This window comes from Gorilla gorilla, chromosome 11, assembly GCF_029281585.2.
Source record: "Gorilla gorilla gorilla isolate KB3781 chromosome 11, NHGRI_mGorGor1-v2.1_pri, whole genome shotgun sequence".
Taxonomy (NCBI): domain Eukaryota; kingdom Metazoa; phylum Chordata; class Mammalia; order Primates; family Hominidae; genus Gorilla; species Gorilla gorilla.
Window position 1 is genome coordinate 85,176,596 of NC_073235.2, and position 111,597 is coordinate 85,288,192.

Genomic DNA, 111,597 nt, shown 5'->3' on the forward strand with positions numbered 1-111,597 from the left:
AACATCACTACAGATTCCCCAGATGCTAAAAGATAATAAAGGAACTGTGAGAACAATTTTATAGTAATAAATACAACAACTTAGATGAAATAGACAAATTTCTTAAAAGACACAAATTACTAACACTGACTCAAAAAGAAATAAAAATCTGAATGGTCCTATATCTAGCAAAGAAATTACATACATAATTTTTAAGTCATATAAAAACCTTCCCAGGAAGAAAACTCCAGGTGGATTCACCACGGATTCTATCAAATACTTAAGGGAAAAATAAAATAAATCTCTCTCTGCAAGTACAGGAGAAGAGTACACTTCCTGACTCATTTTATGAGTCCAGCATTACCCCCATATCAAAAGTAGTCTAGGTAGAAGTCGCAATTAAATTGTGGTTAGTAGAGGCTGGAAAGGGTAGCAGGGAGGAGAGAATAAGGAGAGGCTGGGTAAGAGATGCAAAGTTACAGCTAGGTAGGATGACTAACTTCTAATGTTCTATGGCACTGTAGAGTGACTATAGTTAGCAATAATTTATTGCATATTTTAAAATAACTGGAAGAGAAGATTTTGAATGTTCCCAGCACAAAGAAATAATAAATGTTTAAGGTGATGGATATGCTATTTACCCTGATTTGATCATTACATATTATATATATGTACCAAAATATCACTCTGTACCCCATAAATATGTACAATTATTACATGTTAATTAAAAATACACAGTTTAGGACTAGGCTTCCCAGATTCAAATTCCAGTTCTGCCCCTACTAGCTTTGCAACCTGCCCCCATGATTCAATTATCTCCCACCGGGTCCCTCCCACAACACGTGGGAATTTTGGGAGCTACGATTCAAGATGAGATTTGGGTAGGGACACAGCCAAACCATAACAATAAGTTATTATGTTATTATGAAAAAATTATATGAAAATAATGCCTCTGCTAACTTAAGTAAGTGCTGTCACAAATATTTCAGTTAACTAATTTTGGTATTCTTTGTGGGCTCCAGATCTACACTGCCTGTATTAGTTTTCGCACTGCTCTAAAGAACTTCCCTGAGACGGGGTAATTTATAAAGGAAGGTTTAATTGACTCACAGTTCTGCATGGCTGGAATGTGAAGGAGAAGCAAGCACCTTCTTCAGAAGCCCATCAGATCTCTGAGAACTCACTATCACAGAACAGCATGGGGGAAACCACCCCCATGATTCAATCACCCCCTATCAGGTCCCTCCCTCAACACATGGGGATTACAGTTCGAGATGAGATTTGAGTAGGGACACAGAGCCAAACCATATTACTACCTATGTTGGAATCCAAATTCTACCGCTTACTAACAGTGCGACATTGGCAAGTGGCTAAACCTCTCTTTGTGTCAGCTTCTTCATCAGTAAAATTGACTTAATAACAGCATTTACCTCATAGGGCTGTTGTGACAATTAAATGTATTACTATAACTAAAGTGCTTAAAATAGTATCTGAGAATTATAAAGCAGATGTAAGTTTTGGTTATTTTGACGATCATTATTTCATACTGGTCAAAAAAAAAACAGGAACCACAGGTTATGTTCCTATGTCATCTATTTACATTTGAGTATCTTTAGGCAAGTCACTCATCAGTCTTCCTGAGCCTCAGTTTCCTCCTCTATGAATTGAAGGAATAGACTTCATGATCTCAAAGATTGTACCTGGTTCTAAAATTCCAAATCTTTTGAGGAATTCTTTTTCTTAAAAAAAAAAAAATTTAGAAACACCCATACTTTCCTTTAATTCTCCTCTAAGCACTTCAGCCCCAAATTAAGTCTTTTGGGACCATATTGTTCATATAACTCATTTGACAAATATTTTTACATATCAATTGTTTGTTCTTCACCTACTCCCACCGGGCCAGACATAATCACTTTAGGAACAAAGGTCCACTCTTACTTCTTTGTACATAATAAACATTTATTCTTCATTTCATCCTAATGCATGTATTGAATACATGCCAAGCACTGTTCTAGCTAGGCATTGAAGGAAAGATAACCAGATTCCTGATCTCAACGAATTCAGTATAGTAGACCAACCAATGAAACGTAATTATAATATATTGTGATAAATGCAATAGTAAAGGATGGAGTGATCAAATATGCTTAGCTGGAGCTTAAAAAATGATTTTCAGAAGAAGCATGAACTAGATCTTGAAAGATGAGTAGCATTTCTCCAAATGAAACTGAAAAAATGAAATGAAATGCTTTCTTTGTAATAACATATCTCATACATATATCATGATGCTGTTGTATTGAGTTTTGATTTATTACACTGAGACTGGCAAGGCCTTGGTTTCCCAAGCAAGTGGACATCCTTGATGTCAATTATCTGAAGTAAAGATGTGTCTTCAAACATCTTTCTCTTCCCCATCATGACCAATTTATCACCAAATCGTACCTACTGCCTTCTCTTTTGTTTGTTTGTTTGTTTTTGTTTTTGAGACAGAGTCTTGCTCTGTTGCCAGGCTGGAGTGCAGTGGCGTGATCTTGGCTCACCACAACCTCCGACTCCCTGGTTCAAGCGATTCTCCTGCCTCAGACTCCCGAGTAGCTGGGATTACAGGCACACGCCACCATGCCCAGTTAAGTTTTGTATTTTTAGTAGAGATACGGTTTCACCATGTTGGCCAGGATGGTCTCGATCTCCTGACCTTATGATCCGCCCACCTTTGCCTCCCAAAGTGCTGGGATTAAAGGCGTGAGCCACTGTGCCTGGCCCATACTACCTTCTACATTTTTTTAATTTTAAAATATTTAATTGACAAATAAAAACTGTGTATATTCAACATATACAACATGATTGGATATATATTCTATACTGATTACCACAGTTGAATGAATTAACACATCTATCACCACTCAGTTATGTGTGTGTACATGTGTGCATGGTGAGGACACTTAAAATCTGCTCTCTTACCAAATTATAGGAGACAATATATTATTAACTATAGTCACTAGGCTGTATATTAGATCTCCAGAACATATTCATCTTACAACTTAAAGTTTGTTCTTTTTGACTACCATCTCTCCTTTTCCCCTCCACCACATCCCCTGGCAAGCACTGTTCTCCTCTCTGCTTCTGTGAGTTTTACTCTTTAGATTCTACAGATAAGTAAGATTATACAATGTTTGCCTTTCTGTATTTGGATTATTTCACTTAGTGTATGCAATGTCTTCCACATTTATCTATGTTGTCACAAATGGCAGGGTTTCCTTCTTTTTTATGGCTGAATAATATTCCATGGTATATACACCACATTTTCTTTATCTATTCATCTGTCAATGGATACTTAAGTTGTCTTCATACCTTGGCTCTTGTGAATATTGCTGCAATGAACATGAGTTCCACATTTTTCTCGAATCTGTTTATTTCTCCACATCTATGCTAACTCTACCCTAGTGCAAGCCATTGTCATCTCTCACCTGGGCTATTTCAGTAGTATCCTAGCCAGTTTTCCTCTATCTTTTGTTGCTCTCCTCCAACGCATTCTTCAAACTTTAGCTAAAACAATTATTACAAAATAATCATGCCCTTCCCCATCTTGAATAATTAAGACCAAAGCCATGAGAAGAGAGGCTGAGCAGTGTCAGAACCCAACCAGTGTGAGGAGAGTGCTCATATAAGGCAGTGAGGGTGAGTTACTGTGTATTGGAACCCTTTGAGAATGAGATGTGTGTCCCTGCCAGAGAACAGCCTGGAACAGGTCGGAACCTGAGTGGAGTAAACAGAGCATCTGCTCAGGTGAGCAATCCAGTATAAGGTAGCGGGGCAATCACACAGGAGATGATGGGGAGCATCAGCAATAGAAGATTGGTTATGTATACATACTCATTCAGTGATAATGAGAACCAGTTTTCTTATTGTCAGACAGAAGAGCTACATTTATGGAAAGGAAAAACTAAAATAAATCTGACACCTGTGATATTACATTGCAATTGGAAATATTGGTGTAAACTCACAGTTTTATACATATGTAAATGTGGAGGTGTATATGTGTGAGTATGTGTGTATATGTATATACATATACATATATTCTCTACCTTTGTCCACCGAGAAGACCTGGAAGCAACAGCAGCCCCAGATTATGATGCATGCCTACGACCTAGATCTTGCCATGTAAATACCATTCTTCCAAAGAACCAAGGCTTCTTAGAGAAATGGCTAGTATAATGGCTGAGCCAGGAAAAGTCCTGGATGAGCCTCAAACATCTTATTTTGCACTAAAATAAGCATACCCAAAGAATGATGGGATTGTCAAAACAACACATAAGCCAGCTTGAAAGAATTCCCACTGGTCCAATCTGGAACTACTTAAACATCTAAATAAATGGTAATAATGGATTTTAACCCATTGAATAAAAAAATCCATGAATCCATAATAATATAAATCAATGAATAAATTGGAAGTTTGATGAGGAATAGAATATGTTCATAGAGTCTCAAAGCACCTCCAATAAAGGACTTACTACAAAAGGAGAAATGTAACATTGCCATAGAAAAGCCTCTCAGACATCTCTATAATGAAGCCATCTAAGTTAAAACTACCAACGAGACGAATCAAAATTTGCAGCCTACAATGGATAGAACATAGGGTCAGTTCTGTTAGATTCTTCCCAAATACATAACCTAAATCTAATCGTGAGGAAACATCAGACAAACTGACACAGAAAGACATCTACAAAATAATTGGCCTATATTCTTCACAAGTGTCAAAGTCTTAAAAGTCAAGGAAAAACTGAAGAACTGTTTCCAACTGAGGGAGCCTGAAATATCAGGACACTAAATTGAAACAAGTAGTTGCCAGGTAGATCTTTGTACCGCGAAGATGTTATTGGGACAATTGGCAAGACCTAAATGGGGTCTGAGGATTAGATGGTAATAAGACATTAATGTTAATTTCTGGATTTTGATGATTGTGTTTTGGTTATGAAGGAGAATGTCCTTGTTTGTTAAAAAATATAAACCAGTTTTGGGAGACAATGGGACAAGAAGTTAACAACTTACTCACAAATGGTTGAGGAAACAAAATTACTTGTTCTATACATTTAACATTCTTGTAACTTTGAAATTCTTTTCCATTTTTTTCTTTTTTTTTGAGACGGAGTCTTGCTCTGTTGCCTAAGCTGGAGTGCAGTGGCCTGATCTCTGCTCACTTCAAGCTCCGCCTCTCAGGTTCATGCCATTCTCCTGTCTCAGCTTCCTGAGTAACTGAGACTACAGGAGCCCACCACCATGCCTGGCTAATTTTTTGTATTTTTTGTAGAGATGGGGTTTCACTGTGTTAGCCAGGATGGTCTCAATCTCCTGACCTCGTGATCCGCCCGCCTCGGCCTCCCAAAGTGCTGGGATTACAGGTATGAGCCACCGCGCCTGGCTCAGTTTTTTTAAATTAAATAATTCAATACTGTAATGACATTCCGTTGTTTAGACACTTCTGTGGCTTCCCATTGCTCATAGGAAAAGGCCCAAATTCCTTAAAATAAACTACATCTTGTCCCTGTCTACTTCTACATTCCCATTTTGTTGACTTTCTCCTTTTGGCTTGCTACATTCTGGTGATCTTCTTGTTCCTTTAACACCCATGCTCTTTTGAAGTACAAGAACTATGCCCTTGCTGTTCAATCTGACTATAATATTGCCTAATTTTTTGCCCATATATGTTAAATTTCTTCCTTTTTATTTTTATTTTTGGTAAAACCTTTGGCAAATCTTTGCCCCTAGAGTAGCTCACAACATCACAACACTATGTATTCTTCCTTCATAATTACAGATTTGTTTGAATAATTGATGTGTCCTCTATTATCCTACTTAGTGAGGGCAGAGCTATGTCCTTGCTCACCACAGTAACCCTAATGACCTAGCCCAGAGAACAGTAGACTATTTTAATTAATAAATTAAATGTGCACTTTGGGAGGCTGAGGTGGGCAGATCACCTGAGGTCAGGAGTTCGAGACCAGCCTGACCAATATGATGAAACCTCGTCTCTACTAAAAATACAAAAATTATTTAAGCGTGGTGGCATGTGCCTGTAATCCCCACTACTCAGGAGGCTGAGACAGGAGAATTGCTTGAACCTGGGAAGCAGAGGTTGCAGTGAGCCAAGATCGCACCATTGCACTCCAGCATGGACAATAAGAGCAAAACTCCATCTCAAAAAATAATACTAAATAAATAAATAAATGAACTGTGTAAGATTAATCAATCCATGTGTGCTCTTGACTCCATCCCTCTCATATCTGTGGCCTCTTTCTTTTTTGGCTTCTACTCAGCTTATGAACTTGCTCAAGCCTTTCCAAGCCTAAAGCATTTCCTCTTTGGAATCCACATCCTCTTCTAGCTACATGAGTTTCCTTCCTCTTTTCACCCAAACTCTGAACAGAGTATATGTACTTGCTATTTCCATTTCCTCAGCTCCTAGCCAATCTTTAGTCTACTACAATCTAACTTCCAGCCTTACCATCCACCAAAATTGTGCTTACTAAGGTCCCTATAACCTCCTAATTGCCAGACCTAATTAACAAGTTGCAGTCAGTATCTTATCTGACTCACTCTAACTTCCTTGATGTTTAGTTCCTTTTGCCCATCTCTGATCATCTCTTTTTTACATCCTGTATGGGTTCTTCTTCTTCAGCCTATTTCTCAAATTAATGTTTATTCATTCAAAAAATATTTATGTAGTACCTACCATATAGTAACAACAGCTGGAGCCATAACAGTAAATAAAATGAACAAAAATCCACCTTCATGAAGCTTAGATTCTTTTTCCGTGTGTGCTTTCATTCTTGATGTTAGAATTCCCCAAGGTTTTAATCCTCGGCCCACAACTTTACTTATTCTGCACACTTTCTTTGGGTGATCTGATGATTTTTCTCCTATTTTTTCTCCAATCTAGACATTACCCATGAGTTTTATGCAGGGTATATTCACTAAGATATGATCTAGGAACCTTGAACTAGATATGTCCAAGTCAGAACCCTTTATCTTTTCCCTAAACAGATCTTCATTCAGTGGGTAGTATTCAGCCATATGAAGTCAGAAGTTAAACTTAAATCTTTCCTTTATCTCCCATATCCAACCAATCACCATCTCTTACTTTTTTTTTTTTCCCCAAGACAGAGTCTTGCTCTGTCACCCAGGCTGGTGTGCAGTGGTGTGATCTTGGCTCACTGCAACCTCTGTCTCCCGGGTTCAAGCGATTCTCTTGACTCCCGAGTAGCTGGGATTATAGGGGTGCGCCACCATGCCCGGCTTATTTTTGTATTTTTAGTAGAGATGGGATTCCACCATGTTGGCCAGGCTGGTCTCGACCTCTTGACCTCAAGTGATCCACCCGCCTCAGCCCCCCAAAGTTCTGCGATTACAAGCGTGAGCCACCACACCCGGCCCACCACCTCTTAAAGGATTTACCCTATTTGTCTAACATTCTCCTGTTCTTTCTCCAGTTTTGTATGCTTTGCATCCTGTCTCCAATAGCTGCCAGGATGATCTAAAATACAATCTCAGTCTCTTTTTTAAAAGCTTCCTCATCACACAAGAGATAGAAATCTACGTCTTCATCTTGGTATAAAAACCTGTCTGTGATCTGGTCCCTGCTTCATCTTCCAGTTTTGTTTTTCAATTTACTTTAAGATTTTGTTACAGTGTGTAACAAAATGGTTACACACTGTGTCATAATGCTTAACATCATAGTCTCTGAAGCCAGGTTGCTTAGATGTGAATCCTAGCTCTCAAATATTTGCCTCAGTTTCCTCAAATGGGAAATAGATATAGTAGCCACTATCTTGTAAGATTATTTGGAGGACTAAATGAGTTACTACATGTGTGCTTAGACCAGTTCCTGAGACATATTAACTACTATTACATCAGGCTGCTTCTAATGTTTGCCTTTGTTCATTCTACTTCCTCTTCTTTCCTACCAAGTATTAGCTTAGCCATAGATCCTGTGTAGTCTTCCAAGTTTTTAGAAGCTGACACTTGATTTACTCCCCGAAACTGTTACCAATCACAACTTATTTCATGTTAGGGTTGATGTTATAAGCAGGTATCCTCTAGGCTCGGTTTTCTCTTTTAAATATAGAAAATGTAGTAAATATAACCACTTCAATTGTTACATTGCTGTGGGACAAAATGCAGTTCCTGTACCATAGCAGTAGGAGATCAAGGTAAGAGAGAACAACGATAACTCCCCAGTTTCTAGCTTGTATGACTCAGAATCCAGAAAATATTGTAGAAGTCTCAAGTGCTTGTTGATACACACGCTTACACAAAATTGTAAATGTTTTAATTTCCTTCAAGTTTCCTACTGCCTCTTCAGTCCGCTAGCCTGATACTGCAATCAGTGTCGCTTCAGGCAAGTTCTCCTTTCTCCGCCAAATTTCGCCTTTCGGTCTCACCCACCCATCACCCAGACAAATCCTCCAAAGCTCCGTCTTCCCTTTAAAAGACTCTCAGGGAACTCAACCCCAAAACCCACCCTCTGGGTTTCCCCGTCACCCTGGCAACGGAAGCAGGAAGAGGCGGGCTTCACCATCCACCCTCCCCGCCCGCGGCAGGCGCCGGCCGCATTGGTGAGGGGGCGCGGGCTGCTTGGCCAGGGCAGTTCCCTCAGCTCCGGGTTGGAGCCGGAGCCGGATCCCGCGCACACCGCCACGTCAACCTAAACCTACACCGCCCTCTCCACCCCACCGCCGCGGCGCCCGCTGGGCCCGCAGCGGGTCTCCCAAGCAGCGTCCTCCACGCCTTTCCCACAATGCTCCGCGCCAGGCCCCGCCCCGGCTCGCCGTGGAGACCGGCGCGTGAGGAGCCTGCCGGTGCCGGCCGCGCGCTGGTAGTCGCCGGTGTGGCTGGACCTCACCAATCCCGTGCGCCGCGGCTGGGCCGTCGGAGAGTGCGTGTGCTTCTCTCCTGCACGCGGTGCTTGGGCTCGGCCAGGCGGGGTCCGCCGCCAGGGTTTAAGGATGGGGGAGTAGCTACAGGAAGCGACCCCGCGATGGCAAGGTGGGCATGGGCCCGGGGCTAGGGCTTTGCTGGAGCCGGTGGTGGCCTGGGCCCTCCGGTCAGGGAGGGACGGAATGGCTGAGCGCCTGAGCCTCCCTTCCTGTGCGCTCTTAAGACCTGGATATTGTGTTCTCGCTCCCCACCTTCCTCCTCCCTGTTATCCACACCACCCTTCCTCTGCCCAGCGATTCCCTCTCAGTTACTTACACTTTCTCCCTAAGTCCGACCTGAGACTTCAGACACCAGCAACACTTGACAGCCCTGTTCCCCCGTGTCTTCATCTTTACCCCTCTCCCCTGTCCCACTCTGCAGTGATGGCAACGCGAAAGCTTGCGCCTTGCATTTCCCTGGCGCTTCCACCTGCCCGGTAGCTCGGGCCACGGGCAGTTCGGCCACACCCACGCTGAGAACAACCCCTGGGCGAGAAACATCTTATCCCAAAGTGTTGATTGAGACTATGCCGTCTCTTTTTCTGATGGTTGTTTTCTTGTTTGGATACTTGTTAATCTCTACATCATTATATTTTTCAAAGGTATATTTTTGTGGAATGAAAAGGAAGTATTAGAAATGAGCTGAAGACCATTCACAGGTAAAGAGAAAAATTTTTGAATATACATTTAGGATTAAATGAAAAACAAATGAGGTGCGAGGAGCGTTAGATTTTTCAAAGCATTACGATATCTTTGGAACTAAAATATAGTGGTTGAAATGTGATATGATGAAGTAATGATTGTTTTTGCCCTGCAGAGAGTATGTCTAAATAACCGATTCCCTTCTCTTTTTGTGTTTTGTTTCTACTTACACCAAACATGAACTTTGCAATAAAATTACACTGGTAACTTACAATTATTTTTCTACTATTTTTAAAAAATGGCCTCTACTTAAATTCAGTATAAGCATCTTCTGAGAAAACTCCGGGAAGAAGATCGACTGCTGTGTAGATTGTCTATTATAACAGTATATTTCACTGTCATTTCTGGTAGGGTTATATGAGAAGTAAAAAACCCTATGTTTCCTTCTAGTCCCTCCCAAGGACATTTCCTACAAGTGAATTCTGCTGAAAATGAAAATTAGACAGCTTTAGGAGGTAAAGAAGTAGCTAAAAGGAAGAGGTATTACAGGCAACGCTATAACTGGGTAGAAAGAGGAAGCACCTGTAGCTCATTGCCACCTTTGTGTTCTGATGCTCGTCAGAGGTCTTTTCTCTGTATAAATTGCTGAGGGTGTGTGTGCGAGCTACTTACTACCACTCATGACCTTTTTTCTGCTATCTTCAGTGATTTCACAAATCTAGCTACATGGATGTAGAAAGAGTGAAAAATAGAACCTGGGGCATTCACACTGATTTGCCATTTAATGGAGATTGTATTGCTGACCATGTTCTGTGATAAATAAATTGTGCTATTATTGTTTAGTTCAAAATGTATTTTAACTGCCTGCTTTTCTTTCTTAGATTAATATTTTTGGGGACAGATTTGTGATGCTTGATTCACCCTTGAAGTAATGTAGACAGAAGTTCTCAAATTTGCATATTACATCAACTGGAACCAGCAGTGAATCTTAATGTTCACTTAAATCAGAACTTGCGTAAGAAAGAGAATGGGAGTCTGGTTAAATAAAGATGACTATATCAGAGACTTGAAAAGGATCATTCTCTGTTTTCTGATAGTGTATATGGCCATTTTAGTGGGCACAGATCAGGATTTTTACAGTTTACTTGGAGTATCCAAAACTGCAAGCAGTAGAGAAATAAGACAAGCTTTCAAGAAATTGGCATTGAAGTTACATCCTGATAAAAACCCGGTAGGTAAACGTTTGTTTTTAAAAATGTTTGATTATATTTTTGGTACATTTTGATATTTATTTAAATTGCTTTAAATGATCAAATGCTTAAGAATAATCATATGTCAAAATTATAATTCAACTTGTATGCTAGAAACAAAAGCACCAAAATGTTCTGGATTATTTAGGATCCCGTGAAGGAATGTCAGTACCAAAAATTCAGTTCCCTCTTAATTTGTAGACGATTTTCCAACAATTCTATTAAAGACATTAACCCCAAAACAAACGATAATATCCATGAAGTAGTTGAAGTAGTTTTCTTATTAAAGTAGGTTAAGATCAAGTGTTTTAGAACAGGAACAAAAATATTTTTTTAAAACTCAGAGGGTATGACTTGCTAAAAATAGAAGTAATAGCTAATAATAGCATGTTTTAACTTTGACTATTTTCTTCTGTGTGTGCACAAGTCCACAAACCAGAGTTAGAAAGTTTTATAAATTAATACTTGACAGCAGCTGAATATAATGCCAGTCATAAATATTTATGTACCCATTAACGTAAATCTTTCAAAACTAAACTCATTTTAATTTTTATGGTGTTTTTGTAATTTATTTGATTATTTCTTAGTGAGATTTAGCGTTCATCATTAACAAGAAGACATAATTTTCTCTTTTCTAGGTAGAAGTTTTAAAATAGGATTATTTTCATTGCATAAAGCTGAGCAAGAGAAACAATATTTCTTTAAATATTGTTTAGTTGATTATCTTTTCCTAAGATCCACATTCTATTTAAGGTTTTTATTTTTTTAAATTTTTCTTTAAAATTTCAAATAATGATTTTTAAGTTTCCATATAAAAGACAGTAGACCTTCTACCATCCAAGTATTATTTAAATGAAAGCATCCTTCAGAAACAAATTTTATGAAGCACAGTAACAAGGAAGAAACATTTCTGATCCAATTTTGGATTGTTTTCTTTTTTTTTTTTTTTTGAGATAGGGTCTCACTCTCTTGCCCAGACTGGAGTGCAGTGACACCATCTCGGCTTCCTGCAACTTCTGCATCACAGGCTTAAGCAATTCCCCTGCCTCACCCTCCTGAGTAGCTGGGATTACAGGCGTGCGTCACTACTGCCCAGCTAGTTTTTGTGTTTTTAGTAGAAACGGGGCTTCCCCATGTTGGCCAGGCTGGTCTCGATCTCCTGACCTCAAATGATCCACCCTCCTCAGTCTCCCAAAGTACTGGGATCGATTTTGGGGTGTTTTCTGATACTGGCTTTTATGTAATTATCTGATAGATTGGGGCACATCCTTTTTTAATTAAGTTGATTTTACCTCAAATAGAAAAATAACCTAAAAATGTATTGATTTATAATTGTTATAGGAGTAAAAAATATTTATGAAATTAAGAGTTTCAACAGGCTTATTATTTTCAGCTGCATTTTTTAGGAAGAATAACTCATGGTCTGATAACGTCTGTCAACCTTTTGAAGAGTCAATTATTTCATTACTTTTCTTACTCTTTTTTTTTTTTTTGAAGGTTATAGTTTCTTAAAAAATACTTCATTTCAACCCATGGTAACTCATGTCATGTTGTATTACCCCTCCTTATGTTGGTATGTGGTCTCCCAGAAGTTACTAGATTAATTAAACCTACATATATGTTTTGAAGAAACTTGGATTGTATATCTGAAATAATTGTATTATATCTAATCTTTTTTAACAGAATAACCCAAATGCACATGGCGATTTTTTAAAAATAAATAGAGCATATGAAGTACTCAAAGATGAAGATCTACGGAAAAAGTATGACAAATATGGAGAAAAGGGACTTGAGGATAATCAAGGTGGCCAGTATGAAAGCTGGAACTATTATCGTTATGATTTTGGTAAGGTGATACGATATTACTTATGAAATGTGTTTTATCTGACTAAAAGAAATGTGAATTCTGTTTCACCACTTAGCTTATATATTTAAGATGCGTCACTTTGATTAGCTCCTTTTAATTTGCTGTGTGAGTGAAATTTAAAAGGAATGTCAGTTGGTATACAGAGATGATCTGTACAGATATGAAGTTGTATTGGTTAAATCTTGTTAAATACTTTTAAAATAAGGATTGCTATTTAATAAAAAATATGCATTCATGGACTGCATAATGACATTTCACTTAACAATGGATTGTATGTAGGACATTGGTCCCATGAAATTATAATACCATATTTTTACTGTACCTTTTCTATGTTTAAATACAAAGATACTTAGCATTGTGTTACAGTTGCCTATGGTATTCAGCAGTAACATGCTGTACAGATTTGTAGACTAGGTGTGTAGTAAGCTATACTATCTAGGTTTGTGTAAGTACACTCTGTGATGTTTTTGCAACAACAAAATTCCCTAACAACACATTTCTCAGAATGTGTCCCATTAGTAAGTGATGTATGACTATATGTTTGCATTAGCGGTAGCTAAATATTTCTTTCAGTATTTTTTAGTGTTGAATAATATTAATTTCTTTCAATATATTTTAGAGCATCATATTGTCCAAGAAAGGCTAAATTTCAAGTTTAGTAATGATCTCTTCAGTAGAAATGCCATCCTTCTCATATGGAACCCTTATTGATGTTTTAAGGTGTTTTGGCCTTCGGTTGACATTAAGGTTAATGCCTTGAAACATTATCAATAAAGGTTCCATATGAGAAGGACGAAAGGTGTTTTTTTTCTTAAACATGAAGGAAAAAATAAGGTGGAAGGAGGAAACAAAGTAAAGGAACCAAGGAAGAGAGATTGTAAACACACAGGTATCAGGGCAGGAAGGTGTGTTCAGAGACCCAGTGTTTCTCCTAGTCATTAATTAACCTCAAGTGCAGGCTAAGAACTGAATATGCTTCTGTATTAGACTAAATAAAGTATTTTAAATTTATATCTGGAGGATTTGCTTTTAGTAAATATTTTTTTTTTCAAAATAGTATTTTCAAGTATATTCTCTACACCTTGATAGTCTATATCAAGAGTTAGCAGACTGCATTTCATAGGCCAAATCTGGCTTGCCGTTTGCTTTTATAAATAAGTTTTATTGGAATGGAATTACTTTAATTTGTTTACATAATATATGTGACTTCTTTCACACTTCAAGAGCAGAGTTGAGAAGTTGTGATAGAAGCCATACATCCCACAAAGCCTAAAAAATTTATATTTACTAAATATTTGTGTCTGCCTCTGTAAATACTCTAAGCTTTTTAGCAGAAGATATTCTAACATGATACCATGTGTTAAAAACCATATAATCTGAAAATCGAATGAGGTCTGTAGTCTAGTTAACAGTGTACCACTCTCAATTTCCTGGTTTTCGATATTGTGCTATATAGCTACATAACATGTCACCATTAGAGGAAGGTGAGTAAAAAGTATACAGGAGTCTATATTTTTGCACCTTCCTGAATCTGTAATTATTTTTAAAACCATAATATAAATTTTATATGGAGGTAAAATTATGTGAATATTAGGAACTACCACATACACATCTATGAGAGTCCTTATCAGAATTCTGGTATCTTTAGATCACCCTAAATGTACTGATAGTATTATTTACTTTTTTTTCACTTAGGTTGTTGCATATTCTCTTAAGTTTGAGATTTAATATAGTAGTTTGATTTTTTTGATGATTAAAACGAGTAATCTATTTTTATGTGGCAATTTATATGGTGAAGTTTTGATTTTATAATTTTTATATACTTTTAAAATTAGGTATTTATGATGATGATCCTGAAATCATAACATTGGAAAGAAGAGAATTTGGTAAGTTTGTGGGCTTAAGGTTTTATAAAACTAATACAAGTTCGATCTCATCTAAAACTCTTGGGGATATATATGTTTGAAATTTAGAAATCTTTTGGAGTTTCGAACAGTAATAATGTAATATACTGTATCTTAAATATTTCTAGCAGAATGTGGGGAAGTGTACCATAATAAAAACATTAATATTTCTGTAGCAAAATGTGTGAGTATATATACTAAATAAAAGAAATTTAAAAATCAGTTCAGATCAGGTTTGGATGCCAAGTGAGCTTGCTGCAAACTTACAGCAAAACTTCTCAGAGCTTTTTGATTTTAGAGTTTTGGATAAAGATATAGTTATTTTGGAAGTAGATTTAATTTGATTGGCAACTTTGTGTGAAAATGGCCATAAAAATACAGTTCTGCATTTTCCATTGCATTTTAGAAAATTGTATACCAGAATAGATTCTTATACTTTCATCCTTTGTACAGTAATAATAGGTTTATTTTTTCTATTTCAGAGCAATAAATTAAACTTCAAATCAAATTTCAATTTTATATTGCTCTATCACAATTGTATTTAATTTAGAAAACTAAAATACAGCCAGGTGCGGTGGCTCACACCTGTATAATCCCAGCACTTTGGGAGGCCAAGGCAGGCAGATCGCTTGAGATCAGGAGTTAGAAACCAGCCTGGCCAACATGGGGAAAACCCGTCTCTACTAAAAATACAAAAATTAGCTGGGCCTGGTGGCACGCACCTGTAATCCCAGCTACTTGGGAGGCTGACGCACAAGAATCGCATGAATCTAGGAGGCTGATATTGCAGTGAGCCATGATGGCACCACAAAAACAAAGAAAACTAAAATAGCGTATCAGTCGCAAAAAATACATATAAATCTATATGTTTTTCATATATTATCGTTAAAAATTTATTACAGCTACTTGATTTTATACAGTTTGTTCCTTCTAAGCAAGGGTGGCTTTTTTTTTTTTTTTTTTTTTTTGAGACAGAGTCTTGCTTTGTCACCCAGACCAGCGTGCAGTGGCACGATCTTGGCTCACTGCAACCTCTGCCCCCTGGGTTCAAGCGATTCTCCTGCCTCAGCCTTCTGAATAGCTGGGATTACAGGTGCCCGCTACCACACCCAGTTAATTTTTGTATTTGTATTTTTAGTAGAGACAGGATTTCACCATGTTGGCCAGGCTGATCTCGAACTCCTGACCTCAGGCGATCCACCCACGTTGGCCTCCCAAAGTGCCAGGATTATAGGCATGAGCCACCACATCTGGCCAAGGGTGGCATTTTAATCTTATTTTCTACATCATGCTGGTGAGCTTCACATACAAAATAGCTGTTCAATGTGTTACTTTGTTAAAAGCCTTCTAGGTGAACACTTGAACATGTTCTAAGTGAATAGAAAATATATCTTCCCTATATTCTGCAAATAAAATAAGACAATTTGATTCATTTGGATTGTTAATAGAATTAATGCTCATGTCACAAGCTGGTAGAATCATAACTCTCTTGTGTGAGTTATATAAACTTATAGCTGTTCCTGTGTGGTTTTTATTGTCTCTCATCTCCTAATATATCAGTAAGTGTTTCGTGTACCAATGGTTCAGAAAACATAGGAATTACAGATAGAGGAACTGAACAAAACTTGCAAGCTTACTAATCCATGAGTCTACCTAGAATGAGACTTCACTGATAGTTATATTGTATATGGGTTCACACTTTTTCAGATGTGTCACTATGCAGAAAAGCTTAAGAACTGTTAATAGTTCATATAGAACCCCAAATGGTAGTTCAAGATAAATTGCAGCCACAAAACTTCAGAGGTAATTCATAAATAATTAACCTTGCTTGATGAGAGGAATGAGCAGGAGCATTGTTGTGATAGAGAAGGACCCTCTAGTGAAGCTTTCCCAGGCATTTTTCTGCTAAGCAGATGTTATCATTTCTGGCTCTCTAGAAAGTCAACAAGCAAATGCCTTCTAAGCTCTTCTATTATGTGCAGCATAGGTTAAGTAGGTTTAGTCAATTCTGACAGCTACTGTAAACTCTGAAAGAATAAAATAAGAGACCTACATAATATAGTAAGGATTGTGGGAATTAAATTTAATATAAGCCCTAAATAAGACATTACCTTGGAAAATCACTTTATTTGAAAAGATTGAGTTTTTTTTAACAATTCAAAATATTAATACATACTTGTTAAAATTATAGATTTGAACAACATGTGATATCTAGCCAATAGTACATTTTATATTTTATCTGTAAAATGACCTGATGCAAATTACAAATTTTACTCACTTAAAAAATTTAACATTGTAAAAATGTGCTTTCACATTCAAGATAAAAAGGGGAGGGTAATCTGCTTTTGGTTAAAGGATTTCCATATGATTCCATGTTAAAATTAGTTAATATTTTAAAATAAAAATTTCAGAAATTACAGTAAGACATTAAAACATACATGGTATTCTAAATACGTGCAACTAATTCAGGCTAATTAGAAACAGGTACAGGACTCTGTTCACCTACATTTCAAGTATAAGATAGACCTGTGGGAAAAAAGTTAATCTGTACATTACAGGCAAAGTAATTACATTTTACTTTGCTAACAGAAGCTGTTAACTGGAGTTGTATGTATATTAACAGACAGTAGCTGTAGTTATATAGTTTAGAAGTGGAAAGTTGCATTTTGAAATGTAATAATTCTATTCTGGGTCACTGTTAGGCACAACATCCCATTGGGCTGTGATGATACAGTATTAAAAATATTTTAACTTTATTCTTATTACTCAGCAATCAGTCGGAACTTGGCAAATATGAGAAGTGCTCTATGAAGATAAAGTACAGGTGTACCTCATTTTATTACACTTTGCTTTATTGCACTTCATAGATAATGCACTTTTTTTCCTTAACAAATTGAAGGTTTTTAGCAACCCTACATCAAGCGAGTCTATCAGCTGAACGTGTTTCCAATAGCATGTGCTCATTTCATGTCTCTTTGTCACATTTTGGTATCCAAACTTTTTCATTATTATTCTGTCTGTTACGGTGATCTACAGTCAGTGATCTTTGATGTTACTATTGTAATCGTTTTGGAGTGTGCCCATAGGATGGCATACTTAATTTTTGTGTCTATTCTGACTGCTCTCTCTTCCTTCTCCCTTTTCTCTCCCACTTCTTGGGCCTCCCTACTCTCTGAGATACAACATTACTGAAATTAAGCCAATTAATAACTACAGTGACCTCTAAATGTTGAAGTGGAAGAGATGCACATCTCTCATTTTAAATCAGAAGCTAGAAATGATTAAGCTTAGTGAGGGAGGCATATCAAAACCCAAGACAGGCTAAAAGGTAGGCCTCTTTTGCTAGTTAAATTATAAATGCAAAGGAAAAGTTCTTCATGGAAAGTAAACGTGCTACTCCAGTGAACACACTAATGATAACACAAAACAGCCATACTGCTAACATAGAGAATGTCTTAGTGGTCTGGGTAGATCAAATTATCCACAACATCCCCTTAGCGAAAGCCTAACCAGAGAAAGACCCTAATTCTTTTCAATTTTATGGAGGCTTAGAGAGATGAAGAAGCTGCAGAAAAAAGTTTGAAGCTAGAAAAGGTTGGTTCATGAGGTTTAAAGAAAACAACCATCTCCATAACATCAAAATACAAGATGAAGCAGCAAGTCCCGACATAGAAGCTGCAGCAAGTTTTCCAGAAGATCTGGCTAAGATCATTGATGAAGGTGGCTATACTAAACAACAAATTCTCAATGTTAATGAGACAGCCTTCCATTGGAAGAAGATGCTATCTGGGACTCTTTTTTCATGCCTGCTAACACCATATCCATTCTGCAGCCCATAAATCAAGGAGTAATTTCAACTTCAAGTCATATTATCTAAGAAATACATTTCATAAGGCTCTACCTGTCATAGGTAGTGATTCCTCTGATGGATCCAGGCAAAGTAAATTGGAAACCTTCTGGAAAGGAGTCACCATTCTAGTGTCATTAAGAACATCTGTGATTCATGGAAGGAGGTCAAAATATCAGTGTTAACAGGAGTTGGGAAGAAGTTCATTCCAACCTTCATGGATGACTTTGAGGTGTTCAAGGCTTCAGTGGAGGATGTAACTGTAGATGTGATAGAAATAGCAAGAGAACTGGAATTAGAAGTGGAGCCTGATTATGTGACTGAATTGCTGCAATCTCATTATAATGATCTCATTATAATATAATTATCTCATTATAATAATCTCACCATGGGGCGGTGAGGAGTTGTTCCTTATGGATGAGCAGAGAAAGTGATTTCCTGAGATGGAACCTACTCCTGGTGAAGATCCTGTAAACAATGTTGATATGACAACAAAGGATTTAGAATATTACATAAACTTGGTTGATAAAACAGCAGCAGGGTTTGAGGCCAGTTTTGACTCCAATTTTGAAAGAAGTTCTACTGTGGGTCAGATGCCATCAAACAGCATTTCATGCTTCAGAGAAAATCCTTCAGGAAAGGAGACATCAATCAGTGTGGCAAACTTCATTGTCATCTCATTTTAAGAAATTGCCACAGCCACCCCAACCTTACACAACCACCACCGTGATCAGTCAGCACCCATCAACATCACGACATGCATGACTTGCTGAAAGGCTGAAATGACTGTTAGTGTTAGCATTTTTTACCAATAAAGTTATTTTTTGTTCCTTGGTTGGTTTGTCACCCCAGCTGGAGAGTGCAGCAGCAGGATCATAGCTCATCACAGCCTTGAACTCCTGTGCTCAAGCGATCCTGCTACCTCAGTCTCCCGACTAGCTGAGACTGCGGGCGTGTGCCACCATGTCCAGCTATTTTTATAGAGACAGGGTCTTGCTGTGTTGCCCAGGCTGGTCTCAAACTCCTGGGCTCAAGTGATCCTCCTGCCTCAGCCTTCCAAAAGGCTAGATGACAAGCATGAGCCACTGTGCCCAGCCTGTTTTCTAATTAAGGTATGTACATTGTTTTGTTTGGTTTTTTTTTAGACATGATGCTATTACATAATACACTATAGTATAGTGTAAATATAACTTTTATATGCACTGGAAAACCAGAAAATTTGTGTGACTCCTTTATAGTGATACTTGCTATGTTGTGATTTGGAAACAAACCCGCAATATCTGAGGTATGCCTGTTACCAGGATAGGAGACATTTTTACTACAAGAAAGGTTTTGTGTCAAATACCATTCAAATTTGTTTTACAGCATATTTTTATTTAAGACTTATGAACAGTAATACCTTGTGTAATTATTGCTTTCTATTTTTATATAAAAATAACTACCTCATTACTTGTTTATAGCTGATAAGATAATCCCTTCTTTCATTAAAGTTTGCATTAATTCTGTTAATATTTTTACCTAAATTTGTACTAGTTTGTGGTCTAAACCAATATGGCAATTTTTTCGACCACCTGTATAGAATGGTCATTTGCCAGACTTTGAAAACATTGCCAAAGAACAGCCCATAGTCCTGAATTACACACTTTGCCTGTAATGTATAGATTAACTGTTTTCCCACAGGTCTGTCTTATACTTGAAATGTAGGTGAACACTGAGTCCTGCACCTGTTTCTAATTAGCCTGAATTAGTTGCACGTATTTAGAATACCATGTGTGGTTTAATGTCTTACTGTAATTTCTGAAATTTTTATTTTAAAATAACAAATTTTAACATGGAATTATATGGAAATCCTTTAACCAAAAGCAGATTACCCTCGCCTTTTTGTCTTGAATGTGAAAGCACATTTTTACAATGTTAAATTTTTTAAGTGAGTAAAATTTGTAATTTGCATCAGGTCATTTTACAGATAAAATATAAAATGTACTATTGGCTAGATATTATTATATGTTGTTCAAATCTGTAATTTTAGCAAATATGTATTAATGTTTTGAATTGTTAAAAACCTCAACCTTTTCAAACAAAATGATTTTCCAAGGTAATGTCTTATTTAGGGCTTAGATTAAATTTAATCCCCACAATCCTTACTGTATTATGTAGGTCTCTTATTTTATTCTTTCAGAGTTTAAAGTAGCTGTCAGAATTGACTAAACCTACTTAATCTATGCTGCATATAATAGAAGAGCTTAAATCTCAGTCACTCTTACTATTTGTCTTCTTTATTTCTCTCATGCACACAAACTCTTACGTGAGGTTTGGCTGCTATTTCTTGTGCCGTCACTTTTTACAACTTTATGGCCATATTTATCTTGCAGTTTGAGGCTGCTGCTTTTTCAAGTATGGGCGTAGGAGAGTTTTTTTAAAAAGCTATTGTTGGTTTGACATTTGAAATGTTTCTTGTGGAAAAAAATTTTTAATTTTTTAAGAATGTCGTTTATGTAGAAGATATAGAAAAAAATCGCACAGAAAATGAGAAAGACAATATGAAAATTGCATGACTTTAAAATTCTGATCTCCACAAAAAGTTTTTAACTAAAATATGCATGAACCTTTAGTAAATAATTCTAAGTTGTTTGCATTTTATGTATTTTTAGATGCTGCTGTTAATTCTGGAGAACTGTGGTTTGTAAATTTTTACTCCCCAGGCTGTTCACACTGCCATGATTTAGCTCCCACAGTATGTATTTTTCACATCCTCATTACTAGTTTTATTTCTAATTGATCTGCAATTTATATGTTAGAATTTTTTTTCTATGAATAGTAATCAAAAATAATTATCAAATACTTTAAATGTCTGGTTTAAAAATGTATAGCTTGGAGTGTGTTCAAGGGAAGAAAAGTGGTCTTATCAGAGAAATATGTTTTCTTTTTCTGTCATAGTGGAGAGACTTTGCTAAAGAAGTAGATGGGTTACTTCGAATTGGAGCTGTTAACTGTGGTGATGATAGAATGCTTTGCCGAATGAAAGGAGTCAACAGCTATCCCAGTCTCTTCATTTTTCGGTCTGGAATGGTAAGGGATAAAGTTAGCATTTTTTAAATTTGTGAAACATTATGACAAGTTAGATAGTAGAGAAAATAACAGTATGTGGAATTTGCAGAACATTTTAAGTCTTGTTTTACAAGATGCCATCTCACTAGTCTTCTGTAATAATAAACATTTTGGATTATGAATTTTTTTTTTTTTTGAGACGGAGTCTCACTCTGTTGCCCAGGCTGGAGTGCAAGGGCGCGGTCTCGGCTCACTGCAACCTCTGCCTCCTGGGTTCAAGCAGTTCTCCTGCCTCAGCCTCCCGAGTAGCTGGGACTACAGGCACCCGCTCCCATGCCTGGCTAATTTTTGTATTTTTAGTAGAGACGGGGTTTCGCTATGTTGGCCAGGCTGGTCTTGAACTCCTGACCTCAGGTGATCTGCCCACCTCAGCCTCCCACAGTGCTGGGATTACAGGTGTGAGCCATGGTGCCTGGCAAAACACCATTGACTTTGCTATATTTTAAAATTAAATGTTTGCCAATTTCAGTTTCTGTCTTAAGGAACAGAATTTATGCAATATGTATATTGTATTTGGTAGTTTACAAAGTATTTTACAAGTGTTGTCTCATTGAATGTAAAGCTCTGATATCTTTTTTCTAGTTTCCAGTGATGAACCTGAAACGATTATAAATGGTATTATTAAAATGTGTTCCATAGAATCTGTACTGTCAAGATTATCAGGATATCATTTGGAAATACATTCTGCTATTGAGAAATAGAGCTTTGCTGCATTATTCAAGATAATGTAAAAATCAAACTCTTTGGTATTATTTTTATTGAGTTTTAAAAAGAAAAAGTAAAAGATGTTTCTCTTCTTACAAAAACCAATAGGCCCCAGTGAAATATCATGGAGACAGATCAAAGGAGAGTTTAGTGAGTTTTGCAATGCAGCATGTTAGAAGTACAGTGACAGAACTTTGGACAGGTAATTTTATTTTCTTAATTTGCTTGATTTTCAGGGTATTTTGAAATCAGTATTTTGTTTTTAATGGCAATATTAACATTTTGGTCATGGTATTGAAATTTTAAAGTGTCTTTTCCATGTTTCTTAGAAGGGAATTGTGTCATTTATTCTGAACTCTGCTGAATTTAACAAACTAGTTAAATTTTTACAGAAACTTGAACTATCGAGATATGGGAAATGTATATGAGATAGGGCTAGGGTAAAAAAGGCATCTCTCAAAGTGCAAAAAATGTTTTGTAATACAAGTGTTTTATTGCTTTTTTCAATATGCTTATCAATCAGTAAATTCAAACCTATTCTGTTTAATTTTAAAGTTTAAAAATGCTTCTAATCTTAGGCTTTTAACTCATTAACTGCCTTTAGGCAGATTAAGCTAATAATAGTATTTGTGGCTCAAGATGTTCATTTTATTCATTGAGTAAAGTTACGTGTCAGAAACTATTAAATAGTGGGGCTGCAGTAATAAAATATATAATCCCTGCCATCAGTGACTTCATTAGTGAGGAAAACATTAGTAAGCAATTAAAATGCAATATAGGTACTATTATTATAGAGCTTAAGGAAGCATAAGATATGTAAAACAACCCAGTTGGGGAAAAGAGAAAGAGTTAGAAAATACTTTTTGAAAGAAGTCATATCCAATCTGTCATGAAAATGAATAGGAAGCCTTAGGAGATCACTGTGTATTTGGGGAACTGGCAATACTTCATGAATCTGACAAAAAGATCAATAATTGGGTCAGGTGGTGTGGGGAAATATAATATAGCTGGCTAAATAGGTAGACAAAGCTCAAGTCACAGGGGCCTAACTTGCCAATTTGAGTTTTTTTCTTAATGAAATAATGAATTTAGGTTTTATATGATGAAAAAATTGGAGAGCCATTGAAGGAATTTGTCATACTCAAGAGTATCTTTGGAAAGATAACTGGTAAAACTCAGAGTGGATTAGAAGAGGGTGAGATTAGAAAGGAAAAATTACTTAGAAGACTGTTTCCATTAGTAAAGGAGTAATAGGTGATCAGAATTTGCTTTTCTTCTTTTTTTAAGGAAATTTTGTCAACTCCATACAAACTGCTTTTGCTGCTGGTATTGGCTGGCTGATCACTTTTTGTTCAAAAGGAGGAGGTAATACTATTTTTTAATTTTGTTCGAATGAGAACATGACATTTAAATTTTTGGTGACAGTTTTAAGTATGCTACTGTAATTGATTATTAAGTACTAGAAACTACAATTTATGCCCAAGATTACAATTTTTTTACTTAATGAATATTTGCCTTTTTCATTATTTTACACATGAGGTTATTATTCATTTTTTGATGTATCCTTTATGTTTTTATGTTCAGTGGACCAGTTTTTCAGCTTAGACTCATGATAAATTGTACCTTCAGATAGCCACAGATGTTATTTGACAATTTGCAAAAATAACTAGTTGTTTACAGCTCTAACCCCTCCCAAAATAATAATTTTTTGAAAATATGGACTTTGCTTCATGCTTATATATATCTCTCAAACATACATAGATTTGCCTCATACAATTATATATTTGAAGATGACAGCTTCTTCTAGGAACCTTTCCTTGAATAAATTAAGTTGAAAATTCAGTACTCTGCGTAGCAAGCCATAAACTGTAAACTGTGTTCAAGCAATGTGGTTGGTTAAAAATTGGTCTAAGACAACAAAATATTATAACTCAATGTATTTGCATGTATTTAATCCCAACATGAGTCTTCTCCCCACATTTCATCTCTCAGCCTTCATGCTGCTATATTGAAAAGGTACTGCCTTGTAACTAAAATCAACCCATTACCCCATCCTGTAAGGCCTATGCTAGGAAGACACTGCCTTCAGCAAAACGTCAGCCTTAAACTTAACTAATCACCAAGGGATTTTGTCTCATTTTGGCCTATTGCCCAAATTTCTGTTCATCCACACATGAACAAAAGTTCTTACATTCTCTGAGATTCTTTTACTTCTCGCCTCAGGTAAATTGCTTCTCCCTGTCTTTGTAGGCTCTGTGATGCTATAGCTCTCTTTCTTCTAAATCTTCTCTCATTGTATTCTAGTGTTCATATTTGCAGAACTTTCATAAAAATAGTGAAGGCACTATTTAAAGATTTTATTGTATTTTGAGGATCCTTTATATACTTTTATCAAATATCTATTACATTTTATTTCCCCTCAATTTTGAGATCTCTTGGATAAAATGGATTGTTGATAGGAGGAGAGATTGAGAATATTAACCTGAAGAGAGAAAATTACTTTTTCTCTGTAGCTAGACATCGTAGAAATTAAAGGGAGAGAATGAAAGAAAGAGAGAGGGAGCGAGGGAGTGTGTGTGTGTGTGTGTGTGTGTGTGTGTGTGTGTGTGTGTGTGTAGAAGGATTTCCGTATCTATCAATGGAGTCCAGCTCAATTAATTGCCTTCGAATGAACATGGTAATTTGGGGGAAAGGCAAATGCAAGTATTTTCATTAGGCTTAATAAAGGTAAAACTGCCTCATAAGGTTTTTTTGTCCCCAGATTGTTTGACTTCACAGACACGACTCAGGCTTAGTGGCATGTTGGTAAGCATCAATCATTTTGTAAAACTATATCACCATGTAAAGAAACATGTTTAGAAATTGATTTGAAACATTTTCTTCCCTTATTTCTTGAACATTTAACTCACCTATTTGTAATCTTATTTTCTGATGACTGTATTCATAGCTATGTGTTTTTTCCTGAATAATTAGTTACGTTCAATAAATTTTAACGTGGTATCAGTTCTAGGTGTCATTTACTTTTTAAGTATTCTGTAATTTATAAGTTCCTCTTCAACTGAAGTTACATGTTAGTGTTTTTGTCATTTCCCAACTTTATCTTTTGTTGTTTTCTTTTTTAGTCATTTTTAAATGTATATAGCTCTCATGTTATGGCTGGGAAGTAGCCTGAGTGATGTTGATTTTTTAACACCATTGAAATACCCTTTGTGGCTTTGTGGCTTTGTGGCTTGACAAAGCCACACAAATTGTCAGTTTTGAAAATTTTGGAAATTCTTTGTGAGCTTGAATATAATAATGTTATGTTAGGTGTAATATATGTTAGGTGTAATATTACATTTATTAGATCAGATTTATTAATCATGTTATTTGTTTTTGGACTACATGATCTATAATTTCTAAGAGGGATGTATTAAAATCTCTACCATCCATCATTGATTTATCTATTTCTTATATTTCTGTCAGTTCTTCCTTTACATATTTTGACATTATATTGTTGGCAGCAGTATGATCATTATATCCTTTGGCGGCTATTTATTTCTCTTTGTGCATTATGGATTTGTTTACACAAAATCTGTTTTATTTGATATTAAAATCACTAACTTAGTATGCTTTTGTTTCATTCCCTTTCCTTATTTCACCCTATGCCTAGGCCTTTAGTTTTTCAGCACTACACATTAGAATCACCTGAGGAGCTTTTAAAAATAATAAAAAAAAAAAAACCATGTCCCCCAGATCAATTAAATCAAAATATTTGAGGGTAAGGACTGAGCATTAGTATCTTTATTTTTTTTTTAATATTTGGTGATCAGAGTGATTGGCCTATATTTTTCCTTTCCAGTAAAGTCTGTGCACTTTTAGCATCAAAGTTAGGCTGGCCTTTAAATGTGTTGGAAAGTATTCTCTCTTTTTCTCTTCTTTGGAAACAGTTTCTGTACAACTGGTGTTATTTCTTTCTCAATTTTTTTTTTTTTTCGTAGAATTTATCAGAAAACCATCTGTGCCTGAAGTTGTCTTTGAATCCATATTTATAGACTTTTCTCCAATCTCTCTCAGATAGATAGATAGATAGATTAGATAGATAGATAGATAGATAGATTGATTGATTGATTTTCTACTTCCTCTATTTGGTAAATTCTGTTTTTCTAAGACTTCGTTCTTTGAAGCAAATGTGTATGTATTGCTATAAAATTGTACATAATATCCTATTTTTTTATATCTGTAGTATCTATAGTGATGTTCTTTCTTACTTTCTGATCATATTTTGTGTGTGTGTCTCATCTCTGTTTTTATTCTTATTCTGTCCAAGGAGAGGTTTTTTAAGCTTTATAAGTCTTTTCAAAGTCTCAAGTTTTAGCTTTATTGATTTTTTTTTTTACTGCCAGTTTCTTGATTTCATTGACTTAAGTACTGTATTTCCTTCCCTCTACTTTTTTATGATTTAATTTGCTGTTCTTGAATGATTAGTTCATTGATCTTAGGCTTTCCTTTCTAATATATGAATTTAGATTATAAATTAGTGACTACAGCTTTAGGTACATCTTCTATTTTGATATATATATATAGTATTTTAATTATCAGTTCAAAATATTTTTTAATCTTCCATTTTTATTTCTCTTTGAATCACAGATTCTATATTTTTTGTTCCTAATCATAAAGGGTATTTTTAAAAGTAATTTTGTTATTTTTGGCTAGCTTGATTCTACTGTGGATAATGAACATGGAATCAGTTTTTTTAAGTTGTTAAGCCTTGTTTCATGGCCCAACATATGGTAAATTTTTATAAATGTTTCATATGCATTTGAAAATGAATCCTGTAATTCACAGGTACACATTTCTATAAAATCAGTTGGGTCCAATTTGTTAGCTATGTTAATCAGATCCTCTAGATCTTAATAATTTTATTGCCTGCCTATTCTATCAATAACTGAGAGAGTGTCTTAATATCCTCCACTACTTTGTGGATATTTCTATTTCCTTTGTTTCTGTCAATTTTTATTATCTATTTTGATGCTTTGTTATTAGATGGATATTAATTTAGAATTGTATGTTTTCTTGGTGATTTGAATCTCTAACCTGATGAAATAACCCTCTTTATCTCCTTTCGTGCCTTTTGCCTCCAAGTCTACCTTGACTGATACTAATATAGCTACACCAGCTTTCTTTTGTTTAATGTTGGCATTTTTCCATTTTTTACTGTCACCCTTACTGTATCCTTATATTTATTGCCTGCAATCAGCATGTAATTAGGTTTTGTATTTATCTAGTTGCTATTTTTTATCTTAGTCCATTTACATTTAATGTTATTCTTGATATATTTGGCCCTATGCTTACCATCTTGTTAGTTTTATATTTGTCCTACCTGTTTTATAGTCCTTTTTTCTTTCCTTTTTGCTTCTTTTGGATTAAGCAAGTGATTTTTAAAATTTCATTTCCCATCTCTACTAGCTCTTTGGTTACCCATCCTTTTATTGTTCATTTAATGGGTACCCTAGAAATTTTGTACATGTATCCTGACTTACTCATTTGCTACCTAACGCAAGAGTACTAAACAGAAATTATTTTACTACCTCTGAAACTTTGCTGTTATATATTTTAATCAAATATGTTTTTTTCTAAGTTCTGTCTTAAATGCAGTAAAGTGAATACATCTTAAGTGTACAACTTAATTTTTACATATATATGCTCCCATGTAACACCACCTAGATCAAGATCTATTCTTTCTTAGCTTTTAATTGTTTGTAATTTTCTGAAGTTTCATTATGATATACATAGGTCTTGAGTTTCTTATTTATTCTGATTGAGATTAACTGGACTTCTTGATCACTGTAGGTTAATATCTTTCATCAGTTGTGGAAACCTGTCAGCTGGTATTTCACTTTTTGTTTCTGTCTCATTCTCCCTTATCTTTCCGAGATCCCAGTTGAATGTATGTTAGAACTCTATTTGTTTACTAACTTGCCCAGTGCAGAAATTTTTTTCAGTAACTTAAGATTATGAGAAATGTACTTTTCGTACAGGATTTTTGGAACCCACTAAAGGATTAGCTTAGCCACTGTAGATGAAAACTGGGAAGATACTAATTTAAATGCACATTGTAGACACATACAGAGAATGTCTCATAAACTGTATAATTACTAAAAGGATAGCCACAATGACAAATCTTAAACAGTAGTTTGGTTTATTTTCTTTAACCTGAAAGACTATTGGACAGCTCACTTTCTATAAAAATTGTAAATGTCGTTTTTTGTGGATTCGTAGAAAGAATTATAAAAAGTAGATTTCTACTATTAGGGAAAAACCATTTCTCAAGTTACTAAGTACAATTTTTTGCACTTAATATTTCTAAATTTATTAAGTAATTTATAATATTAGAAATCTACATTTTAACTTTGCTGTAGAACTAAGGCATGAAGTTTTAATTTTATGGTAGAAAAATTGTGTTTTTAGCTAAGTAAAGCTCTAAATCCCTTTAACTTTTTGCCTCCCATTTACAACATGGTTTGTTTTTTGTTTCTTTCCATTTTAGGATGGTCTTGTTAATGTAGGATGGATGGACTGTGCCACCCAGGATAACCTTTGTAAAAGCTTAGATATTACAACAAGTACTACTGCTTATTTTCCTCCTGGAGCCACTTTAAATAACAAAGAGAAAAACAGTATTTTGGTATGAATCACTTTAAACTAATTTCTTTACATATAATGTGCAAACACCCTCAAAAATAATACATTATTTTTGTAAGCAGTGAGCAAAGAAATGAACAATTTATATTGTCTGATTGTGGAACCCTTATTTAGAACACATACTTAATTTCTGAGATTCTTTTTAATACATGCTTCAAATTATAAAATTTAAGGATTATTTTTAAACTGACGATTACATTTCATTTAAAGTCATTACATCTTTACATTTAAAATTACCTTACATTTAAAACCATTATATTTTTAAACCCCAAAAGTATGGAGTACATTCCTAGGTTATACGAAAGAGCATTTATACCATGAGTTTTCATTGTTTTCTATTTAATTGTTTATTTTGTTTTTTTTGAGATGGAATCTCACTCTTGTCGCCCAGGCTGTAGTGCAGTGGCGCAATCTTGGCTCGGTGCAACCTCTGCCTCCTGGGTTCAAGTGATTCTTCTGCCTCAGCCTCCTGAGTACCTGGGATTACAGGCGCCTGCCATCATGCCTGGCTAATTTTTGTACTTTTAGTAGAGACGGGGTTTCGCCATGTTGGCCAGGCTGGTCTTGAACTCCTGACCTCAGATGATCCGCCCACCTCAGCCTCCCAGAGAGCTGGGATTACAGGCGTGAGTCACCGCACCCAACCTAATTGTTTATTTTCTAATGTTAAAAATATAGATCAGTGGTAGTTTTGGCTGGGGCCTAAGTATTTTTCTAAAGCACCCCGTGGGATTCTGGTGTAAACTCAGTTTTGACATCTTGTAATGTGGTATACCTCCTTAAGTTTGAGTGAGGAAACTGAAGCTCAATCTAGTTGTCAAGGAGCTAAGATAAATAGTGGGATATTGGATGGGTCACTGCGGAATCCCAAAAGAAAGTAAGGACTCTGATAAGACAAATCTCCCTTAGTTTTCCCTCTGTACTTTAATTCTGCTTTTTTAGATGTTGATAAAGATAACATATACTCATTTCAGAAATTCATATATGGCACAGAGCTATAAAAGAAGATGCAAAATTCCCTAAAACCAAATCACTAATAGACAGCCATCATCAAATCTTGGTAAATACCCATCCAGATCTCTACTGAAATATATATGCAATTACGACTTTGTGCCAGCAATTCTCTAGTTTATACCTGTGACTCACACCTCTGTTCTCCACTCCAGATGTATTATACACATGCACCTATACATATATGTGTGGATGTGTGTGTGTGCTTGTGTATGTATATGTGTGTGTGTACATACATACATATCACTGCTCATTCAATATCTTCCCTAGGATATTAGTCAGTGTCTCAAAGTTAAATGCCTATAACCATATTCCCAATATCCCTCCATAAATCTGCTTCATCCAGTTTTTTCCCATATTATTTGATGAAAACTCTGTCCTTTATTATTCAAGCCAAATGCCCTGGAGTTATTCTTGATTTCTCTTTTTCTCATACCTTATAACCAATTCATCAAGAAAATCTATGGCTTTATCTTTAAAATGTGTTTATACACATCAAATGGATGGATGGATACAGATACGTAATTTTTCATAAATGGGATTATATAGTAGATTCTATTTTGTAATCTAGTTTTTTCACTCTGTATCAGGAATATGCTTTATTTAAAAAATGTACATTTTATATGCATACTTTATCATTTTATAAATGAATATGTATACATTATCCTTGAAGTAATTAATGATCCCTGGATGGTAAGTCACTGACTAGATGTGACATACTTAGTTTAATCAGTTCTTTCTTGGTGTGTGTTTCTACTTTCTCAAGATGATAAGCAATGTTGTAATGAGCAATCTTGTATCTTTATCCTTGTGCATTTTTTCAGTTATCTGTTTAGAATGGGAGCACTGTGGCCATTTTAAACTCAATTGGTATTGCCAGATTGCCCTCCGGAAAAGTTGTACTAGCTTATTCTGTGCCATCAGTCAACAAGGATTGCCTACACCCTGTCCAACAATAGAGCCTCTTGCCTTGAGTATTATAATCTCTGGGCTTCATGATAGAAAATTACAAGGTCAAAGGCTGTCTGAGACAGGAAACAGAAATGAGTGACTCTGGAAATGTAATAACAGGGAGTGGTGAATTAAACACTACTTGTCCCTCCCCAGAAGCAGTCAGGTTTTTTTTTTTTGAAACAGAGTCTTGTTCTGTTGCCCAGGCTGGAGTGCAGTGGTGCGGTCTCCACTCACTGCAAGCTCCACCTCCCGGGTTCACACCATTCTCCTGCCTCAGCCTCCCGAGTAGCTGGGACTACAGGCGCACGCCACCACGCCCAGCTAATTTTTTGTATTTTTAGTAGAGACGGGGTTTCACCGTGTTAGCTGGGATGGTCTCGATCTCCTGACCTTGTGATCTGCCGGCCTTGGCCTCCCAAAGTGCTGGGATTACAGGTGTGAGCCACCGCACCCGGCCGCATTCAGGTTTTAAAAAATAGAAAACAGTATGCCAGCTAAATATATCTGGTAGGTGGAATTCAGAGGCTAGATAAGACAGCAGTCCTTTATAGGTGTAACTAACAAATTCTCCTCTAACAGAAACAGGTTTATAATGAGATTCTAGTAGATTAAGCACTGCAAGTTTATATAGGCTGTGTAATAGGCATTTTAGTAAAAGTCTTCATAGTGAATAGGACTAAAGTGAATAAGATGTAGAACTGAGGCGTGAAAGATTTGTTATGGCATTTTAAGCTCTTTGATAGCAGGAACTATTTCATATAGACCTCTAAGAATGTTTATGATATATATATATATCGTATATATCTGATATATATTTATATATATATTTATATATATAATATCTCATATATTTATATATGAGATATATACGATATATATCTCATATATATGTATATACATATATATCTCATATATGTATATACATATGTATCTCTATATATGTATATACATATGTATCTCATATATATATATACACATATATATTCAGTTTTAAGAAAAGAATCTTAGGAAAAAAACCTGAATTTTTATTCTTATGTTGTACCTATTATTTTTAGCCATATGTTTGTTCTCATGTCTAGCATGATTAAGCTGTGGATTCCATGATTGTTCGTACAAGTTTTTAGTGAATTTTAGATCTTTCAAGTAATACTTAAACTGTTAAACATAGATGGTTCATAATTAAAGACATATCTTAAACTCTGTTTTGTCAACTTTCATATACATTTTCTTGATGTAACCATTGCTGCATTCTTTATAATAACAGCTGCTTCATTGAGAGAATCAGACCAGCAGAGAGAGAGAGTTATAATGACAAAATATGCTGAGGATAAAATATTGACAAATAAAGAAGATTTGTTAGAAGGGCCTTTTATACTCATTTGTGTTTTAAATAAGAGACTTGGGCCGAAAACAAGTTTAAGATAAGATCTGTATCATTGTATTTTACTCTAAAAACTCCTAAGTGGTTTGGTTTTTAGATGAAAACCTCTATAATGAGCAAAAGTCCATTCCAATTTTCCACTTCTAAGTTCCTCTTAATTAATCTTAATTATTGGTTGGGGAATGAAGTGTCTTTGATAGTCTGTTATTCTTCCTTCTAGTGTTATAAAAATTCTTAAGTGAATGTGTAAAACATTGGCATTCTGTAAAACATGGTTAGCATTAAAATTAAGCTAAAGATAATGTGGTTTTTCTTGATGATTGGGAGGTCACTCAGGATTATTCTGAGCATTTTTATAGAATACACATCATAGTTAATTGAAAATTCCAGTTAATGCAACATCTTATAATGGAATTTATTGTATATCACTATTTAAGAAACAGCTTAGTTATATAATATTTTTGATAATTGCCAAAATACACTTTTTTTGAAAAAAGACATTTGGAATTGTTTGAAAAACTATTTACCTTCTATAATCATTTTCCTAAAAGTACTACATTGGAAATTGAAAAAACAAAAGATATCAAATATAATGAATATTTATTCAAAAAGATTACAATGTGATTTTCTTTTTCTAGTTTCTCAACTCATTGGATGCTAAAGAAATATATTTGGAAGTAATACATAATCTTCCAGATTTTGAACTACTTTCGGCAAACACGCTAGAGGTAATGTTTTTATTAATAATGATAAGTAGCAATGAATGTTCGTAACATTTCAAGTCTTAACATTTTAAAATTAGCATTTGTTTTATTCATCTCTAGAGAGAATTGAAAGTAGCAGTTTCAAAGGATTATATATTAGTCAATTGTAGGTTAAATTCTAATTGGAGATCTGGTGTTGCCAATTCAGGATGGATCTGTAGTTCTGGAAAACCTACTCAGTCCTGAAGGTGGGCTTCAAAAGGAACATCAGAAAAGGCAGAATTTTAATCAGAGCAACTTTGGATCTGATTCATAACTTTTTGTTCTTGCTTACAGAACGGATTATATTGATTACTAAGAAGAAGTATTCAGTTTATGGATAGAATGCTGAGAAATATTGCTTGTGGTAGAATCAGTTTTTTTTCCTGTTAGGTTGGTGCAAAAGTAATTGCAGTTTTTGCCATTTGAAAGTAGTGGCAAAAACCACAGTTACTTTTGCACAAAACGAAATACTTCCTAACCACAGATCTTTTGAAGTCTGTATCACTACCAGATCTTATGTGCTAAGCCTGAAAAAGCTGACAACTTTGCCACCCAACTTTTTAGCTATATGCTGTTAAAATCATGTATTTGTTTTTGGCAGTCATCTACTTTAAGATTTTATAATTTAGTGACTAACCCTCCTGTAATATTTCTTTATTTTACATAGCATTATTCTAAGTAAACTACAAAATAAGAGAATGAGTGGGTCCGAATTTTAGACAGTATTTTGAAATAATGGGTAGGGGAGCTAAAACTAACTTCAAGTCGTAGAAATGAAGATTAGAACCCTTAGAATTTCCCATCTCTGACATTTTGTTTTCTTTATCACTTTTAAGGATCGTTTGGCTCATCATCGGTGGCTGTTATTTTTTCATTTTGGAAAAAATGAAAATTCAAATGATCCTGAGCTGAAAAAACTAAAAACTCTACTTAAAAATGATCATATTCAAGTAAGAAAAATGTATTCTGCCTAGCCTTCTGCTGGTGTACTTTGTTGTTAATTTAATACATATAATTAAATTTTAAATAACATAAAAACTCTTATTTGAAATTATAAGAAGCCTGTAAGTGCTTTTAGTCTTGGTTTGTGCTTTCTTTTCCTCTTTTTTATTAAAAGTTTATATGTAATCTGAAAGTGGTTAATTTTCACTTATTTTGGCATTTGATAAACCTGTATCATACAATTTTTCTGGAATGCATACTGTAGGAGGTTATCTTTCCATTTTTTAAATTCTTATTTCTTTATATAAGTAATGCTTGGTCATTGTTTAAAAATCAGGACAATAAATAAGTACAAAAATAAAGCAATTATCTAAAAAAATCACCCATACTCTTAACATTGTCCATAACCCTGGTATGTATTTACTCTATATAACCATTTAAACATTTTGTGAGTGCCCATATGCATATGTAGGCATATGTATATGTGTGCACATGCATACATACTGTAATGGCCATTGTAATATACACGTGTAAATTTATATGTCTGTGTTTTAATCAAAATGGATTCACTATATGCTTTTTTTTTAACTTCTGTCATACAACAATATCATAAACTTTTTCACAGACCTGTAAAAATGCATATATATTTATATGGATATAAAATCTCTATATCCATGTACACATGTATATCCTCCTTATTCCCTAAAGGCTACATAGCGGCTTACTATATGGTTATGCCATAATTGTTTAGGAAATCCTCTCTTACTGATTTTATGTTGTTTCCTTTATTTTTTATATCAAACGATGCAGAACTTGTCTTTAATATGGGAAATTTTCTTCTCTTTTCTTTTGAGACAGAGTCATTCTGTCACCCAGGCTGGAGTGCAGTGGCGTGCTCTTGACTCACTGCAACCTCAGCCTCATGGGTTCAAGTGATTCTGGGTTCCAGTGATTCCCTCCAGAGTAGCTGGGACTACAGGCACATGCCACCAAGTCCGGCTAATTTTTGTACTTTTAACAGAGACTGGATTTCTCCATGTTGGCCAAGCTGGCCTCGGACTCCTGACCTCAGGTGATCCACCCACCTCAGCCTCCCAAAGTGCTGGGATTACAGGCGTGAGCCACCACACCTGGCCACATGGGAAATTTTCAACTCAAGGTTATGTTTTCTTAAATGGTTTTTATTCTCATTACTAGAGTCCTCCAGAAAGTTTTATCAGTTTATAATCTCACTGACAGCACGTGAGTGGCGATTTCTCCACGCTGTGCCCACCGTGGTACTATCATTCTTTATAATCTTCACAATTCCGATAGGCCACAAGTGATATGTTAACAATATTCACTTTAATTTAATTGCTTTCAACTGGTTGGGGAAAAAATACTTTGTCATGATTATTAACAAATCATAATTGTTCTCTAGTTAATTTTCTCTTTATATCTGTGGCCCATTTTCTTTTTTCTGATGGGATGTTTGTCCAGCTTTTTGGTTTTTTTTTCTTTTTTTTTAATGCAATGTAGTGTCACTCTGTCAGCCAGGCTGGAGTGCAGTGGTGCAATCTCGGCTCCCTGCAACCTCCGCCTCCCGGATTCAAGCAGTTCTGCTGCCTCAACCTCCCAAGTAGCTGGGACTACAGGTGCAAGCCACCACGCCTGGCTAATTTTTGTATTTTTAGTAGAGACGTGGTTTCACCCTATTGGTCAGGCTGATCTCAAACTCCTGACCTCAGGCGATTCAGCTACCTCAGCCTCCCCAAGTGCTGGGATTATAGGCATGAGCCAATGCGCCTGGCCCTTCTTGTTTCTTAATGGATCTTCTGTCCTAAATGCCACAAATTTGTTCCCGGTTTAGATTTGGCTGTTGTGCTTACGCTCTTCTTTTTCACACTCTTTGAAAACATCACTTTTTTCTTCATTATTTCTGCTTCTGAAAGTGATCTCTCCTCTGTCTCAAGATTATATAAACATTCTCTACATCTTCAAAAAGTAGGTTTCTGGAATAACTTCATATTTTCTTGAGAATTCCTCAGGTTTTTTTTAACTCTCTAGGAAACATTTTTTAACTAAATTGAGTCTTAGTATTAAATGTAAATGAATTATTTCTGTCTCTTATTTTCATAGCCTGTTAGCTTCTGTTTAAAAACTGTGTCATTAGGGCAATGCCATTTTTGGATTATCATGAATATTTACAAATCAAATGGGTAAGACAGTGTTTTTATCAAATTTGACCTTTTTCTCCTTTAGGTTGGCAGGTTTGACTGTTCCTCTGCACCAGACATCTGTAGTAATCTGTATGTTTTTCAGCCGTCTCTAGCAGTATTTAAAGGACAAGGAACCAAAGAATATGAAATTCATCATGGTAAGAATGGAAAAAAGGATAAAAAAAACTTAGCTTCATTTTCAAATAGAAGTTTTCTAATTGTGCTTTTTAAACTTATTTTGTACGGACATGCTTACTGTAAATAACTTTTCTCAGTAAATATGAGGACAGATATTTTGAATTATATGTAGTCACTTTATTCTCTTTACCCTTCTTTTTAACATAAATGCCTTTTCTCTATTCAGTATTTTGATCAGGATTTCTGGTGATAAGTCAAGCTAGTGAGAAATTTAAGTCCTGCTTGTTTGCAAAAGTAAGCAACACCTGCAGTTTATATTCCAGCTTGCCATGTGTATCATCTCAGCCATTATAGGCAATTTCCAAACATTCTTTTGGATTTTTCTCCCACTAGACTTCCAGACTTCTCCATTAACTGCCTTGTTATCTTTCTTGCATTTATAATTTTATTTCAGCTTATTTGGGACTTTAGCTCTGCATTCATGTGAGTGCAGTCTCAATTCCAAGAGTTTGGACTACAGCAGAGTCCTTGTCCTGAAAGAGGTCAAATACAGCAAAAGAAACACACAGACTACCAACTACCATGCAGTTAAGTGAACAACAGATACCGATGAAATGCCCATTAGCACCTAGCACTGCTTTCAATGTTGAGGATATAAATTTGTAAGACATGAACTCCTTCAAGAAGTTTAAAATAGTGTAGCAGGGAACGGAGGAGGGAGATCCATAAGAAAACATAAAAAATACTTTATTAATGGGCCGGGCGCGGTGGCTCACGCCTGTAATCCCAGCACTTTGGGAGGCCGAGGCGGGCGGATCACGAGGTCAGGAGATCGAGACCATCCTGGCTAACACAGTGAAACCCCGTCTCTACTAAAAAATACAAAAAATTAGCCGGGCGTGGTGGCGGGCGCCTGTAGTCCCAGCTACGCGGGAGGCTGAGGCAGGAGAATGGCGTGAACCCGGGAGGCGGAGCTTGCAGTGAGCCGAGATCGCGCCACTGCACTCCAGCCTGGGTGACAGAGTGAGACTCCGTCTCAAAAAAAAAAAAAAAAAAAAAAAATACTTTAATGGTCATTGTATATTAACGACAACAAGATCAAATAGACTTCTGCATAGTAAAGGTCAAGAAGTGGTATTTGAATTGAGCATAAAGTGCTCAATTTCCCCAAGCAACTATAGGGGAAAAGAAGTGAGACCTCTAGGCTGGAGGAACTTTGGGGTAAGATAACCCTCACAGTAACTACTGTTTATTCACTGCTGTCTACAAGTCAGACATTCTGCCAGAAGCCTTGCATACGTGATTCATTTTTATCTTTACAACAGCCCAGTGAAGGAGAAAATGGAGACTCAGAAAGGTTAAGTAACTTGCCCAATGACAGACAACTAGAAACTAGCCATGGTAGATTTTGAATCCAAATTTGTCTGACTCCAAAACCTAGGCTTATAGCCGTTAAACTATACCATGCACTAAAAGTGCTAGAAATGACTAAGTTTTAATAATGGAATAATACTCTTTTTTATCTCTGAAATAGTTCTCAGACCCCCCCTCTTCTCTTCTCTGTGCTTACTGCTTTGTTTCAGGCCCATCATCTCCTTCATCTATGATAGTATTATCCTCTGGGAGGATTGCTTATCTCCTAGCCTTTCTTCCTTAAAATCAATTCCTTGTTTTGTTTGCAGTTATTACCCATTCTTGTGTCACTTTTCTGCCTTGACTTTCCTTATTTCTTATAGCATAAGCTTCAGATTCCTTAGCATAGAAGCAGTAATCTCATCTGTTTTGCTCACTGCTCTATCTCCAGCACCTAGAATGGTGTCTGGCACATAATAAGAACCCAGGAAATGTTTGTTAAGTGGATAGGGTATGTTCACAGTCTGGCTCTGCCAGTTTTCCAGTCTTAATTGCCACTGCTGCCCCTCCAGATAGTCTTAGCTCCAGCTACCTTTGGATGTTTGTGAATGCCATGTTCTTTCACTCCTTTGTGCCTTCACACGATTTTTCCTCCTGCATTGTAATCACTCCTTCCTGTTCCACAGAATATTTAGCAAACTCCAAATTGCCTTTCAAAACTTAAAGCAGCTTCTTCCCTGGGAAATATATTATGAATCTCCAAGCACTTCCTTTTATGTGCTCTTACTAACTTTGTAATAGAACTTACATTGTTTCTTTGGATTAAAATAGTTATTGAGCATCTGCATGTACCAGGTACAGTACTGAGGAATAGGAAAAAATGTGAACTATACTTAGTAATCTCTAATACAAAGAGCATTGTGGACTATTAGGGAAAACAGACAAGTAAATGAACACATTTTTATTTTTTTTTTATGGACAAGTTTTTTTAATTTGAATTTTTTTTTAATTTATTATTATACTTTAAGTTTTAGGGTACATGTGCACAATGTGCAGGTTAATTACATATGTATACATGTGCCATGCTGGTGCGCTGCACCCACTAACTCGTCATCTAGCATTAGGTATATCTCCCCATGCTATGTCTCCCCACTCCCCCCACCCCACAACAGTACCCAGAGTGTGATGTTCCCTTCCTGTGTCCATGTGTTCTCATTGTTCAGTTCCCACCTATGAGTGAGAACATGCGGTGTTTGGTTTTTTGTCCTTGCGATAGTTTACTGAGAATGATGATTTCCAATTTCATCCATGTCCCTACAAAGGACATGAACTCATCATTTTTTATGGCTGCATAGTATTCCATGGTGTATATGTGCCACATTTTCTTAATCCAGTCTATCATTGTTGGACATTTGGGTTGGTTCCAAGTCTTTGCTATTGTGAATAATGCCGCAATAAACATACGCGTGCATATGTCTTTGTAGCAGCATGATTTATAGTCCTTTGGGTATATACCCAGTAATGGGATGGCTGGGTCAAATGGTATTTCTAGTTCTAGATCCCTGAGGAATCGCCACACTGACTTCCACAATGGTTGAACTAGTTTACAGTCCCACCAACAGTGTAAAAGTGTTCCTATTTCTCCACATCCTCTCCAGCACCTGTTGTTTCCTGACTTTTTAATGATTGCCATTCTAACTGGTGTAAGATGGTATCTCATTGTGGTTTTGATTTGCATTTCTCTGATGGCCAGTGATGATGAGCATTTTTTCATGTGTTTTTTGGCTGCATAAATGTCTTCTTTTGAGAAGTGTCTGTTCGTGTCCTTCGCCCACTTTTTGATGGGGTTGTTTGTTTTTTTCTTGTAAATTTGTGTGAGTTCATTGTAGATTCTGGATATTAGCCCTTTCTCAGATGAGTGGGTTGCGAAAATTTTCTCCCATTCTTTAGGTTGCCTGTTCACTCTGATGGTAGTTTCTTTTGCTGTGCAGAAGCTCTTTAGTTTAATTAGATCCCATTTGTCAATTTTGGCTTTTGTTGCTATTGCTTTTGGTGTTTTAGACATGAAGTCCTTGCCCAAGCCTATGTCCTGAATGGTAATGTCTAGGTTTTCTTCTAGGGTTTTTATGGTTTTAGGTCTAATGTTTAAGTCTTTAATCCATCTTGAATTAATTTTTGTATAAGGTGTAAGGAAGGGATCCAGTTTCAGCTTTCTACATATGGCTAGCCAGTTTTTCCAGCACCATTTATTAAATAGGGAATCCTTTCCCCATTGCTTGTTTTTCTCAGGTTTGTCAAAGATCAGATAGTTGTACATATGTGGTTTTATTTCTGAGGGCTGTGTTCTGTTCCATTGATCTATATCTCTGTTTTGGTACCAGTACCATGCTGTTTTGGTTATTGTAGCCTTGTAGTATAGTTTGAAGTCAGGTAGTGTGATGCCTCCAGCTTTGTTCTTTTGGCTTAGGATTGACTTGGCAATGCGGGCTCTTTTTTGGTTCCATATGAACTTTAAAGTAGTTTTTTCCAATTCTGTGAAAAAAGTCCTTGGTAGCTTGATGGGGATGGCATTGAATCCGTAAATTACCTTGGGCTGTATGGCCATTGTCACAATATTGATTCTTCCTACCCATGAGCGTGGAATGTTCTTCCATTTGTTTGTATCCTCTTTTATTTCCTTGAGCAGTGGTTTGTAGTTCTCCTTGAAGAGGTCCCTCACATCCCTTGTAAGTTGGAATCCTAGGTATTTTATTCTCTGAAGCAATTGTGAATGGGAGTTCACTCATGATTTGGCTCTGTTTGTCTGTTGGTGTATAAGAATGCTTGTGATTTTTGTACATTGATTTTGTATCTGAGACTTTGCTGAAGTTGCTTATCAGCTTAAGGAGATTTTGGGCTGAGACAGTGTGGTTTTCTAGATATACAATCATGTCGTCTGCAAACAGGGACAATTTGACTTCCTCTTTTCCTAATTGAATACCCTTTATTTCCTTCTCCTGCCTAATTTCCCTGGCCAGAACTTCCAACACTATGTTGAATAGGAGTGGTGAGAGAGGGCATCCCTGTCTTGTGCCAGTTTTCAAAGGGAATGCTTCCAGTTTTTGCCCATTCAGTATGATATTGGCTGTGGGTTTGTCATGAATAGCTCTTATTATTTTGAGATACGTCCCATCAATACCTAATTTATTGAGAGTTTTTAGCATGAAGGGTTGTTGAATTTTGTCAAAGGCCTTTTCTGCATCTATTGAGATAATCATGTGGTTTTTGTCTTTGGTTCTGTTTATATGCTGGATTACATTTATTGATTTGCATATATTGAACCAGCCTTGCATCCCAGGGACGAAGCCCACTTGATCATGGTGGATAAGCTTTTTGATGTGCTGCTGGATTCAGTTTGCCAGTATTTTATTGAGGATTTTTGCATCAATGTTCATCAAGGATATTGGTCTAAAATTCTCTTTTGGTTGTGTCTCTGCCCGGCTTTGGTATCAGGATGATGCTGGCCTCATAAAATGAGTTAGGGAGGATTCCCTCTTTTTCTATTGATTGGAATAGTTTCAGAAGGAATGGTACCACTTCCTCCTTGTACCTCTGGTAGAATTCGGCTGTGAATCCATCTGGTCCTGGACTCTTTTTGTTTGGTAAGCTATTGATTATTGCCACAATTTCAGCTCCTGTTATTGGTCTATTCAGAGATTCAACTTCTTCCTGGTTTAGTCTTGGGATAGTGTATGTGTCAAGGAATTTATCCATTTCTTCTAGATTTTCTAGTTTATTTGCGTAGAGGTGTTTGTAGTATTCTCTGATGGCAGTTTGTATTTCTGTGGGATCGGTGGTGATATCCCCTTTATCATTTTTTATTGCATCTATTTGATTCTTCTCTCTTTTTTTCCTTATTAGTCTTGCTAGCGGTCTATCAATTTTGTTGATCCTTTCAAAAAACCAGCTCCTCTTTCTGCTAGCTTTTGAATGTGTTTGCTCTTGCTTTTCTAGTTCTTTTAATTGTGATGTTAGGGTGTCAGTTTTGGATCTTCCCTGCTTTCTCTTGTGGGCATTTAGCGCTATAAATTTCCCTGTACACACTGCTTTGAATGCATCCCAGAGATTGTGGTATGTTGTGTCTTTGTTCTCGTTGGTTTCAAAGAACATCTTTATTTCTGCCTTCATTTCGTTATGTACCCAGTAGTCATTCAGGAGCAGGTTGTTCAGTTTCCATGTAGTTGAGCGGTTTTGAGTGAGATTCTTAATCCTGAGTTCTAGTTTGATTGCACTGTGGTCTGAGAGATAGTTTGTTATCATTTCTGTTCTTTTACATTTGCTGAGGAGAGCTTTACTTCCAAGGGTGTGGTCAATTTTGGAATAGGTGTGGTGTGGTGCTGAAAAAAGTGTATATTCTGTTGATTTTGGGTGGAGAGTTCTGTAGATGTCTATTAGGTCTGCTTAGTGCAGAGCTGAGTTCAATTCCTGGGTATCCTTGTTGACTTTCTGTCTCGTTGATCTGTCTAATGTTGACAGTGGGGTGTTAAAGTCTCCCATTATTAATGTGTGGGAGTCTCAGTCTCTTTGTAGTCACTCAGGACTTGCTTTATGAATCTGGGTGCTCCTGTATTGGGTGCATATATATTTAGGATAGTTAGCTCTTCTTGTTGAATTGATCCCTTTACCATTATGTAATGGCCTTCTTTGTCTCTTTTGATCTTTGTTGGTTTAAAGTCTGTTTTATGAGAGACTAGGATTGCAACCCCTGCCTTTTTTTGTTTTCCATTTGCTTGGTAGATCTTCCTCCATCCTTTTATTTTGAGCCTGTGTGTGTCTCTGCATGTGAGATGGGTTTCCTGAATACAGCACACTGATGGGTCTTGACTCTTTATCCAATTTGCCAGTCTGTGTCTTTTAATTGGAGCATTTAGTCCATTTACATTTAAAGTTAATATTGTTATGTGTGAATTTGATTTTATGGACAAGTTTTTAAAAGTGTTTGCAGTGGAGAGTATTTATTGTTTATTGCTTAGTAGTAAATTACCCCAAAACTCAGTGGTTTAAAACAAACATGTATTAATTCACAGTTTTTGGTGGTCAGGAATCTGAGAAAAGTTTAGCTGGGTAGTTCCAGACACGGATTTTCTCATGAGGTTGCATTCAAAATATGCAAGGGCTATGGTCATCTGAAGGCTAGACTGGCTACAGGGTCTGGTTCCAAGCTTACTTTTGTGATTGTCAGGAGGCCTCATATGTCAGGAGGCCTAAGTTCCTCACTGGCTGTTGGCAGAGGCCTCAGTTCCTCATCATGTGGGCCTTTGTAGGGCTGCTCTCAATATGGTAGCTAGCTTCTCTGATAGTAACAGAGATGAAGAGAAGTAGATTTGTAAAAGACCAAGAATGCAAAGTCAGTATTACTTGGTGACTGATGAGATGTGTGGGAGGTCAAGAGAGAGAGAGTCAAAAATAATACCTGTGTTTCTGACTTGACGAAATTGCAGTTGAGTGATCGTACCGTTCAATGTAAGTGGACTGTGGTAGCAATGTAGAAAATGGATTAGTTAAGGAAGACTGGGTGAAGAAACACTGGCTAGGTTATTGCAGAAGGCCAGACTGAGTTCAGGCAGTAGCAATGGGTTGGAAATGGTAAGAGATGGAATGGATAGAATTATTATGATACAGGGCAGAGAAAGAAGTCAAGGCTCACTCTGGGGAATTATATTTAGGCACCTAGTGGATAATTATGTTATTGCCAAGATAAGGATGGTGAGAAAAGGAGCAGGTTTGGAGGAAAATAACACAGCCTCAATTTGAATATATTGCCATGTGTCAACGACAGAGACGTCTTCTGAGAAATGTGTCATTAGGTGATTTCATCCTTGTACAAACATCAGAGAGTGTACTTAAAAAAAACTAGATGGTATAGTCCACTACACATCTACGCTATACAGTATAGCCTATTGCTCCTAGGCTACATCTGTATGTGTTACAATGTACTGAATACCATAAGCAACTGTAACACAGCGGTAAGAGTTTGTGTATCTAAATGTATCTAAACATAGAAAAGGGGTAATGTGTTGCACTACAGAGTTACAACAGCCACACCATCACTGAGCCATAGGAATGTTTCAGCTCCATTATAATCTTATGGGACCCCATCATATATGTGGTCCACCATTGCCTGAAATGTCATTATGCAGGACTGTATTGTGTTTGACATGTTTACGTGATATCCAAGTACAGTTTTTCACTGGGCAGTTGGTAATATGGGTTTTGAATTCATAAGAGAAGTCTAGGTTGTAGAAAACGATTTAGGAGTTAGGCCATAGTAATCACTGAAGTAAGCATAAATATTTTAAAGAACCCTATAAAAAAAGTCATTATTCTACCTCTGAAGATGAGGGAACATTTCAAAGAGATTTTGACTTTTTTTTTTTTTTTTGAAATGGAGTCTCACTGTCACCAGGCTGGAGTGCAGTGGCGAGATCACTGCTCACTGCAACCTCCACCTCCCAGGTTCAAGCAGTTCTCCTGCCTCAGCCTCCTGAGTAGCTGGGACTACAGGCGTGTGCCACCATGCCCAGCTAATTTTTTGTATTTTTAGTAGAGACGGGGGTTTCACCATGTTGGCCAGGATGGTCTGGATCTCTTGACCTCGTGATCCACCCACCTCGGCCTCCCAAAGTGCTAGGATTACAGGCGTGAGCCACCGCACCTGGCCAATTTTGACATTTTTAACTAGTCCAGGAAACAGAGGAGTGTGCAAGAAAAGGGTGCTCCTATCAGAGCTAAGCCCTGTATAGTATACAGAACACTGGAACCTCACCAAAATCAGTTTGTTCATAATTTATCTTCTTTAGTATTCTGAGTATTAAAACTTTGAAATGTCTCTGTGCATACAAAAAGCAGAATTTGGATTTTAATTTCTCTCATTCACTTTGAAAGGAAAGAAGATTCTATATGATATACTTGCCTTTGCCAAAGAAAGTGTGAATTCTCATGTTACCACGCTTGGACCTCAAAATTTTCCTGCCAATGACAAAGAACCATGGCTTGTTGATTTCTTTGCCCCTGTAAGTTATTTTTATCTGTCAAATTCTAACATTGTCAGATCTTCTCCTGTTATGGCAAAAAGACATTTTCTAGATAACTTTGAATCATTAGTACAAGAACTGTGTCATTCCATTATGGCCACTAATGCATATTGCTTTTAAATGAGTGCTAATGTAATTACTCCTCCAGGGAAGGTTTGCCACTAAGTACAGTTTGTCTTACTTAGCATATTACTTCTTGCAGAAATGATGGGGGGGTTTTTTGTGTCATTTGGCTCGGCGCTTATGAATATTTTTTCTTTCCTAGTGGTGTCCACCGTGTCGAGCTTTACTACCAGAGTTACGAAGAGCATCAAATCTCCTTTATGGTCAGCTTAAGTTTGGTACACTAGATTGTACAGTTCATGAGGGACTCTGTAACATGGTAAGGCAAAGTATCAAAAATTATTCTAATTAATTGTATAAAATGAAGACCTTTTGGCTGTTTATTATTAAAAAACTAAAATAACTTAGAAATAATACATCCTCTATTTAGAGTAGTAACAAATTATTTAAACAAATAATATTTTTAGAAAGTGGTATCAAATATGATTGGATTAAACCATGAATAGCTGATCAATGGATAGAATGTAAATAAGGTCTTATTTATCAAACTCAGGCAACTATTTTCATTAACTTCATAAAATGCTTATATGATTTTCCAATTATTGAAGATTGTTATATTTCTTTAATATTTTTGACATTCTATAATTTTTTTCCTTTGGCTTTGTATATTTGCTGGAAAGAAGTTAAAACAATGAACAAGCCTTTTGAAATCTTTGTTTAAATGAAATTGTTTTCTCAGGTAAATATTCACTCCTCAGTTGCAGGAAGAACTAAAAATTATATACCGTAGAATGAAAGTACGTAATATCACCTATAAAATACTCTTGGCAAAAAAAAAAAAAAAAAATCAATATTATAGTAGATCTATCTCCAGATCTATTAGTCTTTAGGAAATTGAATGACAGGGGAGCATGTTAAGTGACACCATGGATATGAAATCTGCACTTCCCAGTATGGGAGAACTTTACAGGACAAACACCCAGTTTATTGGCCAAATACATTGTATATAGTGGAGGAGAGATTAAAAAGACTTAAAAGACTATCAGTCAAATACAACATTTAGACTTTGTTTGGATGCAGTTTAAACAAACCAAGCAAAGAAAGAGATAATTGGGGAAATGTGAACACTGACAAGATATCAAGGTAATTATTGTTAGTTTTTGACAACAAAAATGATACTGTGGTTATATGGAGGGGAGTCCTTATATTTTAAATATACTGAAATATTTGTGGATGAAATTATAGATCATCTGAAATTTGCTTTAAAATGATCTTGGGAGTAGACTAGAAAGGGAGTATAAGTGAAGTAAAAGTAGCCATGAGTCAGTGATTATTGTAGCTATGTGAATACGCAACAGTTTGTTGCTCTCTACTTTTGTGAATGTTTTAAATAACTCATAAAAAACAAAATGTTTTTAAAGAACATAGATGGAGAAAAGATAAAGGGAAAAAAGAAATGGGAAGAGGAAGGAAAACAAAAGAAAGCCGTACATTTTTAGAACATCATAGAAGTTTAAGCCAGCAGCAGTGGCACATGCCTGTAGAAATTTCATTAAAATACATTTTTATAAAAGGAAATAAACAAGGCCTTTGGTTTTGAATGTTTTCTCTGTAACTTTGAAAGAAATGCCAACCAAAGATACAAAATTGATGTGATAAACAATAATTATCTTCATTTTAATTTCTTTAGTTTAGTGTTTTTTTTTTTTTTTTGAGACGGAGTCTTGCTCTGTTGTCCAGGCTGGAGTGCAGTGGCGCAATCTCAGCTCACTGCAAGCTCCACCCCCCGGGTTCATGCCATTCTCCTCCCTCAGCCTCCCAAGTAGCTGGGATTACAGGCACCCGCCACCACGCCCAGCTAATTTTTTGTATTTTTAGTAGAGATGGGGTTTTACAGTGTTAGCCAGGATGGTCTTGATCTCCTGACCTCGTGATCCTCCCACCTCGGCCTCCCAAAGTGCTGGGATTACAGGCGTGAGCCACTGCGCCCAGCCAATTTCTTTAGTTTTTCTACTTTTCATCTTAGCTCATTAAACATATGTGAGTTCAGTGTAAGGGTTTAAAACTATGATATCGATTTACCTGGAATAGAGGCCAAGATTCACTACTCACCAATTAGTTGCCACTCACCAATTGGTTGACCTTGACCAAGTTACTTAGCCTCTCAGTAACTTAGTTTCCTAATTTATACAGTGGGTTTTATAATTTTAGCAACTAAGTATAATTGTTGTGAAGAATAAATGAGAAACTACATGTTAAATGCTAAAATAATGCTCAACACTGTTAAATTTTAGCTATAATTGCTTTGTTAATCAGTGAATTATTTGAATTTGCACACATTTTTCAAGACTAATATAAATGTTTCCATTGTTTTTTCAAAAATTATTTTTGAATCCTGGTCAAAGATTCCAATTTGCTAATGAGTACTTAAAACTTTAAGATTGCAAAGTTCAGCTACAGCAAATCCACAGACAAGGATCTCTTTATAACTTTTTAAAAAATAAAAATAAAAGCTTTAGAGAGATGCTTCCTGGACTGGTGCCCATTTTAATTCTGAGAAGGAAATTAAGCATTTCCTACTATAAAGGCTATCTTGAAGAAAGAATAAAAAGGGATTACATTCATAGGGCATGATTCATAATTCTTTAACCTAAAATATAATCATGTACTCCCTAATTATTTGTGTCTTTATTCTTGCTGTTTTATTTCCTGATCATCATCTATTTCTAGAAAAAGTATTTATTATGGTTTAAAAAAAAGACTCAAGCTAGAGATATAGCCTGTTGTTTATAGCCTCTTCTTACCTTGGTTCAGGAGAGTAAAAAGGGACCATTCGTATAATTACCCATGCCGATTTCTCAATGTTTCAATGCCTATGGTTCTCATGGCTAATGGAGCAGCTATAAATAAGGATCAGGTATTCATCAGTATTTAGCAGTATTCATCACCATAAGTCCTTTGCTAAATTTGGTGAGACTAAAATTTTTGTCACCAGAAATTTAGAAATGGGTTTTTAAAATCTTGTTCTTGTTACTTAAAGGCAAACTTGTTATAAATTTGTAACAAATAGGTGAAATCTATAAAATCTTTAATTCGTATTCTCCTTCCTATCAGTATAACATTCAGGCTTATCCAACAACAGTGGTATTCAACCAGTCCAACATTCATGAGTATGAAGGACATCACTCTGCTGAACAAATCTTGGAGTTCATAGAGGTATTTCAAATTATAGACTATGTGGCTAGAAATTTGTCTGTTTATATGTAAACCCTGTATGAATGTCTCATGTTGTTTAATAGGATTTACTCTTTTCATGCGCAAACTATTTTCTTACAAAATGATTTTTAAAGAATTTTTCTAATGTTTTACTCTTATTATATACTTGTCTGTAAACTCAAATCTGTGTTTTATTTGTTACCTGGTATGTATAGTGCCTTATAAACAATGGACACAATTATTTATTGAACATATGCAATGTATTTTCACCTTGTCACCCCTTTGCACTGTTTTCTCTGAAAACAAGTGTCTGGCATCTACAGCATCTTTTTTTTTTTCTCAGTAACACTCTTGATAGAAATACTTACAGGGGCCTCCTAGAAAAAAAAAAAGAAAATTTCTAGTTTATTATTATCCATTTGATGACCCTCCAACCCTGTCCTACTCACTTGTTCCTCCTCCTCTAACCTAATGTTTTGTCTTGTTTTCCCAGTGAAGCTAGCCTCTTCATCAGTATTACCTGACTGTTGTAGGCTGAAGCTTTGTTAAAATATCATTTGGAACAAAGAATCTGTAGAAAGGTGTAGTATCTCCAGTCAGAATGTCAGAAAAATGAGGTAGTAGGCTTTCCACTAGTAATGAAAGAATCATTTCCAAACCAGTCATTCTTGGTTCTAGAACAGAACTTTATGGCCTCTGTAGACATCCAGGCAGCCCTTGAAACTCTTTTATTATCCATGCAGAAACTTAAAGTTGCCTCTTTGCCTGTTATGATTTTAGTGATACATAGAGATAAAGGATAAATAGACCTTGATTTTTTACAAAACTGATGAGCAAAATCCAAACTTAAAAATCTAAGTTAGGTTTATTTTCATATTTTAAGATAATTCACATTGGATTTCTTTTAGCTATCCTTAAGCATCTTTTGGTTTCTCAAAAATGGGAACTTTCTAAAGGACATACACAGATTGAGCACCCCTAATCCAAAAATCTTAAATCTGAAATGCTCCAAAGTCTGAATTTCGTGTTTAGACTTGGGTTTCATTCCCAAGATACATGCAAATATTCCAAAATTCAAAAATTCTCAATACTTCCAAGTATTTTGGATAAGAGATACTCAACCTGTACCAACAATTTGCCAGGAATATATGAACAGCTATGCTTTATATATATGTTATAATGGAAGCTATATTCTCTTCAGGATCTTATGTATCCTTCAGTGGTCTCCCTTACACCCACTACCTTCAACGAACTAATTACACAAAGAAAACACAACGAAGTCTGGATGGTTGATTTCTATTCTCCGTGGTGTCATCCTTGTCAAGTCTTAATGCCAGAATGGAAAAGAATGGCCCGGGTATAGTAAAAATAGTTTATTTTAAATCTTAACATTTACTAAGAATGTTTATTTAACAGAATTATTTTGAAACGGATGTGAATGAACCCACAACTAAATTATTACTTAATAACAGTACTGATCATACCACTTTGATTCCAGCTCTGTTTCTGTCTGGTGTGTGAATGGTATAGCCTACCATTTTTGTGTGTATAGCATCTGGTACACTTTTTTTTTTTGGTCGGGTAGCAGGGGGCAGAGTCTCGCTCTGGAGTGCAGTGGCGCAATCTCGGCTCACCTCAACCTCAACCACCCTAGTAGCTGGGATTACAGGCATGTGCCACCACGCCTAGCTAATTTTTGTATTTTTAGTAGAAACAGGGTTTTGCCATGTTGGCCAGGCTGGTCTTGAACCCCTGGCCTCAAGTAATCTGCCCACTTCTGCCTTTCAAAGTGCTGGGATTACAAACATGAGCCTCCGTGCCCAGTATATCCAGTACTTTTGACTAAACTGTTGCCAACAACAACCCAAAAATTTACCTCATATTTGTTTCAATTTTTTCTAATTTTTTTTCTGCTTTATTTTTAGAGTTTAAAAATATCATTTCCTGACATACTGTAGGACTTAAAAGTAAGAAAAAAAGCTTTCAGCATGTGTATTTAGAAAATTTCCTGAAAATAGGTACCATGTTTTAAGTTGTAGAAGATTGGAAACAAATCACTTAAAATACCAGAATGGAAAATGCAATTACTAGTTCACATTTATTTACAAGATAAAAAACTAAATCTGAGTTAAAGTGATTTCTAGTATCTTAACATTTAGGATTACATATTTTTGTGCTCTTTTCAATAAAATTTTTAAGTTCAGGTGTGAGTCAGTATAACACATTAGACACCTACAAAGCTTGTTTCCATTGGAAAGAATAATTCTTTGAAATATTGCAAAGACTTTCATTAGTTTCTAGCCCTTTGAATTTTAGAAGTATATAGTTTTTTCTCATGTAACAGATAAATGAAGTAAATTGTTTAATCTGCAATAATTTTAGTAAGTACTTAATTACAAAATTAGATTACAAATTCATTAGTATAAATGGTCTATTATATGTTAAACCCTTATCCATTTTTATTGGGTAAAAGTCACTGATAAATAATATAATAACTGTTTCACCATAATAATATAATGCTTATTTCTTTATTGCAAACATATGTAAAAAGTTATGGAGGTAATCTGTTTTTTCTTTTACAGACATTAACTGGACTGATCAATGTGGGCAGTATAGATTGCCAACAGTATCATTCTTTTTGTGCCCAGGAAAATGTTCAAAGATACCCTGAGATAAGATTTTTTCCCCCAAAATCAAATAAAGCTTATCAGTATCAGTAAGTATTCTCTCATATTTGAAGACATTTATTATAATTATTTAATTATACACTTAACAGTTAAGTTACCCGAACAAAATAAAAGTTAACCCAACAAATATTTATTGGGAGCCCACTACGTAAAGATAGTTTGTTAATGAACATTTCAGAAGATGAAAAGGGAGTATTGAACAGTCTCACTGTGCATAAAGCTTATAGTCTAGACAAAAAGATAAGGAAAGGAAGAGCTAACATTTATTAAGTCCTTAAACTCCTTATTTGGTTTCAGGTACTATATTAGATACTTTACTCACCTTATTTCCAATAATCCTCACATATGCTCTGTGAACTAGGAATTACTACCCTTCCTACTATTACAGAGAAGTAAACTGTGATTCTCAGACCTTAGAATCCAAGGTCTAGAAGTTATCTAAGGCTTAGATAACTTCCCCAAGTCACACAGCTGCTAAGTTGAAGTTGAGGTTTGAACCCAAGTCTGTCTCAGCACCCATGCTGTTTCCACAACACCACGTGGTATTTCAGGTAGAAAACTCAAATGTAAGGTACATATGATGAATGTTATTAAACAAGTAAAAATGAACCATGGATTTCAAGAGAGGAAAGGGTCACAACTATGAGGAAATTATGAAAGGCTGCATTTTGTAGGTAGTTTTTGACATGTGTCTTTAAAAATGGGTAGGAATTTGACAGACAGTAATAACTTGAATAAAGATTCAGAAACTAAAACCCTTTGACATTCTGAGTTTCGCAATTCCCATAGGCCTACAGGAGATGTCCAGTAGACAGCTAGACATTCTGGGCTGTCTGGGGCACAAAGATACCAAGAGTAGAGAAAAATACATTTGTGAGGCCTTATAACCAGAATTTGTAGCTAGGTATATTTGAGAAGAGAGATGCCAGATGAAATCAATCAATATAACTTAGTTTTTAAATTGCTACAATAAGATTGTTTTCTGAATACATCCAATAATAGAGAATCCTGTTTACAACTAACATTTTTTCTTCTCTCAGCAGTTACAATGGTTGGAATAGGGATGCTTATTCCCTGAGAATCTGGGGTCTAGGGTGAGTAATTAAAATATATATCATTCTATAAAATAGATTCAAAGCCATTTACCCCCCTTTTATGTCAATAGTTAAATTTACTGTGGGTTAAGGTTCTAGCATTTTAAATTACTTAGTAAAGTATTATATTAACCAAGATAGTTCTGTACTTTATTACATTGCCCTTCCTTGACATCATTTTTAACTTAGAAAGTATTACAATATTATTGCATTTCATATGTTTGCTTTGGTTTTATATAATGAAAAATGATTTTGATCATTTGCCACAGATTTTTACCTCAAGTATCCACAGATCTAACACCTCAGACTTTCAGTGAAAAAGTTCTACAAGGGAAAAATCACTGGGTGATTGATTTCTATGCTCCTTGGTGTGGACCTTGCCAGAATTTTGCTCCAGAATTTGAGCTCTTGGCTAGGGTAAGTCATACCTGTCTTAAATAAGTTGTAGCCACATTCATGTTTTAGTAATTAGGTAAAACATTGTAAGTATGTAATTTTTAGGTTTTTTTCTTAAATGTTTCCTCTGAATTTAAAAATAGCTATTATATTTCTATGACTGTAATGGTTGTAGTAGATTTCCTCTTTCTTTGTTAAAGCTTTTAGCTAACATCTTCTCTATCTTGGTAGACATCATCATCTACTAGCCATTAAAGCCAGAAACTTCTCTTTCTTCTCCCTCTTGTCTACTTTCTCCTCCCCACCCCAGTACTCTCTTGCCCTCCAGGCAGTTACTAGATTCTGTCAGTTTTATCCCCTAAATGTCTTTCAAATGTCATTTCTTATTCATCTCTACTGCTAACCTGTTTCTTCAACCCTTTATCATCTCTTGTCTAGACTTAACCATATTTGCCTTTTAAGTACAGTCTTCCCTTGGTATACTCAGGGGATTGGTTCCAGGAACCCCCATTCCATACCAAAATCTGTGCAGCTCAGGCCTCACAGTGGGCCCTCTGTGTGCAGGGTTTCACATCCTATGAATATTCTGTTTTCCATCTGCAATTGCTTAAAAAAAAATTCCCAGTTCAAGCAGTTCAACACAGTTCAAGCCTTTGTTGTTCAAGAGTCAGCTATGGTATTATACTGTCTACCTTTGTCAGTGCTGCCCTGGTGATCTTCTAAAATATTTCCCTCTCTGACTTACTAAGTTTCTTAATATGCATACATTGACTTCAGGTGTCTGATATGAGCTCTATCTCTATTGTCCACCTCACACCTTAGATTCCAGTGTAACAGAGTACTTCAGGTTCTCTGAACATGTGTCCTTATTTACGTGCCGCTCCCTCTCTCTAAAATGCTCTGTCCTTACCTTGGTCATCTATTTTTTCTCCTCTTACTGCAAAACTCAGCTCTGATGGCACTGCTCTATTCTCTGCCCTTCTCAGTTAATCAGTGTCACCTGGATATGTTATCAAGTGTACTGATACAGTGCATGTTAATTCTTTATTTATTATTACTTGAAAGATATTTAATTTGACCAGAAATAAAAGGAGCTGGATACCAATGGAAATAATTAGTTGTAGCAATTTTGGGTTTTGTTCGGTTGGTTGGTTTTGTTTATTTTTCGGTATAGCATTGTCCATCTTCCTTTGTAAATGGCTGTCTCTTCCTGAGGGCAAAGTCCATGTTTTATTTATTTTTATATCCTCAGGGCCTAACTCAGTAAATGCTTATATAAAATTAAACTGAATACATACCCTCAATGCAGTCTGGGCTTTTGGTGTTTCTTTCTGTCATAACAGTCTTATTAGTGACCTAATCCAGATTGATAGCTTTCTTGCCTCCATAACTCAAGGAACTCTTGCCACTAGTGTTGGTATAAAACACTCAACTGGAATGAGAAAGTCAGCTCCAGTTCCACCAGTTCACACTAAAGCTTAGCATCCCAGGCCATGGGAATTTTTTAGCAGAGGGATTTTAAAGGTCTTACTAGCTATAAAAGATTATTTTTGTTATTAGCTGGTGCATCAGATAAGAGGTTTATTCTTTCCATTCTAATCTTCTTATGCTTCCTTCTGTAATAATTCTGCTTTACTCCATTTCTCATGTACTAAAAACTTTAGTTATAAACTTTGTAATGCAACTCTATATTGTATCTAATAGAAAATTATTAAACATGAAAAAGACCATTCATTCAACAAATTTTAAGTACCAAATGAAAAGCCATTATGCTAAGTAGTAGGGCCACGTAACTCCACATGAAAGAAAAGGAAGATGAAAAGAAAGAAATTCCATGTCTTTAAGGAGATTTTAATCTAGTGGAAAGAGAAAATGGAAATAAATATAAGTAATACAAGATAATTGCTACAGTAAAATTAGAATGAAGCTGGAACAGGGGTAGAAGGGTGTCAGTGATGCCAGAGAAGGATGTTTAGAGCACCAGAAACAGTATGGTGCCATCTCATAAGTAATTGGAAATACAAGTAAGCAAATATACAAACATTTTGTAAATGACATAGAAACTTACGAAATTAACATTTCTGCATTTTTCTTACTTTCGGTATGCAAGTGTGTGTGTCTGCCTACATGCTTGTGCCCTAACACAAGTTAGTCTGCATTTTAGTAAATCCCTGCCTTGGGGATGAAACTAGAGGCAGCAAAGATATTTTAATTGTCCTGAAGTGAGAGGTGATAACTTTAATCAGGATTAGGGCATTGGTGATAGAAAGAAGGGGACAAATACAAAAGACAGATAAGAATAAATAGGATTGAATGTGATAGATGAAGGATAAAGAGGAGTCTGGATGAGCCTAATTTCTGGCTTGAACTGAATGAATAGAACGAGGAAAAGTGGGTTCAGGGGACATGCTGTGTTTGGGTGCTTATGCGGCATTCACCCAAAGCAGGCCAATGCATGGTTAGATATGAAATCGAAGAGAATGATTGGGGTATATCAGCATATAGATATGTAAAACCACCTTGGGCACCTGTTCACAGTGAAAAGATTGTTGATCAAAGATGGAACTCTGATTGGATATTACAACTTGAGGGGCGGGTAAAGGAGATCCTCATGCTGGAAAAAGGAAGAACAGTCAGAGGGGTAAGAAAGCCAAGAGAGAGTAGTGATAAATGCTAAAAAAGAAATAAGAAAGGAGTGGTCAGCCTCACACAGTCCTTCTGAGATTGTTAAGCAGATTACTTCCACCGGTATTGAGCCAGGAGTTGAGGTGGAAGTCACCATTGCAGATGCTTAAGTCAACTATTTTGATAAATTGATTACCAATTGTTTAAAAAAGAAAGAAAGAAAGGAGTGGTCAGCAGTAAACATCAGTTGCGCAATAAGAAGACCAAAAAGTGCCCAGTTTGGTCAAGCGTTCACTGGTGAACTTACAGCAGTTTCAGCGGAGGGAGCAGTAAGCACAGAAGACAGACTAAAATGTTGCCAAATAAGCAGACAATGGGAAGCAGTGAAACAGTAGACTGCTGCTCAGGAAAAAGAAAAAAAAAAGAGAGAGCGTGAGAAGCACGATGACAGAGGAACCATAATCCAGGAAGGAATCCTTTCATGATTATATACATCTTCACTGGAGAATATGTGTTCTGACAGGGAGGGACTGGAGAATACAGGTGGAGTAAGTCAGCCTTCACAAGACAAAGAGTGCCCAAAGAGTCCTACCACAGCACACCCCCAGTGAAAGGAGAAAAAGATAGAAACAGAAACATGTTTATGGTGTGATGTGCCAGTAGTGGGTGGCAGGAAGAAGTTGAGACATTGCAGGATAAAGCTGCTCAGTTTTCTTGATGAGGCAAAGGAGGGTTTATTTGCTGTTGGAGAGGTGGTGCTAGGTGAATAGGGGCTTAAAGGGATAATATGGAAATAATCTTGTTTGAGTAGGAAGAGTTAAAGTTTTTAAAATAAATTCTTAGATTCAGAATGTTTTATATCCTATTGCTTTGTTGTTGCCAAAATAGTTTATGCCAAACAGAAAATGGCAAACTGTATTTTTCTTTTTCAGATGATTAAAGGAAAAGTGAAAGCTGGAAAAGTAGACTGTCAGGCTTATGCTCAGACATGCCAGAAGGCTGGGATCAGGGCCTATCCAACTGTTAAATTTTATTTCTATGAAAGAGCAAAGGTATGTCCAGACTTTCCTCTGTTCCTTCCCTTAGTAGGCCAAGCTCAAAAGATGTGTTTCAGTCTGAATAATGTTTTTTTTTCTGTTTTCTGATCCTTGTCATTTTTTTATATTATTACATATTACTGATAACAAGTTTTTAAAATTTATGTGTATACCAAGCGATCTTAAAAGGTTTTTTGTCTCGTGGTTGATACAGACTCAATTGCCTTAACATTTTTATACTAATGAATAGGAGAACTACTAGAAAGGGACAAAAAAAGTATTATTCGTGATTATCTTTGAGTGCTGGAATTCAAGGTAATTTTCTACTTTCTGTGAAAGGTTATGGTGACTGTTGAGGTCACTAAGAATACTCTATAATACACACTGCTGCTTGGAATAACATTTCCTTACTATATTTCTATTCCGTATACTTTTTACTGAATAAGTTTCAAAGTAATGAGCTTCCTTTGTGGGGAGGAAAGAACAACGATAAACTAAAGTATTTGCCATGTACTCATGTTTTCTGGTAAAACATTAAAAACAGATAATTTCAAATATTTTTATACTTTTTGTCCAGAGCTTATAGCTTGCAGTGAATGCCAAGAATGAGTTCTCAGACAATTCCAGCCGAACGGGGGCAAGATAGCTCTTCTAAGAGAGTCCACCCCAGCATTCATCCGCACAGTATTTATTGAAAGGGCTTGTTAAACCACAAACATCCACTAGATGGCTTGAGGTCCGGTCGTGAGACACCTGTGGCCTTGTAAAAGCACTCAAACTGCATTCTCAGGAGGCTGTTTTTAGCGTTCCTTATCACACCACACACTCCACTCCCTGTCCTGTTTTTGGGGTCAAGGAGTTTCATTCTCATGCACAAATAACATACACACAGTGCCTCAGTATTTTTCCATGCCCCGACCTCAAATGCCACGTACATAAGGTTAAATATATTGCCATGCTCCCCCGATGTCTCCCCCTTCTTTAATTCTTAGCACATGCTGGTCATCCAATGCAAGGTAAACTTCTATTGTTCTTCCTTGGTCATAGATACGTTGGGTGGCAGCACAGAGCCGTCTGCAAATGCCTAGCAAACAGATAAAAAAAAGAATAAGTACAACGGCCATCACCTAAATGCATATGTTTAACCCAGACAACCAAGTGTTGGGGTTTAACCAATGAAAACCTTCTTGTAATTGCTGAAGGGTACTTGTTTGTAGTTGCTGTGACTATTCTTCAAGTTGTTCAATTTACACTCAAGAGTGGAAATTTGAGAAGACAAATAATCGTGACAAGCCCCTTGCAGATGTGCTTTCACTGTCTCCCAAGCATATTGGGAGCTATTATATGGCAGAGGTGTGACACAGAATTATATTGCCAATCACAATGTAAATTTTGACGGGTAATGAATGCCTATTGCTGATCCCCTAGCCATTCAAAAGCGGCTTCAAGGGTCTCTAGGTGAGACAAAATAGTTTTATCAATATTTACCTATTCCTGAAATTCATGGGTTACATTATATACCATGTGGCTTATCACTGAGGCTGTGTGAATAGTTTCTGTCAGAGAAGCAGTTGCAGTAGCGGCAGTTGCTAATATAATAATAGCTGAGACTAAAAAGGCAACTGAAGTGGCCAGAAATCTTATTTTTCAAGTATGAGACAATGCTTTTCTAAATAGGTGCAGGGTGGAATCCTCTTCTTAGCTCCAAGTTAAATTTACAGGCAGCCACCATTCTGCACGCCATTTTAAGATCATGACACAGGTTATATTTAATTATGTAACGTTTTGATGAGAGAAGCGTGTAGCATACCAACTACTGGAAGAGACTTCAATACTATAAAAGGATTGATTCTGCTCTATGTTAGGAACACCTTGCTGAAACAAAAGTATATAAGGGTGCATAGTACAAATCAAGACTGTGTCGGTAACATTATTATGCAGAGAGAGGGTATAGTTGCCACCGCTAGTAATATACTCACCATGGGAAAGAACCCATTCAAAAAAAGGAAGTCCTAATCTCCAAATCTGGGTATGAGCAGGGCTTAAAGCTTGTTTCCCTTTTACTTGTAATATTGGTCCTAAAAGCCCATACTCTGACCAGATGATAGAACTATTGGAGGGACTCCTAAATCCAATAGTCTGATCTGCAGACATAAGATTACCATGGGGACCCTAATCAAGTAAGGTGTCGTTATCAAACAGAGGCTCTTGATGCAGCGCAGGCTGTTTGCATGGCGACCACTGGATGGCCTCACACTTATATCGCCGGTCCGTACTCAGACAGCATGTAGGAAGATCAGGCACTTGTGTAGCTTCATTAGAGACCTCAGTAAGATTAGTGCTAACAGCAGACATAAAGGTCAAGTTTGCAAACTTAGTATCCCTTTGGGGCTGGTAATAAAGATACTCTTGAAGAATGAGAGTAACACACTTATCATGTGCTATTATGGAAAAAAAAAGGGGGATTACTAGACAATAAAATCAAGTAGTAATTAAGTTTAATCCATCCCAAATTTTCAGTTAAGGGGTAAGACAGGGGCATCTATCAACCTCCTGTCCAAAAAGTATCATTAGATGACAAAGGCAGGTCAGCATCCCACCATGTAATAACATTAAAAACGGGGATTTAAAACATGACTCCAATAAACATGTTCTTGAGCTGATCCCACTTGGCAAAGGACAAGAATTGCCAGCCACCCCAACATCCATGTTTGTCTTACTTTCTCAGAAGTTTCCCCAGTTACCACCAGATACATAAGAAACCGATTCTCTGCGGTTGCGAGGGCTTCCACAGCTGCAAGCCAAATAGATGCCTGTTGATCCAATTTCTTTAGCTGTCCCCAGGTAGTGTTAGGTGCCTTCCAAGTCATCACCTTCATTGTTGTGGTCGATTCTCTAACAACAGGTCCTGTTCTCGAAAAGAGAGCCCCATATTCCCCCTTTTTTGTTTAAGATATACATTAAGAGTTTGATAAGCTTGTTTAACAATGGCTTGACTAGTTGAGGTATAAGGAATACTAGTTTTGTGTTGTATGTGCTAAAGTTGCAATGCGTATGCAAATCGAGCACTAAGCTAGCAAGGTCTATTATCAGTTTTTATAGATCATGGAAGGTTTAAAGTTATAATGGATTCAAATAAATGACCAATTGCATCTTTAGTTTTTTTTCTGGTCTGGGGGTAGCATGTATTAGGCCTGTATAAGTGTCCACGGTAACGTGGAGAAATTTAAAACGTTTAAAGGGTGGATACTGAGTAACATCAGTTTGCCAAATAGCATTAGGCACCAGACCTTGTAGGTTGGCACCAAGCCTTAAGGAAAAAGGGGAAAGAGAATGCTGTTGGCAATCAGGACAAGTTTTAATAATCATGCGAGCTTGAGCAAGTGTCAAATGAAACTGTTGTTTAAGAATCCAGGCGTTCTGATGAAAAAAAATCATGATCAGCTGGACTCGCAAAAAAGGAGAATCTGCAGACCACATCTATGGTCATACTAGAGCATCAGCTTGAGCATTCTTTTCTGATAAGGGACCAGGTAGCTTAGAATGAGAGCGAATATGTATGATGTAAAGAGGGTGATGACGGGACCGGGGAGCTCTTGTGCTGGAAGAAACAAAGCTAGTAGGGGTTCATTAGTAATGCTCTTCACATGTGCAAGATTTAAATGGGTAATACTATACACCATGTAAGCAGAATCACTAACTATATTTATGTCTTGGTGAGGAAAAGTTGGTTGCATGCTGCCTTCTAGGTTTTATCTCAGATAGCTCTGGCTTTCTTGCTACCCACAGAGGCCTGGGGCAGGAGAGTTGGTAAGATGCAACTAACTTTTCCTTATACTCCAGGGAAGCAGAAAAAAGACACGGCCAGAAAGGCTGATGCTGGAAATAGGAAATGAGAACTTGCATATTAGGAAGACTATCATAATCAGCCACTTTCCTTCCCTCCTGTAGGCACCCCTTCAGCAGGGAAGTTTGTTGAGGAGACGCAGCCACCTAATCATACAAATGTTCGCTGACCGGGGGTATAATCTAAGAACTGTCCCTTGGGCGGCCTCTAATCTCCTTAAGGGGGATGGGAGGTGCTGTTGGCTGAACGGGGCCAACAGATGCAGGTCCCTTTAAGGTTGGAGGAAAGAAAGGCAATGGCTTTTCTATAGGGGGAGGAAAAGGCTCCAGTCTGTCCTTACCCTCACTAGAAAAAATATACTGCTTATGCCCTACAGAAGGGAATGAAGTAGAGAGAGGAGCACCCCTGTGCTGTTCTGTTTCCTGTTTTTCCTCACTAGAAAAAATCTCTTCCTTATTCCCCATAGAAGGGAATGAAGTGTAGAGAGGAATCTCTCCCTTTAAATCTTCCAAATTCCTTTCAGGTGGAGATAATGGGCGATCTGGCAGGTAAAGAGTATACCACGCAGAGCGTACCAGCGCCCAGGTGGCCAAAATAGTAACGTTAGTAAAATGACCTTGCTCATTTCCTCTTTTCAGGCAGTGACCTACCTGCTTCCATAACCCTAAATCTAAGGTTCCGTGATCAGGAAACCAAGGGCATTTCTGCCAAATTAAAAGCATAAGCTTGTGTAGAGCTCCAGGCTCTACAGTGCACTGGATAGCCTTAAGTAGCTGTTGCACTGTTTTAAAAAATACTTTCTGTTCTTTGATCATTTCCTGACCCATGATAACCCAACTCCTGGTATTTTATGCGTGGGTCCCATCCTCCTGATGGGAGTCAGGACTGTCCCTTACTGGGATTCCCCGAAGATTGATGAGCTCTCCTCCTTCACACATAACTTCAAGGTGATCACGTCGAGGGCACCACTTGCAGAGCTTATAGCTTGCAGTGAATGCCAAGAATGAGTTCTCAGACAATTCCAGCTGAGCAGGGCCGGTGAGGGGGTGGGGGGCAGCTCTTATAAGAGAGTCCACCCCAGCATCATCCGTCCACCAAGTATTTATTGAAAGGGCTTGTTAAACCACAGATATCCACTAGATGGCCTTTTTGAGGTCTGGTCATGAGACACCTGTGGCCTTGTAAAAATGCTCAAACTGCGTTCTCAGGAGGCTGTTTTCAGCATTCCTTATCACACTACACACTACACTCCCTGTCCTGTTTTTAGGGTCAAAGAGTTACATTCTCATGCACAAATAACATACACATAGTGCCTCAGTATTTTTCCATGCCCCAACCTCAAATGCTTTGTACATAAGTATGAATATGTTGCCGTGCGCCCCCCACATTTTGAGGGATAATTAGGTTAAGATCTGATGTTATTTATTGGTGGTTACATTTTGTGATGAATAGGGCTAAATTAAGAAATTGGATGATGAATTTCAGAAATCTAGAATTGCCACACATCTAGATTTTTCAGTGAAGGTTTTTGATTTGTCAAGAATCCGTCTCTGTCTTAAGAACAATCTAGAGCAAGCAGAACTTGATGGAGGTGAGAGGCAGCTTATATCAGAGCCTGAGTCTTCATTTCTTTGAATCAACAGCTCTATTTCTCAGTTTTCAGAATAGCTGAGAGATGGGTGACATAAATAGGGATCTTCTTCAGATAATATCAGAGAAGTATCAATTTAATGAGCAGTTACAAGAGTTAACCATACCATAGACAGAGCTGTTTGAAAAGATGTTGCCATGTGTCCAGAGGAGTCCAGGGGACAAAGTTAGGAACCAAACATCCCTGTCCAAATTGAAAGACAAGGGTAGCATTCAGCCATTGAGGCCAGACAGGAAGGCCAAAGCAGAATAATGGTTGGAGTAAAGAGAAACACAAACCAGGTGGGCAGTTACACACAAAACAAAATCCTAGCACATAGTTGGGGATTAGAGTTCACACCAAGATTAAGACAACAGGTGGCCCCAGATCCAAATAAGCAGGTCAGGATATGTTGACCTGTTCCTTCCCCTGCTTTTCAGCCACCTTCCTGTTGTGCGCAGATGAAAACTAGGAGATATATGTTGCTTTCCATTACTGTTGTTGGTCATGGTTGGGCAGTGCTAATGATTGTATTAGAGTGGAATGAGTTCGGTCCTCTGGGAACATCTTTTTGTTTGTTTTAATTATACTTTAAGTTCTAGTGTACATGTGCACAACGTGCAGGTTTGATACATAGGTATACATGTGTCATGTTGGTTTGCTGCACCCATCAACTCATCATTTACATTAGGTATTTCTCCCAATGCTATCCCTCCCCCAGCCCTGAACTCCCCAACAGGCCCCAGTATGTGATGTTCCCCCCACTGTGTCCAAGTGATCTCATTGTTCAATTCCCACCTGTGAGTGAGAACATGAGGTGTTTGGTTTTCTGTCCTTGTGATACTTTGCTGAGAATGATGGTTTCCAGCTGCATTCATGTCCCTGCAAAGGACATGAACGCATCCTTTTTTATGGCTGCATAGCATTCCATGGTGTATATGTGCCACATTTTCTTAATCCAGTCTATCATTGATGTACTTTTGGGGTGGTTCCAGGTCTTTGCTATTGTGAATAGTGCTGCAGTAAACATATGTGTGCATGTGTCTTTATAGTAGCATGATTTATAATCCTTTGGGTCTATGCCCAGTAGTGGGATTGCTGGGTAAAATGGTAATTCTAATTCTAGATCCTTGAGGAATTGCCACACTGTCTTACACAATGGTTGAACTAATTAATACTCCCACCAACAGTGTAAAAGTGGTCCTGTTTCTCCACATCCTCTCCAGCATCTGTTGTTTCCTGACTTTTTAATGATCGCCATTCTAACTGGTGTGAGATGGTATCTCATTGTGGTTTTGATTTGCATTTCTCTGATGACCAGTGATGATGAGCATTTTTTCATGCGTCTGTTGGCTGCATAGATGTCTTCTTTTGAGAAGTGTCTGTTCATATCCTTTGCCTACTTTTTGATGGAGTTTTTTTTAATTGTAAATTTGTTTGAGTTCTTTGTAGATTCTGGATATTAGCCCTTTGTCAGATGAGTAGATTGCCAACATTTTCTCCCATTCTATAGGTTGCCTTTCACTCTGATGATAGTTTCTTTTGCTGTGCAGAAGCTCTTTAGTTTAATTAGATCCCATTTGTCTATTTTGGCTTTTGTTGCCATTGCTTTTGGTGTTTTAGTCATGAAGTCCTTGCCCATGCTTATGTCCTGAATGGTATTGCCTAGGTTTTCTTCTAGGGTTTTTATGGTTTTAGATCTTATGTTTAGGTCTTTAATCCATCTTGAATTAATTTTTGTATAAGGTGTAAGGAAGGCATCCAGTTTCACCTTTCTACATATGGCTAGCCAGTTTTCTCAGCACCATTTATTAAATAGGGTATCCCCATTGCTTGTTTTTGTCAGGTTTGTCAAAGATCAGATGGTTGTAGATGTGTGGTGTTATTTCTGAGGGCTCTGTTCTGTTCCATTGGTCTGTATATCTGTTTTGGTACCAGTACCATGCTGTTTTGGTTACTGTAGCCTTGTAGTATAGTTTGAAGAAAGGTACTGTGATGCCTCCACCTTTGTTCTTTTTGCTTGGGATTGTCTTGGCAATACGGGCTCTTTTTTGGTTCCATATGAAATTTAAAGTAGTTTTTTTCAATTCTGTAAGGAAAGTCATTGGTAGCTTGATGGGGATGGAATTGAATCTATAAATTACTTTGGGCAGTATGGCCATTTTCACACTATTGATTCTTCCTGTCCATTAGCATGGAATATTCTTCCATTTGTTTGTGTCCTCTTTTATTTCCTTGAGTAGTGGTTTGTAGTTCTCCTTGAAGAGGTCCTTCACATCACTTGTAAGTTGGATTCCTAGGTATTTTATTCTCTTTGTAGCAATTGTAAATGGGAGTTCACTCATGATTTGGCTCTCTGTTGATGGTGTATAGGAATGCTTGTGATTTTTGCACATTGATTTTGTATCCTGAGACTTTGCTGAAGTTGCTTATCAGCTTAAGGAGATTTTGGGCTGAGATGATGGGGTTTTCTAAATAAACAATCATGTCATCTGCATACAGGGACAATTTGACTTCCTCATTTCCTAATTGAATACCCTTTATTTCTTTCTCTTGCCTAATTGCCCTGGCCAGAACTTCCAGTACTATGTTGAATAGGTGTGGTGAGAGAGGGCATCCTTGTCTTGTGCTGGTTTTCAAAGGGAATGCTTCCAGTCTTTGCCCATTCAGTATAATATTGGCTGTGGGTTTGTCATGAATAGCTCTTATTATTTTGAGATACATTCCATCAGTACCTAGTTTATTGAGTTTTTAGCATGAAGAGCTGTTGAATTTTGTCAAAGGCCTTTTCTGCATCTATTGAGATAATCATGTAGTTTTTGTCTTTGGTTCTGTTTATGTGAAGGATTACATTTATTGATTTGCGTATGTTGAACCAGCCTTGCATCCCAGCGATGAAGCTGACTTGATCTTGATGGGTAAGCTTTTTGATGTGCTGCTGGATTCAGTTTGCCAGTATTTTATTGAGGATTTTCACATCAATATTGAGGATTTTCACATCGATGTTCATCAGGGATATTGGTCTAAAATTCCCTTTTTTTGTTGTGTCTCTGCCAGGCTTTGGTATCAGGATGATGTTGGCCTCATAAAATGAGTTAGGGAGGATTCCGTCTGTTTCTATTGATTGGAATAGTTTCAGAAGGAATGGTACCAGCTCCTCTTTGTAGCTCTGGTAGAATTCAGCTGTGAATCCTTCTGGTCCTGGACTTTTTTTGGTTGATAGGCTATTAATTATTGCCTCAATTTCAGAGCCTGCTATTGGTCTATTCAGAAATTCATCTTCTTCCTGGTTTAGTCTTGGGAGGGTGTTTGTGTCCAGGAATTTATCCATTTCTTCTAGCTTTTCTAGTTTATTTGTGTAGAGGTGTTTATAGTATTCTCTGATGGTAGTTTGTATTTCTGTGGGATTGGTGGTGATATCCCCTTTATCATTTTTTATTGCGTCCATTTGATTCTTCTCTCTTTTCTTATTAGTCTTGTTAGCAGCCTATCAATTTTGTTGATCTTTTCAAAAAACCAGCTCCTAGATTCATTGATTTTTTGAAGGGTTTTTTGTGTCTCTTTCAGTTCTGCTCTGATCTTAGTTATTTCTTGTCTTCTGCTAGCTTTTGAATTTGTTTGCTCTTGTTCTCTAGTTCTTTTAATTGTGATGTTAGGGTGTCAATTTTAGATCTTTCCTCATTTCTTCTGTGGGCATTTAGTGCTATAAATTTCCCTCTAAACACTGCTTTAGCTGTGTCCCAGAGATTCTGGTATGTTGTGTCTTTGTTCCCATTGGTTTCAAAGAACATCTTTATTTCTGCCTTCATTTCGTTATTTACCCAGTAGGTCATTCAGGAGTAGGTTGTTCAGTTTCCACATAGTTGTGTGGTTTTGAGTGAGTTTCTTAATCCTGAGTTCTAATTTGATTGCACTGTGGTCTGAGAGACAATTTGTTGTGATTTCTGTTGTTTTACTTTTGCTGAGGAGTGTTTTGCTTCCAATTATGTTGTCAATTTTAGAATAAGTGCAGTGTAGTTCTGAGAAGAATGTATATTCTGTTGATTTGGGGTGGAGAGTTCTGTAGATGTCTATTAGGTCTGCTTTTTGCAGAGCTGAGTGCAAGTCCTGGATATCCTTCTTTTTTTTTTTTTTAAATTATACTTTAAGTTTTAGGGTACATGTGCTTGTGCAGGTTAGTTACATATGTATACATGTGCCATGCTGGATATCCTTCTTAACCTTGTGTCTCATTGATCTAATATTAACAGTGTGGTGTTAAAGTCTCCCATTATTATTGTGTGGGAGTCTAAGTGTCTTTGTAGGTTTCTAAGGACTTGCTTTATGAATCTGGGTGCTCCTGTATTGGGTCCATATATATTTAGGATCGTTAGCTCTTCTTGTGGAATTGATCTCTTTACCATTATGTAATAGCCTTCTTTGTCTCTTTGATCTTTGTTGGTTTAAAATCTGTTTTATCAGAGACTAGGATTGCAACTCATGGTTTGTTTTGGTTTGGTTTGGTTTGGTTTGGTTTGGTTTGGTTTGGTTTGGTTTGGTTTGGTTTGGTTTCCATTTGCTTGGTAGATCTTCCTCCATCCCTTTATTTTGAGCCTGTGTGCATCTTTGCACATGAGATGGGTCTCCTGCATACAGCACACTGATGGGTCTTGACTCTTTATCAAATTTGCCAGCCTGTGTCTTTTAATTGGGGCATTTAGCCCATTTACATTTAAGGTTAATATTGTTTATGTGTGAATTTGATCCTGTCATTATGGTGTTAGCTGGTTATTTTGCCTGTTAATTGATGTAGTTTCTTCATAGCATCAATGGTCTTTACCATTTGGCATGTTTTTGCAATGGCTGGTACCGGTTGTTTTTTCCCAAGTTTAGTGCTTCCTTCAGGAGCTCTTGTAAGGCAGGCCTGGTGGTAACAAAATCAGCATTTGCTTGTCTGTAAAGGATTTTATTTCTCCTTCACTTATGAAGCTTAGTTTGGCTGGATATGAAACTCTGGGTTTAAAATTCTTTTAAGAATGTTGAATATTGGCCCCCACTATCTTCTGGCTTGTAGGGTTTCCGCCGAGAGATCCGCTGTTAGTCTGATGGGCTTCCCTTTGAGGGTAACTTGACCTTTCTCTCTGCCTGCGCTTAACATTTTTTCCTTCATATCAACCTTGGTGGATCTGACAATTATGTGTCTTGGGGTTGCTTGTCTTGAGGAGTATCTTTGTGGTGTTCTCTGTATTTCCTGAATTTGAATGTTGACCTGCCTTGATAGGTTGAGGAAGTTCTGGATAATATCCTGAAGAGTGTTTTCCAACTTGGTTCCATTCTCCCCATCACTTTCAAGTACACCAATCAAACATAGATTTGGTCTTTCCACAGAGTCCCATATTTCTTGGAGGTTTTGTTCATTTCTTTTTACTCTTTTTTTCTCTAACCTCGTCTTCTCGCTTTATTTCATTAATTTGATCTTCAATCACTGATACCCTTTCTTCCACTTGATCAAATTGGCTATTGAAGCTTGTGCATGTGTCACCAAGTTCTTGTGCCATGGTTTCAGATCCATCAGGTCATTTAAGGTCTTCTCTACACTGTTTATTCTAGTTAGCCATTCGTCTAATCTTTTTTCAAGGTTTTTAGCTTCCTTGCGATGGGTTCAAACATCCTTCTTTAGCTCAGAGAAGTTTGTTATTACCGACCTTCTGAAGTCTACTTCTGTCAACTCATCAAAGTCGTTCTCCGTCCAGCTTTGTTCCATTGCTGGCGAGGAGCTGCAATCCTTTGGAGGAGAAGATGTGCTCTGATTTTTAGAATTTTTAGCTTTTCTGCTCTGGTTTCTCCCCATCTTTGTGGTTTTATCTATCTTTGGTCTTTGATGTTGGTGACCTACAGATGGGGTTTTGGTGTAGATGACCTTTTTGTTGATGCTGATGCTATTCCTTTCTGTTTGTTAGTTTTCCTTCTGACAGGTGCCTCAGCTACAGGTCTGTTGGAGTTTGCTGGAGGTCCACTCCAGACCCTGTTTGCCTGGGTATCACCAGCAGAGGCTGCAGAACAGCAAATATTGCAGAACAGCAAATATTGCTGCCTGATGCTTCCTCTGGAAGCTTTGTCCCAGAAGGGCAGCCGCCTATATGAGGTGTCTGTCGGCCCCTACTGGAAGGTGTCTCCCAGTCAGACTACATGGGGATCAGGGACTCACTTGAAGAGGCAGTCTGTCCCTTCTCAGAGCTCAAACACCATGCTGGGAGAACCACCACTATCTTCAGAGCTGTCAGACAGGAATGTTTAAGTCTGCAGAAGTTGTCTGCTGCCTTTTGTTCAGCTATGCCCTGCCAACAGAGGTGGAGTCTAGAGGCCGAAGGCCTTGTTGAGCTGTGGTGGGCTCCACCCAGTTTGAGCTTCCCTGTCCACTTTGTTTACCTTCTCAAGCCTCCACAATGGCAGACACCCCTCCCCCAGCCAGGCTACCACCTCGCAGTTCAATCTTAGACTGCTGCACTAGCAGTGAGCAAGGCTCCATGGGTGTGGGACCCTCTGAGCCAGGCCCGGGAGAGAATCTCCGTGTCTGCCGATTGCTGCGACCTTGGGAAAAGTGCAGTATTTGGGCGAGAGTGTCCCATTTTTTCAGGTAGTCTGTCACGGTTTCGCTTGGCTAGGAAAGGGAAGTCCCCTAACCCTTTGCACTTCCCGGGTGAGGCAGCACACCCCCAATCCCCGCCCTGGCTTCTTCTCGCCCTCTGTGGGCTGCACCCACTGTCCAACCAGTCCCAATGAGAAGAACCAGGTACCTCAGTTGGAAGTGCAGAAATCACCTGTCTTCTGTGTTGATCACACTGGGAGCTGCAGACTGGAGCTGTTCCTACTCAGCCATCTTGGAATGCCTTCTCAAACTTTATCCAGAAGCATCTGTTCTTGCACAGTTTCGATGTTTTGAGGCTTTTGGAGTCAGTGATGCTTTTTATTTTTTAAACAAAGAATTGTTTCATGTTTCCATGACACTATTATTAGTATTTATTTTAGATGCATTATGGGTTAACTGCTTTTGCAGCATTATTTCCTTGAAGAGAATAAATTTGAATTTCAAACACTTCAAGTTTTGGAACAAAAGAACTTGAAAGCATATTTAATCAAGTTTCTTAGGTGGAAATGTTATGTTTTTATTAAATACTTAAAAGATAACAAGTGTTTTTAATTTTAGAGAAATTTTCAAGAAGAGCAGATAAATACCAGAGATGCAAAAGCAATCGCTGCCTTAATAAGTGAAAAATTGGAAACTCTCCAAAATCAAGGCAAGAGGAATAAGGTATGGACTAAGCCTAGAGTTGACGTTGGCAAAAGTTGGCAAAAGTTAGCAAAATTTATTTTTCCTATACATTACATGCATCCAGAGACAACAAAATGAGGCATCAAAAAATGGTAAGATAGCTGAAAATTCTACTTTGGGAAATAGGACAATCAAAATGTAGCCTAGACACTGAAATGCTTTTAAAAATTTGGACAAGTAAAACCACTTAACAAAAAATAGTGACTGTGGTCCATGCAAAAACATGTATACAAATATTTATAGCAGTATCATTCATAATAGCAAAAAAAATGAAACGAAATGTCTGTCAACTGACAGATAAATGAAGTGTGGTGTATCCATTGAATAGAATATTTTCAGCCATAAAAGGAATGAAGTACTGACCTATGCTACAACATGGATGAACTCTGGAAAATGTTTAGTGAATGAAGCCAGTCACAAAGGCCAAATATTATATAATACTGTTGATGTTAAATATCTAGAATAATCCATACAGACAGAACGTAGGTTAATGGTTGCCTGGGGCTGAAGTGGAGTGGGATAGAAAAGAGCAAAAATGGGGTAACTGCTAATGGGTAGTAAGGAGTTTATTTTGGGAATATGGAAAAATGTTTTAAAATTAGATTGTAATGACAGTTGGACAACTCTGAATATACCAAAAACCACTAAACTCCTTTAAATGTGGGAATTCTATGGTATGTGAAATATATCTCAACAAAGCCATTAAAAAAAAAATAGTGACTGTGGCCATAAATTATTTAAATTTTGTTCAAATGTAAATAAAGCATTGAATTGTTAGGAATAAATATACTGGAGCCTCATAACACGTTTTGAATAGCAAATTTTCTTTTGTTCTTGGTGTAATCAGAACGTATTGAAACCCATATTTGTGTTGGCCCCTCTTTGAATCTTTAATCTGCCAAGAAGCAGCACAACCTTTTTCCTGTTACTCTTCAGAAGGCAGTTCAGTTTTACCTTTTTCAGATCGGTGTTACTGTAGATCATACTTAAAAATAGAACAAAGAGTCTATGAATGTTGTAGTGCTTTTAAAATGGAATTTAATACAATCACATGAGGTATCTCAGATTCTTTCCCTATGAGGCGAAAGGAGGACAAAATAGCTTAGCCTCTGGAAAGGGCTAGAGAAGACTGGCTTTATAGCACCATATTAGACAATAGGTTCTACTGTAATCCAGTTCAAACTGCAGACCCCAATAGACAAAGCCTTACAACCTACCTCAAGAATATTTTTTACAAATCTGAAAGGTAGGAAAGAGTTATGAGTCTGTATTTTCTTGGTTCCACTGAACAAACATGTTTTTCTAGTGTTTCGCTGTATTAGTTTTCTCAAGATACTTTATTTTGAAAGGTATAACTTTTATCTCATTAAATATTTGAAATTTAAAAATTGTCATAATCTAGAATATCATACCTGAAATTAAGTTAAAGAGAATACCCAATATGCTTGAAATTGTGTAAACCTATATAGTTAGTAATATCTGCTGTGGGCAGGTAAGAACTAGGAGATATTCTTTTTTATTGTTATATTTTGGCAAAGAATATTTCATGTCATGATCCATTAAATAAGAATATTGAGTATTTCTGAAAAAGTAAAATGTTGGTTTGTGGTATTTCACCTTATTTTTAACATTACCAACTCATACTTTCTCCTTTCTCTATCGCCTTTACATTATTATTATAGGATGAACTTTGATAATGTTGAAGATGAAGAAAAAGTTTAAAAGAAATTCTGACAGATGACATCAGAAGACACCTATTTAGAATGTTACATTTATGATGGGAATGAATGAACATTATCTTAGACTTGCAGTTGTACTGCCAGAATTATCTACAGCACTGGTGTAAAAGAAGGATCTGCAAACTTTTTCCGTAAAGGGCCGGTTTATAAATATTTTAGACTTTGCAGGCTATAATATATGGTTCACACATGAGAACAAGAATAGAGTCATCATGTATTCTTTGTTATTTGCTTTTAACAACCTTTAAAAAATATTAAAACGATTCTTAGCTCAGAGCCATACAAAAGTAGGTCGGATTCAGTCCATGGACCATAGATTGCTGTCCCCCTCTACGGACTTATGATGTTTCAGGTGGCTGGCTTGAACATGAGTCTGCTGTGCTATTATCTACATAAATGTCTAAGTTGTATAAAGTCCACTTTCCCTTCACGTTTTTTGGCTGGCCTGAAAAGAGGTAACTTAGTTTTTGGTCACTTGTTCTCCTAAAAATGCTATCCCTGACCATATATTTATATTTCGTTTTAAAAACACCCATGATGTGGCACAGTAAACAAACCCTGTTATGCTATATTATTATGAAGAGATTCTTCATTGTTTTCTTTCCTTCTCAAAGGTTGAAAAAATGCTTTTAATTTTTCACAGCCGAGAAACAGTGCAGCAGTATATGTGCACACAGTAAGTACACAAATTTGAGCAACAGTAAGTGTACAAATTCTGTAGTTTGCTGTATCATCCAGGAAAACCTGAGGGAAAAAAATTATAGCAATTAACTGGGCATTGTAGAGTATCCTAAATATGTTATCAAGTATTTAGAGTTCTATATTTTAAAGATATATGTGTTCATGTATTTTCTGAAATTGCTTTCATAGAAATTTTCCCACTGATAGTTGATTTTTGAGTCATCTAATATTTACATATTTGCCTTCTGAACTTTGTTTTGACCTGTATCCTTTATTTACATTGGGTTTTTCTTTCATAGTTTTGGTTTTTCACTCCTGTCCAGTCTATTTATTATTCAAATAGGAAAAATTACTTTACAGGTTGTTTTACTGTAGCTCATAATGATACTGTAGTTATTCCAGTTACTAGTTTACTGTCAGAGGGCTGCCTTTTTCAGATAAATATTCACATAATAACTGAAGTTATTTTTATAAGAAAATCAAGTATATAAATCTAGGAAAGGGATCTTTTAGTTTCTGTGTTGTTTAGACTCAAAGAATCACAAATTTGTCAGTAACGTAGTTGTTTAGTTATAATTCGGGATGTACAGAATGGTAAGAATTCCAATCAATCAGTCAAAAGAGGTCAATGAATTAAAAGGCTTGCAATTTTTTTCAAAAACCTGTTAGAATATGCTTTATTGTGTTTTGAAGAGTTTTCCTTTTTTTCTTTTCAATATCACTTTATCCTGCTCACCAGTATTTCCTCATAAAGGTTATTATAGCCATAATTAATGTTAAAATAGACTTTGTTCTTCATATTCTCCCATCTTTTTCTCTACTATATACTCAACTCTGTCTGGATTCTGCTGTATGCCTGTGGGCATATATGGAACAATCACCACTTGTCACACTTAACACCAGCTTTTTGAATTATGATCAGTAATGGCAAGAGCCTTTTATTCTCGAATGTTTAAAGCCTAGGAGTTCTACAAAATTGGCTTCTTTCTACAAGAATCCCAAAATGGAATGCCTAAAGAAGTGTTACTTGGGTAAATACTTACTAAAATATACTGGTTATGTGCATATCACCACACTGGACACTGAGGAGTGTACAAAAGGAATCTAAGACATGGTCCCCATCTTCCAGCTGTCTGTAATTCACTGTTTTGTCACTGAGCTCATAAGGTACTTACATTACTACCTATAAATGTTTCCTACACTTGTTAGTTGTTGAGAAACATTTTAGGCAGTAAATAAAATAGTAAATATTATGTGTCCTATAATTTGACCTAAGCTGTGTGCCTTTGGAATCAGCTCTAAGCCAGGGCCCCCTGGGAGTCATGTTAAGAAACATGTATCATAAAGTGACATACATCAAGGTTATCTTATATAGTCATAACAGTATTATTGGGTCTTTCAAAAACAGCTGGCAGATTGAGCTTTTAATGGCTATATTGATACAGTAGATAGAGCACCTCCAAGGAGTACCAGGTATAATGTGCCATTTCTGTCAGCAACACCATTTTTGTGTGCAGCTGACCCTCTAACATGGTATCAATTCTAGCTGACCAAAGCACATTCTATCAGGCAGCCAGCCTTGGAAATTAGGTCCATTTAAAGTATGTGGCTTACAGCCAGGTATGGTGGTGTGCGCCTATTGTCCCATCTACTTGAGAGGCTGAGGCAGGAGGGATTGCTTGGGCTCAGGATTTTGAATCCAGCCTGGGCAACATAGCAAGACCCCATCTCTAATAAATAAATTATGTTTTGGGCATTAATGATGTTTGTCTATTCTAATTTCTCAAATTTTATTTAGGTCTTTCATAGCTTTTTTATTTAAAGGTATATGATTAAGATAAAGGAAAAGTAAAATGAAATGTTTATGTAATTTTATATTCTCAAAATTTTCTTTAAATTTGCTCTGTTTTCTGACAGTGCTCAAAGTGGGAATTTTTTTAGAAGTACGGTTATCAAAAAAACATTTCCTATGGGACACACATTTCAAAGATGTTTAGTACGATAAAATTTTTAGTAAAAGGGTAGCACTTTTAAGTCATTTGAATAGAATCTTTGTGTAATATTTAGTCTAGTGTTAGTCCTTAAATCTGCCAGCAAAACCAGATAGATGTCTTAAAGTAGGCACATTTATTCCATTGTGACTGTTAAGAAATAATAAAAGATTAAATTAACAAAATGCATTTAAAATTTTTATGATACCTATAGAATAAAAATTGATAATGAAGATGAGAAGTGAATAACCTTTCTGATAATATTCTACTTTACACATATACTGAAAACTTACTTACATATACCCAAATTCTTCTAGTGAAGAAGTTTGTAATATGGTTTGAGTATTTGTCCCCTCCAAATGTCATGTTGAAATATGATCCCCAGTGTTGGATATGGGGCCTGGTGGGAGGTGTTTGGGTGATGGGGGCTGATCCCTCATAAATGGCTTTGTGCCTTCCCCAGTGGTAATGAGTTCCTGCTGTGTTTGTTCCTGCAAGAGCTGGTTGTTAAAAGGAACTTGGCACCACCACCTCCTGTCTTTCTCGCTCCTTCTCTGTGTGACATGCCTTCTCCCCCCGTGCCTTCTGCCATGAGTAAAAGCTCCCTGAGACCTCACCAGAAGCTGAGCGAGCAGATGCTGGTGCCATGTTTTTACAGCCTGCAGAACTGCAAGTCAAATAAACGTTTTCTTTATAAGGTAACCAGTCCCAGGTATTCCTTCATTGCAATGCAAAACAGACTAATACAGTTTCTTTTTGGTAAGAATTACAAAATTTAGGCCAATGACCAAGCTGAGTATAAATTACTAATCATACACAAAAATGTGTTTCACTGGCTTGAGTCATTTTTCTGTTTAACACTGAATTTACACTTAAGATTCTTGTACTGTCACTGAATCCCTTTGTAAACAGCTAGGTATATTTTGTGAATGGAAACTAGCCAAAAATACGGCCATAGTCTCAACGCCAAACTGGTCTACATCAGTATGGACTCCAGAAATGCATCTTTCAACCACTTGATTGCATTAAGTAGTCATTTGAGTGCATCACCTAGTGGCCTGTGGTCCTGAAAGTTAGTAATCATCCCCAAAAAGGTCTGTGTTAATTACTGATAGACAATCTTCATTAAGCAACTGCTATTTTTTTTTTAATACTTCAAGTTCTGCAATACATGTGCAGAACGTGCAGGTTTGTTAAATAGGTATACATGTGCCATGGTGGTTTGCTGCACCCATCAACCTGTCATCTACATTAGGTATTTCTTCTAATGTTGTCCTTCCCCTTGCCCCTTACCCCGCCGACAGGCCCCAGTGTTGATGTTCCCCTCCCTGTGTCCATATGTTCTCATTGTTCAACTCCCACTTATGAGGGACAACATGTGGTGTTTGGTTTTCTGTTCCTGTTAGTTTGCTGAGAATAATGGTTTCCGGCTTCATCCCTGTCCCTGCAAAGGACATGAACACATCCTTTTTTATGGCTGCATAGTATTCCATGGTGTGTTTGTGCCCGTTTCTTTATCCAGTCTAACATTGATGGGCATTTGGGTTGGTTCCAAGTCTTTCCTATTGTGAATAGTGCTCCAGTAAACATATGTGTGCAAGTGTCTTTATAGTAAAATTATTTATAATCCTTTAGGTATATACCCAGTAACAGGATTGCTGGGTCAAATGGTATTTCTATTTCTAGATCCTTGAGGAATTGCCACACTGTCTTCCACAATGGTTGAACAAATTTACACTCCCACTAACAGTGTAAAAGCATTCCTATTTCTCCACATCCTCTCCAGCATCTGTTGTTTCCTCACTTTTTAATGATCGCCATTCTAACTGATGTGACATGGTATCTCATTGTGTTTTTGATTTGCATTTCTCTGGTGACCACTGATGATGAGCTTTTTTTCATATCTTTGTTGGCCACCTAAATGTCTTCTTTTGAGAAGTGTCTGTTCATATCCTTCGCCCACTTTTAATGGGATTTTTTTCTTGTAAATATAAGTTCCTTGTAGATTCTGGATATTAGCCCTTTGTCAGATGGATAGATTGCAAAAATTTTCTCCCATTCTGTAGGTTGCCTGTTCACTCTGATCATAGTTTCTTTTGCTGTGCAGAAGCTCTTTAATTAGATCCCATTTATCTGTTTTGGCTTTTGTTGCCATTGCTTTTGGTGTTTTAGTCATGAAGCCTTTGCCCATGCCTATGTCCTGAATGGTGTTGCCTAGGTTTTCTTCTAGGTTTTTTATGGTTTCAGATCTTACATTTAAGTCTTTAATATATCAACTTAATTTTTATATAAGGTGTAAGGAAGGGGTCCCAGTTTCAGTTTTCTGCATGTGGCTAGCCTGTTTTCCCAACGTCATTTATTAAATAGGGAATCCTTTCCCCATTGCTTGTTTTTGTCAGGTTTGTCAAAGATCAGATGGTTGTAGATGTGTGGCGTTATTTCTGAGGGCTCTGTTCTGTTCCATTGGTCTATAGCTCTGTTTTGGTACCAGTACCATGCTGTTTTGGTTACTGAGCCTTGTAGTATAGTTTGTTCTTTTTGCTTAGGATTGCCTTGGCTATATAGGCTCTTTTTTTTGGTTCCATATGAAATTTAAAGTAGTTTTTTCCAATTCTGTGAAGAAAGTCAATGGTAGCTTGATGGGAATAGCATTGAATCTATAAGTTACTTTGGGCAGTATGACTATTTCACGATATTAATTCTTCCTATCCATGAGCATGGAATGCTTTTTCCATTTGTTTCTGTCCTCTCTCATTTCCTTGAGCAGTGGTTTGTAGTTCTTGAAGAGGTCCTTCACATCCCTTGTAAGTTGTATTCCTAGGTATTTAATTCTCTTTGTAGCAATTGTGAATGGGAGTTCACTCACGATTTGGCTCTGTGTTTGTCAATTATTGGTGTATAGGAATGCTTGTGATTTTTGCACATTAATTTTGTATCCTGAGACTTTGCTGAAGTTGCTTATCAGCTTAAGGAGTTTTTGGGCTGAGATGATGGGGTTTTCTAAATACACAATTATGTCATCTGCAAACAGAGATAATTTGACTTCCTCTCTTCCTGTTTGAATACCCTTTCTTTCTCTTGCCTGATTGTCCTGGCCAGAACTTCCAGTAGTACATAGGAGTGGTGAGAGAGGGCATCCTTGTCTTGTGCCGGTTTTCAAAGGGAATGCTTGCAGCTTTTGCCCATTCAGTATGATATTGGCTGTGGTTTTGTCATAAATAGCTCTTATTATTTTGAGATATGTTCCATCAATATCTAGTTTTTTGAGTGTTTTTAGCATGAAAGGGTGTTGAATTTTATCGAAGGCCTTTTCTGCATCTATTGAGATAATCATGTTTTTGTCATAACTGCTATTTCAAATGTTTGGAGGAAGTAAAATGTCTTTAAAAGAATAAGTGTTGATTTTTGGAAAATATGAAATTGGAAACTTAGAAAACTTGAATTCTAAGTGGCTATTTATATTACCAAGTGGTAAAACATTAGCTAACTAAAACATGGTTCTGAAGCCAGTTAACTAGCAAAAAGTCCCACCTATGCATTGAAATATCTTTCTCAAGTCATTAGATAAAGTATATGGCGTTAAGGCAAAAAATACATATACACACACACAAAAAATATTTCAGCAGCCACTGCCAACCGAAAGTAATAAAATGAAACAATTTGTTGGCTTTAATGTATTTAGGAAAAATCATTTATTTACAAAACATCTTCCCTTTCTTATCATGAAAATTATGAAGGTAAGGTAAAGTCTGTACCATTTTTCCTCTATTTTTGAGAAATCTTAGATTTATCTTTACCAGTCTGTAACCCAGCTTTCTTGTTTTATATTTTAAATATACTATTTTGTGACAGGAGTGAAAAAATGTTTAATGATTTTAAACATGTTTATATATATTTTTCAGACTTGGAACAGCAGTATCTCATGTTTTACTATAAAAACTTGGGTATATTACTTGAAGATCAACTATATTGTTATTTTTAGTATGTTAGCAATTCATCTGTCAATAATCACCAAAGAACTCAAGAATGAATAACATGATCTATCAAAAGGCCTATAATCTCAATCATCATGTTAAGACTTTGGAAAGTTAATTTGTATTAATTAACTAATGTAAATTAATCCTATCAAGTTAATTTGTAATAAATTCAAGATGCAAAAAGAAAACCTATTTCACTACCGAAATTAAATAAACTTTAAAATTCATTTTGTTGGCTGGGTGCCGTGGCTCACGCCCATAATCCCAGCACTTTGGGAGGCCAAGTGGAAGGATCACTTAAGGCCAGGAGTTCAAGACCAGCCTAGCCAACATAGTGAAACCCCATCTCTACTAAAAAATACAAAAACTAGCTGGGCATGGAGGTGTGTGCCTGTAATCATCTACCCTGGTGGCTGAGACAGGAGAATTGCATGAACCCGGAGGCGAAGGTTGCAGTGAGCAGAGATCACACCACTGCCCTCCAGCCTGGGTGATGGAGTAAGACCCTGTCTAAAAAAAAAAACAAAAAAAAAATCATTTTGTTGGTATTTTATATAAACTTAAAATTAAGAAACCTCCCCACACAAACACACACAACCATATTGTCATCTCTGAAGATAGCAGCCACATGTGTCTGTCTTATTCCCTGCAGTGTTGGCAGAACCTAGCACATTGTTGACCCGTAGAAGCACAGTGTGTATTTCAATTGACAAACAGCCAGAAGTATTATACTGTTGACTGTGTTTAAAATTAATTTGCCAGAGTTCTACTGTGATAAGAATTTCTGACTAGAAATTATAAATTCATTGTTTTATGCCTTAAAAATTATAAATAATGGTAAGTTTAATTTGCAGCCCTTATATCTTAGAGGCATTGTAGTTGATATTATAGTAACCTTTTTAGATGTTAGTAACTTTTATTGTAAAATTTAAGGTAGCTCTACCTATTAAAGTAGCACCTATTCTTTTGAAAGGAACTTTCTCAAAGGATTTTTAGGGCTTCATAATTTCTTGTTGCTCTGTGTAAGTCCCTCTGATAGGCTTCCCTGAAGGATTTTAAGCAGAAATAACATCAGGTACCAGTAGATGGCAGTGAAAAATAAGCAGACACATTTCATTATTCTGATAAAATGCCATTTCTACCTCAGTACTGGACAAGAATCACACAGTCTAGTTGGCCTTTGTGTTTTCACTAAAAATATCCTGAATTATCAGTCACTTATGTTTATGTTTGACTATGAGAAATTGCAAAAAAGTTAAAAGTATTTCGCATCCAAAAGTTTGTGATCTAGTGTAATAAATAGGACAAATACTCAAAGTATATGAATGGTATGACAATAAATTTAGAAAATCATACAGGCACACACACTGCTATAGACATGTAAAGTTACATACATGTATTGGAGCTCAGCAGATTCCCATTCATGAAGAATGGTGCCTGTGTAACAATATAAATGGATCACTTTTAATAAATAAAACATAAAATTGGACTAATAGCTTAATTTTTTTTTTTCAATTCAAAAATCTCAGGGTTTTCTGGGTCTTTTAGTACTCCTTTGTGAAATAAGACACATAGTCTTCAGGTAAAAAGAGCTCTTGGTCACAGAAATGGGTGTACTGAATTCTCGTCCTGTGGTCAAGTACTTACTATGAGTTTGGAAAAATTGCTTACTTCATATCTGTATCCTAATTAACTCATTTGTTAGGTGGAAAAAATATTTCAGTAGGTAGCCATATAAATAAGATGAGGTAATGTGTTTAGAAAAACAAATCAATGTGCAGGCAAGAATCAGGAATGTGGGAAATTTCGTAGGACAAATGGTATGATTTCTTTAATGAAAAATACAGAGAAAGGTATCATATAGCTTAAAAGGAAAAAGAAAAAGAAGCTTTTCAGTCATGAGCCAAATGCAGTATGTGGGCTATATTTGCATCTTGATTTGAACAGACTATTGTATACATTATATATACATACATCTATAGAGAGAGTAGGATATATTTCATATATATATGAAATAGTTGGGGAAATCAGAATATTTGAATTTGATATTAACTAAGAATTGTTTGCAGGGTATGTTGTTGCGTATTCTAATGACATTTTTTTAATAATGAAAATGTTTGGCATTTGCTTTAAAATAATCCAGTAACCAGGATCTGAGAGAAACCAAAAAAAGGGGGGAGATAATAATCCAGGGACTTTGGGTAGTTGTTAAATGGATGGCTGTATCATAAATATTGAAGCTGATAAGGGATAGATGTGGGTTGATTATATATTTGTTTTGCTGGAAAATGTTCCATAATAGTTTTAATAACTAAGTTTTAATTTCAAAAACGCAAAATATTGTTTTTACAACTAAGATAACATTGAAATTTATACAGAACCCCAAATGACAAGTGTATAATCAACTGTTTGCCAGGAAATCAGTTTACCTGTTAGAGGTAGAAAAGTTACAGGATAAAAATGGAATTGGTTGGCACTAAGTAGGACCACTTTCGAAGAGAATGGGTAGAATTCATTTTCTTTTCATTACTTCCTTTCAGCGTGGAGCCTGAGCATCATTTCACCATTTTGAGCCTCAAGCTCTCAATATACTGGAAAATTGTAATCCTGTTCCCTTCACTGAGGTCATAATACTGAATTCTGAAATGAAAATAATTGACTAGCGATTGTCTAGTCAAACTAGACTGATGAGGTCTCACCATTTTCTTCAAGGAAGATCAACTGAACCTGCCTGAAGGCACAGGGTACACCATCTTCCTAAGGTGTGACCTCCTGTTCCCAAAGGAATAGACCTAGGTGACCAACCAGCAGCACCTAGCTTTTGCCAGCTACGCAGCTTTGAATAGCCTTCCACCCTTGTGTCCTTCAAACCCCATTCTTGCCAAAGCCAAGTTCTCTCCCTCTCTCTCAACAGATTTCTCAGCACACATCAGATTTCACACCGATCTATGAAAAACTATTTTTAGAGATTATTACTATGGTCCGAATGTTTATATCCCTTCCTGCTCTCCCTAAAATTATGTTGAAATCCTAACCCCCAAGGTAATGGTATTAGGAATGTGAGACCTTTGGGAAGGGTTTAAGTCATGAGGGCAGAGACCTTTTTGAGATTGGTACACTTATAAAAAAGACCCCAGTATCTTGCTCGTCCCTTCTGCCATGGGAGAACACGGTGAGAGTGAGCCATCTGTAAACCAACAAACAAGGCCCTCACCAGGCACTCAATCTGCCAGCACTTTGATAGTGGACTTCCCAGCCTCCAGAACTATGAGAAATAAATGTGTTGTTTTAAGCCAGCCAGTTCATTTTGTTACAGCAGCCTGGACAGACAATATATTGAAAAAAATTCGTTTTGCAGTTCCACTGGTCAGGTGAATGCCAGAGGAGCTGGTCCACAGTCATAGGTGTTAAACTTCTTTTGGAAACTATACTGGCTTGACAGTCTCCCCATACTGATTCAGACTCCAGCAAGGTGCACATCACCCGCTAGTCATTGTGGCTTCTGCTGCTTTAGGGTTCTGGAATTATGGAAGAAAATAGGGTGGGCCTACTGTCTCTTCCTACTGTCTACCTGGTGTTTTGATTCTGAATAGTTTATAAGCTCTGCTATTCAAGGAGTTTATACAAACCTGTAATGTACTACCAAACCGTTCATTCATTATGACAAAACTGCCTACCAAAGCCACAGACTTTAGATTAAGTCTTTGCAGGATTACCACTGAAAGTTCACATGCTTGGTTAGCAGTCTTAACCTCTAACCAACTGAACAAATCGAAGACATTTAATTTAGTCAAAATAGGTATGGGAATGAAAGTGAGACTTAGAGGTAAAGAATGAGGCCAGGTGCGATGGCTCACACCTGTAACTCCAGCACTTTGGAAGGCCCAGGCAGAAGGATTCCTGCAGACCAGGATTTCAAGACCAGCCTGGACAACCTGGTGAAACCTCCTCTCTACAAGAAAATTCAAAAATTAGCCAGGCGTGGTAGGGTATGCCTGTAGTCCCAGCTACTTGGGAGGCTGAGGTGGGAGGACTGCTTGAGCCCAGGAGGTCCAGGCTGCAGTGAGCCGTGATCACACCACTGCACTCCAGCCTGGGAGGCAGAGGAAGACCCTGTCTCAAAAAACAAACAAAAGGCAAAGAATGATTTTAGGAGTTAGGTGTCTCTAAATTGAAGTAATGCTCACAGAAAAATTAAGGCATATTATTTTACTGTACTCAGAAATATGTTTAACAAATACTTGAAGAGCCACTATTTAAGATAAATGAGAGTCCTTTCCAATTTGAGCCTCGCAGAGTGATTCCTACAGAGAAGGGTGGCAAGAAGGGCTGTTCTGCCATCAATGAGGTGGTGACCCGAGAATATGCCATCAGCGTCCACAAGCCCATCCATGGAGTGGGATTCAAGAAGCATACCCCTCAGAGCACTCAAAGAGATCCGGAAGTGTGCCACAAAGGAAATGCGCGTTGATACCAGCCTCTACAAAGCTGTCGGGGCCAGGCGAATAAAGGATGTCCCATGTCTTATCCATAAGCAATAGTCCAGAAAACATAGCGAGGATGAAAATTCACCAAACGAGCTCTTATACTTTGGTTACCTATGTACCTGTTAACACTTGCAGAAATCAACAGACAAGGTGGATGAGAACTGTAAATCATTAAGTTATAAAACCACCAAAAAATAGGAGAAAATGGGAGTAAAAACAAAATATATAAATAAAAAGTATTAAAATTTGAAAAATATCTTGGAAATAAGGATGGACAGTTTAAGTACTTATCTCAAAAGGAAAAATGTTAGCAATGGGTTGTAGCAATAAGTCCGTCTGTAAGTGATGGTCATATTTGTGTTCTTTTGTCCCAGAGAACAAAAGGAAGTGAGCTTATCCCACAGCACAAGCAACGTCTGTTTATCTCAGAGGAAATCCAGGGAAGTTCCTATTTGGGAAAACGGAAAGGTAGACTATTCAGAAGTTTTCTAAAATGGACTTCAAGCTCTCTGGCTTTATGATCACTTAGTATGTCTACGGATTTTTGTGGGGAAGAGAGATTTCAAGTTAAAGGTCATTTTGTGTCTTCTTTAAAACTCTTGATTCCTTTTAGAGTTTTTAAAATTGTGATAAAGTACATGTAACAAAATTTATTAATCATTTTAAAGTAGCATACAGTTCGGTAATGTTAAGTAATTTCACATTGTTCAACCAATCTCCGTGACTTTATCTTGCAAAACTGAAATTTTATATCCATAAAGCAAAACCTTTTTATTTACCAATGCTGCTAGACCCTGACAACCACCACCCTACTTTCTAGCAATATGACTACCATAGATATTTAATGTAAGTGAAATCATACACCATTTATCTTTTTGTGATTGCTTATTTTACTTAGCGTAAGTCCTCGAGACTCATACATGTTGTAGCATGTGTCATAATTTTCTTGTTTTGAGACGGAGTCTTACTCTGTCCCCCTGGCTGGAGTGCAGTGGTGTGATCTCAGCTCACTGCAACCTCCACCTCCCAGGTTCAAGTGATTCTCCTGCCTCACCCTCCCAAGTAGCTGGGACTGCAGGCATGTGCCACCACGCCGGCTAATTTTTGTATGTTTAACGGAGACAAGGTTTTAGTGTGTTGGCCAGGCTGGTCTCGAATTCTTGACCTCAGGTGATCCGCCTGCCTTGGTCTCCCAAAGTGCTGGGATTACAGGTGTGAGCCACCGCACCCAGCCAATTTTCTTCCTTTTTAAGGCTGAATAATATTCAATTATATATACATTCTACATTTTGTTATTCGTCCGTTGATAGGCTGCCTTCACCCTTTGGCCATTGTAAATAATGCTGCTATAAACATGGGTGTACAAATATCAGAGACCCTGCTTTCAGTTCTTTCAGCTATATACCTAGAAGTGGAAGTCTATATCATAGTAATTCTATTTTTAATATGGGGGGACCTCCATACTGTTTTTCATAGCAGCTGCACCATTTTACATTCCCACCAATAGTGCACAAGAGTTCTGATTTTTCCACATCCTCACCAACACTCATTTTTTTTAAATAGTAGGTATCCGAATGAGTGTGCGTTCATATCCCATTGGAGTTTTGATTTGTACTTTTAGAGTCTTTAAATTATTACTTTTTCCATATCAAAGTACTTTGTGGGAAGTTGGTTATTTTACATTCTCATACCATGCTTTGTATTTCCCATTTGGATGCCCTTTTCATCCTTCACCTCATCCTGTGAACCCAAAATCTAACTTAAATCCCAAATCCAACTTCCACTGTAAAGCCTTTGCTGACTTCTTTACTTCACATTGATTTCTGAATTTCTAAAAGTTCCTCATTGTCTACCACAAAACTAAGTATTTGTTTATAAGAAAAAGCTTTATTTAGTCCTATATTATTCTCTGATTATTCCATATGTTATCTTCCAAACTAGATTGTTAGGTCTTCAAGAGAAGAAGAAATTTATTTTATACTTATAAACTTCAAGATTTGCTGAAGTACTTTGGGTGCTAAATGCTTCTAGCTTATTCGTTTAGTTTACATGACTTTCTGCATGTGAAACTTGAGAAAACTGCAAATCGAATACCTTGGTCTTACAGAACTGAACAATACTTAAATGTGTTTAAACCTGCTATATAAAATGTCAGATGTAAAAGCCAATATCTAATGAAGCACCTTTTCCCTTTTCTAAAATTCAATAGTAATGGCCGGGCACAGTGGCTCACGCCTGAAATCCCAGCGCTTTGGGAGGCCGAGGCGGGTGGATCCCTTGAGGTTAAGAGTTCGAGACCAGCCTGGCCAACATGGTGAAACGCCGTCTCTACTAAAAATAGAAAAAAAAATGGCCAGGCATGGTGGTGCATGCCTGTAATCCCAGCTACTTGGGAGTGTGAGACAGGAAAATCGCTTGAACCCGGGAGGCAGAGGTTACAGTGAGCTGAGATCACGTCACTGTACTCCAGCCTGGGCAACAAGAGTGAAACTCTATCTCAAAAAAAAAAAAATTACAATAGTAATAATTATGCCTTCTAACACTAAAATCAAATAACCTTACTTATCAGTTACATTGCCTACTAAGCTGACTTATTTTCTGACTTTTCCTTTGCTTTATTCTCTTATTTCTTCCAAGTAACCATATTCTCTTTTACCCTCCTGTTCAACTGTCTATGCTCTTTCTCTCTTTGTTCACTATTTTGATATTTAAATGTTATGACTTATTTTCAAGTAAGTATTTTTTTAATTTCTTCATTTGGGATAAAATATTCACTACATAAATTTAGTGGATAAATACCCCCACAGAGATCGACCCTGCATGAAATGTGTTCCCTCAGAAGTAGGGCAATTCATTCATTATGAGATCAAGCCATAAAATTTAAATCCAAGCAGTAATTCTCCAATTAAAGTAACTCTAGAGCTTAGTTTTCAGTCCTCCTGAATCATAACTAGTTGGCAACAAAAACTAGTATGCCTTGGTGTGAATAAACCTTAACATAGAAACTCACCCAGCCGCAAAAGTTAAAAATTAGGAGAGATATGTATTCAGGTGGCCATTTATACACAATATTTTTGAATACTATTCTGGCCAAATTAGTATAAAATGGGTTACTCTAAAATGAAATTTTAAAAGTATATAAACATCTTAAACTTTAAAAGTTCAGCCTAGCTAGAAGTCAATGTGTGTTTCTGAAACTATGCTGGGGAAAGTAGCTCTGTCCATAATGATTATATAGTTGTTAGCAAAATATTGGTCAAAACTTTTTCAGTTTAATGAGTTTCAAGATATTCTTCAAACTGGCCTCTGTGAACTCTTTCTTGACAAGTGAAACCTGGCTCCAACAATGACTACTTTATTCTACCTCTCATTTATTTTCTGTTTAATAAATCCAGTATTTGGGCATACAAACTGTATACAACATTTTATAACACTCTAATGTGGATAAGACACCTCAAAAACAGGAGTTTAGTCATTTCAGTCACATGTTTCTAATATATGATAAGATTTGCAGTTGTAGTTATCGTTTAATTAATTGCAATATGGAAATAGATACTAAAAAATTAAATTGCATCTTACATTTCAACAATGGATGTTTAAAGTGTTTATAAGTTATGTTTTGCATTTTACAACATATTGAAGATAACACATTTTAAATTTAACTCTTAACAATGCAATAATCTAGAGAATCAGAGAATTGGATCCTGAAACACCTTATAAGTTCAGTCCTGTTGATTAGTATGTTTCCCTGTCCTAGAGTGCATGAACTTTCAAAGCCAGGACACAATCTTGTTCACTTTTCATGCCATCATCTTGACACTCAATACATGTTCAAAGAGTAAATTAAAGAAAAAAGAGATGCTCAAGTCAATTTATAAGTAATCCTCACAAATGCTTGCATACCATCAGTGAACAATTATTTTTTAATCTCTATGCTATAATCTTGCACAAGTTTCATTAGAATTAAATGCACTAGCTGAAGTCTATGTTTATTAAATGAGGATTACAGTAGTTGGTTATCTTTGTGAGGGGTTTTGAGGGTTGTGGAACAGGATAACATTTTGAAGTACAAAAAATAATGAAGAGGATATATTCCAATTTCTTTCCTTCCCCAAGACTTTTCATTACAGCTGTTATAAACCCTGGTAGAATTGATTGGTTTCCTTTTCAGCTTCCTGTTTTGTCCCTCAGTGTTCACAAAAGTCCCATCTGATAAATGTATTGTTTAACCTCTCATTGTTTGAAAGAACAACTCTTTGCTCCCCACATATTATAGACCTATTGGCTTAAGCAGTCCATCTAAATGCATGCCAGTTTCTTTCTTGATAAATTAGAGTCCTATAACCTCAAACCAGTTTATCTGCAAGAGAAGTGTGTGAAGTTAGACTGAATTCTTCCGCTAATGGAACATCGTAATCCTCCTTGTCATCTTTCCTTTGGCCTTCCTGAATAGAAATCATTTATGAGGAAGTTACATGAGCTCAACATGAGCCCCATGTCACTCAGCAAACATTTATTTGAGTACTTACAATGTGCTAGGCTTTGTTCTATGCATTTAAGATAGTGTATTAAATGTATTGACCTCATGAAGATTCTATTCTCGCAGTGGGGAGATAGACAATAAACAATTAATATAAGCAAATGTTAAGTATGTTAGAAGTATGTTAGAAGATGTGCTGTGAAATAAAGAAAAAGGTAGACCAGGGTATGAGGGATTAGGAGTGCGGGGGCAGCAGCAGGAGTGTTTCGGTATTAAATAGGGTGGACAGAGCAGGTCTCCTGGAGAAGATGCCATTGAAGGAGGTGGAAAAAATGTAGCCACTAAGTGGGCTGAGGGTAGAGCATATGGACAGAGAGAAAGGCCAGAGGACAGGCTCCAAGGCATGCTTGGCAGGTTCAAGGAACAGCAGGGAGGCTCATGTGGCTGGAATGGAGTGAGCTAGCAGGAGAGAAGATGAAGTTAGGGGGAGAGAGAAAGTGGGGAGCCAGATCGTAGAGGGCTTTGCAGGTCACTGTAAGGGCTTTAACTTTCTAACTTTTGTAAGGACTTCAACTTCTACTCACAGTGAAATTGTGAAATTCCAGAACCAAAAAGAAGATCCTGGTAAAAGAAGAACTTTCAGCAAAATACATTTAACAGTTTATTTGAGTAAAGAACAATTCATCCATCAGGCAGCACTGAGAACGAGAAGACATTCAGAGAGCTCTGCTTTGCGAGGTATGCAGTGAACATTCATAGACAGAAAACAAAAATTAAGTACAGAAATAGCTTGATTGGTTACAGATAGGCATTTGCCTTATTTGGACATGGTCTGCTCCAAATAAGGCAAGTTGGCAGCATGCGATTGGCTGTGACCTATCTGTTACAAAAATATATCTAATTCTAAATTAGGTTTCAGTTTATTTAAGTACTAAGTTAGGTTACAGTTTATTACATGGGAACTCAAAGTCTGGAGACAGCCTCAGGCCAAGGTCCTCTTGCTTATTTAATTTAGCAATCCTAAAATTTTCCAGAGAGGAAACACATCACACACACACACACACACACACACACACACACACACACACACACACACACTACCTACAAAAAAATAACAATTAGAAAGTAATTGGAGCTTGAAGTATTCTAGAAGACTTTGGAGCAAAGCCTTCCGAATTCTGAGAGGAAAATATTTTTAACCTAGGATTCTATTCATACCTACCCAGACTAACAAGTAGCAGGCAGATGATAAATATATTTTTAGGTGGTTAGGTGATGAAATACCTCCTCCAAATGAAGGCATAAACAAAAATGCATGGGGATCCAAGAAACAATGACTCCAACCCAAGAGAGCAGTGAACAAATCCACAGGACAGCAGCTAAGCAGGAGGCCTAAACATGACCTGGGGCGGATGGGGGCGAGAGAGCAGAGAGCTTGGGAAAGAAGTCTCTGAGGAGAAAGGAGGAGGCAGTAAGTCAGATGCATATTTGTGGACTTCAGAAAAATTTGAGTACATAGGAAACAATAGATGAAGGATAGAAATAATCCATTCAGATTCTCTCCTTTGCATGATGACCACATTAAACTTACAGAGTAAGAAATGTCATTCTAGATTTGATTCTACTGTTTGTCTTTGCAGTGAGCTATGTTTTTTTATAACATGTAGAAGTGAAATAAACTTGTCACAAAAATGTAAATGCTGTCACCAATTTTCAGCTTAACAACATAAAAATAATTATATACACTGACCCAGGTTAAGGACGGGTAGAAGCATGAATGTCCTTATCTTCCAGAGTGAAGTGAGGCTGTAGTCAGGCATTGCAAACTCACATAGTTAAGGGTGTTTGGTAGGTAAAGTACATGACAGTAGTTAGTGCATGCACTATTTTAAAAAGGCAGTAGTTTCTCTGCTCCAAAAGAGTATTGTCATGAAGAAAGAGACCTAGATGTTTCAGTTTACCCAGAATTTACCCCAATCCGGGTTTTTATGTAAAATATTTCGAATGTTCACAACTACTTAAAACATTTAAATATATGAGGGTCAAACAATACCATATCCAGCCTGGGGTTTCCAGTTTGTGACATTGCTACAGCAGATGGATAAGAAAATGAAGTAAGGTGTTTGAATGTATGAAATTAACCAGTACAGATGTTAAACTGGCAGCAGCAGCTTTAGAGTATGGAAGGGCCATCCGGTCAAAGTCAAGGTGAGGGGAATTTTTTTAAAGCTGTGTTGGCATTGCAAGGATATTATTTGCATTTATTGGGGAGGAGGGTAGGGAGAATTGGGGAGCTAAAATTCTTTCCCCCAACACTTGGAGAGCAGTGATAAAACTATATTGGGAAGGAAGAGGTAAGGAATAAGAGAAAAAGTGTAGTGTGCTAAATCCTCACCTATCATAATAAGAAATCAAATGCCAATATCTAAATTAATATATTCTTAAAGTACTATAAACATGTTAAATACTAAAAAATGAAAAATTAGTAAAAATGCCTGTCTCAGGAAACAACAAAACTACTTCTGCATTTATCCCTTGCCTAGCAATCCTATTTTTAAGAACCTACACGGAAGATATACCTCAACAATTTGAAAATACATATATACAAAACTCTTCATTGTGGCATTATTTGTAATTTAAAAATACTGTAAACAACCTAAATGTTTATAAATAGGAGATGAGTTTTATAAATTATAGTATATATACTCAATAGAATACTAGGTGTGAATCTTTTCATTTTTTAAGAGAGAGCTATATAAACTGATATGGAGTGATTTCTAGGATGTGTTATTAACAATACAAACTTCAAAAGAATATCTAGTATGGTACCTCTTTTTGTAAAAAGAAACACATGAAGGATAAATGAGAAATTAACAAAATTGGAGACTACAAGGGTATGGTAGGATGGGGTTAAGGAATAAAGGAGAGAGCAACACTCATCCAAATACACCTTTTTGTACTATTGGAATCACATTAATGTTCTACATACTCAAAAAATAAAATCAAGTCAACAAAAATGCGAAAAAAACTCTGAAACTGAATGCAAACAAATAGAAATGAACTCAATTTTATTTCAAATGAAACATAACTGAAGGGAAAAGGGAAACTCATCCATGGAACTATGAAAAATTAATTTGACTGTATGTGTGCAGTCTAGGGAAAATGCAAATAAATCTTGAACTCTTTTTCATAGTTTTTTTTTAATTATGATATGGGTGTAGCAGTTCCTAAATTATTCCCTGTATACCATGGAAATGAGCAAATGAGTTAATATGTTGATGCTGTTGAGAGCTGGGATTCTCATTATGGGGGAAAAGAAGTTCAAATGCAGAAAGAATAAAGTCAAGAAAGTGGAGTTGGATTGAAATTGGAGGTGTAAGCCAACAGGGAAGGTAGGTGTGTGCATGGATGGATGGGCAGACATGGTGGTATGCTGGAGCTTAGTCCTATTGGCTCATTAGACACAATTATGCATCTTTTCCCAAATCTGCATTTAGTGACCTCACATTAGTAGCTTGAAACCAGCCAGTACTTACACCATGGAAACTGGCAAATACTAGAAATTAGGTCTTCTGGCCCCTTCCCCCAGACCTAGTTGTTAAACTTTTCCAGCTCACCACTGGATAGATACGTTTTGTAGCTCTATCTGCTTAAAAGGTCTAAAAGCAATTACACCTCAGCAGAAAACCTCAGCATGTAATGTCCAGATCTTAGCTTCTAAATTTCACTCCTTGGTTGGAAAAATTACTAATTTCAGGACTGCCATAGAAAAGGTACAGGTGGGGCTACAACATCTTTTTATGACAGAAAGTAAGGATCCACTCAAAAACTAAATTACCTATGTCATAAGGACACACAAGGCAGCTTGAAGGGACATCCTCTGTCCAAATCTCAGACATCAATACAAGGTCAGTAATAAATTATAACCCATTGAATAAAATAGGAGTCCCTGAGGCCATACTGATGATAGAATGAGAAAGGGAGAGGGGCATAAAAGGGGAGGGAAGGAAAGACAGAGAAGCCAACAAAGGCTCTTCCTTATAGCACCATGTAAACTGATAAATGAAGGAGTGCTGGAGTTATTTCTTAAAAAAAATCAACATTTTGTGATGATACTAGCAAAAATTGGTTCAGAAAAAAAGTAATCCAAAAAAAAGGATGCTAAATTGGGGAAATTCAATAAAGAGCGGAAGCATTTCTGTGGTCTCAAAGTGTCTCTCCACAGACTTTATTAGTTACAAGGGGGAAAAGAGTAACTATAGAGTAGAAGGATGATTACACCTCAACCAGGTGATCGTATTACCAATGGGGAGCAAAGGGATAAAGTGTATCTCCAGATATAATGTCCTGAGAAGGAAATATTACTTTTATGGTATTCCAGCTGGGTGTGTATAACCTGGATCTAATAAAGAGGGAACATCAGAGAAACCTAAATTGAGAAACAGTTTAAAATATCAATATCAAAAACATCTTTGAAAAGACACCACCAAAGAAAATACAATAAACACATAAAGTACGCTCAAGATAATTAGTCATTAGGGAAATGCAAGTTACAACCATAATAAGATACTACTACACAATTGCTAGAATCATTATAATTAAAGATAGGCCATTGTAAATATTGGCTAGAAAATGGAAGATCTGGCCAGGTATGGTGGCTCATGCCTGTAATCCCAGCACTTTGGGAGGCCAAGGCGGGTGGATCACCTGAAGTCAGGAGTTCAAGACCAGCCTGGCCAACATGGCAAAACGCTGTCTCTACTAAAAATATAAAAATTACCTGGGCGTGGTGGCAGGCTCCTGTAATCTCAGCTACTCGGGAGGCTGAGGCAAGAGAATCACTTGAACCTGGGAGGTGGAGGTTGCAGTGAGCCAAGATCGTGCCACTGCACTCCAGCCTGTGTGACAAGAGTGAAACTCCTCCTCAAAAAAAAAAAAAAAGAAGAAAACGGGAGATCTGGAACTCTCATATAACGCTATTGGAATACAAAATTGTACAACCACTTTAGAAGTTTAACAGTGTAAGTTAAACATACACCTATCATATAATCCAGGCATTTCCTTATAGGTATTTACCTAGAAGGTACATAAGTCTATACAAAGACTTGCTCGTAACTATTCATGGTTTCGTATGTAACAGCCATGGAAACAACCCAAATGTCCATCAACAGGTGAATGGATAAATAATCCACACAAAATAATACTTCTCAATAAAAATGAACGAGGCTGAGCACAGTGGCTCATACATATAATCCTAGCACTTTGAGAGACTAAGGTGGGAGGATCACTTGAGTCCAGGAGTTTGAGACAAGCCTGGGCAACATAGCAAGACCCCATCTCTAAAAACAACAAAAAGTTTTAATTAGCCAGGTGTGGTGGTGTGCACCTGTAGTCCTAGCTGCTTTGGAAGCTGAGGTGAAAGAATCACTTGAGCCTAGGAGTTTGAGGCTGCAGTGAGTTGTGATCGCACCACTACACTCCAGCCTGGGCAACCAAGAGAGACCCCATCTCTGATAAATAAAATAATAACATAAAATAGATAAAATTTAAAAATGAAACACTGATACATGCAACAACATAAATGACTCAAAGTAGTTATGCTGAAAGAAAAAAGCTACATACTTTGTCATTTCATTTATATAAAATTCTAAAAACAGTGATGGAAGGCACATTAGTGGTTGCATGGGAAATGAGAAAAGAGTGAGTGGCTGGAAGAAGTTACAAAAGAACACGAAGAAACATTTGGTGGTGAAGAATATGTTTCTTATCTTGATGATGCTGATTGTTTCACAGATGTATACACATTTAAAATGTATCACACTGTGTAATTATCTACTGTACAATTTATCATGTCATAATTTTATCTCAATAAAGCTTTTTTTAAAAGTGGGTGTTTTAGTGTGTTAATATTGTGAAAGACAGAAAAAGTCTAAAAAATTACTCCAGGATAAAGGAGATTAAGATGAGTAACAAATGCAGCTCCAGGACCCACCCCCCGCCCCCAACGGATACCAAAATTTGCAGATACTCAAGCCCCTGATATAAAATGGCATTGCATGTGTATATAATCTCTGCATATCTTCCAGTATACTTTAAATCATCTCTAGAGTACTTATACCACCTAATATAATGTAAATGCTATGTAAATAGTCATTGTACTGTATTTTTTAGGGAATGATGACAAGGAAAAAAATGCACATATTCAGTATGGACACAATTATTTCTTTTCTGAATATTCTGGATCTGTAGTTGGTTGAATCCTTGAATTTGGAAACTGGATACAGGGGGCTGACTGTTAATACAATACTTAATCCTGAACTGGATTTAGCAATAAAGGATAATAAATCCTCTAGCAGACACGATTGAGTCAGTTGAGAAAATTGGAATACAAACTACAGATTAGATACAATATTGAACTGTTTAGTTTCCTGGATTTAACAGTTGTACTTAGATTATATAAAAGAATATTCAACTTGTGCTTAGGAAATACATTACTGAAGTAATTAACGGTAAAGGGCCATGATGTATGCAATTCAATTCTATACTATAATTCAATACTAATTCAAAACATTCAAAAATTAATCACATATATGTATATAAAATGAGAAAATGGTAGTATAAGTATGGCAAAATATTAAAAACTGGTGACTATGGATAAAATGTAAAAATTAAAACAAAAAGTGTTTAAGTGGTGGCATCTGAGTGAAACAAGAGAGAAGAAGGTCGGTGCGAAGGATTATTGCTTTTTCATTTAGCATTTTTATGCTACTTTATTTTTAAAATAATGTTGATATGTTTATTAGTTTGGTTTTATTTTTAAGTTTAAAAATTCTAGGAGTCCTTTATTGCGACTTTTTTTTTTATTGAGACTTTTTAAAAATCGTCAGGGTTGCACCTGCTTTAGAATTCAGGATGGAGTGCTCTATGGGGAACTTTTTGATCACAAAAAGCCACAGAGTCATTTCGGCTCCATGTATTTTGAGGTCAGTCAATGGCTCAGGTTCGGTTTCACTGAATGTGGCCCTGTAGAGACTGGGTGGCCCTCTATTCAAACAGCATCCTTGCAGTTCCTCAGCTTTTACAAGAATATCATCCTTCCCCCATCAGTTGACTACTAAAGCTGAAGCTCCACATTTAAACAGCACCATAGAAGAGCTGCAGTCCAGATGCTGGCCAGGAAACAACTTCAAATTCACTACCACTCAAAGTTCTACAAAAGCCCAGTTGAGAGGAATAATAATTACAGATGGTAGCCTGTAGGATCTACAGTTCATTCTTCCCTCTAAATAGCCTAAAATGTTTTCCTAAATTAAGCCAGACCAGCAGAGATCCACAAACCTGACCACATCTCCTGAAATCCCCACCCCTCCTGGATTGCCTTTTACTGAATTTGGCTTTGGTGTTTGTTATACATTATGACACAGTGAGGGATGTTGTAAGAAGCAGCCCTGTGAAAATCTGTTGGACTTATTGGAGAATAGTGTCCACTTCATCACATAGTGACTTCTTTGTGAGATTTACAAGAGAAATTTCTTTCTGGTCTCCCAACCAGAAATAATTTTGCTACTCTTGAGCAACCAGCTTGTTTTTATCTTCTGAACACTGTGAATCATTTAACTGATCATTTTTCCTTCTCAATTTTATTTGGCCAGAAATCTTAGAGGCAAATTTGTGGTTCGTCTCTAGCAGAACCATAGGACCTTACAATTTCTGTTTTGTATATTAACCTTATTCCCAGCTTCATTGTTGAGTCAGTAACATATGATAGAGCAGAGGGCTTGGCCGAGTTTGAACCTCAGAGCTCTACCACTTAACTATTTGTATAGTTTTAATCATGTATCTGTGCTTCAGTTACCTCATCTGTAAAACGGAGATGATAATACAGGTTGAGTATCCTTTATCCAAAATGCTTGGGACCAGAATTGTTTCAGATTTTAGAGTTTTTACAATTACGAAATAGTTGTATATATGTATATAATGATATGTCTTGGGGATGGGATCCAAGTCTAAACATGAAAGTCATTTGTGTTTCATATACACCTTATACATGGAGACTGAAGGAAATTTTATACAATATTTTAAATAATCTTGTGCATGAAACAAATTTTGTGTTAAGTACTTATGTGTAGAATTTTTCACTTATGGTGTCATGTCCATGCTCAAAAGGTTATTTTGAAGCTTCTCAGAGATTTCCAGATTAGGGATGCTCAGCCTGTAATATTGTTCCCATGAAGCTGTTGTCAGGATTGAATGAATTCATATACGCAAGGTGCTTAGAGCAGTGCCGATCATATAGCAAACTGTCTATGTTTAGGCACTATTGTCCTCATCTCACCTTTCCTACTCTCACTTTTCCTTGATGTCGTTCTCCTCTCCCACCAATTTTTAATGTAATCTTTTTTCTCGTTATGTATATACATTAAGCCACCTTAAATGGTTCCTGGAACAAGACTGGGAAAAAACAAAAGCAAGGAGTGCAAAAACACCAAAATGTGCGTGGCAATCAAGAATAAATCAGGAGTAACCAAATGAAGATACTAACTTCTATTTAAAAAAAAAAAAAAGTACACAATAGCTACAATATGGACCATCATCTTGCTAGACCTTAATCTGGTACTTGCATCTGTAGAAGATACTAGAAGTCTGATCATGTGCTGATTTGCTCCCAATTATAATTTGTTCCGATGATGGGTTCTGTGAGAAAAGCTCATTATACCAAATAGCTGTTCAAAAATTGCCACCGTAAAACTACCTGAAACTCTTTATCAATTGACAAGATAAACCTGGAGGAAAGGCATTTCTCTGCTTCATCTTTGATTAGCTGAGGGTCTGAGCCTCTAAGGAAGCATCCGATTACTTGGCAAAGGCAACGCCTCCTTTTTTTGTGTGTCTGGAAAGCATTTATTCAGATAAAATAAAAGTCAGCTGCAAGACACAAGGAAAGATATAAAATAGAAAAGGATACTGTTTAAAAAGCATTGAAAAGTTTTCCTCTGATATTAAGTATACTTTAATTAAAATAAAACTTTGTGTTTTACTTCTCTACAATTCAAGCAGCATTGATGATGTGCATTATACAACGTCTATTTCTCTCTACTTTTCTTCTCTCACTCCCTGTCTCTGGTGATAGCTATTGGAAGGGCTGACCTTGGTGTTAGGTCAGAGATCATCAAAGGAATCCCTTGCTGTGCAAAAATACTTTCTCCAAATATGAGTTGCTATGAATTAGAGCTTTACTCCTTTGATTTAAATCACAGCAAGGTTTCTCCTATTCTAATGAAAGTAGCCCAAAGAGAATGTCTGGTATTGAGCCTTCTCAGCCTTGAGATATTGGATGCTTAACTAAAAGTAAGTCTTAATAAATGAGGAAATTTAGTCAACAAATGTTTACTCAGCACCCACTATGAGCTCAATAGGGATTGGAATTAACAATACAGTGTTCAGTCATGGGTCATCCTAATGAAGAGATATCAGAAATAACATGATAGATGATAAGGGCAAAAAAAATTACAAAGCTGGGAAGGGAAAAGAGTGATGGCAGAGGTGGGATGGAGATGGAGGGATACTGCTTAGATAGGAAGGTCAGGAAAGATCTCACTGATGAGAGAAGAGCTATCACAAGAGGGCTGTGGTGAGGAAACAGGTTATACTAAGATAAGGAAGGAAGGAAAAGCACCCAGCAATGGAAGAGTAGGGGTCCTAGAGTTAGTTTTGCTGGTTGCTGAACAGGAGTCAAGTTCTGAGTCCTCATCTTGGCTCTGTCAACTCCCTGCCTTGCTTGACCTCATCTTTCAGATGAGAGCGATAATGCTTGGTCCTGTCTGTACCTTGGAGCTGCTGATGTTTGAGATCATATTAGGAGAATATTTTGAGCTCTACAGGCAGAAAACATTAGGAAAGTACAAGGTACAATTATGTTGTTTTCCCTGTATTTTTCTCCTGTCTTTTTCAGTTTGACTGCTCTTTTATTAAAAACAAACAAACAGAGCTGGTGACCTATTCCTCCCTCTCTGTAAGCCAACCTCATCTGTCAGTTTAAATGTGTCTCATCTAGCCAGGGCAGGCCTGAGATCCTTCTCCATACTGAAAGGTCAAGGTCAATATGAAACTAAAAAGAAAATGTTCTACCGTTAAAGCTAGACTTGGAGTGTAAGGGTTAACCCTACAAGGAGGATTCCCATATAGAATGTATTCTCAGAAGAGCAAACAAACACAGGATGTCACTGAATCCGTGAGCGAGGAAAGAGAGTTTTGTAGATTAACTCTCTGGCAACAGCTCATCACTTATTTAGCATTTTGATGGTACTGGAGAGGTGGCAGAATCTTACGAGACATAAAGTACTTTTTCTAGGTTTATACAGTTCAATTAACTTCTTATAGCCCTCAGATTTTGTTCCAACTTCCTTTCATTTTCTTTTAGCTATAACAGTAGAACAGGGTAAAGCAGGAGAAAACAAGATAAAGGAAGAGAAAAAAATGGGAAAATTTCTAGTCAAGTACTAAGATTCATTGGGAGCAGCAAAAGTTCGTGAAAATTTTTGGAACTCAAGTTCTTAAATACTCATAATGGTATTTAAAAAAAATGCTCTACCATAGAAAATGCCAAACATATACAGAAAGAGAGAAAATAGTTGAGTGAACCTCAAGTACCCATCATGTAACTTGAGCAACTTTCAACTCATTGCCCATTTGTTTCATCTGTGCGGCATCCAAATTCCCTATGCCTCCATGGATTTTTTATTTTTATTATTTTTATTTTTTATTTTTTTGAAATGGAGCCTTGCTCTGTCACCCAGGCTGGAGTGCAATGGTGTGATCTCAGCTCACTGCAGCCTCCGCCTCCCAGGTTCAAGTGATTCTCCTGCCTCAGCCTCCTGAGTAGCTGGGATATTAGGCACGCACCACCATGCCCAGCTAGTTTTTGTGTTTTCAGTAGAGACACGGTTTCACCATGTTGGCCAGGCTGGTCTCAAACTCCTGACCTCGTGATCAGCCCACCTCAGCCTCCCGAAGTGCCGGGATTATAGGTGTTAGCCACCACACCCGACCTCCACGGATTATTTTTAAGCAAACTCCATCATATCACTTCATCAGTAAGTACAGTTGATTGTCATTATTCTTGGAAGTTATGTTCTATAGAGTCATCACAAACACAATTCAAGCAGATACTAAACCACTCCTCCTAGGGGAAATAAGAGGGTAAGTTGCTGCAAGCCTCTGGTCATATTTTTGTCAGCTGGTCAATACATAACCTTGTTTTATGTGTGTTTCTGTTTAGACACCTGATTCAACATGTGTTGTTGACTTACTAACATTGAAGTAATGGCCAACAGCACCATAACTCATGCCTGAATGAAGCATATTTAACACGCATATTTTCTGTGTAGAGCTATCACAGCCTTGTGTATAGAAACCCTAGACAGCACTTTAGCACTTGCTTGGGGGCCACTGTAAACAATACAATTACCAACAACGAAAATCACAAAAATGTGATAAACACAGCACTAAATAGCCCATGAGAAGGACACTCGTTTACAATCTGAGGGCTGAACCAAGAAAGCAGAATTCCACTTTGCTCAACCTCAGCTAGGAATGTGTACTTCAGGTCACTCAAATCTTTCCCACCCTGCACGTATCTATAAGTGACCATGAAAGCACCATGAGTATTGATTTTGGGGTTAGAAATACATTTTAGTGAGTAGGCAAACTTATAAATATGAAGCCACAAACAAAGCCCAACTGTATTTTGTCATGTATTTCATGTAAAGATTGATTTTTAGTAACATAAACACAATACCATTTTTTCCACTGAGGATTAGCACTCAAAGATGGGTATTTTTATTTATTTATTTACTTTTAAGCTTGTATTTAAATTTGTGGGGACAGGTGTAGATTTGTTACCTGGGTGTATTATGTGATGCTGAGGTTTGGGGTACGAATGATTCTGTCGCCCAGGTACTGAGCATAGTACCCAACAGTTTTCCAACCCTTTCTCCACTTCCTCCCTCCTCTAGTAGTCCGCAGTTTCTATTGTTGCCATCTTTATGTGCATGAGTACCAAATGTTTAGCTCCCACTCACAAGTGAGAACATGTGGTATTTGGTTTTCTCTTCCTGCATTAGTTCACTTAGGATAATAGCCTCCAGCTGCATCCATGTTGCTGTAAAAGTTATGATTTTGTTCTTTTAAAAAACTGGCATTTTTAAGTGACACTTGTCATTCACACATTAATTCAAACATTAAGTACCTACTGCATGCTTTAATATTGGTTGTGACTTAGCTTTGTTAAAGACAAAGCTAGAATAGTAATTAGGTAATGTCCCATCTCAAATATGATAGTATAGGCATCCTTCATTATTAATGAAAAAATGGTTCTAGGACCTCTTACAGATACTAGATGAGCATCCACAGATGCTCAAGTCCCTTATATAAATTGACACAGTATTTGAAATAACCTACTCACATCCTCCTATATATTTAAAATCACCTCTAAATTACTTATAATACCTAATACGACAAAAATGTGTGTAAATAGTTGTTATACCATGTGTCATTTTTTATTGTTGTATTGTTATTGGTTTTTTCTGAACACTTTTGATCCATTGTTGGTTGAATCTGGGGATGTAAAACTCATGAATATAGGGGACTAACTATAATTGAAAGTACATCAAGGGTTTTGAAAAATTTTTTCTAAATTTGAGGGCAAGCTTTCCAGTCAGCATGAGGCGTCATTCAATATTATTAATATTATTACATAGAAAGTACTCTTTAACTGCCCACATCCTTAAATAGTTGTTAGCTAATCAGCTACTGTGCTATTCACTTTTATATTTCTGTTTTTGTCTTGCTATATAAAAACTGCGCTTAATGGAACTTGTTAGTTGTTTAATGTTTACTTAGCAAATGTCCATTTTAACATGGCCGAGATCCTGACTTATAATGGCAATTTTATTTTTCACAGGTAGCAAAATACAAGAGTTCCAGCAATATGATTTATCCAGGAGAATTATCTCTGAAATGTGGGCAAAGCACTTTAAAATGTGGAAAGAAAGTTTCCCATTAGCAATCTTGGTGGCCCTTCTCTCAAAGCACCCTAGCTCTATTTTTAGGTTATCAGCATTTGAATGGCTGGATCTATACACAACGGGGAACATATTAAATGAAACATACAACAAGACTGTTTCAGTCCAGAGCCCCCAAGAAAAGAAGTTGGAAAATGAATTTCCTTTTAGACTGTCATTTCCAGAACATTTCAACAATGTCACGTAACATTCATCCATTTATTGATGAGTGAAGTATTACAGATCCAAAACATTATTTTCTAAACAGTGAAATTACAGTTCTCAATCTAACCCCTCAATTTTCATTTACAATGATGATTGTAATCAAAACTGCACAATTTTAAGTAATTGCATTTGATTAGTCCTATTTGGTCATAGAAAAACCACACTGTGGGACCGCCATATTTGAACATGTGTTTATATGTCTTACACTCAAAAGTACTAGAGATTTAAAAATTAAGCCATTCAGAAAACTTGTGTTCAGATATGAATAATTCCAAACTAAAATAGAGGTTGCTAGTAGAAGAAGTTTAAAGAGGTTTTTCTAATATGACTAACAAATTCTTCCTTGAATCTTTAGCTGCAATATATATTTCAGAAGAAATATTCCAATTTATTTAAGATATAATAAAACCTTGATTAAGCCCCAAACCCACTCAAAGCTCCCAGTTAACTGGAGAGTTCTTGCTCTTCACCTTTATTTTAGAAAACTAAATTATAAACTATGCTGATACTAATGCAGTATTTGTGTTGGTGTGTATTGAACAGTTAACTTATAGTATTAATCCTGGGATGTATACAAATTTAGATTAATCTTGCATAATTTTCCAAAATGATTATATATTATCAGATTAATATGGGGATACTGAAAAAATCTAAATAATGTGAAATTAAAATATCTATACTGCATAGTTCTTAATAAAGTAGGATAGTAGATTAATACATTTAGGGAGTCCTTTATAAAGTAAGAGCTGAAGCAAGGAGAGATAGTCTGATTAACTCAAGGATACTCAAATAATTCTTTTTTCCTTCACATTCAGTTCATCTCTCAGTTCAGTCTTTAATCTCTCACAAATCCTTATCCCTTCTAGACACACTGATACTGTCTTTATTCAGGCTCTTTCATCTTTCTCCTAAAGCTTTATTCTTAGCCAATTTGTCCTCCTTAATGCTGCCAAAACTATGCTTCTGGAATAATATGATATGTATTTAAGCTCTCAATGGTTCCCCTTTGTCTACAGCACAAAATACAAAATCTTTATAGTTTAGTATACAAGATGTTTTTAGATCTGCCCCATCTCCCCATGCAATTTCACCTCCACTCTTTCCTATTTTCTTCCCCCCTCATTCTCCCTCTCATACTACACATTTTGGCCATATTCAACTAATGCCAGTTTCTGAATGGTCATTCCATTTTTAAATGTCTCTATGCCTTTGTACATAATATTCTCTCACATAAGCCCTCAATAGTAGTGACCACTATTAGCTATAATAAAGTACTGTAGCAATAATACAAGCAGCAAAGTATGTCAGGGCCAAGTTGAAGTGCTCACCCTCAAAATCTGGACCACGTCCATTCTAAAGCTGCTCTCCTCCAGGTCATCAATAACCTCCATTCTAGGGTCTTTGTTCTGCCTGCCACTTACTTGACACCTCACCAGATTGATCATTCTCTACTATGGAAGCTGCTCTCCCAGCTTCAAGGACATACTCTCCTGGTTTTCCCTCACTGTGCATGCCTGACTAGTCTGCTTGCATCTCTCCTGTTTGACCTCTAAACAATAGAGTAATCCAGGACTCCGTTGTCAGCTCTCTTTTTGTCTGCTCTTCTGTATCTACATTCACTTGTTTCTACGTTCACTCAGTCTTCAGTATCTGAGTAATGTGTCCTCACAGTTGCTCTTGTCAAAATCCTAAAAGTGATCTCAGATACCTTTATTTGCCTCACCCCCCATAACTAGCTCATCGGCAAGTCCTGTAGATGCCACCTCCAAAATATATCCTGACTTTTTCTCCTCCCTCAAACTCCCCAGGCACTACCCTGTTTGTAGCCCTCACCCTCTCTTGCCTGTATTACTGCACAGCCTCCTATCTGGACACCATATTTGCACTCTTCCTCTTCCACAGTTAGTTATTCATAAAGCAAAAGTGAGTTTTGTAAAGTATAAATTCAACGTCACTCTCCAGCTGAACAGTCCCTCAGTAGCATCCCATTGTACTTAGAATAACATGAAGCCTTCCCCATAATTGCCAGCAGTCTTGATGGTGTAACCCCTGCAGATTCCTCAGGCTCATCTGGGATTCCTCCCCTCTGCCTGCTACCGCCAGCTACACTGGTCTTTCTCTTCTGTTGACTACTCAAAATCACTCTTCACATTCTGGGCCTTTGTACTTTCTGTTCCGTCTGCCAAAAATACTGTCACATATGTGATTGGTTCTTTCTTGTCATTTAAATCTCAATTCAAATCTTACCTATGTAAGCCAGTTCTTGAAAATCTTGCTGCTCTTATTTACAACAGCCTAATTTAGGTGATTAAGTGCACAGTGGTTCTCAAAAATAAGACAGGAAACACACAAAGAAGAACCAGTGTTGGAGAAAATGCGTTCAATTCAGGACCTGTTTGAGTTGGAGATAGAATGCCCACCAGGCAGCTGAATATTTGAAACTGATCCCCAGGAAAGACAAATGGTTGGCTATGCAGTTATCAGTGCACGGGTAGTAGCTGAATACATGAAAATAGCTAGATTTGCGTCAGGAAATGAGAGGTGAAAAATTATAAAAGAGCTGAGAACAGAACACTATGAAATGTTGCCCATTTATTTTATTTTTTTTGAGACAGAGTCTCACTCTGTTACCCAGGCTGGAGTGCAATAGCACAATCTTGGCTCACTGAAACCTCTGCCTCCCAGGTTCAAGCAATTCTCCTGCCTCAGCCTCCTGAGTAGCTGAAATTACAGGCCCACACCACCACCCCGGCTAATTTTTGTATTTTTAGTAGAGACGGGGTTTCACCATGTTTTTCAGGCTGGTCTTTAACCTCTGACCTCGTGATCTGCCCACCTAACCCTCCCAAAGTGCTGGGATTACAGGCATGAGCCACCACACCCAGCCGAACTGTTTCCCATTTAATTGACGGGTATAGGAAAAGAAACCACAAGAGCCAGGAGATAAAATGGAGTAAGAAAACCAGTGAAGAAGAATGAAGACAGAAAGCAAGGAGAAAGAAGCTTCCAGAAGAATGAAGTGATAAACTCCAATAGGAATTTTAAAATGTGGAAAAAAATGAAAAGGGTTCATTGCTTTTGGAACTGAGATGTCAGTGACGGCCTGGGCTAGAGCTTCAAGGCCAATTGCAACAAAGTGGAGGTAAGAGAAGAAGGAATGACAGTCCATGGCGTATTTATCAAATGCCTGTCTTCTTCACTAGATTATAATCCCCACAAGGACATAGCTCAATCTTTTCAGTATTTTATGTTTCCCTGAGCTCAGTAAAGTGCTGGACAGATGGTGGGCACTCCTCTCCCCAACATATTTGACCAATGAATGAATGAATGGGATAGGGTGGGGAGGTAGACGGAAAAAAAAAAAGGGGAGACGAGAAAGAAAAAAAAAGGAGAGAGATGAAAGAAAGGGAAGAAAGAAAAGAAAGGGAAACAATGATACAGCAGTATCTAATTGTATCAAACATACAGGAGGACCTAATTGTTTTCAGGGTGGGAACATCTTGAGCACATGTGTATGTACAGGCAGAGGTAATCCAATGGGGAGGGTTTTAAGACACAGAAAAGAGAAAGACAAATAGAACGAGAAACTTCTGTGAGAAGGTAAGAGATGGAATCAGGAACTAGTAGAAGGATGAATTTCATATTGGTAGTTCAATGAAAATTAAGTTTCAGTAAGACTGAATGTCATTGATAAGCCACAAATGATCTACGAGGGTGATTTAAATTATTTCTGATACTATCATTTGCTTATTAATTGGTTTAATAATGAAATTATATAAAATGGCTGTTTATATCCAATTTTATATTCTTGACTGCATCCTTAAAAACCCAGTTATTATAACCATTCCTTGGTTATAATTTGTAATTGTTCCATCAGAGTTCTCAGAACAACTTTCCACTTTTGCCATAAAACATTACTTCTGAAGGTGAGGTAGAAATAAGACAAAGGATAAAGAAAAGTATACTTAATTTTCACGTAGTATAAATGGCTGAATCTCATATTTTTTTAAAAAAGGTTGTTCTGGTTTGTCAATATCAAAACCAATAGAGGGTGACAGGAGAAACAGAAATAAGATCTGTTGTTTGTTATAAAAAAGATTCCAGGCTAAGTTTAATACATTTTAATCCATGTCCTCTGAGGGATGTAAATCTCTCTCCACCTCCAAAAAAGAAAAAAAAATAACAACGGAATAGCCATTAAACTCTATTGCAGTGCTGCACTGCTGTTGCCAAATTTCTTGTTTACTAAAATTGAACTGTCGTAACATTTGTCCCGTATGCTCCTACCTTGAGACCTTGAGGACAAGGCTCTACTGATTTCTTTGTGCCTTTTTAAGACCTTATTTTGGCCTCAGCCCCAAACCCAAGGAAACAAATTTGAGTTTTACCTAATTTGAATATTTGTTGAAGATAGGTAGTACTATGCTTCAAAAACTAGGTTCCTAACTAGGACCTAACATCAGATTCTTCACCTCTGTTTCTTAGCATGTTTGTCAGATCTGACCTTAGAGATTATTATTTTCTAAGACGACATGACGACATTTGTAGCTCAGGAAATAGGGATGGCTGGACTACACACCACTAGTCATGGATAAAGCTAGACAAACTATCCATGAGGTGACCTTTCAAAGTGGCTGATGACCAAAAAAATTAGGGAGTCCCATTTGATTCTTCTAAAATAAGTTTGAATCTAGCTTCTTCTCTGTCTCAATTGTACCCACTTTCCCTAATTCAGAAGACAGCTATCGTGGCCACTGATAACCAGAACCCATGTTTCCATTTTGCTCTGGGGTCTTTGTTTTGCTCATTAAAGTCTATTACAGTAAGGATGGGCACTATAACTAAAGGGGAAGCTTGCTTTGGTCTAGTTGGTTAATTTGCAGAACTAGTAAAAGGTATAACTAGAGACAACTTTGAAACAAGTGGCTTCGATAGGATTTTGTGGCTGTTTGGGTTTTTTTTTTTTTTTAAGGGTAGATTCCTGTCACGAGCAATTGAAAGTTCTGTAGTAAACACTGTTGGCCACTCCACCAGCATCCATGTCCCCTCCTCCTTGACCGAATCACACTCCTCTCTGCACCACCTTAGAGCCCCTCAGTGCCCACCATGTCCTGTCCCAGCACTGTGTGGTTGCTGACAACTCCATGCAGGGGCAGCCTGCTGTGCCTCCGCCTGAGGCACCTGCCAATCTTCTTCACCTGCTGGACATCTCTTCACTCCTATCCTCCCTCCCTGCCTTGCAACACAACTGAAGTGCAGGGGGCTTCCACACTCCAGGATTCCTTTGGACCAGTGAGAGATGGGAGCCATTGGATAAATATTTCACGTTTCACTCCACCCTCAACATAGCCCTGAACTCAGTCTCTCCTAGACTCAGGCAAATCCCTTTTTACCTCTACCCCAATAATTCAGTCTTTTGAATCTTTGAGACCCCATTTTTTTTTTGAGATGGAGTTTTGCTCTTGTTGCCCAGGCTGAAGTGCAATGGCGCGACCTCAGCTCACTGCAACCTCTGCCTCCCAGGTTCAAGCGATTCTCCTGCCTCAGCCTCCCTCGTAGCTAGGATTACAGGCACCCACCACCATGCCTAGCTAATTTTTTGTATTTTTAGTAGGGATAGGATTTCACCACATTGGCCAGGCTGGTCTCAAACTCCTGACCTCAGGTGATCTGCCTGCTTCGGCCTCCCAAAGTTCCAGGATTACAGGCATGAGCCACCGCACCCAGCCAAAACCCCATTTTTCTCTAACTCTTGTTTCTTAGTGAGTTTTCCAAGTTAGGTTGTTGTGGTTTTTCCAGGGAGGAGAAAAATGAAGGGAAAAAAAAAGTGAGGAATGCTTACAAAAGCATGATACCCGTGGTTCATTCCAGAAAGGTGTGGCACTGACCATGAGTGACACGACCAAAAACTACATTCGTTCATTCATTCAGAGACCAGGTCTCACTCTGTCACCTAGGCTGGAGTGCAGTGGTGCGATAATATCTCACTGCAGCTTCAAACCTCAGGCTCAAGCAATCCTCTCACCTAGCCTCCCGAGTAGCTGGGACTACAGGCAGGAACCACTACACCAGACTAATTATTTAATTTTTTTGTAGAGATTGGGTCTCACTGTGTTACCTAGGCTGTTAAGCAATCCTCCCACCTCAGTTTCCAAAAGTGCTGAGATTACAGGCATGAGGTACTACACTGGGCCCAAACCATGTTTTAATTATATTTCTTTAACACACTGAGGGAGACACAGAGATCGCCCCCCAAACAATACTTCTTTAAAATTTCCTTTAAATTCTCTTACATTCTTCAAGTGCCCCCTAGTTTTCTCTCCTTCAACTTTTCTGCCCAGCCTGTACTTTTAAAATTCAAAACCTCCTCTCTTCACTCTTTATAACATTCTCATGTTAACTTTTTTCTTAAAGTCCCTTTCCTCCACTTCCTGCTCCCATGGCACTGACTCTATGCCCCTTCTCCAGATCTCAACCATAAACAACAATAACACTTCTGTAAGTTTTCTAGGAGTGAAAATACCTTAGGAGGTGTCAACGACTCAGGATTCGTTTTATAGCAGTGGTTCTCGAAGTGTGGTCCCAGAGGAGCATCCATAAGCACTAGTACTTAGCAGTGGAAATTCTAGGGCCCCGCCCCAGACCTCCTGAATCAGAAAGTCTAGGAGTGGAGCCCAGCTCGCTGGTTTCACAAGCCCTTCAGGTGATCCTGATGCAAGTATTATAGTAACCATTGCCACATGGTTCTCATTCAGCCCTCACTGTATATTAGAATCACCAGAGGAGCATTTAGCCTTACAGATTCTTGAGCCCTAACCCCAGGGATTCCATTTCAGTTGGACTAGGGTGGGGCCCAGGCTTCCAAGGTGATTTTGCTGTTCCACTAGGGTTTGAAACACTGCACTATCCTTAAATAAGAACTAAGTAAAACCAACATTTTTTCTATTGTGGAGGGTTAGGGAGAGGGGTAGAAGATGGTGCAGGTTTCCTGGTTTTCCTGGTTTGGAATATTTAGATATATTTATAACCTTAATTCTAAAATAGTCATTACCATGAGTATAAAGCAAGACTGCATGTCCAATTTTTTAAAATTTGGTTCATTAAAATATATAAATGGTCTTTAGAATTTTGGAGCCACACACGTGGTAGAACTGCTTAAAGTAAGCAGAACTATTCCAAGCATTGAGGACACCGAGATTGGCGACCGGGTACCTGTGGTTCGTTGATGGCTGGCTGGGTGCCTTCCCCCCTTCACAAATTTAGCAACCCTTTAGGTTGGTGCCCTGGGCAACTGGCCTTCTCACACCTTCCCCTCTGCCCCCAGTCCTTTTCCTTTGGAACACGACTACAATTCTGCTAATGTGTTCAGACAAAGGCATCATTTTATTCAGCTTTTATTAATAGCAGCAAGTGTTAGAGACTCTGTAGACTGAATCCTGTGGGGAGAAAAGTTAGAGACCGGGTTGAATTTAAGCATCACCACCACCTCATCAGGCCACATTTCCATGTTCTTTCCATAAGAACCAAAATGGACAATGGAAAATGCACCAATTACAATTTTCCTAATGGAAATGAGACACTGCTTTGGGGGTTCACTAGTGAAGTTTATGTTTAAATAACATGCATAATCACACAAACTTCTCTTTTTTTGCTTAATCTGCCTCCATTTATCACCAGCTGATTTGACTTAGGGATTTTCTTTCAATTTAATTCATCATATGGCATGTAGTTGTAAGTAGTACAACGTTCCTCTTTTAAGAAAATTAAGGTTGACCAATATATTCAAGTTTCAATATTTCCATCTTGTTTGCATGAACTACCTTGATTTTCTCCTAACAATTAAATTAGCCAAAAATCCAGTGTTATCTGGTTACCACAGGAAAAATCACCAAGCTCCAGTTCAGCAACAATTACAAAAGCATGTGGTATTTATAAGAAACTTGAGTGCCAGCTTGTCTCCATGCCCAGCAACAATAAAATGTGAATATCTATTCTGTGCTTGCAGTATGGTAAGTGAGCATAAAGGAAAGACGTAAGACAGGCACTGTGGTTCTCCTCCAAGTAACAGTGCATCTGTTCTTTTGCTCATGACACTCTAAACTGTGCTAGGAATGGCTACTCACTGTAAAAAACTACCTACCAAGAATTCCACAATATCTTGAATCTTGTCTGAAGCTACCTGCAAAATTCAGACAAAATAAAAGTTGAAGGAAATACAAGAGACAATCTGAGGACTTGTCCAAGTCAGACACATATTATTGTATTTCCTAATGTGTAGGTGTCGTTAAGTTGTGTTATTAGACATGAAGTGGTGGAGTGCTCAAGGAGGCGGAACCTGGACCTTTCTCTCACAAACTACTGATGTGCAGAGTCTGAAGGCAGCTGGGGAGATAAATTTTCATGAGGACATCCCAACCCCTTCGGAGCTTTCAAGTGACTGACACCTATCAGAGGACCCAAGAGGACTGGACTGAAGGACCAGCAGCAGGAAAGGGCAAAGCTCCCGACATTGAAACACACAGGGTGGTGGTAGAAAAGCCGGGCGAGGAACGTGGTGCACCTCAGAGGCCCACCAAATGGAGAGAGGGCGTCTGGGCCCACCACGGTAGATCCCAATCCCTGACCTGGCCCAAAGATGCAACCTTTGTGAGAAGGCTTCTTGGCTAGGACGGTACCAAGGTAGATACTTTTAGCCCTCACACAAGCAGGAACCACCACAGTTAGGGCAGAGGAATTCTTTAGGCTTGGTAAGAACCACGCAGGATGTTTAGCACTTAGACCACCTTCTGAGGCACAACCAAAGGACCTGCAAACTCTAAGCGAGCACTTCAGCTTTCCAGGTATCTGCTGGGACACTCTGTCTCTGATGTGGGCATGCAGGGGTCCACTGAGGCGATTCCAGCCTGTGGAGGTGCACCTTGGACCCTACTCATGTGGTGAGTCCAGAGCCACCTGGACTGACTCTTTGGACTGGAGCAAACAACCTGGGGTTGGAAGCACATTCTTTCAATAGACAAACTGAGAGCTTGAGCTACTTAATTGACTTTTAAAAGGAGTCTTTATTAAGCAATATATTTTGTTTGGTTTTCTCAAATGGACCAAATGTACACAGGAAACTCAAAGATTTAGTGCCCACTTACTCCTTTTTTGAGCCAGTATCACTAGTGAAATTACAACTAGGAGGAGCCACGAGGTAGTAAAATTTGAGATTTAAAATATAACGGGCTTTTAAAGATTGTCTCTTGAAGACAGATGATAATAACACTCCCAGAATGTGAAACACGAACTTTAGCCTCAGCCCTTTACCATTTTCTGATTAGTCTGTGGATTAGTCAGATATATTACGTCAAAATTAAAACTAGACTTCTTATGGGCTTAAAAATTACATAAAAAAAGAAACAGTACATGAAGATTCGCAAGGAAATGATGATGTCAATTTTAGTGGAATTTAACTGCAAAAAGCAGAACCCAGAGGAGACGATGCTTGAGTCCATCTTAAAAGTTATATGTAAACCAGCCAGTTAAGAAAGGGCAGAATTGCTAGACCCTGATGGGCAGCTAAAGAGAATGCCCTGGAATTTTGATCATAGACAATCAGAAATATTGTGTGCCCACAAAAAGATCTTAGAAATGTTGATTATATATTTTATTATAAAAATAAAACCTATGGATTGTAGTTGATAGCTTAAAAGATACAAAGTATAGGCATAGTAAAACTCATACAAACAGAACTCTGATGGAACTGTTACCAGTGGCCGGGCGGTGTGTTCAGTGCTCTCACTTGACAGTAGTGGTCCTGTTAAGCAGGTAATGTCATTAGTCCCCCTTAAAGATGAGAAAGCTGAGATCTGACATATTTGATGCTGGATTTATGACTAGCACCTGAGGTTGCTCTCCCACCATAATGTGATTATATGGCCTCGTCTTTTTTACCCCTTCCAAAGATAACAAGCATATTTAGGTCCCCAGGAATGTTTATGGGACATTCACGTATGTAGTATGGGAATTAATTTATTGGCACAAGTTGTGAAATTTGGATGCTGGGCTCTCAGATCCCTCTATTTTTTGCTGTTTGTTGTTTGTTCAGTTGGGTTTTTGGGTTTTTTTTTTTCGGTTCTTAACAATTTTTTATTCTTTTTCTTTTTCATTTTTGAGGCAGGGACTCACTCCGTCACCCAGGCGGGAGTGCACAGCTCACTGCAGCCTTCTCCTCCTGGGCTCAATCAATCCTCCCACCTCAGCCTCCCCAGCTAGCTGTGACTACAGGTGTGTGCCACTACACCTGGCTAATTTTTTTTTTTTGCAGAGACGGGGTTTCACCATATTGCCCAGGCCATTCTCAAACTTCTGGGCTCAAGCAATCTGCCCACCTTGGCCTCCCAGAGTGCTGGGATTAGAGAGGTATGAGCCACTGCACCCGGCATTTTTTATTCTTCTAATACATTTTCTCCCTCTGCATCCTCAAATCATATGCAGACTACCAAATGTACTTTTGAAACAGCTGGTTGCAAAAAAAGATATTTTCATATTTTAGCATTTTTAACCTCAGATTTTTTATGCAATTGTGATCATTATGTACACAACTTTGAGTCCTCCTTTATTCATTTATATTCTATTGTAGGCATTTTTTACATCTTTAAACAGTCTTCACAAAAATATTTACTAGTTGATACTATTCTATCAAGTGGCTAAATCACTTAACCAATCCTGTCATGTGATATGAAGCTAAATTTAAGTATAAAAGTTAACCTTACTTTAGCCCTTGAGGTCTAGAAACTAATCAGCAGATACCACTCTCAGAGTTAGTACCTAAAAGGCTATTGCAATCAGTAAATTACATAGCATGTCACACTTGATCAATTTTTTACCATATTAACAGTGATTACACGTTTCTCAAGTTTCACAAGGAAATCAAATAATTGACCACAGCTGGCAGTATTTTATTTTACATGGAACACCACAGCTGGAGGAATTCCAGCCTAACCTTGAACAGGGCTTTAATTGACTGCAAACATTTAAGGGCCATGTCTTGTGCTGACTGATTTTCTGTTCTTTGCTAACCTTTCATTTTGTGTCTGAATATTTTCAGGAGTACTCACAGGAGTTACATAGCTTTCACTGAGGCCCAAGGAAAACCCAGGAGCCCAGCAAGCTTTGTTCCAAGAATGAAAAAATAATAATAATAATAGATCCTAAACATGTAGGATCTAACATAGACATTTCTACCCAGCAATGTTTTGAAACTCACTTGATCCCTTCAATTTCACAGCTGTTTCAAATCGATAAGCAGTGACAGTAACTTAAGAGAACATGTTCTGAATACCAGTCATTCTTGCCACAGGATTTTTATAAGCAAGGATGAAATAAAAAATGAGAAGAACAAAAGAGAAATAAAAACTTTTCCTGCCACTTAGGTTTACAACCTCTTACTGACAATCACATTTTACCTGAACCGATTAATTAAACACAGAAGTGCTCTATGAGTATGTGATCATGTGATATGCAGCTTTATCAATATCTTGTTTATCCATTCTGCAGGAATGTCACTATGTAGTTGCAACAGTTTTGACATTTGAAAGAGATGTAAAATCCGTTCACAAAATTTGAATCAATATGTGTGATTTAGACTTTAATTTTCCTAAAGATGTTTAGTTTTCATTGAGTACTGTTAGAAAAAGGGGGAAAAATGGCCAAAGAAGCATTTTCTAGGATTGTCCTTGACTAACTAAAAATAGAAACACAGAAGCAAAGAATCCAATCTTATTACAGCTGCATTTTACTTGACAGAACAAAGAATGCTGCTGTCTACAGTAAAAGCACTTTAAGGTCGACACTTGAAATAATAAAAATAATCCTTAAAAAATTAAATAACTACAATATGTCATACCCCAATCTTAAAAATATAATTAAGGATCAATTGGAATCACCTGGAAGAAAATATTTTCACTTCTAATAAATAGCTGTGTGTACATAATGTACACCTCCTATAAGCTCTGGTCTTCTATAGTATAATGTTAATTTTAAAACTTTGATCAACATTTTAAAGTTTGTATATATATTAATAACAACATAAGAATGATTATAAATTATTTTCAATTTTAAGATGTAGACTTAAAAGGTCTTTTCATGGGGAACAATTTTTTAAATTATTCTATTTTTAGCAATATTCAAGCTTTTACTTCCAGTATTTTCAAAATCTTACTTTTAAGAAAACATTGACCAGCAACTTAAAATACACCTCCAGTTTCTATGGACCATTTTCTATGGCCTTTCCTGGGTTAACACGAACATTACTGTT

At 37.0% G+C, this 111,597-nt stretch overlaps 1 protein-coding gene across 1 annotated transcript; it reads left to right on the top strand.

Moving 5' to 3' along the window:
• The first annotated feature begins 9,547 nt into the window (after positions 1-9,547).
• On the top strand, positions 9,548-71,739 carry DNAJC10 (DnaJ heat shock protein family (Hsp40) member C10). The gene is made up of 23 exons (XM_004032915.5): positions 9,548-9,607; positions 10,472-10,821; positions 12,524-12,686; positions 14,543-14,593; positions 21,110-21,192; positions 21,396-21,527; positions 22,380-22,473; positions 23,559-23,636; positions 25,033-25,076; positions 28,801-28,938; positions 32,940-33,029; positions 33,884-33,997; positions 36,231-36,345; positions 44,603-44,730; positions 45,017-45,133; positions 47,929-48,030; positions 49,232-49,387; positions 50,613-50,746; positions 51,758-51,811; positions 52,081-52,228; positions 55,765-55,884; positions 68,533-68,637; positions 70,341-71,739. Exons 2-23 carry the CDS (start codon positions 10,618-10,620, stop codon positions 70,350-70,352), a joined length of 2,382 nt encoding a protein of 793 aa, XP_004032963.1. The 5' UTR covers positions 9,548-9,607; positions 10,472-10,617; the 3' UTR covers positions 70,353-71,739.
• Positions 71,740-111,597: the final 39,858 nt, after the last annotated feature.

What these genes read in the sequence shown, in the direction of transcription:
- DNAJC10 (XM_004032915.5), top strand. Translation starts at nt 10,618, where the DNA reads ATGGGAGTCTGGTTAAATAAAGATGACTATATCAGAGACTTGAAAAGG. An exon ending in AGAATATGAAATTCATCATG is followed by an intron (nt 36,346 to 44,602) that starts GTAAGAATGGAA and finishes TCACTTTGAAAG; the next exon opens with GAAAGAAGATTCTATATGAT. An exon ending in AATTTGAGCTCTTGGCTAGG is followed by an intron (nt 52,229 to 55,764) that starts GTAAGTCATACC and finishes TTTCTTTTTCAG; the next exon opens with ATGATTAAAGGAAAAGTGAA.